Source organism: Cololabis saira, chromosome 4, assembly GCF_033807715.1.
Source record: "Cololabis saira isolate AMF1-May2022 chromosome 4, fColSai1.1, whole genome shotgun sequence".
NCBI lineage: Eukaryota > Metazoa > Chordata > Actinopteri > Beloniformes > Belonidae > Cololabis > Cololabis saira.
In genome coordinates, this window is record NC_084590.1 from 23,254,494 (window position 1) to 23,383,798 (window position 129,305).

Below are 129,305 nucleotides of genomic sequence, written 5' to 3' on the forward strand. Positions count from 1 at the left end.
GGTATTCATGCACAATGACATGCTCGATGGACTCGGAGACACTTTCGCTGGTGCAGGAAGTTCTCGTATCATTTACTGAAGCTAAAACACTCGTATAGAAATGTATTAGTAAAGTTCTCACTGAAGGAAGTAACTAAAGTCTTCCCACAAAATACAAAATTACAAAATAAGTACTGTTCTGGTCAGAATGGTTGGACAGAGAGTAAAAATGAAATCTTTCAATGACATCACGCGTGTAATAAGCGATTCTGTTGCTGTTAACAACCCAAAAACATCTGAAATATGACCTTGGCTGCATGTTTCTTTTTGTAAGACGCCAGAAGCCAAAGAAAAATTGTAAGCCACCAGTTTCTATTTCGGCAGCGGTGTGTTAAAATTCAAATCTTGTTTCATTTTCCATTGTGCGAAAGCCTAATCTCTAAGGTAACTAGCAGCCCGAGCTGTCGAATAAGTGCATATTGGAGCATATTGTACGATATTTCTCTCTGAGATGCAGTGAAGTGGAACTATAATAGAACAAATTTCAAGTAACTGTGTTTGATTAAGGTACTTGAGTAAATGTACTCACACAGTAGTCACTTTCCACCACTGGATGCTTCATGTCTGTAGTAAATTAACCACGTTTCCATTCAGAGCAGGGTTGTGTGTGTGTGTGTGTGTGTGTGTGTGTGTGTGTGTGTGTGTGTGTGTGTGTGTGTGTGTGTGTGTGTGTGTGTGTGTGTGTGTGTGTGCATCTGCAACGCCTGAGTTATCTTAAATGACTTATTCCTTCCTTCTGCAGAACAAGAAGTGGGTTAACTACCAACATCCTTTGTGTTTTCATTACTCAGCCTTCGTAGCCGTTGTCCATGGCTTGGCAAGGCAAGAACCACAAGTCCTGGACTCTGACACTGTGTGGATCACATTTAACTATTTAAAAAAGAAAAAAAGTCTGTTTTGCTTGGAGTGTGTTGGCAGCCAGGGCCTCGGCTGGTGGTGTTTCAGCCACATGTTCCAGTTCGTGGGCGCCTGGATGGGGGCGCGTGCTTCCTCCCCAGTTTACCCTCCGGTGACATGACCCGGAGAGGCCAGACACTTGCTGTGTGAGACACAAACCAGCTTGTCCCACCTGCGCTGATTAGATAGGAAGGATGTAGCTGCAGAGGGTTAAACACATAGGGGTAGAGTGGAGGGTAAGTTTGTCCTCCGCAGCAGTGTTTTCTTTAAACTTTTTCCTCCTCTGCGTTTGTTTTTTTACCTCCTCTTTGTATATTTTTCCGTGCATTGCCGAATATGGCCGATGAAGGTTCTTCAAGCCATCAGAAATTACTTTTGATAAAGCAGCAACAGAATTTATTTTCCCTGTTTCTTCTTCATTTTTCCCCCACATCCACAAATTCTGACTCCTATCTCTGCATTTCCAGGTCACTGACAGCTATTTTTAGCGCCCCTCTTTCACAAAGGAAAGAAATCAAACAGCACAGCGTCTTCAGATGCAGGCAAGAAAGAGAGGTTCAATCCAAAAACAGATTTTGTTTGAGTTGTTGTTCTTTTGGCGCCGGAGATGTGGCTGCCGGGAACACCTTCCCGTCTCACACACGCACACACCTGAGGTCTGCAGCGCTGGAGCAGCGCCAGCCAATCAACATCAAGCTTGTTTTGAAGAAGACCCCACCCCATCTCCAGTAATGTCCAATTTCAGGAGTAAGTAAGCTGAGTCTCGCTCGAAAGGTTTAGTTTGGCTCAGTGTTGGAGCTGTTTTTCTTCTCCGCTGGCTCAGGAGGTTAAATAGTGTCAGAGTCACTGAGCAGCAACTTTGTCTGGGCCAAGAGGGAGACTACTCCCAGAAAAGGCAACACTTTTCCTTCAAGGTTTCTCAGAAATATTTCATTGTGTTCACTGTTGGTCCTGCAGAGTATTTATTGATTCTCGAGCAACGCAGAGCCGGCCTGTTTAAGGAGGATTTGTACAATTTGTTTTTGGTAAAAAGGCGTGAAAACACCTCAGCGGTTATCCCGCTTTAGCTGCTGACACCGTGTTTTTGTCTGCCGACGAGAAATCCCTCCATCTGGTCATGGGTCTGATTAAAGGCAATCATTATGGCATCAATGTGCCTCCCTCATGGACTTAAACCCCCGCCCAGCCCTGAGGGTAAAAAAAGAGAAAATAAAGCATCCTTCATTACTCTGCCCTCCCTCCTTCTGCAGTCCCTCACCCCCCTTGAGCACTATCCCTTTCCTGGGCTGTTTTGATGTGTAAATGAACGTATTGAAAACCTGCAGGCCCCCAAAGAGATGCTTTCCATGAAAATGTGCCAGTCAGAGAGCACCAGAGTTCACACAGGCTCCTCACAAACAGACCCCAATCAGACGGCCGATACGCCGCGATGTCTCGCCTGTCAGGGCAGGACGAGCCCCCACCCACAACTGCACGCACATTGTCATTTACGTGGTGACCTCTGACAGGATCCCAGTCCCGAGCTGAAGAAACACTTGAGAATCTGACTTTTACCCACATTATTTGTCGAAGTGACGGTACAGTGTTAGAAAAAAATAAAAAACAGTTGAAAGTTTAAAAAGGGAATCTCATTCACAATATAATTTCATTAAAGATGCATATAGTTTCACCAGCTTTGACGTCTTTATTTTCAGTGGTGGACAGTAACGGAGTAAATTTACTTGAGTACTGTACTTAAGTACATATCCAGAGGATTTGTACTTTACTTGAGTATTAGATTTCTTTGGTACTTATTACTCTTACTTGAATAGATTTCCAAGACAAATATTTTTACTTTTACTCGAGTAAATTTCTAGGAAGGCTGAAAAGTACTCGTTACTTTCAGGTCTGCTCTTTTTTCTTCTTCCCTAAAGCTGGTTTCAAAGAGTTAATTCTCAGAAACAAGAGTTAAAAGATCCTTAAATTAATTTAGAAAAAATATAGTAATTTACTGATGTGGAAAATAAGAAATTTACTCTTACTCTTACTCTTACTTTTACTTAAAGTAAATTTAAAAGCATTTACTTTTGGATACTTAAGTACCTTTAAAAGCAAGTACTTTTCTACTCTTACTCGAGTAATATTTTGACTGAGCTACTTTTACTTGTAACAGAGTAAATTTTGACCAGTAGTATTTGTACTCTTACTCAAGTACTGGGGTCGAGTACTCTGTCCACCTCTGTTTATTTTCAAACAGTATAGTATTAAAAGGAGCATGAAAAAAAAGTAATCTTTTCTGTGCTTGAGAATGTATCCGAATGAACTAGAAATTCAAAAACAAAAGCGCGCCCCTTATTTGAGGGGGTCCAGCCCAGGCCTGACAATGTGCCATTGAGGCGAGCGGCGGAGATTTGCGACCGCTCAGACGACACAGTCAAGTAAAAATCCATGAAGCCGCTCTGTTGTCAGCCGCACAGAGCAGCACCCATCATTACACCAACCACCAGCCTCAGAGGATGTGAGGGCCCTTTATTTTAGAGGGAAACGCTCCGGCTGCAGTTATTAGTGTGGTCTATTCACTTTTCATCAGACTATTTCACCAACCTGCACTGGTTCAAAGCACGATTTAACAGCAAGGTTGCTGTGCGTGGAACAAAGAACACTGCCGATTATGGAAAACGCACTTCAGACACGTGGTTGTGCAGCTACAGGTGAAGTTGGCCTGTTAGCAGCCCAGTTGATAATGCATATTTCATAACCCAGCGAGGCCACAGCGTTTGCACTGAGTGGGTTATTGAATTTCTTTAACTGAAAGCTGAACTTGATCGCGCGCTACGTTCACATAAAGAGATTTCAGATTAATTCAGTTCTGTTCAATTCAATAACGCTTTAGTGTCTCCCAAAGGGCAATTATGCGTAATAACATAATCAAGTATAATCAAATGTAGAAATTGTTCATAGTTACACTTTATCACATCCGACACAACAGGCGACTGTCTACTGGAAGACTAACAATATGCTCGTAACGATTGTTATACAGCTTTGTTATAAAAGTCTCATGTACGTGGGTGTGCCCAAAATATCAGAGGAATGTGGGAAACAATATGAATTAAAGGAAAAAAGAAATATAGGAGTCAGCAAACCGTGCCAGCACACAGTTGCTGGTATGATTACCTGTTCTGCTCACTGACTGGAAGCTGGCATCTTCAACTCATAGTCTGCTCCACTGATGCAGACAGCTGGAACAATGTCTGGAAACTTTCAAGGCTGCAGTAAATATGCAAAAACTCGCCTTCCTAGAATGACAATTTTCTCCTGGTTTGTTTTGATTCGTTTTATTTATTTATTTATTTTTAAGTTTGCATTTAAAGCCAAGGATGCACACCGCCGAAAACAGATGGAAACATGCAGAAGTAGAAGCCCGGGCTCATTATTCGAAGAAAACTGTTCAGGGAGCGCAGGTTTTGAGAACAAGTTCACGGCTTCTCTCTGCTTCTTTTTTTGTTTTTCATATTTTTTTTCTCTCATGTCCTTTGATCAATAAGCAGATGACAGAGAAGTAAAGCTTCCTCGTCTCTCTGTACGCGTTCCTGTGCCCCGTCTGCCTGTGGCTGAAGGAGAGATGAATCAGTGAACGGAGGGAGGGTCTACCGTTCACTTACGTGCTCTAAAGCCAACAGCGCTGCTGTGATCACTGTTAATCTCCTTTGCCACTCTTTCTGCCATCTCCTCAGATACATTCATCTCATTTCCAATAGCATTCACTGCCTTTTCCTCCTGTCTAATTAGGCACTGTCAGGATTTCAGAAGTCATCCTTTGGTGTTTTGCAGCAAGTAAGATCACTCTTTGAGCAAGGGGGTCAGCGATGACAAGTATTTGTTTGAGGGTTAAATCACAGTCGGCCTTTCATCATGTTGTTATGTTGCACGATCAGAGGCTCGGGATTATATAGGTCAGACGTTGGGGAGTGAGAGCACCCCTTTTGTAGCTCCCATTTTTATTCAGTTGCTAGGCAGCACCCACTCTAATCTCTTGTACCAAAGAGTCTCTCCCCACAGAAAAAAGAAAAGAGGGAGCAGGAGTTACAAAGGACGAAAAAAAAAAGTGAAAACAGCATCAACAAAGAGCACAAACCCAATGCAAGGGGCTGCTTTTAGAGACGCTCTGAAAGGAGAGAGTGGAAGTGGGCAGGATGGGGGAGTCTAAGCTTGGCCCTCGAACCAGATCTGGCCCTCCTGAACGCATTTAAAACCTGGTGATTTTAATTGTGCCAGTGACTGAGTAAATAAAGGATCAAGCAGCGGGTTAGAGTCGGCTCCCAGAACCTGCCCCCTCCTGCACAGGACTGTGTAGCTTTTTAGGACGGCCGATGTCTGTCACCAACTGTGGTACCGAGATGGATCAGAACTACTCAAAGCTACAGTAGAGGACGGTCGTCTGGCGAATGTGTCTGCTGTCACATTGCACCCCCATCCTAAATGTGCTCATGTCACGCTCCGCCATCAAAGGCTCACCCCTGGGCTCTGTGTTCTGAGAAAGGAGGCACATCCCTCCTCCCACACGTACTGATCCTCCCCTCCCACCCCAGCCCCGGGCTCGCTAAGGATCTGCTATTCTCCATTGCTTTTCACACCCTTTGATTTGGAAGTTTTGAAGTTTGTTTTTTTGTCTACCTTTTTCCCCTCCTTCTTTTCTTAGTTGTGTTTCATTTTGACGGTTTTGATTCACAAAGTTTTCAGATGATGCACACTCTGCAAACTTGCCACTGTAGGTCTGCTGACAGTGCTGCTGCCTTTCAGTTGTGCCTGCTTTCAGCTTCTGCAAAGAGAAAAACTGAAGGGAGTTGACACATATGCAAGGGAAGAAAATAGTCTTATTTTGGGAGATACAGTGATGCACTTTCTCATAAATTAACACTCAATACTAAACTACAATGAACAGATAATTAGCTTTAACTGGCATAAAGCCACCTTCTGTATTTTTATCAGATGCAAAAACCTGACTTCAAAGTCAGGTGTCTGTGCACTTGCTTTTTTCCCCAATATGTATTCAATAAATAGTGAATTTTGACACCTTACAACAAAATGAGACAGTGTTTCCTCTGGTTTTGATCTGAGCAAACCTAACGAGCAGCAGCGGAAGGCAGCATCAACGCTCAGACATACAGGTGGCTTTTTTCTGAGGAATTTATTGTTATAAGAATATAAATAATGAATATGGTGGGTGCAGGTATTTAGTTTTTAGCAGTGCATTGCATTATTCCAGTAAAAGCCCACATTTCTGGTAAGAAAGTGACAAACACCTGCTTTTAATCATCACAAAAGACCTTTAAGTTTGAATGTCTACAAAGTCAAAACAACACTGAATTTTTCAAAGATGTTGGTAAAAGAATGAATGAAGGAGGCTGTGTTCACAGTCAAGAATGTCCACTACATTTCTTTATGAAATCATACCATCATGACTGCTTATAAAGTGGAATATCAGTGGAAAAAATAATTCTAATTGATAAATAAACAGTTTAGAGGGAATAATGTGCCATTTTTTCAAAAAAGACAAACACTGAAGCAATTTCAGTCTTGGTTTCTCAGTTCATTATTTCAGTGAATTAATTTCTTAATTAACCTCATACTTTCTTCACATTATGAAAGTGGCAGCTGACATCGTCCACAATTATCCGTCTTGTGTTGAAAAGAATTCATTGGGACATTTTAGGGCACTTCAAACACATCCAGCCAAAAAAACGTTCCTATTATCAATTAAAGCCATTTTCCGGCCAGCGTTGTTGACTCAGTCTGATCACTGTACATTAGTCAGTCTGTGTAGTAAAGGGAAACAGCTGGAGCCACACTCACTTTAACACTGGACCTTTTGTCGGGTCCTCAGCCCCCAACAAGTAAAATAAAAACCTTGTTGCATGAGAATTGCTCTTTGTGTAGAAGCAGACATTGTTCCTATTGTGGCCCGTCAGAGCTGACATGCCAGGTCCAGCGCAATGCTGAATAAACTGTGGTTTGTGTACATACTGTAACTGTAGGCTGTGGAAAAGGAGTGAGGCAACGGTCTGTGATGATCTTGGCGGCCAGTGAGGATTTGGCATGCTGAGCAAGAGCTAGAGCAGCAATACCACATGCAGCACTTTCCCTCAGGATAATAAGTGCTTGTGGCACAGAGAGGGAGAAAACCTGCACGGATCAGCCTTCCTGTTCACACCCCATCATGCATGAGCTGGCAGGATTCTTGTGTTGTTGTGGTCGTGAGACATTTCCTGTGTGTGTTTTGGGGTTGCATCTGGGCTTGTTTACAGCCCAGGGTAGAGCTTCATTAAGTGGATCATGGTGCTCAGCGGATGTATGTGGGGGGGCTCAAGTGCCTATTAGTGGGGCCACTCTATAGCCTCAAACCAGAACCCAACTGGGCCAGGTGCTCTGCGCTGCAGCCTGTTTCCAAAACTTTACTCATAACAAAAGCATTCACAATTTATTTCAAACAAAAATCCACCACCAGAATGTCTTACATTTTATCACCCATGGTGATTCATAAGCTTCAGCGCTGAACTGACATTCCTGAGTGTAACATTTGGGGGAAAACATCTTTTATTTGTATAAGCTGCTGGATTAGAAAACAGTTAATGATAACAGCGATACAGCTCGTACCACAGTAGCTTCATTCATCATAAAGAAATGAAGAACAAGCGATAATGAGACCTACTAACTGAAGTCTGGTTCTGTTACAGATGTGGAAACACTTGAGCAATATTTCAAATGTAATGTTCCCATTAACACGATCTTTTCAAGAATAATGTTGATGGATATCCAGAACATCTGAGATTCATTTATATTTTTGCAACCAGTCTTACTTTTAAACACTGCAGAGTAAATATTAAGCAAATACGCATTTGTTGAATGTAAGAATCAGTCGTACCCATGATTACAAACAAATTGCCCACACTTTTAAGGATCACTTTTAAACAAAATACAGAAATAACTGTACTCACTTTGAATGGAGTGATGTCAGTCGTTGCAGAACTGAATTGTGGCTTCTGTGCATTGAGGGGGGACCGTTGTCTCCACCAAAAGTTGGGGAATTTTCAACTTTTGACGCCTCAATGCAAAAGTCAGCCTTTCAAATTGCAGCTAGACAGCCAAATAAATCTTAAATGGCAAGGACGGTTTCAAAGAACACAGCTTATTTGCGTAACAGCCACAAAAAAAGCATTAAGGCAATGCTCGATAACACAACTGCGAAGCCTAGGATTTGATCATCTTTAATTATAAGAATTATTAAATTATTAGAATTATTAATAATTATAATTAATAATTAATTCTAATCAAAATGATGATGATGTTAGTTTGACTAGTCTTCCAAATTCTGCCTGGCCATTACATTACCTCAGCTTTCACTTCTGCTCAGCTGTGTTTTAACAACCAGTCAAATCAACCCGTCACTTGCAACTAGACTGAGCCTTAAAGACTGATCAGTACCAACAGCCTGTGGCTAAACTGTGGACATGAATATTTGACAAACACAATTGCCAGTTCAGTCAGTTATACTTTACATGTGTGTAGTAAGAAGCTACACACGTCTGCTGCAGTAACCCCCGTAGTAGCCTGTTGTAATATAAACATAAGTTTGACTTGGACCACAAGGCAAATGACCGGTCTGCTTGGTAGGATTGTATTTCCTTGTAAATATTTCCCGCTGCTTCTCTGTTATTTTCCAGCTGGGCAGAAAGCTTGATTGCTATAATGTCAGTAAAATTACTTTTGCTGTACATCTAAACTCTACAAGAGAAGTAAGCAAAGGGAAGAAAAGAACCCTTACCGCCATCTAGTGTTTGGTGGTGTAACTACTGAGCGACACAAAGAACATGAGCATTAACACAAATTATGAAGCAGGTCCCGGCCATGCTTCAGGCTGGGTAGTGTGTGATATCTCACATGGTTGTGTTTTCCACGGGATTTACATTTGCATGAAAAACACAAAGCAAGAGAGATCTCGAAAAGGGCATGGCCCAAGGCAGAGAGGGGGCGGCATACGGTGGCTCAAAGTAGCCAAAAGGGAGACATTATGCAAATGTGATTCATTATTAAGTCATTATGTAAATAAAGTTAACACTGGAATGTGAGAGGGAAATAAGTGGTAATGCCTTCTGCAGGACAGAGTAGCTCCCTTTGGTGTGGACCTCAAAAAAATGATCATATACCTTGTTTAAGAGGTGGTTAATTGCCACTAAACAAAAACCAAGCTGAAAAAAAATCAATTTGATTACATTGAGGTTCTCTTTGTATCTGTTTGCATATTTCAAATTAAAAATAAATGACTAAATTATGTGTATGGGCCCCACTTTGAGTGGCAGATTCACGTGTCCTGCACAGATCTGGAGTTCTACAGACGAGGACAAAGCAGACACGGATCAGCGTCCCCTGCCCATCTGTCCGTGCACAACCACATCGTGTAACACTCAGCATAATCAAACACTTACCAAGCATGACGCACAACACAACCAAACACTCTTCTGGGGCTACGCTGTTAAAACAAACCCCACGCCGGGACCCCAAAAGCTGAGGAGAGCCGTGGAGGAGCTGAGGAGGCGGATGCGAGGGAGGCCAAGAGCTCATGGTGTTTATGCTGAACGGCTAGTGAGTGAGAAACGCACGGAATACGATCCCTGTGTTTTCCTTGCCCCGGCTAATCCGACAAAGCGACAGAAGGAGCAGATTCCCTTACAGAGAAAGCTGCCACTTAGATATTTATCCTTGCTAAGGCAAACATGTGGGCCCGGTGGGCTCTTTTCACAGGGCGATACAAGTGGGAGATATTCTGCTACACTTATTTAGGTGTGAAGTTTTAATCAAAAGTCAATGTGCTGCCCTCTGACTTCAGCGGCATTAACATGTATCCCGCACCTCACTTGAGATTGGAGGAAAGAGGACATAACGCAGAAAAAAAGGCAGGCAGATGTCCGAAAAATTAAGAAAGTAGACGGGTAAACTTGGACTCAAGAAAAAGAGGGAAGACTAGGTTAATTTATCCATAAAGGAAGCTCAGAGGGTGTGAAATTTCCTCTCATGCTGTTTGTTTTCAGTTGCAGTCGGATGGAACAGCCTGAGTTACGGACAAAGTGCCCTTATGCACATGGAGGGGCGTATTGCTTACAGAGAAACCTGTGGACTCTCCAGAGTCTGGTTTTCCAGAAGCAGCCTTGCATGCAAGAGCACCCCTGTTAACCGGCTGTGGGCAACTATACCTCTCCTATCCAGAAGCAGAAGCATGGAAAACTTTGGCTAATCCCCAACATCCATATATTTATCCTATTTTAAAAGTTGTTCCTTTGAAAGGCCTTAAAGCGATGCTTCTTTTTCCTTCCTTTAATGTAAACCCTGGTTCTGCTGCAGCTTTTGCATGATGGTCACAGTGGAAGCAGCGGTTTACGAGGGTGTCTGAGCTCATGTTGTTTACCGATCTCCTCCAGATACAAAAAAGCTGGGGCCTCATTTATGAGCTGGCACACAGACCCCCTCGTCATGTTAAACTAAAAAAAGCTTATTGTACATACACCTTGTTTATAGCAACACACGTAATAAACCTAAAGCTGCCTTCTATCAGTTGTAATTGCTTGCTGGTGGGAGAAACCGTGTGAATGAGCTTCAGTGGACCCATGTGAGAAATGTTCCAGACGACTTTTAATTGAAGCCGGAGCTGGTGTTACTGATAGATGCAGAATTACAGGCCTCGGGGTGAAACCTCCATGCATAATTTCACATAATGCACAGTTTTTATGCATTACCATTATTTGGCATCACATAACATTGGCCCCATTGTTTCTCAGATAAGTTTGAGCACAACAAGGGATCATTCAGCCTTTGAGTTGGTGTAAAATCAGCAAGATGTGGTTTTTAAGAAGCTTTTAATGCTCGACTAGATCTTTACCTCCTCTTGCTATCTTGCATTTACTAAAGTGTTTTATTAATCTACACGATTATGTTTTTAAGAGTCCTCTCACACACGATCCCCTTGACTCTGTGACTCACCCGTGGCTCTTGCTTTTTGAACAAAAGCGCTCGCCTCATGTTGTATCACTGACAGATGTCCAGCGTATGGATAAGATCACGAGTGTGAACCCACCTGACTGTCTGTTGAGCTCCTTGCTAAAAAAGACCTATTATGTGGTACCTGGCTGCACTTTCAGAGTGAGAGGATGTTAATTGGTTGGGCGCCAGTCTCTTCCCAACCCTGCGCTGGCGTCAGGAAAGGTGGCATAAAGCCTGGCCTCACAGCGCCCCAGACTCTCTGGGTCCAGAGGGAACCGGGAGGCTGGATCCAGTTCATCCCCCAAGCACACACCTGGCCTGAACTTCTACATTTAAATGGAAAAACAAGCTCAAAGTTGTTGTTTGTTTGTTTGTTTGTTTGTGTTTTTCCATTTAAGGAATAAAAAGCAAGAATAATTTTCAATTTAAAAGCCGAAGTGGTTCAAAGAAAACAGCCCTTGTCTCCGGTTAGGGCCCTGCACAGTTTCCCCCCTGGCCCATTGGAGTTCACCCAGCGCGTGCATGTGTGTGTGTGTGTGTGTGTGTGTGTGTGTGTGTGTGTGTGTGTGTGTGTGCGTGTGTGTGTGTGTGTGTGTGTGTGTGTGCGTGTCTCCGGCTCCTGTCTGCCGTCCGTCTGCCTCCCCTGGATTGGACTCCTGTCGCCTTCACAGTGAAGGGCCACTCAGCCTAGGTGGATATTCTTTCCTTCACATCTGTTACAAATTTACCAGAGCCGAGCCATTCAAAGGCTCCTTTATGGAGCCGGCAGCAGCCCTGTGACTGCTTCCTACGAGCCACACTTGATACACACAACGCACCTTGGCACACACACGAAGCCTGCACACATTTACACTTACAGTATGTTTACATTCATATGCACTTTTTAATACATGTTGTGCAGTCTTGTTGATAGCTGGCGGTCATGTGCTGCATTAAGACAAACTCACACACAGACATGTAGACAACCCCCTCCAGCTCATTCAACCAAAAATCTGGACTTAAGTCCGCCTCAACAGCTGCAGACATTTTTTTGTAGGGCTGTGTTGGGCTAAGTGCATGGCTGCTTATTGAGCCATCATTACACACTTTAATTTATTTATTGCTGACATCCCTCTTATTTGGCATATGCACACTCCAGAGGAACATATGTTGACAGCAGCAAGGTCATTTTGTAACTTTAGAAGGATCTGATCTGAGGAGGAATGACAGAATTAATGTAATAAACGAATTGATTTGATTTGGTGTGGCACAAAATGATTCCCTTCTGTTGGATTAAAACATTATCGTCTTCACAGGCAGTGACGGGGGCCACACATTTAGGATGTTCCTATGGTTACTTTTCTGCCTTTCAACATAAATAACTTTATTATATATTTAATCTGGCATGACGGGGGACAAGCACCTGCCTTGTTAATATGGGTTAAAACTTCACTTTTGTTCACACTCAGACTCTGGAGAACCATGGGGCTGCTGGGGACCTCCCATGTAGCACTGAGTAACCCCTCTGCTCCTCTTTCCCTCTCACATGCACCATCCATCTTTGCATTTCTTCAACTTTGTCTTTCTCTTAAAGGTCCAAGTCCTGATCATAGCTGCATGTCTTACACGTGCAGATATGGCAGTGGTACCTAGGGTTGCCACCCGTCCCGTAAAATACGGAATTGTCCGTTATTTGAGAAAAAAAATGTTGCGTCCCGTATTGAACTAATACGGGACACGATTTGTACCGTATTTTCATTAACTTTTACACCATATTCTAGTTGAATTATTGAAATAAGTTAACCTTTACACCATATTCTAGTTGAATTATTGAAATAAATTAACTTTTACACCATATTCTAGTTGAATTATTGAAATAAATTAACTTTTACACCGTATTCTAGTTGAATTATTGAAATAAATTAACTTTTACACCATATTCTAGTTGAATTATTGAAATAAATTAACTTTTACACCATATACTAGTTGAATTATTGAAATAAATTAACCTTTACACCATATTCTAGTTGAATTATTGAAATAAATTCACTTTTACACCATATTCTAGTTGAATTATTGAAATAAATTAACTTTTACACCATATTCTAGTTGAATTATTGAAATAAACTAACTTTTACACCATATTCTTCACCTGTAGGCAATATTCTACATCTTGGCTGATGTGGACATACATAGCATAAGAGGCTATTTCAGTTGCTAGTATGGTTGGCTGTCTGGACAGTCATGCAAGTTCAATGCTATTAAAGCACTTTAAATCAAAGCGTTTTGTTTTTTCATAGAAAATAAATACATTTCTATGCATTTTAGAAGTTTTGGGGATGTCCTTTTTTTTGGCGCCTGCGCTGCTGAAATCGGGGCGTCCCTTATTTCTATTTCTGAAAGGTGGCAACCCTAGTGGTACCAGTCTTCAGGAACATCCATTTTCAGGGGAATCACACTCCTCAGCCTCCCTGGTAAGGTCAACAGTCCACAAGGTGAATTGGCATAAGCACACTCTATGGAGGCCATCCCCAAAGGACTGGAGAGGACATTCAACCAGGCCCCTCAGGGTACTTTGTGGGTGGTGCTCCGAGAGTATGGGGTACTGGGTTCATTTCTTTGGGGGATTCAGTTTCTATCCAAATGCAGTCAGTGGGAATTGGACTCCGTCAGGGCTGCCCTTGGTCACAGACTCTAATCATAACGTTTATGGAGGTGCAGCCAAGGGCCAGAGTGGATCTGGTTTGGTGGGGAAAAGAGTCCACCTCTGCTTTTTGCAGATGATACGATTCTGTTGACTTCATCCAGCTGTGATCTTTAGCTTTCCTTGGAGCGTGTTTGCAGGCGAGTCTGCAAACAGCTGTGAAATGAGACCACGGTTCTCAGTCAGAAAAGGATGGATTTCCTCTCCAGGTTGAGAGTGAGGTGCTTCCTGAAGTGGAAGAGATTAAGTATTTCAGGGTCTTGTGAGTCAAGAGTGGAGCAGGAGGTTGGCAAAAGGCAAAAGGCAAGACTCTGTTTACTGGTCAATCTATGTTCCTACCTCACCTATGAACTGTGGGTAGTGACCGAATGAACAAGATCAAGAATACAAGTGGCTGAAATGAGTCTTCTCTGTTTGTCAGCTGGATTCCCCCAGGTGAGAAATCAGGTGAGAAATGTTTGGTAATCCTGGAGAGACTTACAGTAGAGTCACTGTTCCTCCACATCAAGAGTCTCCTGAGTGGGTTTGGGCATCTGGTGAGGATGTCCCCTGGACAGCTCCCTAAGGGACGGCTTTCAGGCATGTCCAACCGGAAGGAGGCCCCAAGGCAGACATACAGAAAAGATAATGTCTCTCAGCTGGCCTGGGAATATCCTAGTGTCCCCCCAGAAGAGCTGGAAGGGGTGGCCAGGTGAGCAGAAGTTAGAGGATAGATGGACCAATCCTCTCATTTTCAACTCTCAATGAGCAAGCAAATACTTTTGATCTGTAATTCAATTCAGTTTATTAGTTGCATCCGTCCATCCATCCATCCCTTCCTCCATTCATCCATCCATCCATCCATTCATGCTTACTGTCACCAAGGGAACAGAGTACACCCTGGACAGCCCATTGTAAGGCAACACTAAGACAAACAACCACACACATCCACACTCACTCCTCTGGTTGTCTTTATGGACTTCAGTGGTTTGTGCTTTTTCGTGAACCCTCCACCCTGACATCCATGAAGATGTATTTTGATAGTAGATACACCTTCATACTCCTGAGTATTCTGGACTTGTGCTGATGTTGAGAAAGGGTTTTTCTTCACAAGGAAGGGACTCTGTGTTCATCTACTTCAGCTTCATCTGAAGTCTTTCAACCTTTTTGATGTTGCTGAGTTCACCGGTCCTTAACTTTCTTTTTAAGAATACACTTAAGATTTTTGTTGTACCTCTTATAGATTTATGTTGGGTTTTTTCACCTTAACAATGACCTTTTTCACTTGCATTAAGACCTCTTAGCACTTTATATTCGTAACAAGGCAGTTAACTAATTTCCAGTCTATTTTTAAATACTTTAGAGACCCTGAAAATAAAGTCACTTTGCCTAGAATGGATGATAAATGCCAGAATTTTTGTGAAACTTCTTAGACAAAAACTGAAAGTCTATACTTTGATTACGTTTTGATTGTTTTACAAATATTCTTTCAACAAACATTAATCCTTCTGTTATATTTGTACAATTTGTCCTAGTTTTAAGTAAAATAATTGAAAAAAATGTATTTATTCATTATTTATTCTAGTTTGAAAGTTTATTTGAACATGAGGAAAATAAAATAAACTAAAACAGGGAATAAAACCAAAGAAAATGTAACAGATAGACAATGTCCTTGTTCAAAAGGAGTAGGAAGAAGCCTGTGCTTATTCAAACTCACCCCTAATTTATTAATTATTAAATTATTCATGCCAGAAAGCTTCAAAATACCAACACAAAAACAGCAAAACCCATGGTTTTGATTTGATTTGATTGAGAGTAAGAGTCTCGGCCTCTTTTGAAGAGTTTACATTTTGGCCTTATATCAAGAAAACAAAAATGTTTAGGTTTGAGTTCTGAGCCACGCAGAAAAACTGAACGACATGGGGACGACGCTGCTTCATATCATCTGCTGCTAAACTTTACAGAGAATGCAGAAGTACACACAAGTATACTCAGTGTTTGAGATCACAGGCCTGGCAGTCAGATGCAACTTCAGTATGAATTAGAAACAGCCTCAGCCCACTTTCTACACCTACAAGTCTGACACCCTTTCATCTTCCCCACAGCGCCGCTGCCAGATCTGGGTCCCCAAATTCAAACATTTCTGAGGTTTCTTCTTTTGGGCTGCTTTTTAAATTGCCCGTAACATTTTATTTTATTTTTTTCAGATTTGTGGTTTTGTATAAGAAGAAAGTAACCTGTGAAGCTATACATAACATGTTCCTGTTTGTGCTGACCCGCTGACAGCAGGCCAGGCACGCGTACCTTGGCACGGATGCTTGTGGTTGCAGTCATGGCAGAGAGGATATATGAGTGATATGTAAATGCTGCTGTTTGGAGTCTGATCTACAGGAAAATTCAAACTGTTTCAGAAGAGAACAGGATTCCCTTTGGGATGAAAGCTCTGTATTCCCAAGAGAAAAACCATCCTCTGAACTCCTCCGATTCTGTACTCCCTCGCTTTTCTCCCTTCTACTTTGGTTTTATCATCAAAGGGTTTGAACGCAATTCAGTGGAGAAAATTGGGGGAGAAGGCTCTGTTTTGTGAATAATGCATTAATAATCATTTGTACTTGCACTTAAAGGAGAAGGGAGGGAGAAATTTAGGGCATGTCGCTGCTGCGATCACATGATTTGGCTTTCAACACTCAATTTTCAAGACACCTTTACGCTCTTGCGAATGACTGCGTTATTTCATTTCTCTCTGTTCTGGCAGCCTGTCGGGTTTTTCTTGTCTTTTTTCTCGGCGTGTCCTCATTTTCTGTGCGCATTCCTGCAGCTGCCAGTGTGATAGGCTATTGGCTGAACTCATTCTGAAACTTGCCACCGTATGACACAAATCAAGTTTACGCTTTCAGCTCAAAACTCCCTTCATGCACCACAACTGGTACTTCCCTGGCAGGAGAGCCTGAGTCATTTTGTGTGACGGCACCAGTGGGAAAGGTGTCAAGAATGCAGAAAGTAGGCCTCGATGTAACCCCATCTCAAGCTGAAAACATGTTTAAAATCTGGAAATATGTGTCCAAAGATCTGTGACAATAAAAGTCTCTCATAGTGATGGACGGTTATTGAAGGTACAGATGGGTGAACACACTTTTCACTCACTTCCTGATGACCTGAAACAGTGAAGAAGGGTCATGCAGACGGAAGAAACCAATAAAAGCTGTCCAAGTGGAGAAAAACTGAGAATCTGAAACTCGTCATGATGAGAATTTGCAGAAATCGCCAAGACAGGGGCCACTGGGTAGCACAGTGGTTAAAGCAAGCAGCCCATGTACCGAGGCTACAGTCTTCCTGCAGCGGTCGCAGGTTTGAGTCCCACCCTTCGGCCCTTTGCTACATGTCTTCCCCATTCTCTCTCTCTACCCCCTTCCTGTCTACACTTTGAATAAAGGCCACTAGAGCCACAAAAAAAATAAATTGTCATGACAGATTCACAGAAGAAGCAGTCACAACATGTACAACCAGAATGTCCAAACTTGATTGTCTGGAGATTATGAATGCCTTTCTCTTTGATGCTCAAGCTGCTCAACTTCAAAACACGTCGTCAGTGAGGTCACTCTGAAATTAGATAAATAGTCATACACTTTTCAGTTCGTTTAAGGTTATTTGTTTGCGTTTAGGTAGGCTATATTTGCATATGGCAGCCGCAGGATATTCTTTTGGCCACCAGAAAATCAATGTTTGATCCGGCCTTTATTTGGGATGGGCGTTTAATATAAAAAATGTTTTGCTACACCTGGCGGATAATTGGGACTCAGTCCTTATTTGAAGTTTAACGATATTCTATCATTCATTTTTTCATCAGCCAACTCTCACTCCCCTTATTGAGCCTTCGTGGCCTCCATGGCTCGGAAGTCAAGTGTTAAGCGCTAAGTAGCAAAAGTGACGACAGCTTGTAATTGGCTAAGCCTGCCACCAATCAACAGTCCACATCCCTAATTATACTTTACATAGATCTACCTGATGTTTTATCAAAAAATATACCTGGCCATGGTGAGAACTCTCGCTATGGGGACCCAAACCGTTATCTAGTTAGAGATTATAACATGGAAATCAGTGGAGAGTAACTCAGTATTGGAGTCAGCCCCCTGTGGTCAGTCAATGAACTGCAGTTTTTGCAACTTCCAGATTGGATTCAGCCTGAAAGTTAGATTGTTGGCATTTGTATAAAAGCCGATGGTCCAACCTGTGACCACCTGTGATGTTACAGCACTGTTTAAAGGGGATTTTTTTTCTATACTTCTTTACTAGCAGCTGTAAACGCATAAGATATAACAGAATTAAAACAAAGTTGCAAATATTACAACATACTGAACATTCAAAAGGAAAAACAGAAAATCAGCATCCAACCAAAAAGTAACTCAGATGTCCCAGTAACATGCTCACAGTGGAGTCAGTTCCCCCTCACGTCCCGGGAGAATGACAGCGATGGACACGCTTTCTGCCCCGGTCTGGGCCGGAGTTAAATATTTGCGGGTGGGTTGGCATGTCTTCTCGTGCACATCCCAGTGGATCAGACACACGGCTGCTGTCAGTAAGTCTGGGTTCAAAGCTCAGTCTGCACATGGCCACTGTTTGCTTGTTTCAGATTACTAGATGCCAATGTGTTATGCAAGAGCAGAGGCACCTGATGTCCTAATAACAGCATATTTCCAAATACTGGAATCAGCCATGTCGTCAGTATTAAACCACACGATGACACTACAACTACAACTACAACACTCAGAAAACTCACAGAGAGAATTACATTCACGTGTTAATCCGTTGCACTACTTTCTCATGAAACCAATTCAATCCTAAAAAAGCGGAGATATTATGCTCCTCTGCTTGTTGCTCTGAAACAAAAGGCAGCCTGAGATTTATTTCAGGCTCCTCTTGTGTGTGTTACCCACTGATCAAAGAAATTGTAGCATCAGGCAGGATTCAAGGCTCATCCATGTTTCACTATCTGAAAGAGGTGGAGACGCACGCACGCACGCACGCACGCACGCACGCACGCACGCACGCACGCACGCACGCACGCACGCACGCACGCACGCACGCACGCACACTCTTACATTATCTAGTGAATGAATAATGCATGCTTTAATAGAGATATTATTTACATCAGTGCTGATTAAATCATGATGCCCTTCCCGCCACGGATCATGGTGTGAGAGGAAATATTTAATCCACAGTGAGGCAATAATGTCAACAAATTTCACGGCACTCCAACTAATAGTTGTCTTAATGGATTATTGTACTTTAAGCATTTTTGTTTGGACTTTCTCTTGACATTTCAGCTCAACTACCTGTGCAAATCTTTTCCTGGAACATGGCAATGACCTGCACTCAGTCGCTGACCTTCCCGGGGAGTGAGAGTTGGCTGATTAATGAATGTTTCTCTGCGAGGGATCGACGGCGTGAGGAATGACACGCTTGGACAGAAACTGATAGTCCCTCTAAGCCATATATCAGGACTCTATTGCACTTTTTTCTGTTTTGTTTTTTCCGAGCGATTAACATTTTCTTGAACGCCGAACAGTCTGAAAGCAAAAGTGATCTGCTTCCTGGAGTTCATTGCGAGTTCATTTGCAGCACGCAGGGTTCATTTTTGGTTTAAAGCAACATTTGGCGAAACAGTTTAACTGAGCTGTCACTGAAAATGAGTCTAAGAATTAACAATAGGACAGTGGGATTTGTCCTCGAGGCTTAGAGCTCATAATGACTTCAGTCTGCGTGAACTTCTTTCCGCAACGGTGCAGACGATGGGACCTGCAGGCCTCGGTAATTAAGATAAATAAAAAGAGTTTGAATCACTAAGCTTGATAATATTTTACATCTCACCATTCTAATGCAACATTAACGATGTAGCCTGTCGAAGCTGTTAACGTACTTTTCATGGCTCTTATGCAGAGTGAAGTTTCATGTGGCATTCGTTAATGTTGCTAATGGGATCATCTGTTCATGTGTTCATATCCTGATCAGCTCTGGAGCCCTGCAGGAGTCTGGACTCTTGTTGTTCATCTCTGTTCATCTCAGACCTCCAGTACCATTCAGAGTCCTGTCACCTCCCGCTGGTACAGGAGACCCGGTTCACAGAACTGGTGGATGTCTTTCCGGTCTGGACTGAATATCAACAAGATTATAGAGATAGTTCTCCACCGTTTCCATCCTGGGAGACGAGGTGGAAGTGCAGGACCACTACACAAGTGGTGACAGAACAGACTGCAACTCCTGAAGAAGCTTACCAGTAAATCCTTCCATGCTTGTTGTAGGATGTTGCTGCGTAGTCTTCAAGTCTGTGTTGGAAGCTGTGATTTCATCGGTTGGAGTAGCAGCTAGTAACTTACTGAAACTGAAACCAATAAAGCTAAGATTTGTGTGCCAGGGACAGCTATGGTATGATAAGGAATGTCGTTTGAGTAGCAAAACTAACGGACAATCACGGCACAGTCATTGAAAAATACTAACATTCAACAGTGACTCTTTATCGTGACCTTTTGATGCAGACTGGTTGACTTTCACTGCAACAATATGATTTTTCTGTGTGGGATTTGCAAAGCACCATGGGATTGAACTGAAATTCATTTAAATGAGCTATTGATAAATGGACTTTCGAGGGAGAAAGGGGAAAATTACTGATTTTCTTTCAGTTATTTCGACTACTCTTCTTGTACATCAGGTCTGAAATGTAGGGATTGTATGGATATCAATGAATAAATTGACGGGAGAATACAATTACATATCTTGAATGTATATGATCTGCAATTACATAAAAGTAAAAAGCAAGACTTCTTTCTTTCTTTGGGGGGGAGGGACATACAAATTATATTGTTTGATTTGGAGGTACTAAAGGCCAAAAACAAGCACGGCAGCAAAAGATCATTTATCATCATTTATGACAGCCGAACACAGCCGCTGCCTTGCTCGGACCAGTCAAATGCCGTCTCCTCCTGCTTTTCCCAAACCCTGACCTTTACTTTGATCCGTCTTAGCGTGTCCACCTGTTCCCGAACTACGAATGTCTTGCAGGCTGTCACCACCTCACTGCAAGGTATTTCAGAAGGACCTGCGGTCTCTCCTCTGCACCGCCCATCCCTGGTCCAGCCTGCTGCCCTCCAGGGAACTTCCTGTCTTTCGTTAAGACAAAAAGGGTCCTGGTTTTGTGCTAGTTTTAAGTACCAACTAAAACCAATCAATTAAGATTACATGTGAACTAACCCATGTTCTCTTTGATGAAGCGATTCATTCAGCCCATAAAAAAAGAAAAAAAAGAATGAACACCTTTTTTTTTGTCATAATCTTTATTTGAAATTCTTTACATTTGACTCCTCCATCCTGCCCAAACCCAGTTTTAGCCTATAAATATATATAATATATATATAAAAATGAAGTGTAAAATAATTTGCAGTTCTTCCAAGAATAAAGAAAGCATTTACAGTCAGATCTCTCGAGGAGGGCAGTCACCTTTTGCTTTTTTGTTGAAGTGTCAAATGATTAGAGCAGTGAATTTTAAATTATCGTTGTAAAGCCCAATTCAAACAAAATATACCAGGTAAAAAAACAATCTGCGGTCAAATGGAACTGAGGGAAATCTGGATGATAACAGCACAAGAAAAAAACACAACAGCACACCACGCTACCGTACAGACAGAAGAGGGCAACCCAACCACTGCCTCATCAGTATACACAAATATTTATATACATATACACACTGCTGGCAACCTCACCAAGATATTGAGAAATTTCTCTACTCATTTAGAGGGTGTTTAGTTTGCTACAAGAAAAAAAAAAATGTTGGTAGAAAACATTTAAGAGCCAAAGTAAACCAGACCTGAAGCTGCGCTGTCCTGGGAGTCAGCTTAAAGCAAAAAAGAAGTCAGATGTCAAGAGTCCAGCGAGGAGCACACCTGATCAGGACAAGAGTTCTCAAAGTGCAGGAATACGGCGCCACCTGGTGACTGAACCAGGACACGGGCTGGAAATCCTTCAAAGTCCTCAGGGGAGCTGCTTCGCCCCACGTGTGCATCACTTCTTCAATTTAACTCAAATGGCTATTATTTGTTGGTTACAAAAATGAACAGTCGACATTTCTGCTGTATGAAGAGTAAAATAGCTGCAGACGTGTGCTCTGTGCCGACTACGACAGCCCTCGTTAAACTTGCAATTAACTGGATGTGATTAAGATCCACTGTCAAGTAATCACTTACAAAAACCAAATAAAATGTGCAAAAATTATCAAATATTCCGAAAAAAATGCCCATTTTCTTAACAAATATCACATTGGTTGTTTTTAAACAAGTTTTTTTTGTCGTTTTTTTTTTTACAAAAGTTTATGCACAAAATCTTAAAGCATGGTCCTGCAGCTGCTGGCATAGTAAGTGTACTTTACATATGAGGAGTGCAAACAGATGGATTGTTTGAGGTACCGGGTGTTTTAAAGTGGCAGGGCACTGCAGATGAGCTGCACAGCACGAGCCAAGAGTGAGATGCCCTATCAGGTTTTGAAAACATCCTGGCACTAAAAGCTGAGGTATAAAAATGCAATGTGCAGTCTCGAGTCAACTTTTGACCATGAATTTAATCCTGGGCTAGGGAAGGACAGAAAAAAAAGACAAATGCTACAACTAAGTCAATTTCTATCACGTTCGACCCCAAAGGTAAGCTTTGTGGCAAAATTCTTTGTTACAAGAGCAATTTACAGGTGACAGCCATCTGTACTGTTTTAAGCAAAGAGGAGGGTTTTAGGGAAACGGCATCATCTGTTGGAGTGAGGGAAAACACAGAAACGTGATTCTTTTTTTTTTAAATCAAGTGATGGCTCGACTACGTACGACGAGACCTATGATTACAACGTACAGATGTTTGGAGAGCAAAAGTAAATGGAACAGGAAGGGAAAAGAAAAAAATAAAAATCAGATAGCACTTGTGCTCTGAGCTCTGAGGACCATTTAGTTACTGTAAATTTTTTATCTTTCTTTGAGAAAAAAAAAAACAAACAAACCCAAAACAATTACCAATATCAAAAATTTTACAAATATAAATTGGTTTTCTTCGGTTTGTTTTCAAAATATGAACATACGTTCGTTAACACAAAATGTCCTGCTGGCTGTGGGAGGAGGAGGATCATGTGGTCATTTCTCAGAAAATGATTTAGAAAAGAGATGCTGAAAGACAACAGAACCCTGGATTTCATGATCGTTTCTGCCTCTTGGAATGTCGATGCTGGCTGGACCGCTCTTCGTCGCTGCTCGCCCCTTTGGCATCACGCCGGCCCCCCCGTTGACGAGTTTTTCGCGCGTCCTGCTCGCCGTCACTATTAACCTCCCTGTAATCCTTCTTGGCTACGCTGTTAGAGCTCCTCTTACTTCTCCTCCTATCGTCGTCATCCTCCTCCTCCTCCTCTTCACTGTTGCTCTCCTCATCCTTCTGTCTCCGGCTATTTCTGGCTTTCTTCCTGTTTGATTTGCCGTTCTGCAACTTCTTCTTCGGCTCCTCCTCCTGCTCTTCATCGTTTTCTTCGTCTTCCTCCTCATCCTCAGACGTTGCTGGGGCCTGGCTGACACGCTTGCGAGAACGCCGTCGGAGGTAGCTAAGGCCGGGCAGCAGCTTCTGGAGCAGCTCGACAAGCGTCTGCTCCGTCTTGACCATGCAGGACAGGACGGTGCTGCCCTGCTGGTTGTACTCCTCTGCGTTGGAGAAGACCAGCTTCATGTCTTCTAGGAAATCCTGAGCATGCCGATACGATCCCTGACTAAACTTGCCCAGCATGGTCTGGAAATCCATCGGCTGAGAGATGATGTCCTGATAGTCTTCTGCCTCGTCTGGAGAAACCGGCTCCCTGAAACAGGAAGAGCATGCAGGAAGTGCCACATTAGACCTTTTATTAAGGGTTACAGGCATTTAAAAGAACAATTGGATGTTATAGTAAAAAGCCAACGCTACCACATTTACTTCATCAGTTTCAACAACAGCCCTGAGTGAATACGGATTAGGGGTGTAACGATACACTAATCTCACGATATGATACACGATATTGAGGTCACGATAACGATACGATATTAAAGCAGTATTTTTTTAACAACCTTGAATGAGGAACATATGACTGGAAAAAATGGTCTTTTATTTGAAAGACACAAAATACAAAACAATACTGTGCGTTTGCTCTATTGTTACAGTTTGTAATGCTTTATAACTGTTTAAGTTTTAAAGAGAAAGCCAGGCCAAAGTACAAATATTTAGACACAAACTGAATAGTTTCTCTCATGTATGATTTGACTTTTTTCTTTCTAATTTAACAACTAAAATTAAATAAATAAATAAAAGTAAATAAATACATACAATTTTACATCATAAAAAAGATTGGTTCATGCTCACCTTGTAAGTGTAAGAGGAAATTTATTTTTGTTAAGAAGGTTATTTTGGTAATTCAGGGTTCATTATTTTATAAATATATTCTTTATATTCTGTAAATCAGGGACTATAATTACACTAGTCAGTATATCAGTTGTTAGTATGTTTTAGATTGGGCGGAGTGATACAGCACTAGGTGCTGTGTTGATGCTCTAAAATCCTACGCTGTTGAGCGGACATTAAAGTACACTGGAGCTCAGCAGAAGTTGCTTGCGTGTTTATCCTACTCACGACCCGAAAAAGGTTTAATTTAATAAGGTAAGGCTTAACTCTACACCAGCCTTACATTAGTAAAAGTTCAGAGCTCAAAACGGGACCACAAAATGGGACTAGTTTCTTCTGAGCGGAGTAAGATTTTGGTCCGCGGGTCGAGATGCGCGTTTCTAGTCAACACAATAGATTAATATTAATAACCCAATATCGCGATACACTTTGTCACCTCCACGACACGTATTGTGACGTTTTTGTATCGCGAAATTTCGTGGCACGATATATTGTTACAACCCTAATACGGATGGACACATCTTTAAAAACACACTTTAAAAACCCCCTGCTCACCTGAAAGGCCAGCTGTAGCGGAACTTCATCAGTTTCTTCAGAATATCTTCACACTTCTCCAGCTCCAGCGCCTGCCTGCGCACTCCCGTTTGGGAACTTTGTCGCACCTGCAGAAACGTGCCCAACAGCAACCAAAAATCAATCACAAATATCCAGAGTTGTATGATGCAGGGAAATTCTTTCTTCATACATTTCTTGCGTTGGTTTAATTGTTAACGGTGATTTCTTACCAGTTCGTCTATGTCTGCGGGGCAGTTTGGGCCCGCCCTCTGCTTGCTGCTAGAGGTCGGCTTCTTGGATTTACTTTTGGAGCTTTTTTGTCGCGGTGCAGACTGTTTATTTTTCTTGCGTGGTCTCACTGTGAAGCAAAAATAAAGTTAAAAAAAGGACCACAAATAAATAAACCATTTAAATTTGCATGTGCATGGTTTCATTCTGGATGTAAAATCTGAAATATTAGCGGGAGCAGATCCAGTTGTAGGCTCTTGCGGATTAAAACACTAGACTTCAGGAGCAGCTTGCTGGAAGAAAGATAAATAATCAGCTCATTGGTGCACTAACATCCCGTCTTACAGCCGACAGAGGGGATCATCCTGCCACATACTCGGAGTGTAACCAGAGTGAGACATTCAAAGCTTCAAAGCAGCTTCAGCGCTGAGCTGTGCTTCATGGCAACACAGAGACAATAGAGACACAAAGACCACGAGGGATGAAATTCTTCTCAGCATTCCTCCCATTCCCAACCTTTAACACGGAGGACCTCATCTTTCAAAGCCCGCTATTATCTAACTTTTAAACAGACTGAATTATTTAAAGCAATGTCAAATGTAATGAGGATATCACAAATGAAAAATATTTGTGAAAACCTGGATAGACTGGAACATTTGTGACTGTCTGTTAAATAGGCAACAAATTCTGTGACGCAAGGAATTTATTCCCATTGCAAGGTACGTACAGCTGTGTCCTGTGGCTTTGTAGTCATTCTCTTCCTCATCCTCTTCATCTTCATCAGACTCTTCCTCCTCAGAATCCTCCTCACTCTCTTCTTCATCTGTGTCCTGGTTGTAGTTCCTGGAATGCAGAGGTTCAAAAATCTTTACACAACTTTCGAAAAAGAAGAGCAAAAACTAAATCAATGAGAAGATCAACTTGGAAATCACAGTTTTCAACAGAAAAAGCTTATATGAGTAATGCAGAGCAGCCGTGGTGAAGCAGGCGTACCTTGAGCGGGAGCCGCGTCTGGCCACCGTGGGCTGGCAGGCCGGACACAACCACTCTCCGTCGGGGATGCGGTACAGCGCCGGTCTCAGACAGAACAAATGGAAGGCCTTGTTGCACTCGTCACAGAGGATGAGCTTCTCATCATCGCCTTGGAGAGATCAATAGGTACTGTAAAACTCAATAAGGGTCTTTTTTTCCCCTGAAATGTACTCAGCATACTCCTGATATCTGCACTTCACTCCCTCATCATTACAGTTCACCTGTTGGCTTGCGGAGCTGCTGACTCTTTATGAAGACCTGCCTGACAAAACTAGCCTGATCTGCTCTGTTCCTGTCGCTGCCCTTTCTGGAGCTGGTCCTAGACTTCATCATCCGGATCAGCCCAGCCGGCTTCTGTCTCAGCACTGGACAGGGAGCATACATTTGTTCTGGTATGGCAGACCTGCTTCATCCAAACAGAACTGACTTTCTAAGATTTGAAACATGTTAAACGCAGGTCATTTGGTATATATGGTACACCTAGTAGCTTGAGATGAAAGGGAGGTGGCACTTTCTGGGTGTGTGCTCCAGTTCTTTTGTGTCCCAGAGGTCATTTTTGAACTGAATGCACTCAAGAGCACAAAAACAAATTCAACATCAAAAAGCCCTGTGACAACTAAAGAGCTACACACCGCAATAAATATCCAACATAGGGGAACACTCTTTACCTTTCTTGCGACAGACTTTACAGCGAGCATTCTCAGCAGACATGTCCCACTTTATGCAGGCGTCCAACATCCCGAGCAGCACGTGCATCCGGGAGAAGGTCTGTGCCTCCCTGATAGCCGTCTTCCACTTCTCTACTGCTGTTGCAATCTGATGGGAAAAATTCATGAATGGGCAGAATTTTTTCCCGTTAGCTGCCAATAGATGCAAGTGGCCTACATTAGTTACATTCTTGATTCAAAATCATCATCAACTTTCTGATTGGGCCCGGTCACATGCAGGATTTGAGTGGAAATCTGAAGAAAAAGCCTCCCAGATCCCTTACCCTCGCCTCCTCAGCCAGCCTCTTCTCCTCATCCACCTCTTCGGCCTTGCTGCTCTCCTCCCCTCCTTGCCTCTTTTTCTTTTTCTGCTTGGGGGCCATGAAACCCTGCAGAAACTTTTTGATCACACAGGCCTGAAGAGTGATGATGCATTCTCCAAAGTCTTTCAAGTTCTCCATGTCTTTCAACTGTGAACAGAGATTAAATTATGGATTACAAACTCAGTTACTAAGTTTTGTACAAAGATGGACTACAAGGGCTCCAAAAATCAGTAGTCCTGCGTAATGAATCATATGCTTGACAAAAACAGATACGAGACACAGCTGTGTGGGAGTTTTGACAGTCAGTGTAGACTTTTAAAGGTTGAAAGCAAACAAAAAAAAAAAGGAATTATGTTTAAGATGCTACTAAATATGGGTTACAACTAATTAAAATGGAAAGAATCGTAATAAACTGTCATCTTTGATAAAACCATGGCCAGAAAGACATTTTTGAATGAATGATGACAATCAGAGACTAAAGAGGCCGAACAAAGAAAATGTGCGTCAGGACTGACTGACAATGTTTAGCGAATGTAAGAGCACTTAAGTACGCGCACTGAGAGTAGAAGTCAAGATCTTGGGAATAAACAGCCATGTAGCCTCAGACATATCCCAGAGTCCATTAAAAATACACTAGTGTTGTATAAAGTCAGGCACACCTGATCTTCAATGTCTACGTTGTCATCCAGATATCCAAGGCCTCCCTTCTGGAGTCTTGAGGCGATTTCCTGGACGTCACTGCGCATATATTTGAGTAGCTCTGTGAAGCCGTCACACGTCCTGAGGCCCAATTTGGCCTTGCGAGCCAAATGGATGGAGTGTAGGATGTCCTGATACCTGAAACAGGGAAAAGCACTTTTTTTTAAAACTAAGCTTCACATCTAATTTGTCAACATTGCTCCTGTATAAGAGCACAGACAGAAGGGAGTCTGTTTATTCAGTGGAGCTGTTTGTTTACACTCCGCTGATTCCAACAGTTTTACTTCAGAATTAAGGTTTGTATGTAGTAAAACTCTAAATGGTATCAAACATCAGCATCCCACAAAAGGTGAGCTATACACTGGTAATTCCAAGAGATCCAATAGCTGAATTTTAAAATAACTATTCTGAAAGACAAGAGTTCAATCACCTGTTTTGGATCTTTGCTTTCAGTTCGCTCTCTCTGACCCCGTAAGGATGAAGACTTTCCACCAACTCCTCCAGTTCAGCAGGGTTGTCAATAATGCACCTGGATTCAAAATCCAGAGAAATTATGGTTAAAATCCAGAGAAATTATTATTATTTATATATATATATATATATATAGAAGACAGATGATGTGGAGGCTCTTACCAGAGGTTCTGTCCTTGTTTGGGAGTAGTAGTTTCAATACATACTTCCGCTACGGCCCCCTGCTGGACTCCCTCCGTCACAGCACCGTCTATACTTCCATCATCCTTTTCAACTCCTACAATATAAATAGTTTGGATGTCACTCTAATAATAAAAACTGTTTACATTATTAAACTGTTACACATAATCAAACTGTAAGGACGCAGCTTAGACATCTCAATAAAATAAATAAATCAAGGCATTCCACAATAATCACACATTTATAAGTGCGTCTGTGAATCAAAGCGCTATATTCATCAAACGTTAGATCAGTTAAGAGCAAGCAACAAATAAGAATATTTGACTTTAAGAAATTACACATAAATTTATAAATACAAATTTTTAAAATCAACTAAAAACAACATACTAAAGGGTAAACATCTGGTTTGCACCAGAAAGTCCAGTAGGTCTCAATAACATTGTAATACTACAGGTAACTTTCATTTCCATCAAACTATGAGGCCCCTTTTCCCTCCCAACACACTACCCAGTCCATGTGAATATAGATATCCAGATCAAGTATATTTTAATAAAATCGGAGATAAACACTACCCCCTGCATTCCTCCTGACTGGAGGACGTTCACTAAACTATTTTAATTTGTAAAGGAAAAAAAATAAAAACATCACAAATCATAAATATAACCTAAGCTATGGCTACTTGAATGGAAACATGACAAGGCAAAAGATCAGTCAGTTCAAACTATTTAAAGAGCTATAAAAGCCTTCAATGAAAGCAGTTCAAAAGAATGTGCAATAACACTGTTGTTCCTACTCAGCTATTACTAAACTTTGGGGCCAATAATAACGAAATGGGAATGTTGCAAAAGACAAATATGCAGGGAGACCAAGGAAGATGTCCAAACATTTAGATATAATATGCTATGCAATAAATGTTTAAAATAGGGAATTGGCAGTAAAATAAACTGAAAAAAGGGCTACAATAAACTGAGGGATTATATTAACACTTTTTGGTTAATGTACCTTGTGAATCTGGAGCTGCCTCATTATCCTCCTCCTCCTCCTCCACCTCTGCTTCAGGCTCAGCTGGTTTCTCCTCGGGTGGAGGGGTGAAGCTGTAGTCTATGCTTTCATGAACCCATCCTTTCTCCACGTACAGACCAGGGACCACGTCAGAGAAAAGCCAGTATCTTAACATAACAAACAACCACGGTTAGCACACAGCAAAGTAAAAAAAAAAAAAGACCCCCATTTGTCCCTGGAGGGTTACAATTATCATCATCATTTGGTACCATTATGTCAATTATAGTAACAAACATTTGTTTGTTTTGCTTTTTTCACATTTATTTCAGATGCTCAAACCATAATGTTCTCAACAGAGTTCAACATGACATCCATCTAATCAATAGAGCTAAACGTGCTCCGTGGTGGTACAGTACTTGTTATCAATCAGAGTGGACATTATGCCTTGCTCCATCTCTCACCGTGTGTGCAGTACCAACCTGTTATGATTTCTGTCTGTACCAAAGGGAGTTCTGCGCATCACAAGTTTGGCCTTTGCTATTCCGTCCTGAAAGGCCCTCTCTGCAGAGGCTCTCTGTCTACGCACCCGTTCTTCCTCTGCCTCCTTCTCCATACGCTCTAGAGACATTCAAAAGAAAAATATATGTAACAATCATCATCTCTGTCTTTGGTTTAAATGCTTTCCATGACTAACAAAAAAAAGAAGGGTGCAATTAAGCTTACGTTTAAACCTTTTTCAAGAAACCAATTTTCTTTTTTTTTTTTTAAATGGATGGATTGCTGCACTCCCCATTTTGAAGATTACCTTTGTTCTGTCTGTCCATCTCCTCCTTCTCCTTCTTGGCCTGCATAGACATTATCCGTCTGCTCTTCACTGAGCTGATCATGTCTTCAGGCTCTGGCTCCACTTTTACGTCTTTTTTGCTTTCCTTTTTTGTAACCACTTCTTTTTTCTTCTCACCTGTGATACATAAACATGGATAACTTACTTAAATTGATATTTGAAAGACATTTTGAGTTCAAATGTAAAAAAAAAAGTGTATATACATTTTTTTTTTTAAATAGTGAGGGGAGAGCTATTCAAGGAGGTACATTTCAAACATTGGTAGATCTGATGAGCCAACACACCTTTGCTCTCCATCTCCTTTTGCTTCATCTTCTCAGCCTTCTTGCGGTCATTAACCTCTTTCTGCATGGCCAGACGCTCCTTCCACAGCTCAGCGGACCGTTGCTGCATTGAATCAACGTGATCTTCCACCGAGTACGTCATGAGGATGCGGTGGCACAGAGCCACCAACAGGGTGACCTTCTCTTCAGGACTAAGCTCAAAAACTTCAAAAGTCTCAAGCTTCTCCAAGAACTCACTAGTTACCACGTCATCAAAGCCACCCATGGCTCCCGAAGCCTCCGACCCCTGGGCGCTCTCTTCACCATGAGCATCACATGGTCGCAGGCACAGCCGCGCCAGCTCCGATGCAGAGTGCATGGTAAGGGGAATCTCAGATAAATGCATGTCAAGCTCGCTGTAGCCTTCGGCCAGCTCATCTTGCAGCAGCGTCTGGAGCAGCACCACCAACACACGGTTGAGGTAGTGGAAGCCAGAGCGCTCTCCTGCCAGTGCTTCCATGAGAGTGACTGCTGTGATGGGATATTGGTCATTTGGCATCAGCAGCCCTGCATAGCAATGAAGGAAGTCTACAATCATTGCTACGCTGCCAAACAGGGTGTTTGGCAACCTTTCAGGCATGTCTACAAGCTTGAATGTTGGCAGGGTCTTGCCAGCTTCAATCTCTTGGTCCTCATACCTTCGTGATTGTTCGATGCGCACCAGCATCTCCTTCTCACGTCTCTCCTTAGCCTTTTCTCTCATTTTCTCCTTGATTTTCGCACGCTTTTTGTTCATCTCAGCCATCCTCTCCTCTTCACTCATGGCTGCCCATCGTTTCTTCTCCTGCAAGAGCTCCCAGCGTTTCTGCACTAGCTCCCTGAGCTCTTCTGGCAGACGGCCACGATCATCTGAGGACAAGGTCTTTGCAGCTTTGGATATGAGGGAGGAAAGGGAGTTCTTTTTGTCCTCTTTTCCTTTGTGCTCCTTATAGTAACGGAGGAGGTGGAGAGCCATAGGGTGAAGTGGTTTCCCGAGTTTAGGCGTTCCCATGCCAGTGCTGCGGGCTCGCTTCTTAGGACTCCCTCCAGGAGTGCCCTTAGCCAGATGTAGCAGAGTCGTCTGCTTCATCTTTGGCGACTTAGAACCAGCTTTACCATCTTTTTTAGAGGCTTTGAGAACATTAAGCTTCTTGTCTCCACTCTTTCCACTTTTCTTTCCCTCTTTTTTGTCCCCCGTCTTCCTGCCAGGTTTGGGGGTGGAGGGCGCGGAGCTTTTGCCTTCTCCCTTCTTGGGCGTTCCAGAGTTTTTTACCTTGAGTGGAGAACGATTCATTTTTATTTTCTGAAATACAGGTGCAAAAACTTAAACAGAGAAGCTTTGAGATTAAAGTATACCTCACTCACAAAATCTTAGTTAAGACTTCATGATGTGAAAATCAGTTGGCTAACCTGCATGTGGCCCCAGATGGTTGGACTAAGGGGCATGCCCAAAGAATCTTTCTGATTTTTCTTTTTCTTCTCTCCTTTTTCACTTCCCGAATCCTGTCCAGGAGTGTCCGCCATCTTCAGCTTCTTGCTGGGTTTACCATCAGGAGACGTCAAACTCCTGCGCTTGGTGGAGGGGTTTTCTGCCAAAAACTTCAGACAAAAAGGAATGTGAGCTAAGAATGAGTCAGCTTTCTGGAATGAAAACACATAAAACAAAACATAATAATTGAATTACCTTGTGAGGATCAAGAAGAAAGTCGCTGAATTTGCTGGGCAGGTTAAACTTTTTCACCAGCTCATCTTCGACAACCCAAGGAGCACTTTCTCCCTTGCCCAGCCGAAGAGCAAAGTGTCTGATGAAGTATCGCATGATCTCCTTGGTTGGAGGGCGCTCTGTACGAAAAAGACTGTCTGTTGGGACATCACAGATCACCTAAGACAAAATTCAAAGAGAAAAAAAGAGTTTTACTCAATGAATTCAGAGTCAGTGTAAACCTAAAAACCAACAATCTGTTACAGGATACAAACATAAAAAAAGACAAGTTGTTATTTACATTGAATGACATTTGTTTAACGCTGATGAACAAACCTTATCCTCATTGATGAGCTTCACATCGTACTTATGAGGAAGAAATTTGGGCATAACCCATTTTCTCTTGTCTTCTTTCATGGCAGTGGTAAGCTTCCTTGGGGAACGGCGTGCTCTATCACCTGGGAGCAGGAAAAGTATAACATTAAGAAAAATCTAACTTTAAAAATACAGTACCAGTTTAATTAAAAATTGAAAGATGGAAAACAAAGAATACCAAACCAAACACAGCTCATTAGAGGCCCAATTAAACAATAACCATTTTTTGTTGGCATCGACCGTTTGGCAAAACATCAGTTCTCCACCGACTAGTACTCACTCAGACTCTCCCTCCTGCTCTCTTCCTCTCGGGGGGGAGGCTCTTTCCTCTGGTTTTCCTGGCTTGCATTCTCCTTGTCGCTGGAGGGCGAGTCACAGGCACCTTCAAGCTTCTTCTCCCCTGGTTCACCCTCAGGGTTTTCCAAGGGATGAATCTTAACCACTTTCACTTTCAAGGTTTTGTCCTTCCCCACCTGAAGTGAAAAAGGTATTCTCAATCTTTGGTGTTAGGAAAACCATTACAATTGCACTCAGCATATCATACTAAAAACCATTTAAACATTTTTGTTTGCAACTCAATTTTATTTATTTATTTTTTTATTTTTTAACGTAAACCGGCTTCTTAAAGCAGCACAACGTAACTTTCAGCTTTTCTGAGTTTGGCGGCATCTTCTGGACAAAAGCGGTAGTGCTTTACCAGAAAGAACACTACGTTTCCCATGAGCACCAGCGTGTACTGCCGGAAAACTCCTGTCCCGTCGCTGCATTTGTTTTGATGAGAGGAGACCATGGAGGAGACGGGACACTTTTCCGTTTCACCAAGTGAACCGACAGAACGCAAAAAAAAGATGTTAAACTGCTGGAAAGGAACTGGAATTTACCGGGATACCTTAAACAAGGAAGCCAGGGAGCGGTATATGGAGAAAATAATGATTATTAATTATTATTAATTATAATAATAATTAATCCCTACTGAAGAGCCATGTGTTTCAATAAATTTGTATAATAGTACAACATACAGTACATGTTTTGTATCCCTCTTACTTCTCTTTTCTTTGACCGCTATATTATGCTGAAGATGCTCCGAGGCGTGATTATTTTTGTTTTCCTCGTGAGATTATTTTTTTCCTCTGCAGCTACAAATAGGAGTTAATATTTTTTCCTCAACAAACTAGTTTTATCTGCAGATTGGGGTTAATTGCACAGCAGAGAGCTGGCCAGCAACTGCGTTTAGCTGGCGAAGTGGGGAATAAAACCCGTGTTTTGATCCGACACCGGTCTGTGTGAGTGTTTGTGGTTTAAGGCTGTTTATGGTTCTGCGTTAAATCGACGCAGAGCCTACGGCGTAGAGTACGCGGCGCCACGTACCCTACGCCGTGGGTCTGCGTCGATTTAACGCAGAACCATAATTCAGGCTTTACTGTGTGGAAGCCGGTGTTTGCTCGTTACAGCCGCGATCCAAAGCGAGCCGACGACTCTTTCACTCTTTTACTCTGTTATATCAGATACTTGGCCTGCGTGGTTCTGCCTCAGAGCAGGAAACCGTTGAAAAGTTAAACCATTAGGATCTTTTCCCTGGTCTGTTGTGTGGAGCTGCTGCAGCCACAACGCAGCAACAGCTTCTGCTGAGCTCTGCGCTCCACGCCCCGCCCATTTTCGTCTCAACTGCGAATGGGGAAGGAGGGGGAAGTGACGTATGCCGTAAAGCAGTCAAAGTCGTAACGATTTGTAGTTTTTTAGTGCGGCAGGGTTCCTACCATGCTCCTCAAAGTTACATAGTGCCAGTGAAGGCGATACAGACTCCCTCAGACCATGACAGAGGTTCATTAAACCTGTTGGAAGTTGATGTACCATCACAATGACTCTGGAAATATGATATTAAGGTGGAAAAGTTACGTAGTGTCGCTTTAAGTAATACATTTTTCATCCATAGTTTTCATATTTTGATAATTGATCATTTATCACTAAGTATAGTTTATTTGTTGTTAGAGATTAGGGCTCCAACAACGAATCGATAAAAATCGATTATTAAAAGCGTTGGCAACGAATTCCATTATCGATTCGTTGTGTCGTGCAATTATTACATCACTCATTAAGTCGCGGAGCGGAAGAAGAGGAGCTTGTGCTTTGCCAGCTCAAATCAGGTATTTCGCCCGGACTACATTTAATGCGGCACAGCGCGCTGACGCTGCGCACGTTAAGGAAGAAGAAAGAGGGCGCGGATTTGTTTGGTTTTAGTAACATGCCATGCTCAGGCAGTCTGCAATGGCCCAGATGGGAGACACATGTAGCTCAGTGCTTAACTTTTATTTTTAATCCACGCTATATTCTTGTGGTCCGTTCTCCTATGTGTTCCCCCTCTAACCCGGTACATACATAGGTTCCTCTAAACATCTGTTCCCGCTACAGTTTTAACTAAAAGAAAATGTGCTCCAATACAGCAGGTCTCAATTTTATTTTGAACACTGCCAAAACTCAAAATCTTATATAGACTTTAACTTAAAACTTAACTAGAACTTTGCTTGACACAAATGAAAGTTCAATTGAAACACGTGGGAAAAACACCTAACCTTTTAAGTGATGTGTGTTATCAGGTGTAATGTCATTTTTAGGTTAGAAATAAGAAAACTTCTGGGATCCTTAGTTTTTTGAGTGAAGGTAGTGAGAGAACAAATTGTAATGTTCAAACAAATCCTGTTTCTGATTTGTATTTTTCTTTATTTTTTATAATTTATTTATTGTTCCGACAGCTCAGGTCCCTTTTAAACAAAGTATACCTCTTTTGTGCACTTTATTTTTATATATTTGGCAGAAGTAAAGCATACATGTGTATGTTTTCTGTGTTAGTCCATTTAGTTTTTTTTTTTAATCAATACTTTAAAAGCTCAGGGATGTTCAAGGAGCAACCTGTTTGTGAACTTTCTGAAGATTATCTGCACCGTGAATTTGCACTGTCAGTTCTGTTTTTGAATAAATGGTTGGAATTTAATGCTTTTTTGTTTTTTTTATCCGATTAAATACAGTATTATCAGATGTATTATAACATAAGTTATAAAGTATTACAAGATGTGTTGCATAACACACATTTATAAATTTCAGAAGTCCAGCTTACCAGGAAGTCGCATTCTTCACCCACAGCATACTTGGTGAGGACTTCCAACCAGGCCATTTCAACCAGTTTGTCTAAAGACACTGTGTTGTGGTGGACCATCTCAAGGACGGGCCTCTCGAACCACTGGGGATACTCCTCCTGAAGCCTGTACACAGAGCATAACAATTTTATATTAAAAAAAAAAAGTTAGCAAATATCAGAATAGTATATAACATCGTTTTCATATTGTTGTGCTACATAAGTGACTGACAAGAGGCTTTCACAACAGTAGGTTTTTGGGAGAACACTTCATAACAGGGGAATAAAGGGCTAAGAGCGACCAGTAGGGGGCGTAAAATCCCTCTGATTTAATTAGACAGCTTAAATACAGCTTATGATCCTGAGTGACTTGAGCTCAGGGCTGCTGAGCATGGCCCTGCTCCGTCTCTGTTGTGACAACTCCTTTGGGCATGCGCCACATGTACAGTGAGTTGGTATTACATTAACTGAAAAAGATCAATTATCGAGATATTATTCCCTTCTGCTTATTTTTACATCAGAATACGGAACCGTCACAGATTTGAGAATGACTCAGCCTCATACTCGGAATAGGAAGAGAGGAGCAATGTATTTAACTATCTAACAAAAGCAGGCAGAGTATTATTGTCTAATTTTTCATTATAAATACTACTTTTTGTCAAATCACTAAACTTTTATAAAGGTTTTTCTGTATAAACAACATGGATCACCAGAGATTAGGATGACGGTTCTTATACTTACAGCTCTGTGACTTCTTGTTCCTCCTCCCATGCCTCTTTGTGAGTGAGCTGGAGGCTTCCAGTGCTCTTGCATGTCCAGATGCGTTCATCATACCTCTGCAAACGAGCTTCATACTCTCTGTACGCAAGTCGTCAAGGAAATTACAATATTAGAACGTAAAGAGTATAACGTTTGGCATATTGCATACTCATAAAATTAAGGCAAGACAGACATACATGTACAAAAAGATTAAGTAAGCTCGTGGTAAAGTGGTTCTAAAAATGGGAGGGGGGTCCAAATGTGATGTGGATGGTTGGAGTATTAATGACATATTCTGTTGTGTTTCGTGCTTTCTTTCATTATTAAAAGACAGACAAAAACAGCGATTGGGAACATAAGTTTCCAAAAGGTTTGACAACTACTGCAGTCGAGGGAGCATACAATCCAGAAGCACTACAAAACACGAAAATATGCTTTTATTCTGAAGAAGGAAAACGAAACGAAAACAAACCAAAATCAGCTGAGAAAGTTGAGTAAAAAACACTTAGTAAGAAAGAGGACTAGCAACATATCAGCAGTGGCTCTTCCTGAAAAAGCAAAAGGGTAATAGATGGATTCTCAAAATTTGATTGGGAAATGTCAGAATTGCAAAACAAGAGCTCAGCAGTTTTCAAGTCACACACTCTGCGTTATCAAAGATGGACCGGCCAGATAAGTTAGTTACATGGGCCTGAAGCAAACACGGGGGGATTCCAACCTTAAAAACACAAATAACACAATACTGTCTTTGTCATTAAACCTATTAACCACAATTAACAAATGTACGCAGAGCCATAACAGCACGACGTCTCACACATTACGTGTGTCACATTGAGCTGACAGGCCGGCTACATAACCTTGCTGTTATGAGGTTTGTTTCACTTTAACAGGGTGAAGTTACACAACTAAAATAGGGCTGTACATCATCTATACAAAATATGTATTTGGCCTCGGTGAAATAGAGAGTGAAGTAGAGACTAGTGTGTCGTATCTGAGTCGGTGTGTGAGCAGACGAGGCGCTATTGTGACATAATGGGACAGCTAGCAGCGGGCTAGCCCGCCAGATTAGCATTATGCTGCGTTCCATTTACCTCGGAAGTCGGAACTGGGAATGACGTCACAGCAGAGTTATCAGCGTTCCAGTTACAAAGTAGGTAAACAAGTTTGTAGTTCGCATATACCACATGAAAAATGTGAATTACACTATAGCAGCATATATATGCCGAACAATACTTGTATACGACTGATTTAGTGTGACCAAAACTAGAATGAAGTGCTACGAATTTTTACAGAGCTCTCTTCTACTGTTTACAACCGGGGCAGCCATCTTGGAATGTGAACTCGGGGGTGGTGAAGACTCTCCCACTTTCCCAGTGGGGAATCCCACTTCGAGGGGCGTTCCAGTTGAAAATTCCGACTGGGAACTGGGAAATCCCCACTTCCGAGGACAAATGGAACGCGGCACTCCATTACAGTGAAACGCAGGCTGATTTATGGTTCTGCGTTAAACCGACGCAGAGCCTACGGCGACGCGCACTGATCGGGCGCGTCGCTGCGTACCCTACGCCGTAGACTCTGCGTCGTTTTAACGCGGTACCATAATTCAAGCTTTACCCAGCGCAAAATACTCAAATAAAACACTTATACAACCTCAACCACGGCGTTTATGTAATTAAATAGTCCACTAAGAGGCTGATTTATGCTGTGTGGACCCCCCCATCCCGGGTGACCCGGGCACATGCGGGGAAATGCTACACAAATGTCACGTTATTGTCAAAATCTCACACACAATAATGGCGATGGTTTATTCTAAGCGGATCAAATAAAAACCAGAACTCCACTTTTTTTTTTCTTATTTTTTCCCCCAGCTGGGTATTGAAATCAGGGGCAGCATGGCGTGTGAAGGATACTCTTTGTTCCTGAAGGCCTCCTGGGTGTGCTCGATGATGAACACGTCCTCCCCCGGGCCCGCCGGGCCCGCCGGCCCGGGCAAAGGCTTGGCCAGCGGGAACGGCCTCCGGCCCAGCAGCGGCGCCATGGACGCTCCAGGTGAAGCAGTTATGTGGTAGTGTCCCCAGCTAGTGCGGTGATGGCGCCAGACCAGCCTGTGTTGTTGACGTGGGAGCTCTCTCCTCTCTCTGGGCCCGCTGCTAGCTGCTCTCTAGCGCTGCAAAACAACACCACGCCGCTGCTCTACCGCCGGCCCAGGCTGGCATGTCATGCTGGACTACTCACTACTGACACCACAGTTGTCGCCGCTCCTAGGTCACTTTTTAGGTAAAACTTTCCAGCTCAGGTGAACGGAAAAGCACCGAAGTCAAACTAACGGCAACAGCCAGTACAGGAGCAGCTCCGCGTCTCCCACCTGACTCTTCTGTTGATTATTATCCTTTAAACTTAAGTCCACGAAACGCTAGTGCACTCAGTTTTCTGTTATCAAGGAAAAAAAGAAAAAAAACATCCACAAGTTTTGCAAGAGCAACCCCCGGATCACACAAGAGGTTAATTCCTTGTCGAAATGGCGGGAGTTTCTATCCACCGGCACTGTTCCGCTCAGCAGCAGCGCGACGTTTCCCCGGCAGCAGCCGCTGACGCAACTACGCCCCGCCCCCTCTCCACGCTGATTGGCTGTCCCGGCGCAGCGCCTAATCGAATCGCTCACGGAGTTCCTGATTGGTCGACGCGGCTTGAGCGTCATCAGTTTCGGGAAGCCACTTTAAATAAACTAACCAAGCAATTAGCCGAGTATGAAAAGTTATTAAACGTATGGAGGATTTTTTGTGCCAAAATTAAATAAATAAATACATCATTAATTAATTAAAATGGGAATTAAATATATATCATTAATTAATTAAATGTGTCATTAATTAATTAAATGCTGAAATAATAAATATATATTTTTACTTAAAATGAATTGTATTTTAATTAATTAATGACATATTTCATTCTAATTTCAATTAATTAATGACACATTTAATTAATGATATATTTCATTCCCATTTTAATTAATTAATTATGTATTTATTTAATTTTGGCACAAAAAATCCTCCATATAAACGCAGGATCAGACGAGAGAAGAAAAGTCTGTCGAAATAATGATACCATATATTTTTTAAGGCCAGTGAAGACTTCATCTTTCTCAGTTGCAAAATTAAACATTTAGAGTCCATTTTAGACAGAAAATAGTAAAATTGTCATCACAAAACAGTATCAACCTATTAAAATAGACAATAACATTTTATTATGGTTTACAAAACATATCTGTGAAAATAATGGGCAAATATATATATATCTATATAGATATATATATTTAAAAAGCACTTTATTCTTGAATGTGATATGCCAGAAGAGTTTCTGAAAGCACATAATATTCAATGCATAATAGCACATTTAATCATCAGCCTGCGTGAAGCTACACTTAAGACACGTTTTAAAATGGAATAGCAAACCTTAAAAATAAAGCAATAAGATAGGAAAACATGCAAAAGTTTAACTCCACATAGAAGAAATCAGACCTGGATGCCAGAAATGTAAACTTTTACAGCATTTAAATGGGAAAAAAATACAGCCTGCTATGTACAAAGGATGTAAAAACCTTTTCATTCTTTAAAAGAAAAAAAAGAGCAGACACACTTTTAAAAGCGATACTTCAAACACTCAAGGAAAAAAATGCTGTCTTTAGCTGAAATGTAATGAGCAATATTGAATGAAATGATCTTACAAAGATTACAAACGACAGGTGATTTGTGCATTTTGACAAAATAGATAAGAAACTATCTCAAAGCAGCATTCTCCCCTGTGCAAATCTTCTTTAATGGAGGTGCTCCTGATTCATCCAGTTCTTCCTGCGGAACAAAACAGAAAATAATCATTTATTTTGTGTTTAAATGCATTAAAACTGTTGAATTTTAGATCTAAAATATATAATTCAATTGACAACAGGCGTACAACATGCTGAAGAAAAATAAAATATGGAAATAATTCATTGAAAACATTAGCAGATAGTCCGTTAACCTGTGTGCCTGGAATGCTCCGTTGGGCGGTTCCTGATGAAAGAGGATCCTCTTTAATAAGTGTAGGTGGTTCATCTGCACCCTCCTGTCCTGATTGAACTGGTTCTGCGTTAACAGTGTGAGGCATTGCATTAATCTCTCATTAATAAAAATGTATGCATCAATCATTAAATATTTTATATTTTCTACGAGGAAACTGGGAAAACATAAGTGACAACGGGGTTCAGGGAGCCATACACATACCATCCACACTCTCCTGGCCAAGCATCGGCGGCTGAGAGTCTTCAGCTCGGAGGCTGTAAGTATGCGGGGGGCTGACATGCTGCGAGCTAGAAGTGCTACTGCTGTTGTCCATTTTTGGCTGATAAACATCTGACAGAAAGCTCTGGTTGCTGTTGTCATCTAAGGATACAGGAGATTCTCAGGGCATTAGGTGACTGCTTCAGCTGTTGTAGCAGAAACTGTTTTGTTTTTCATGACTTTTTTTATTTTCTTTTTCACACTAGGACAGACACCATTGTACGACGGAGTATTAGGGCCAAACTAAGACAAAAAAAAGGGAAATTACGAGAATAAAGTCGTAATGTTGCGAGAATAAAGTCATAATGTTGCGAGAATAAAGTCGTAATAGAATAAAGTCATAATGTTGCGAGAATAAAGTCGTAATATTACGAGAATAAAGTCGTAACATTACGAGAATAAAGTCGTAACATTACGAGAATAAAGTCGTAATTTATGAGAATAAAGTCATAATATTATGAGAATAAAGTCGTAATATTACGAGAATAAAGTCGTAATATTACGAGTATAAAGTCGTAATATTATGAGAATAAAGTCGTAATATTATGAGAATATAATTTATGAGAACTCTAACAGGAAGGGCAGTCTTCTCCCTGCGTTAAAATGAGGAATATTGAGCATCTTGTGAAGTTCTATTTATATATTTATAATATATTTAATATTACGACTTTATTCTCAAAATATTACGACTTTATTCACGTAATATTATGACTTTATTCTCATATTATTATGACTTTATTTTTTATTTTTTGTCTTGGTTTGGCCCTAATACTCCGTCGTTCCATTGATACAGGAGGACTCATGACAAAAAAAAATACTTACCGGTGAAATCCAGCAAAGAGCTGGTGTTGTCCAGGACTACATCTTTCAACCCCCTGCCATCTCCACCAGTGGATTTTGTGCGATAAATCTGATAGCAGAGGGTGGATTAAACAAATCATGAAAATGAAGACAGGAAGCATAAAGGAGCAGTGATTGTGTGAATGACAGAGCACCTGACCTGCTTTGTTTCTGTTACTGGCACCCACTTAAATATGCGTAGAGATGTGTCTCCAACTGTCACCCATTTCTTCTCCCTGGGGATAATATTAATAAATTCAATAACTCAGAATACATGTACCCAGTATTCGAGTTGTAAAAAAAAATCAGGGGGGCTGGTGGATTTTCTCATATGGGGACAGATCATTTGTACTGATTACAAATATTATAATATATAACAAATAATAGCACTGACCAAAACACCTGCAGAAATACTGCAGGAATGACATAGCAGCAGTTAAATGCAGCCTTCTGTAAGCTTTAAATATCCACTGGGCTTACATCAAATACATCAAAACACAACAATAAAAAACAGTTTTCTGAACTTATCAATATGACTCTGTCCTTCACAGGATAAGTAAAATGGATCACTGCAAAAACTCACAATCTTAACAAGAATATTTGTCTTATTTCTAGTTAAAATGTCTCATTTTAGTAAAAAAAATCTCATTACACTTAAAACAAGAGTCATCACTGGAAAAAACAAAAATGTTTTCACCTGTTTCAAGTAGATTTTCACTTGAAATAAGTAGAAAAGTCTGCCAGGAGAACAAGATTTTTTTGCTTGTAATAAGAAGATAAATCTTGTCCCACTGGCAGATTTTCCTACTCATTTCAAGTGAAAATGTACTTGAAACTAGGGCTGGGCGATATGGCAAAAAAAGTGATCACGATTTTTTTTCCCATATTGAACGATCTCGATTTTTAATCACGATTTTTTTTAAATCAGAAGATCCCCCCCTCCAGAGATTAGTTTTTTTTTTATTAACAAATAAAGCCAATAGCATGTTTTAACAAGAATCCAGAATGCTACCAGTGGTACCCACCGAAAAAACTAGGGATGCACCAAAATGAAAATTTGAGGCCGAAACTGAAGCGGAATAAAATTTAAAGACTTGGCTGAATACTGAGTACTGAATAGCCTACGGAATGCGGTTGTTCACAGTTTTTCATTTATTTTGCCATTTTTTTCACAATTGCATAGATAAAATTGCAATGACATTATTAAAAACAAAAACAGTAAACTAATATGAGTTGAGCCACTGTCAAGCAGCTGGCGATGCGGTTGCTTAAATTGACCAACAGGTGGCGCTCTAACATCACTGTTTGTTTACTGTGCGTGACTCTGACGCTGGTTGGTAATTAAGGAGTTAAAACTCAATCGCCACTTACAGGACTCAGTAGCCAGCAGAAACGGCAGTTTTATTACATTTATTAACTGTAGTACCGCTATTATGAGAGGTTATTTCTCACAGTATTAGCCTAAAGGGACTTAAGGCTGATTTATGGTCCCGCGTTACACCTACGGCGTCATCTGGTGAGCTCTGCTTGTTGCCTCCGCGCTCCGACACATTCACTCCGCTGAGCGCGCACACACACGCACACACACACCCATGTCGGGGCCGCGGAGTTTCTGAAGTCGGCGGTGATCAGAGTAATTTGTGGTACAAGCAGAGCGAATCACAACTTTAATGAGTGCGGTTCGAATACACAATACATCCATCACGAAGGGCATTTTGTGAATCCATCACACCCTCCTCCTGTACGCTCGGAAGAAGTTGTCCGGCGAAATAAATAAATAAATAACCGCTAACCGTGAGTCCCGGTCGGCTCGAAGCTAAGCTAACGCTAGCCTGCGGTTGTTGTCTTGTAGTTTTATTCTCTCTGGTCACGCTTGCTCCCACCAGTGCAGGGGAGGCAGATGTGACTACTTTAATGCCTATGGTCATGCAACTTGCCGCGGCATGTCATGCATGATCAATTAATGCAGACAGCGCGGTGCCAGGAAAGCGGGTTGTGATTGGTTGTCGTGCACTTTGCTGCAGCATGTTTTGCACGTGATCGAGAAAGTAGACCCACAGCTGATCACCGTGATCGAACTTAATTTGATCGCGATCACAAATCGAGATCGTATAATCGCCCAGCCCTACTTGAAACAGGTGAAAATTGTCAAATAAGTTGTTTTTCTGGTGATGACTAAATATTGAAATAGCAGTAAAACCACATTCATTGATGAAATGACATAAGGGACGTAAAGGGGGGATGACAGTTTTACTGGGGGGATAATTTTGACCGTTTTTATTTCAGGGGGGGATGCCATCCCCCCTCATCCCCCCTCAACTCGAGTACTGCATGTACCACTCGCATCTGAATCGACTCGCATCCTGCAACGTGATACACGTATATACATACTGTAAGTGCTCATGATCTCAACGCCCACAGCTGATAGCTCCCATATCTTATTATGCTTGCATATTGCACGCCAGTGTGAAAATCCCAGCATGTAAGCAGTTGTTTTTTTCCTAACATTGTTATGAGAAAAGAAAGGGCAGATGGATGGATTGCAGCCCGCCGCATGTGAGGCTGCTGGAGCCATATTGACAGCTCCAGCTCCAGGCAGAAAAAGTCGAGCAGCCCCGCCCCGCCTGTCAACGGAGGTCGCTGATTGGTCAACACCCCCGTCAATCATCTAACTTTTCCGACTGAAGTTTGTTGAGCTACGCAGCAAGATATCAACTGCGGTCCATTAACACATTTACCTCCATGTTGCCATCCACACCGTGTACATACCATTTTCGCACCTTTTCGATGGCTGCCAGCACCTTTTTAATGTCGTCTTTGGCCCGACTTCGGGTCTCAGCGCGGCCTGAACGTCCAGACATCTTGATACAGTTATGATTCATCTACAGATGCATCTGAAAACTTCAGAGACCAAACCCCAGTCCGTCCTCACGATGATAATCTCGCGAGACATCCCTCCCCCAAGTCGCTCCCTCGCCTCCGTTTTTGGATCAAACCTGCAATGTCGGTTGAATCATCATTTTTTTAATTTATTTATTTATTTACTTATTTGATATGAATGTGAATGTATGTTTTTAAATGTGACCACTGTAGTCAAAGAAGTGAAAATTGTAGCTATGAAACGCCTTCAGCATTGAAGGTTTTCTGAAATTTTATGTTTGCATATCCAGGAGTTATGATCAAGTTCAGTATGTGCAGGTGTTATTCAAGTAAACTTTCCAGAACATACAACTGGATATGATTTCTGTCATTTAAACTCTACAAGGAAGGGATTTGAAATGTATATTTTTTCACCACTGCCCAGAAAAAATATTCAGTGCTTTTTGGAAAGAAATATAGAACAAAATGGGCTATGAATGAGAAATACATTTAGTACTAAATGCACTAAAACTGCCAGCTTTAGTGCATATAGGTGCCTTGGAATACATACATTTTGGTCCAGTGTATTCCATGCAAAAGCAAAAATAATAAACATATCAGCATTGGGAAAAGAGCCATATGCTTCTTCAGATCAGCTGGAGCACACTCCCATACAGTGAATATCTCAAGTGACTTAAATCATGACTACCTCAAATGTTAATTTCTCCTTCCGGATTCATATAGTATTTCTTAAGTGAATTAAAAAAAAATGTTAAAGATAAAGATATGACAAGTCCACACATTTTTATTGAAGAAAAATATATGAAATGTGATTGTCTATTCTTATCAGTATATGAAATGCAAAGTAGGCAAAAATAAGTAAAATGACATCAAATCACTCTTCGAGCTATACTTGCACAAGGTTAGATTTTTTTAGAATCGTGACCAGGTGTAAGACTACTTATACCAAACCCATACTCACAACCAGCAATTCCATATGTGGGTTAAGGCGTAGTCATTAATTACAACAGAAACAGAGAAACGGGCAACGCTGATAATATAGACAGTGTTCGGTCGAGGAAACGTAGCTGAGCAAATAAAAAACAAGATTATGCTTACTTCTCTTTGGAACTGGAGGTGCCACCACCAGTGGGGACCCAGTTACACTCATTTATTGTGTGGAAAAATCTGTCCAGCTGTGGTCTTCATGGGAGAAATACAGCTAAAAGCATGCCTTGGAAATAATATCAGGCAACTCAACTATGCACAAAAACCATGGGAACTGGGGTTCAGAGAAATGGCAGCAGGTGTCCAAGAATAATGAGTCAAAAGGGTAAATATCTGGATATGCCAGAAGACAGTTTGCCTGCTGAAAGCCTAGAGAGCCTGCAAGTAACAGCAAAGTATGGGATAGGTTCCTTTCAAGTCCAAACAATGTTTGGTATTAGGCCTGAATGAATGGTGTCCTTGGGGCTGGTAAATTCAGAAGTGTGGAAATTTAAACAACATGACATACCATTACAGTGGCATTTGATTGCAGCAGAAAAATTACCCCAAACACACAGGCAATAATATTAGGTTCTATCTTTAGTTGAAGAACAAAGAGTCCCGGAAAAGAAGGAATATCTCCCACACTAATTCTTTCTTAGACTGGTGATAGAATGAGTTGAACTATCCTACAGTCCAAGATCTTGGGTTTGCTTTTCAAAACTCAGCCACTTTATTAGACACACCTTACTAGTACTGGGTTGGACCCTCTTTTGCCTTCAAGACTGCTGCTAGCAGGGCGAGTGCTACGGGGCCCGACTGACAGGACAGAGAGAACACGGAGTTTCAGTGCACAACCTGGATTATTCTCAACACACGTGCTTCAGCTTCAGCTCCTTCACAGCAGACGAGACCCCTTGCTGCTGTGCAGCCACGCCTTATGAAGGCAGCAAGGCTGGAGAGGTTGATTGGGAACACCTGTGCCCTAATCAACCTGAGTGGCTGCACCTCCACCCTGCCACAACTGCCAACTACCCTGAAGGAATCTCCCGCTCCCCCCAAGGATGGGACTGATTGGACTGAGACCTGGCCACCCTTGAGGCCATTGGAGGACAGTGAATTCATTGTCATGTTTAAGAAACCAGTTTGAGTTTACTTGAGTTTTGGGGCATGCCACATTATCGTGTTAGAAGAAGCCACCAGAAGATGGATACAGTGAGGTCATAAACAAAGTACAGTGCAACAGTGCTAAGGTAGGCTATGGTAATTAAACAATGGTATATGGTAGCAAGTGGACCAAAGTGTGCCAAGAAAATATACCCCCACACCTTTACACCAGCACCCTGAACCTGATCTTAGCTCTATCATCCTAGGTTTGTCATTACTTAAAAAACTAAGACAAACTAAGATAAAACTATATATAAAAATGAAAATTGTATAAAAATGTTCAGACCTACTGATGCGCTTGTTAAACTGACTAAAATGAAACTGAAATATTCAAACATAAAAAACAAAATAACAAGATAAATATGAACTATCGGAGCTCTGGTTGTAACGAGTGCTTATTTGAGTTACTGTTGGCTGTTTATCATCTTGAACAAGTCTGTCCATTCTCCTCTGACCTCTGACATCAACAAGGCATTCTCTGGTTGTGTTAACAAGCAATTGAACACGTGTACATAATAAAGTGGTCAGCTAATGAATTATGTCTTGCACAGACAACCTTTCAAGATTTGACCTTTCTACAAAATGCAGGCTACACAGGTGGTTCAAATGTTTGTCCAGCAGAGGGGAGCATTGAGTCAAGCAGAATAAACAAGCTTGTAAAACAGTAACTAAGAGCAAAGGTTGGCTTTTAGTTTTAATTTTGATTTAGTACTAAGATAGGAGTAATAAATGGTGGGAAATTACCCTGCTTACGTCCTTCACAGAGCACAAGAGCTAAGATGGCTCACCCTAAGAAAAGGGAAGCATTTGCTTATACCATTTTCTTTTTTAATACCACAAATGGTCTTCTTGCAAAATGCACGAGGGTGTATCTATCACAAAGCATTCATCTGTCCATTATCCATAGCCAATTTTATTCCCATTCACCGGTCATGGGGGTCTCCTGGACCCTGTCACAGCTCTCTCTGGGCAAAAGGTAGGTGTGGACAGGTCTCCAGTCTGTGCAGGCAGACAACCACACACTCCTACAGGTAGTTTAGAATGACCCATTAACCTGACATACATGTTTTTGAACTGTGGGAGGAGGTCGGACTACCGCAAGAAAAAACACATGCAAGCACATGGAGAACATGCAAACTAGTATGAAAATATTTTTGTGGTGACATAAAGGAAACAAAAGGACCTCAACTTTATTGCCATATTTTACTAACAGTCTTTTATTATTTTGGCTGCTGTAAGGCGGACCAATGATGGAGGAAGTTTTCAAGTAATTGATTCAAGTGAATACAAAGTCCTGTCCAGAAAAAAAAAATAGTAAAATGTTGGATGACAATAAATGTGTTGACATTACATAAGCGCCCCCTAATAATGTCATGCCTGACAGCGTATGCTTTCTGGTACATACGTTTAATTTGAACATGGTTTGTCCAGCAGAATGATTGTTACGATATCCTGCAATAAACTACTGATCACAACCTTAGTATTTGCCATGTTTCCATATCTCTGACGTAAAACATCATCACCACCATAAAGGTTGTAAAAATGACTAAGATTTACCTGATTAAACGAATGAGACAAATGCATTATCCACAACAAATTATTTTAACAGCCTCTTGGAGATACGGTGATACACGTCAACAATTGTGTTGTTAGGATCTAACATTGTTGGATCTTAAAATAAATCAAACCATAAGTTCACGCCTGATTATCATCGAGTGAAAACACACTGGTCCAGTACCGATCACAGTCTGCCATGTAGTTCATGGTCGGAGGAAGAATTGAAAATCAGAAGTTAATTGTATTCTGTAAGACGTGTGTACAAACCTGTGATTGTGTTTGTTACCATTACCTTGCTCATGGCCTCTTAAACTATGTTTTAGTTATCTAAGGCTCACAGTCATGTAACTCTGAGAATCATAATGGCTTAAGTGTACCAAATGACCCGAACCAGGCAAGCAATGTGTCTCCATAAAGCTGTATCGGTTATCAGATGGCTTTAAGGCCCACAGCTGAAGTTGATTTTAGTCCAGGCTGGAGTAAATAAATCTCTAGTATCAGTGATGAGGGGTGGGCGGACCCTGCTGGAGCTGCAGCCAGTGGCTGAAAAGTCTGGGCGGAGTCAGTGACCGTTGCCAGAGAAAATATCCAAATACCAGCCTGCAGCTGAGAGTGTGAGAACAACAGGACTGCTTCTTCCTGCAAGGACGCTGAGAATAAAAGCCTCCAACACACAGGGGCGCTGCTGTTGAATACTGTACATCTCTGCCGTTGTGCATCCATTCAATCTCATATTTATGGATGTGCATGTCTTTTCCCAAAGTGTTAAACGACTGTTCCTCATGTCGGACTTAAAAGTTAAGCTGTGTAAATGAGATAAAATGGTGAATATTGACTGGAACAACAAGTTAATCAAGCTGAGATGATGGAGTTCCTTATGACTATTTTTTGATTCATTTACTTTGAGTGAAGACTCACATCATAGTCTGTAAAATGTCTGGACAAAGCCTCCGTAGCGTGGTGATGACTGCTGAGGAAGAGATGATGGCTGGTCATTGGTTATGCCCTCTGACAATCAAAAGTGTACGCCCATGTTCTTGATGAATGTATTGTTTTATATAAACTTACCTGAGGTGGTACAAATAAATTTCTCCTCCGAGGCCAAGTTGTAATGGATGTGAAATCCAGCTATTGAGACGAAAATTATTTTTTGAACAAGGCTATATGTTTATTTCTGCTGCAAAGCTGTTCATTTGAACATGGAAGTCAGTGGAGATCGAACTGCTTTTTTGTCAGAACTGCAAGTTTTGTTTTGTCTGGGTTGGACCTAGAAGTTACATTGCTCTAGCCAGGTTTTCTGAAGTGTGTGTTTGAAGCTTTATTTTCCTTATTGAAGCCAACAGGTCCAGGAAGCCGAGCAGAACATGTCCTCCTTATGCCAATCAAAGTTAGTCAGTCCATGCTGGAGGAGCAGTGGAACAGTTCCACCTTTCACATGTTGCTTTGGTGGCAAAATCAGACATAAGTGCTGCATTTAGCCAGTGCTCGGTTGGTAAAAATTGCAGATTGCTTTGTTAAGCTTCGTAACACCACAATAACTGATCAGGAAGTGATAATGGCTAGCTATTGGCTAAGATAACTGCCAGTCCAAAGTCCATGCCCTGTGTTATCCATAGATCAATAAAAAGCTGAGCTTTTTTTGAACCAGGTTGTAAATTAATTTATTAATGCTTAAAAGTTGGACAATTTAACAGGAGAGTCAAGGCAGACTGACCCACCTTTGGAGCGAGCCACCATTGAGATCCTCTTTCTTGAATTCTGCCGCCGTTTTTTGCCGATGAACTCGTTCTACGTTTTTTTGAGCTATTGCAACCATTGAGATATCGAGACGTTCAGCTCATTCAGGTTGTTACTGCTATGACTTTTTGTACTTCAAATCCTTAAACTTTTTAAAATATTCCAAGATTTCCAAGGTCCATTAAAATATGATGGGGGAATCTTCAAATCCTTGAAAAGTTTCCACCCGTTTCAGACATTATTACTTCGGGATACTTTCATTTAGAGACACCGTTCAAACTTCGAACTAATCACAAGACTTTACACTCTTACCACATGATGTAGATTTTTTTAAATGTTTTATAGTTTTTTTTAAATATTACCCTATAAAATATTCAGCATTTATAATGGATTTCAATGATGGAGCCTTCAAACATCCTTGAAGAACTTTGTGTTTAAGACCTCACTACTTAGGAACTGCCTAAGACAGAACCAGAACAAACCTGAAAACAACCAGAACCAATTCAGACAGAACCAGAACCACCTCAAACAGAACCAGAACTGCATTATGCATTTGAACACATCTTTCTTCAGCGGATCTTTCTCTCTACAGATTATTTTCTCTTCAGCTCATCTTCTTTTCAACTGATCTTCCCGCTTTGAGATTATTTTTCTGCTCTTCAGCATATCTTCCTGTCTTTACTTGATTTTCCTATTTGTAAATAAGCTTGTCTTTAGCTTATCTTCTTCTCTTCAGCAAATGCTCCTCTTTTCAGTACCTCCTCCTGTCTCCAGCTCTCCGTCTTCTTCCATCATCTTGAGACTTTTCAAATGTTTGAGCTGTAGTGGCCACTCACGAGCAGGACACTGTTTAACTGTTTAACTGTTTAACTGTTTAGGTTAGAATTCACAAGAATCTAGCTGTTATTAATGATGATGATGTGTTTTCTGTTGGTGTTCTGTTACCGTTGGTAACGGTCAGTTAGTAAGACTGGATTAAACAACACAAGTTTTTTCTTCGTCCACAAAAAGCGTTTCTCTGCTCTTTTGTTTCCAAACTCTTACATTGGTGACCCCAACACCAACAGAAAAAACATCGTCATCATTAATAACGGCTAGATTCTTGTGAATTCTAACCTAAACAGTTAAACAGTTAAACAGTGTCCTGCTCATGAGTGGCCACTACACAGCTACGTTTTGATAATTTTCTTTCCATTTTCACCCGACTTTAGTATTTGCTCTGATTTTCATCATTTCAGCTCTCATTCAGCATCCAACCCTGCAGGGGCGTCAATTGGGTATAGTAAGGTATGGCAGCTGCCACACCTTGGCTTCAGGGGAAAATGTCAATGTTTGTTTTTTAAATACATTTATGGAATTACTCTGTCTATTTGTATTGATTATTCTATTATTTAATACATATAAAATAACTACAAATGCAAATCAGAACAACATGATCGATTTCACTAGTTATTATACACTGCAAAAACTCAAAATCTTAAAAAGAATATTTGTCTTATTTCTAGTAAAATGTCAAATTTTTAGTAAAAAAAATCTCATTACATTTAAGACAAGACTCAAAAACTCAAAAAACAACAATTTTCAACTGTTTCAAGTAGATTTTCACTTAAAATAAGTAGAAAATTTTTTTTGCTTGTAAAGAGAAGATAAATCTTGTCCCACTGGCAGATTTTTCTACTTATTTCAATTGAAAATTTACTTGAAACAGGTGAAAATGGTCAAATAAGTTATTTTTCTGGCGATGACTCTTGTTTTAAGTGTAATGAGACTAAAAATGACTAAAAATGAGACATTTTAACTAGAAATAAGACAAATATTCCTGCTAAGATTTTGAGTTTTTGCAGTGAGCGAGACTGCATTTGAAAAAGTTCCATTTTTCTTGACCACACCGATAAGCTACATAAACTTCTGTGATGAGTATTTGCTGGACGTGTTGATTGATATTCTAGTGAAGTTCTGTGACTCGTAACCTTGCCATACATTAGCTTCCACTGAATTGACGCCACTGCAACCCTGCCTTTTCAAATGCAGCCCTTCTCTAGTGATTTCAGATCTCTACTCTGAAGGGCTCCAGCGGAAGTGAGGTGTACCTGTGCGCCTGCTTGACTTTACTCAAGCCTGATTTATGGTTCCGCGTTAAATCGACGCAGAGCCGTAGCGCGTCGCCGCGTAGCCTACGCCGTAGGCTTTGCGTTGGTGTAACGCGGAACCAGAAATCAGCTTCACGCTCGTCCACGGTCCTGTCATTGACGGGGCTGTTGGGCAGAAAAAGACAAAATGCTCCAGTGATCCAAGAGCAAGCATGGACGGCTGCCCGCCATAGTTGATGCTGCTTTTCTCTTTTCTTTTTTTTTTTTAAAAGCTTTACAGGATATTTTCATTTCTTTTATTCACATTTTGTTTCGCCATTTTTAACATCTGCCACGGACGACAATGGACCGAGTGAAAAGCTCCATGCAGCAAGTCCCCAACGCGATCCCCAAAGTGATCCGGCGGACCGGAGGGGCGAACAGCCTGGAGCTGGAGAAGGAGAGCTTTGAGAGGGGGCAGGTACGGAACCATAAATCAGGCTTTAACATTGTCAGCTCATAGACCGAACCTCGCTGGGATCTTGTGTGTTTTGACAGCTTTGCTGCCAGTCTTGTCTCCACGCCTGCGTCTGATTCAGATTATTGTGTCTACCCCCCAGGGGCGAAAATCCCGTTTCATAGTTGGGGGGGACAATAAACAGTAACATTTTAGAGAATAAATCCAGGAGGGGACAAGGAATAAAAGTTTTAGCCTTCCTTTAATACAGCATTTTGACATTTTCAACTCTATCTCGCAAACAGGCAGAAGACCTTTCTTAGAGCAATACAAAACAATGGTATTAGGTGGAAGGTGGCAATAATACAGCACATCTGACATAATACACTGCAAAAAAACAAAATCTTAACAAGAATATTTGTCTTATTTCTAGTTAAAATGTCTCATGTTTAGTTAAAAAAAATCTCATTACACTTAAAACAAGACTCATCACTGGAAAAAAAACAACAATTTTCACCTGTTTCAAGTAGATTTTCACTTAAAATAAGTAGAAAAATCTGCCAGTGGAACAAGACTTTTTTGCTTGTAATGAGAAGATAAATCTTGTTCCACTGGCAGATTTTTCTACTTATTTCAAGTGAAAATTTACTTGAAACAGGTGAAAATTGTTTTTTTTTTTCCAGTGATGACTCTTGTTTTAAGTGTAATGAGATTTTTTTTTACTAAAATGAGACATTTTCACTAGAAATAAGACAAATATTCTTGTTAAGATTTTGGGTTTTTGCAGTGTATTATGTCAGATGTGCTGTATTATTGCCACCTTCCACCTAATACCATTGTTTTCAATTGTTTTTTTTGAGTCTTGTTTTAAGTGTAATGAGATTTTACTGTTTATTATTATTTTCGATTTTGGTTTCGGCCACAAATTTTCATTTTGGTGCATCACTACTAAATACTACTGCATTGTTCCAAAATTATTAATTCTGTCTCAAATTATTCTAGGGGGGGACAGCTTGTCCCCCCTGTCCCCCCTGTCCCCCCCGGGATTTCCGCCCCTGCTACCCCCCCCACATGTCTGTTTGGGTTTGACAGATACAAGTGGGTCCACTGTCCAACAAAGAGCTGTTGAAATATGGGTCAATGGTCTTTTAAGTTCTGATAGCGGTGCTGTTGAGTTTATCTGCTGTATAAACCAGGACAGACTGATACAACATGAAACTCCATGGAGCCCAAGAGTCCAATCAGAACCAGTGGTACACTGCAAAAACTCAAAATCTTACCAGGAATATTTGTCTTATTTCTAGTTAAAATGTCTCATTTTTAGTCAAAAAATCTCATTACACTTAAAACAAGAGTAATTACCAGAAAAATAACTTATTTGACACTTTTCACCTGTTTCAAGTAAATTTTCACTTGAAATAAGTAGAAAAATATTTATCTTCTCATTACAAGCAAAAAAATCTTGTTCCACTGGCAGATTTTTCTACTTATTTTAAGTGAAAATCTACTTGAAACAGGTGAAAGTTGTTGTTTTTTCCAGTGATGAGTCTTGTTTTAAGTGTAATGAGATTTTCTTTGACTAAAAATGAGACATTTTAACTAGTTTTTGCAGTGTATCAATGCACCCATGAGATTTGTGAGGTGGTTCTTGTGTTGTTTCAAGGAAAAATGGCAAATATGAGTTTTTTAATTTGCTCACTTTTGATGTCATGGTTGTCTGATGATAGAAGCAGATTGGAGTGCAACATCCGACTGCATGAGTCCCAGGGAGCATAAGAGCATATGTATGTAGGCTGCTGTTATGCTGCTGAGCCTCTTCCTGCCTGGTGGTCTCCCCTCCCCTCTCCCCTATCCAGACCATGCACAGAGGAGGGAATGGGTGGGGAGAAAGTAGGTCAGATAAATCAAGACAGCCAAACTGCCACAGCAGCGCAGCGATGTGCTTTCTGGGGTCCACGGCTGCTGGATCGGGTGGTCCGGCCGAGACCCCCTGACTGTGTGCATCAGCATGCGTTTGGCAGGTGGCTGCATCAGGATGGCTGCGGTCAAATTGTAATGACGACCACCTCCCTGGAGCTCCATGCCTGTCGGCTCACGTGGGATGGTGAGCAGCATGGATTAGAGGAGCGCAGAGAGCATGCGCAGCTCGAGGTGTCCTGAGCCAGGCAAGTGTCACCGGGTCACTGCCGGGCTCCCGACACCATAGACCCTGGAAGTGTGTCATGGTGAAATGCTCCAGGATTACGGGATAAGTGAAAATTAGAAGTGCCATATGGGATATAAAAAAAACAACAAAAAAACAAGATGTGCTTTATATTTGTCTCACTGCAGCTCCCACATCGCTGACATCCTGTAGATCAGCTGCTGTATGGGAATATTCAAGATGGATACGATGTTTGATTTTTATTTTAGAAATCTTTCTTTTAACATAATAAGCATTCAGTTTCTCTAAAACTATATAATCTGGATTTTTGGCTGGTTTTGTCTCATGCCTCCCTTCTTCTTTTGTCATGGTTGATGTTTTGATGACAAGCTGCGGCTGGGAGGTGGAGGGATCAATGAATCTGCTGTCTACTTTCCAGGGGATCAGCGAGACATAATCTCATCTGATCTGTTGTGCTCCAAAGCTGCATAAATCTGCTGGCTGGCTTTCACCTCCTCCTGGCTGCTGGCAGGTCTCTCCAAGGTTTTCAGTCATTTTCACTACTGTTTTCTGTCATAAAGTGTGTCAGCTGCTTCATTAAAAATCTCAGATAAGATTATCTAAAGCTGTCTTTTATTAAGGAGAAAAGTCTGGCTTTAAAATTTACATTCAAAAATCAGTCTAAGGTTTCCTGGTTATTTTCTCAGTTGATCTGCTCGTGTGGTACACTATAAAGTATGCTTGCAGTATAATCAGGGTGTATCCGGCCTCACGCCCGATGACGGCATGGATACACTCCACCAGCCCTCCCTCCCTCCCCACTGCTGATCCGTCATGAATTGGGCATAGAGCATGGACGCATGATCGGGTGTAAAAGAGCACAGTAAATCAAACACTAATTGTTCACCCTGTCTTGTTCATCCCGAGACGTTGGTGCCTGCCTCCATCCGCTGGGTTGGGTAAACAACTACGGCGCTGCTCCCTCAGTCGCGGCGTCTGCGCCAGGTTATAAAAAGCACGACCCAGGGCAGCCAGATAACACACAGTACTGGCTTTTAATGACATGTTTGGCCTCATAATAGCAGCTGACTCTTTAATTTAGCATTTTCCTGGGGGTGGGGGGCGGCTTGTGTCGGCCTCAAACATCACGGTATGTTTGGGTTTTGTGTTCAATAGCCGGAAGAGGGGAAGCGTGTAAATAACGAGCTGGCACTGAGCGTTGGGCTTTTTATAACCTTTATCTTCAGGCTCCACAACGTTGGAGATACTACTTGACTGAGAGCTGCTGGAAGCCGCAGGAGGCTTTTCATTGGAAAGCCGGGGTAGGCAGTAATCTCTGGACCAATATGGACCATAATTAGTGCTTGTGGGAAAACCTCTGGGGCAACATTTGCGAGCCACTGACTGACACCATATTGTATCTTACATAATTAAGGCCTTAAATTTAGACTGCCTGCCAGCCCCGTCGTTCCCGGTTAGTTTCTCATACTGAAGGGACTCTGTATCTGATCGTGTTCGGCCATCAGCAGTTTACAGACCTGAATGGAAGCAATCTCCGAATTGAACCGTCAGGTTGGTTTGTGCGAGTTTGCATTCATCCAACAAACTGCTGAAGCCGGACATTTTAAAGGTCTAATACTATAGTTCTCCTGCTTTGAACTTTCTTAAACTATCCCTCCTCCAATTGTCTCTGTTGCCACTGCAAGGGACTGGCGGTAACTAGGGCTGTTCGATTTTGCCCAAAAATAAAATCTCGATTTTTTTTTTTTTCTCTCAAAATCCGATTTTCGATTACGATTACGATTATTTTGTGAATTGACAAAAGGCAAAGAAATGATTTCAAATATGCTTTTTTTTATTGAACATTTGCCCCAAAATGAATGAATAAAGTGCAAAAAAATAAGTTGAAAAAAAGTTTTAAAAAATATAATAAAATATAAAGTTTTATCTCTGAAAAAAAAATCAGCAAATCAGCACTTGCCAACATACAGTAAGTTATATTTCCAATGAAAAAAATAAATAAATAAATAAATAAAAAAAAAAAAAAAAAAGTGAAAAATCGATTTTACGAGTTTCACGTTTTAACTTCGTTCTAATTACATAATCGCGATTACGATTTAAAATCGATTAATCGAACAGCCCTAGCGGTAACGTGTCTAACCTGTGTAGAAAGGTAACCAATAGGAGAGTGAGCGGGGAGCAGTGGGAGAGGAAAAGATACATTTTCAATATAATTTGCCACCCTAATGGACACCTTTCATCTCACCCCCCTGCACCCTCTTAGTACTATTCAAGCAGCTGTGGTGTTTGTGTGAGGAGCAGGTCTGCAGATGTCAGACTTCAGCAGGGTGGATGTAGACTGGATTTTTTTTAGTTTTTTTTTAATCTCTCTCTTTTGTCCTTCCCTGTGCCTTGCACCTCCCACCCCTAAATGACTCATTGTCTTGAATTTTCCTTGCATTCTTTTACATCCTGCAATTCACGGTGCTGGGAGGTTATATGGGGATATCCGCATATGTGAGGTACACACTCAGACAAACATGAGCATGAAAGCGAGACCTTTAAAAGCACTGAGGCAGCAGAAACAGCAGGCGGTGGTTTGTGGCCTCATTGCTCTGACTGTGCAGGGATAATAGAGCTGGACATGAATGACAGGTTCGTAAGTGGAACAAAGTGCGCCGATGAGGTCCTGGCGGCATTAACGGTGGCTTTCACTAACAAATTGTTGTTTTTGTTTTGTTTATTTTAAGTTCTCCTGTAGGTTTCAAGTGTTGCCTTTTTTTCAGATGTAGTTCACATCAAAAATTCAAAACGAAACATTTATTCCTGGTACAAACATGTGGTATATAAATGTGCACGCTTCAATTCTGTTGGCCTTAGTTTAAAAAAAATCAATTGTGCACTCTTAAGTGATGTGATAAAACACTTTGTGCACTGGCAGAGATAAGTGGTGAGGTTAATAGATCCTTTTGAATAATTAATTGGTAACTTTTCTTGATCGTGATTATCGATGTTAACAGGCTACAGCTGCTCAGGTAAAATGTTGGCTTTACAGCATGTCGGAAGGATAATTAAAGCCCGTTTGTGGCTGAGACGAGTCTGCCTTGATGACACGGCATATACAGATGCTATCACTGGTGGACAGCACCGTTTCCTCACAGCAAGAACGTCCCTGGTTCAAATCCCGGCAGGGGCCTTCCTGTCTGGAGTCTACACGTTCTTCCCCTGCTTGCAGGGTTTCTCTCCAGGTACTCCGACTTCCTCCTCCTGTCCAGAAACACATATGCCAGGTTAATTGGTTGTTTTAATTCATCGTCACAGATGTATCTTGGCTTTGCAATGTAAAATAACTTTTATCTAGATCTACATGTTCCAAATCCTAACTTTTTGTTAGAGTATGACCTTTTAAATGTAATTCTCGTAGGGAATTGTTGACCCGACCAGTGCACCATAATACTATTTTCATTCAGTCGGCCTCCTGATGGTGCTGTCATTAAACCTCAAAAACACGGCTCTGGAAAGGCAACAGCTCTCAAACGATATCTCTGATTGATTTGAAATCTTTTTGCACCATTTAAGAGTCCTGGTACAGGACCCGGTTCCCTTTGATTAAACACTAACGTAACATAATTTAGTGAGCTGGATCGTATCTGCACCAAGTTTGGTTTAATAGTCTCTAGAGCTATATTATTTCACTAAAACATGTTCAAAATCAGTCCAGAAATTTGGTTATCAATCACGATAAGCGAAACTAGCCACCAAGACACTTACGTTAATGATGCATGAAGAATTGGTGACATTATTGATTTATCCGCAGCATTAAATGAGCAGCTTACTTCAACTTCATCAGCAGTCTCATATTTCCAGTTCTTGTCCTCAGTAATAAAAGTGCGAAGTGTTATTTCTTAATTTGATGTTGGAAGCTTATTTTGTACAAAGTAATCTCACCATTTCAAACCACATATTCATTAATTTTGATAAAATAATTGTGGTGCTGTGCTTTTGAAGGAGCATGTAGAGACTCGTGTGCCGGCTGGACAGGAACGGAAACTCAGACATGCCATTTATTCCAGGTGGGTGGATTTTCTAAGGAGGAAATGAGTGTTTCAGATGAGCAGCTCGGCCGAGACGGAGTGGGACAGCTGTATGTGAGAAATGCTCAGCCCTCGGCACAGGGCCCACGCCGTACCAGGAAGTGAAGAGACTTTGGCGGAAAATAGTTGGCATTGTTTGGAGACAGACTGCTGAGCAGCCCTGAGGTACCGCGTGCAGCCCCAGTGGCCTAATGAGAAACATATTGATCTCTGTGGCTGGCCTGCCCTCAGCTGGTCAGATGATGTTGGGCTGGCCTAAAAATGAATCCAGCGGTCTTATGGTGTAGTACTTCCATGGCTTCAGGCTGTCTCAGCGTCTTCTGTCTGTTCATGCGGTCCCAGAGTGGCTCATTTTTGAGGTCAGAGCTCTGTGGGCACCAGACCAAAGTGATGCTGTCAGGGGATGTTTACTTTACAAACGCTTTTGTGTCTAGCAGATGAATTCTTCTTCATATGTGGCTGTGTTTCTTCCATTTCCATGCTCTTGTTCGTCAGGGAGTGAACAGACCAGTAGAGCCCCCCCCCCCCAACAGCTTTTGCTTAGGGTGGTGATGCGACAGCCAAACACTTGTTTGGAAATAAATCTGCTGAAGAGTTTATTTGAATTAAAAAACATGAATCCTGAACCAAAACAGCCTCTGGGCGTCACTTTAGTCGCACTAAAACAGAAAACTGGGGCTTAAATGATCACAGGGTCACCAACATGAGACGGTGGGTGCCTCGTTGATGATTTTTAGTTTATGCTGTATGTTGTCGTGCTGTTGTTCATCCCCCGTTGTGTGCCCTTTTTAAAATGCGCCGTAACAAGCAACGCTCTAACTGCTTACTCACTGCCATGTGGGCTTTTGAACGAGTTCACAGGATTCGGTGGACCTTGACGGTCACCAGACCTCATCTAACAGAGTAAAACATTGTCTGAATTCATGATAGCAGTACATCCCAGTGCATCAGTGTGTTTGTGTTTTGACTGAGCTGAATAGTCCTCAAGGTTTCTAGAAATAATGGCGTGCTGCTTGTGTCAGTGGGGCCCAGACTCCTCCTGATAAAGCACAGTTGTTCTTTGGCTTTGATATCTGGGTTTAATCTCAATGCCTTGTGTTTTACATGCAGCTGGTTATAATTTTAAGCATTTTACTCCACATGATGATGCTATTTCACATATCACCATCATCCTTAAAAGAAAAACCTGGGCTGAATTGTTACAGCAGCAGTTTGGACACTCTGGATATTTAGATTCTTGTGACACATGGGGCAATTTCCTACTTTGAGACACTGCTATCACCCCATTAGATACAGTCACAAAACCAATCACTTAACTGTCCTGAGACGATATACGGTGGAGCTGATACATGACTTTTATCATTAACTAATGTAATCATGAACCCTGCCTTTGCTTGTCTGTTTTTCTTTTCTTCTGAAACTAAACATCATCATTTGTTGGACGCAAATTTTTAGTTGTTTTTTTTAAAATACATGACATGTTTCGGCAATTCCTCTTGCCTTAATCAGAGTAAAGTAATCTTTATTTGTCATGATACATTTTTTACAAAACACCCCGAAAATGTCTTTTGCTTTTAACCCATCACTAGTTAGATTATGAGCAGCGCGCTGCCATTTTTCCAGCACCTGGGGAGCAATTAGGGTTAAAAAAAAAAGTGGTTAATCTTGGTTGGCAACCCAGGGCTTGAACCTGGGTCCTCCAGACCCAAGCCACCTTTGTAACCACAGGACTACAACTCCCACAAATATGTGGGCTCGTCTCATCTGAGCGGTGTATTAGCTTGGTGGAACACTTTTTATTTATTTTAGCTGTTATGAAGCTTTTTCCAATAAGAAATCCTTTTGCAGTTTTTCTTTGCATAATACTTTGTTTTTCATTTCTGTAAATTTAAAAAGAAAAAGTAAAAATCTTTTAATGCCTACAATGTTTATTGGACTGATTGACCCAAAAGATGAGAGCTAGCTACTATATCAAAAATATGTTTCTTAGAAATGTTGAACTTTTAGCTCCTGATTTTTGTCACCGTTGTTGGTTGTTACAGGACTCCTTCAGCCCGAGATTTTCTGCTTCACTCAATGAGGCTTTTTATCGATCATGACAAAACCAACAACTTCTTATTGGAGACCAGAAATGGAAATGGTTACCACCTGTAGCTGATGTTTAAAAGGCTGTTGTAATATATTTTGTATTTCTTTAACGCTGTTGATAGGCCTAATAGACCCAAGTTGTAGTGCATAGAAAAGTAAAGACAACTCTGCATATATGCACAGCTGCTTGTGTTTTTAAAAACCGCAGTGGAAACCGGGCCTTTGCTAGCGTTGATATAGCTAAAAGAAGAAAACAAAAGAGAAGTAAGTCTCACCTCTGTTTCAGATTCGGGGGGAATGCTTAGAAATGCTATCATGATGGTTCTGCAGAGTTGTTTATCTGCATGGTCTTAAAAATAAAGAGTCAAATACCTAAATCACTTCCAGTTTTTCCAGTTTCCTTTTATTAGCACAATATGGCATAAACAACAGCAAGGAAAACAAGTTATAACATCTGGTTGCTGATGATTTTATTGTACCACTATTAAAGTGTTCGTTTAATCTCTTGTTGTGCAAAAATAGATTTTCTTTTCTGTCTGGAAATCCACTTTCCTTGTCTCTTAGTTTAAAAAGGACGACTCTGCAGTCATTGCTAAATGCCCTGGACCGGTTTCAGACTACGTGACTTTCACACTTGGCAGACCGCTGTTCTGATTACAGATTACACAACTCAGTTTTGTAAACTGTAGCGTCAGTTTGCAATTCACACTAAGAGGGTCACAGACTGACATTGTGATACACAGAGAGTTAAAGGTGTGGAAAAGAAAATGAATAAAAATAGCTGCCTGCATGTGTTGTGTTGTGGTAAGGTTAGGTACGTTGTGTGCAGGCTTCCCTTCTGGGATTCCCTCCCTCATCTGATGCTGTGCTCTGTCCGTCAGCTGTAGCTCAAGAAGGAATTCCCCCAATGGTTCCGGATATTTGGATTATTTAAGGTCATTGACCATTGAATCTTTGTGTTGTTCACACATGACAGCAGACTTCTGACCTCACTGAACCGTCATTGAGTTCTGCGACTTGCAAATCTAGCTTTAAATTGGGTTTTCTGAAAGAACCCTAATCCCACAAGAATGGACAATCCACAATAATCTGTTCAGATGGCCAATCAGATTTTAAAAGTTTACCATAGAACTAAAGCAGTCATGAAAAGTAATAGTTTTATATAAATCTTACAACCTGTGACATCAAACAGATTCTAAGATATATATATATATATATTTTTTTTAATGAAAGAAGAGAAGGTGTGGTCATTGTCTATGCAAAGCCTCTTGGGAAGGTAGAGCATGAGGGCAAGCACTTCAAAAAGCGGACATCCCTCTCTATGTCATTGTTCAGGAGGATGTTTCTCCAGAGGGTTGTTGCTCTAGTGATAGAACTAGGATGGAGTATCAATACTTAAAACTTTTATTGTGTTTTAAAAACCATGGAGGAGAAGCTGATGGTGGCCATACCAGGTTTCCCACTTCTTTATGATCCCTCGCTTTCTGCCTACTAGGACAGCGGAAGGTGACAGAGGTTTAGAGCAGAGATACTTGCACTTGCTAAGCTCATCTAATTAAAGTTGAAAATTTGTCAGTGTCAGAGTTGAAATAAACCATGCATGTGGCAGTTATTTGAAATTTACACACCTCCAGTGCAACAAAACAAGGGGTGCAAAGTATGCAAGATCCCTCGCGATAATGAGGATTGATCTCCATGTGCAGGGGTCAAAGGTCGTTGACGCACCCACTTTTCCTATCTCTCAGGTTGTTAATGAGAGGCAAAATGGTGCTTTTAGATTAGGCCCACTATTATCCCTGGATGAAGAACACAAACGCGAGGCGTGTTATTGACTCCCCGGTACCTGAAGCAGACTTGAGGGGGTAGAACGAGTTGGGAGGGGTTATCCAGTGGTACTACGTACCCAGAGGTGGGTAGTAACGAGTTACATTTACTTGAGTAAGTTTTGGGATATTTTGTACTTTTAGGAGTAGTTTTGAATCACTATACTTTTTACTTATACTTGAGTAGATTTGTGAAGAAGAAACTGTTACTCTTACTCCGCTACATTGAGCTCTTTACTTTTCTTTTATCCCCTCCGCTTTCACGTTAATCTCATGACATCACTGGGTGATTCTTTGGGAAAAATATTAGTTTTTGCATGTTTTGTCAGATATACACAGACTCAAACACACACACAGACTTTATATGAGTTCATGGGGTTGTTCTAGTTCTGCCTGCGGAGCCTGGTTAAAAAAAGAAAAGTACAAAGGCTTGACATTTTGTGCTACTTGTGCTTAATTTATTTTTTTATTCTGTTATTATTTTATTATGTATTAAAGTACTTGAATTTACTTTAAGATTATTTTAATTTAAGCTATTTTTTTAATTAATTTTAATTTATTTTATTATTTTATTGATTTAATTTGCCTGAAGATGATTACTTTGTACTTTTGTCTGTTTGAATGGTTGTGTTAAAAAAATAAATCAGACGTTACTCAACAGTTACTCAGTACTTGAGTAGTTTTTTAACCAAGTACTTTTGTACTTTTACTCAAGTAATTATTTGGATACTTTTTACTTCTACTTGAGTCATATTATTCTGAAGTAACAGTACTTTTACTTGAGTACAATTTTTGGCTACTCTCCCCACCTCTGTACGTACCATGACGGCAACCGGTTGCAGATTACGGTTCTATAATGCGCCCATTTAAGACGTCCACGCCTCTGAGGATGAGGAGCTCGTGAACATGCTTGTCCTCAATAAGTCCCACCCACGACCCAAGATTTGAGTGTATTAATATATTCTCCTCCCTCTGCTTGAAATGATCTCAAAAACCAGTTAAAACCAAGGGAGCTGGTTTCATTAAACAAAGTCAAGGATGGTATAAATAATTTAGAGGCAGAAAGATCTGACTGCAAATGTTAGGACCATAATTGCCCTTGGCTTTTTTGATAATGTCCACTAATTTTGATGTACTATGGTTGTCTCTGGTTTCACATTATGATGTAAAGAGTTATGGCTCATCATAGGGAAAACACTAGCAGAGATTTTAATTGCAAAGGTTTACTCCAACAAGAGAAAAAGTGTCATCGTATATGTGTTTGCAGATCTTCAGGAGATCTTCTGCTCTGTGATATCCACACGACAAAATTGGGTCCGAGACGGTGCTGAAATCTACAGCAATTCTTTAAAATTCTCATCCACATCACTTCCATTTCCTGGGAAAACTTCAGCATATATTGTGGATCAAAGGCCAGTGGTACTGAATTTCTGCCATGCAATGCAGATTAGAGAAATTAGGTCTTAAGCCTTCAACCAATACAAGATAAACAATGTCTCTCGGGTCCTAAATACTGTATATGGTGGGAAAAGTGTTCAGAGAAACATTTTGTGGTATCACTTGTTCACGTTCCATGTTTGCAAGCAATTTAACAAATTGCTTTCTTAATTTTGCGTGATTGATAAGATTGCAAGACATGCCATTTTTTGTTTAAGTCTTTCAAAATGTATATTATTAAATTGTTATAAAGGTTACTCTAGGTTACGCTGGTGCTTTTACTCCTCACAGCTGTCACACACAAAACAGACTTTAGTTGAGCATCTCACACAAACCAGATGGGGGCATCAGTTACCCAGAATTGCTGTCTTGGTTAAAGCTGAGCTCCCCTGCCTCTTGTTTCACATTTGAAAGTTGGTGTTTTTAGAGCTCCATCATCACTGCAGCCACAATATATCAAACCTTAATGTTAACCAAATAAACAAACAAACCGGAATCCATACATCCAATATTTATACCTGCATATTCACATATTTAAAGTTAGTGGCATCTCCTGAAGCCTGTCCCTGCTCACTTCAGAAGAAAGTCAGGGGGCCCCAGGGAAGCATGGGAGGAAACGGTTCATTCATCTGCACTTAATGTTTTAATTAAAACAAAACGGCATCATCATCACCCTCCATGGGAAGATTTGGGGTTTTCTAAAGGTCAAGAGATCAAGTTGTAATTACACAGCTAATCAACTGAGTTTTTTTCTTTCCATGTCCTGGTCTCGCCCTTACGGAAGAGTATTAGGGCCATGCAGGAGAAGAAATATTTGAGAGGGGAAGATTTTTTTTTTAATTTTTATTGTGCACTTCGAGAAAAAAGTGGAAATGTCGAGATTAATGTTGAAATACAATTTCTAGAGAAAAGTGGAAATGTCGAGATTAACGTTGAAATACAATTTCAAGAATAAAGTTGAAATTTTGTGTATAGGCTAAAGTCGAAATTTTGTGAATAAAGTCGGAATTTCGAGAATAAAGTTGAAATACATTTCGACTTCTCGAAATTATACTTCAACATTATTCTCAAAATTTCGACTTTTCTCGACATTTCGACTTTTATCTCGACATTTCGACTTTTATCTCGACATTTCAATTTTTTTCTTGACATTTCGACTTTTTTCTCAACATTTCGACTTTTTTTCTCGAAGTGCATAATGGAAAAAAAATCTTCCTCCTCTAAAATATTATTTTTATTTTTCTCCTGCCTGGCCCTGATACTCTTCCGTACGCCCTCCATCCCACTCCGCTCCGTCTGCGCAGACCCCCCGGCGGCCCCCGCACCTCAGCTTGGACACCGCCGGGCTTGAACCGGCACACACCGCGGGCTCCCCGCTACTATTGTCTAAAGGATGATTTATGGTTCCGCGTTAAATAGACGCAGAGCCAACACCGTAGGGTGCGCGTCGCCACTTACGGAAGAGTATTAGGGCCATGCAGGAGAAGAAATATTTGAGAGGGGAATATTTTATTTATTTATTTTTTTTTATTGTGCACTTCGAGAAAAAAGTGGAAATGTCAAGATTAATGTTGAAATACAATTTCAAGAATAAAGTCGAAATTTTGTGTATAAAGTCGAAATTTTGTGAATAGTGCCCAAAAAAAGTTGGAATTTCGAGAATAAAGTTGAAATACATTTCGACTTCTCAAAATTATACTTCAACATTATTCTCAAAATTTCTACTTTTTTCTCGACATTTCGACTTTTATCTCGACTTTTTTCTCGACATTTCAACTTTTTTCTCAAAATTTCGACTTTTTTCTCAACATTTCGACTTTTTTTCTCGAAGTGCATAATGGAAAAAAAATCTTCCTCCTCTAATATATTTTTTTTTTTTTTCTCCTGCCTGGCCCTGATACTCTTCCGTACGCCCTCCATCCCACCCCCCTCCGTCTGCGCAGACCCCCGGCGGCCCTCGCACCTCAGCTTGGACACCGCCGGGCTTGAACCGGCACACACCGCGGGCTCCCCACTACTATTGTCTAAAGGCTGATTCATGGTTCCGCGTTAAATCGACGCCGAGCCTACACCGTGAGGTACGCGGCGACGCGTACCCTACGCCGTAGGCACTGCGCTTGTATAACGCGGGACCAAAAATCAGCCGCGGCTCCTCGGATGCTGCCGGCCGTCCGCGGCGATAAAGGGCTGGCGGAGCGAGGAGAGACGGGACGCGGAAGGAAGTGAGGAGCGGAGGAAGGATAGGGGGAGCATTTTACTACCAAATCGGGACACATGTTGAGCTAACGGCCCGCTCCACCCCCCCACACCCCCACCCTTCTCCTCCCTCTCCTCCCCGTCACTAGTCTCTCCGCCAGGACGCGGCCGGCGGCTCCTCCTCGGCTCCGCGCTCGGACACCATGGACCTCACTAAAATTGTAAGTTTTCGGCTTGTGTATTGTTATTTTTCTTTATTATTCAAAGGAAAAGGGGGGGATAAAAGGAATCAGCCCCAATCAGACACACGGGGCTTGTGTGTAGTGTTTGTGGAGGTGGGGGTTTGTATCCAGGAGTCCTGTGTGCGCACACACACCAGGGATGTTTGCGCCAACACGCGAGTACAGACTTGTTGTCTGAAATCGACGCAGAGCCTACCCCGTATGGTCCGGCGTACGCTCTGCGTAGGTGTAACGCGGGACCATAAATCAGCCTTTAGGATGAACTGCGGTTCAGTGCAACCGTGGGAAGTTGTTTTTTTTTCTTCTTCCCCCCACCTTTTATTTTTCTTGCTGAGGTGAAGGCATGAAGTGGTTTGTGGACAAGGGCTCTGAGTTCATGAGGGAGGACCATGCAGGGTCCCTGCTGAAGGAAAGCTTTTCTTCAGATACTTAAAAGCTTTCCTTGTTGCAACTAAAAACCACCCCGAGAAGGGAACTAAAAATGTGTAAATGTGTAGCCAGGAGTTTTTCCCCCAGCTGAGTTTTACAGCTGCATGCTAGTTGGGGAGGGAAGAGTTCCCTTTTAAATGTGCCTTGAATCTCAATTGCAGCTGAAGTTTTGTTGCAGGTAGACTTGTGTGACGGTGTGTTACTGAGGCTGCGTTGCAGAAGTTCAGAATACAGTCAGGATGGACTTAAAGTCCATTGAGAGGATGTGTCGCACGCATCGCAAGCAGATGGGTCAAGCTGCAGAACAATGACAACTTTATTCCGCATCTCAAGGCTAAGCAAACTTGTTCATTTGACTCAGAGCTCTGTGAATGATGCGATAGAGGCTCAGACGCTGGCCAAGTGTCCAGCGAGCGCTGTTGGAGCAGGTGCACAGAAGCCAGAGCAACAAGACGGGCCTTTCACTGCCCACATGGATGGGTGGGTACACTTTTAGTCCTCTGTAGGTGTGGGGGAGGGTGCATGGGGAGCATGCTCCCACCCACGGCCACATACTCCTCAGACGGGGGGGGGGAGACGCTGAAAAGATTGAACAAAAGCTATAAAAGAGATGGCACACTTAAATCGAGTCGGTCTCTTTTGAGAACTGGAACAGGGAAATCACTCTTGCAGTGAGATAAACCTCAACTAACGGCCCACGTGAAGTCAGTGGGGCGTGTAGCTCAGACGTGATGGAGTGTCCTCCGTAGTGGATCTCCATTCAGACGCAATTAAGAGCTTAATCTAAGACAAACTTGTCTCTGTCACTGATCTGACGCGGCTCCCCAACGATGTCCTTCCCCATTTCATCGCCTTCTGCTCTGCCCCGATGTTTTGGCTCTTGTGGAATTCAGTGAGAGCCACGGGTATGAAAAACAACGTCCAGATAAACGCACGACTCCCAGCGAGCCAACGCCACATTCCCACACTTAACCTAGTGAAACACAGATGAGATGATCATCGTCTGAAGAATGAGATTCCCAATATTACATGTCTACATAAAGGAATATGTCTAGATGTGTCTTGTAGAACTGAAAGATTGATAGGTCTTTGATCAAAATCACTTTTTTAACTGCTGCAACTGCCAAACAAAGAAGGTTGCAGTTATCTCCGCAGTGCAGACGGGATTATTTGGGAACATTTTGCTACTCCCTGAGGCACAGCAATGAACACATGCCAACATGTGTAAAAGCTCCTCGGGCAACAGCATAATGAACGTACTGCATAAATGCACGCACAAGTACAGCTGCTCCCAAAATGTAATATTTCAGAAGAATTTTTAAAAAGCATTTTCATAATGAACTAAAGTTTGATCTTCCAACACTGTATCGACAGCTAGATTGCAATTGCAGTATGTGTGAAATATCACAGTCCGATGTTTTCCTGAAACGTTCATCCCTAGTGGCTAGTGGCATGCAGGTGTCCGGATTGATTTAAACAAAAAAAGACGTAGATGGATACATGTAGGCTAAATGACATAATTCCTGGCAGACTCATTTTTATATCATCTGAGCTGAAGTTTATGAAGGAAATGCAAAAATCACCTGTAGCTAGAAAAGCTTAGTATATTTTCACAGCTGTTAGAAACATTTGCGTAAATCTAAATCATCTAAACCTTTTTTTTTATCTGAACCTCCTCTGCTCTCTTTTGATGGTGCCAATTATTGATTTTAAGGTTCTTCACTTTCACAGCCTTGCCACCTTCATTCCTGTTGAGGATATGTTATTTTTTTTACATAATGTCTGACCTGAGCTTCAACATGGGGATGTTTTTGAAGTTTCAAATCAATGGTAAAATTAAAGTACGCTAATGGCTAATGTGAGGGGCATGCTTTCAGGGATATTGCTGATATTATTAATGTAAAAACTAACAGCAGCATTAACGTTTCCTGATAGTAACATCTCTGTAGACACATTTTAGACCAGTGTTGTCTTGTCACATTATTGGTTTAAGAACAACATTTTAAAGGAATATTCTGCAGTTAAAACTAAAATAGTTTTATTACTGGCTGGTAAAGAGTGTAAAATTTTTGTTAGGGACTAAAGTGACAAATTATGTGTATATATATATATATATATATATATATATATATATATATTAGGGATGTTAATAATTAATCGATTTTCGATTAATTGCCGTTATGAAATTACCCGATTAAAATTAACGATTACAATTAATCTTTAAAAAAAAAAAAAATAAAAAATAATAATAATTTTTTTTATTTTTTTATCCCGGTTTTTTCCCCATTTTATCACCCAGTGCTCCTACCTAACAGTCCTGTGCATTGCCATCCTCTACCAACCCCGGGAGTTCCTGCACTGAGCTCAGGTCTCCTCCTTAACCTGAGGAGTGAGCAGCAGCTTCTTTTCACCAGACAGGGTGGGGCTTCTCCGGCCGAACGTAGCGCGTGGAAGGATCACGTTATTCCGGCCGGATCCTCCCCACCCCATCTGTTCCCCGGTTGGCCAGAGGGGGCATGTGTAGCCCAGGACTGTGTGCATGTTTTTGTGAGGGTAGCTCACATTGCTACCCAAGGGAACACGGGGAGACTAGAACTTAAAATTTGCTTGACACAAATGACACTATTATGGCTGCTGCTACTACTAATAGCCTTGAAGTGCACTTTATATTATATTCCTTGTGGTACAAAAATGTCTTTTTGTTACTTTTGTATCAAATAAATATTTGATTAAGGAATACATTAAAATGTCCTTTGTATTTTATATAAGCAAAAAAAATTATGTTTGTATCTCAGATGGGGGAAAAACGCCGCTTATCAACTAATCGATGATCGATCGATAAGGTTATCAACTGTCAATTAATGAAATAATCGATAATTTGCATCCCTAATATATATATATATATATATATATATATATATATATATATTTATTTATTTATTTATTTAACCTTTATTTAACCAGGCAAGCAAATTAAGAACAAATTTCTTATTTACAAGTGCAGCCTAGGGGGGTAAGGGGAGGGAGCTAAGATGAAAAAAAGTTAACAAAGTTTTATATATATATATATATATATATATATATATATATATATATATATATATATATATATATGTGTATGTATATATATATATATATATATGTGTATATATATATATATATATATTTAATGTGTGTGTGTATATATAATTACACACATATACATAAATGATAAAAAAAACCTGAATACTGTTTAGTTTGAACACATTGGGGGTCGAAATATTTATCATACCCTGCTTTTCTTTCAGCTTTAGAACTGGAAATATTATAATTTGGCCTTGGGCAGGCCAAACAATGTTTGGCCTGCAGATGTTCAGTTACGCAGTGAAATCCAACATTTATAATTACTGGTCATCTAGGACGATGAGTCCGACGCTGTTTTGCCTGGCGTTGCTCCGGGTCACTTGGCTTTCTTTGGGGAATTTCCCTCATTCCTGGAAAGCAAACCCCAGAGTTTTCTGCTGCGGTACATCCCTCTTTCCCTGGGACTTGATAAAGTTTCTTTTATAGTTTTATAAAGTTGCTCTTGTTATTTTTAGCAACATTTATCCTACCTTTGGAAACCACAGCCTTGCATAATGAGCCTGTTGCTGTTTTCATGGTGAGGTCAAAATATCACAGTACTACCCAACATATTGCTATTGCTAGATAGCTAACCCTATCCAAGCAATCGCATCGCTCGGCTCAACCCGGCTACTCAAAACAGGAAGTTGCAAGGCAGTATTGCCTAACTTCCTGTTGTGGCTTTTTGAGCAAAAAAAATATTTTATAAAAATTACATGATAGCAAAGGGTGCATAAAAGTAAAAACTTGCCAAACAATACCCTTAAGAACTCTACACCCATGTCAAAATAAATGGCTATTTTAAGTCTCTTGACAACTCAAACCTGTCTTTCTACTGAAGTGAATGTAGATAGGGTCCATATAGACAAACCCAGGCGATTATATTTTTGTACAGAGCTTGTATAGAAAGAACAGTTTGTCCGTAAAAATGTCTCCATCTGGTCAACAGCAATTTATCATAACTCTGTGCAAGTGAACTAACGACGTTGCACAAACTGCTGCCGAGATATAAAAAGATGAGAAGTTATGACCTCTGTTTCCAACAATGACTAATTTCTCATAAATATTTAAAAAAGGATACATTTCTATGGAAGCAGTGTCCTTTTTTTTTTCTTTTTTTTTAAAAAGGGGAAATCTGCTAACTTTGGGATTTTCTATAAAATTCAGAAATGTAAAGCCGTGAACAATTCTACCACCAAAACCAAACTTGCTTCTTTTTCTATGTTGAAATCCTAAAACGTCCTAGAGATCTGATCTGAGAGGATACAGATCCCAAATAGGCTATGTCATTATAGTTGATTACGGGAAATGATTATTTTGGGACGCAGGAAGTTAAAAAATCCCTGGACTTAAGACTGACCCAAAGCTTGATACTGTACCTCATGACTCTTGGTTGATCGTAGAAGCAGGGACTTATGTTTTTGTTAGTTTTATTTATTTATTTATTTTGACTCTCAAAGCCCCAAAAAGGATCTGAGACTTGGATTTTGTTCCGGCTGTAGATATCGACAGCGCTCTTGGGTGATTGCATCACAGTTGGTTTTTATTATGGTTGCAAACTGACCTTGATCTTCAACATGTGGCCTATATACTGTATATGGCCTACAACCAACATTCTTGCCTTCGTCCCATTTGGATGTACGCTGGGACTGTGACGGGATAAGGGAGGTTTGTAGATTAAGTTGATCAGACATCTCTGAAATGTTTAAAGTTCAGCTAAAAGAAATGCAACTTAATGTGATGTTTTATAAAGCAAACATCTGCAAGCAAAAAATGAATAACTTATGCTGATATTAATAATTAAGCAGACAAGTCTCAGCTTTAAGGCTTTAAGGCTTAATCATACAGACACCATGGCTAAGGGAAGGTAAAAATGTCATCTGTATAAAGTCCTTTTTGAGTAATTATGGTTCAAAACAAAGCAAAGACGGTTTGTCATGTGCCGTAATCTCTACCTTATAGTCGGTGTCATAATGAGATGTTTGATCCCAGATTGACGTTCCTGCTTCACCCTTGACGGGGAAAATCCTTCAAGACACTGACAACAAAGGGTTCTTGAACAGAGCCCCTAAAGTAGTGGGTAGTTGCCAGGACAAACTGACCATGGTCCTCTAAGAGACGACTGATGGCAGTCTGTTTGCTGGAGGAGATTGTCTGCCTGTTTAATCATCGCAAACACTCACAGGAGAGCTATGTTCTTTGGTGTGGAGGAGAAGTTGTTTTTTTTTTGTTGGCGAGCACGTGGGTTGAGTCGCACACAGATGTTTCTTTTATGCTGACCCTTCGTGACATCATCAGTCCTGCTGGAAGTAGGGATGCAGAGTCGTGCTGTTGTTGGACTGATGGCTTTGTGCAGGAGCCTGTTCCTGTGTTCTATCCTCCAAACTAGGGCTGGGCGATATATCGAGATTTTAATATATATCGATATATTTTCAAACGCGATATGGTACGAGACAATATCGTTTACATTTTTTTTTTTTTTTTTTTATTTTGATATAGCTTATTTTGTGACAAATTGACTTGAATGTTTTATTTGAGATTTGCACAAATGTTTTGTTATTTGCACAACTGTCAACCTCAGTGGAAAAGTCTGCCTGTTACTGTCTACATTGTATTAATTGTACAGTGTATTTTAATTTAATTGTTATGCAGGAAAGGGATATTTGTTTTATTTTATTCAAGAAGCATTTTTATTTTATATATGCAGGCAGTTTATTTTTATTTCATTTGTTTTATACATTTTGATATTGTGCAGACCTCTGTTAATAAAAGGTACCTGTGTGACATTTGGCATGTGGCTTTGTATTAAAACTGACTGTTTTTTTAAGGGTTTGCCTCAGAACAAAATGAAGCTAACAGAGATGCTATGCTATAATGCTTTGGGGGAAACCCCAATTATGGCACAGAAAAAATATCGAGATATATATCGAGTATCGCCATTTAGCTAGAAAATATCGAGATATGACTTTTGGTCCATATCGCCCAGCCCTACTCCAAACATTCTGAAACATTGTTTTAATTAATTATAAATTAAATTACTAATGGACTCTTAAGAGACTGGCTTATTCCACTGGGCTTATCTGCATCACCAAATGCTCTGATGTTAATGGGCTTGAAGATGCTCTGTGTATTCTGTGGAAAACCGGCTCCGACAGACGTCCTCGGAGGCCTGTGTGCAGCCTGTTGTGTATTTACTGTTGGGCGGTTTCAGCATCTCTAAATGATAGCTTAAGAAATGGTTGAAAATGGTGGAGCAACATACACATTTCCTCATTTCCTCCGCAGACATCTTTACCAAGCCAACCTCTGAGTTTTATTTTTTAATGTTCCCTCTCGCGGTTGGGGCTCTCCCTGCGTGTGCATTCAGGCACGGAGGGAACATAAAAGTATGGCATGAAAACATCATCTTTTCCACTACCTTCCTCTCCAGGCTGCTTTTCAGGAAATGCAGAATGACTGTTGTCGGATTCAGCAGATGTAACATGGTCCTTAAACAAGCAACACTGACGCCTCTGTTCACAGCACTGACCTTTTAAATTGGGTGGAGCTCCCATTTGGAAAAATAGCATGGGCCTTTTTTCATTTTTTTTTATTATGTTATTTTTTTTATTATTAGTTTTTTTTAATGCAGTGCAAAAAGGGATATGTTATGCTTTCGTAACCTGGGGTGATGGAGGGCCTGTGTTTCTGTGTGAAATCTGTTTTTAGTAGGCGTGCGTGTGCGTTGAGTTGTATGTTTTCAAGGAAGTGGGTGTGTATTTTTATTTGATATTTAACTAATACACCAGCTGGACGGAAACTCAGCTTTAAATAGATGTGTATGTAAGTCATATGTTACATTTGTTGGATAATTAAACAGGAAAGGTGTTTGAAAATGGCTTTAATGCTGTGCTTTTTGACGTCTATACCTTGGACGGTCTTTTTTTTAAGCACAGGAGCTTTGTATGTTTTAGATCCTGTCCGTCATGTTATCACCTTTTACGTAACACGTTGCGCCTTTTAATCCTCCTCTTTTCCTGCGTAGACATCTGCGTTTTGCACAAAGACACCTGTAAGACCCCAGAAGCAGGAAATGTGACAGAATCGAGGGTTTGGTCTCGGCCGCTGCCTGTCTGGCTCGGCTGAGCGAGGTCCGTAGTCGACGAGAGTAGCGGGGCTGCAGACCTGGGCACTTTCAGCTCGCAGGCAGGAAATGGGCAGTGCAGGGCGTGCCAATACAGGAAGCCTGGCTGAGCGTCACACACACAATGACCAAACCTTCAACCCTGCTCAACTTTACAGGACTGCTGCATTCACAGAGCGTTTTGTGTTGATTGATTCCACTCCTCGTGGTTTCCTGTCAATGTTCACCCATCAGCTTGCACACCGCCTTCTAAACAATCATTCATTTATTTTACATGCCTCTTGTAAATGTCACTGGATTTGTTTTTTGTTCTTGCATTGACAGATGTGGACGGATAGGGCAACGAAGAGGAAATACTTCAACAATAATAAGCATTTAACAAGTGTGAGATATTTGTGTATTTTCTTTCCACATCGTAGTTAACATGTGTATCCTTCAAGTTCCTAACCGGTCATTCATGTAAAGAAAATGACCCTGCGATAGACTGGCGACCTGTCCCGGGTTTACCCCTGCCTCTCGCCTGTAATGAGCTGGGATAGGCTCCAGCAGACCCCCGTGGCGGTTTAAGAAAATAGGTGGATGGGATGGAAAGAAATGTAGAAGCTGATTTTGAATCAAGGAGAGAGAGAGAAATGTCCAGTCATCGCAGCTCAATTGTTTTAATTTCATAGGCTGCGGGGACCCCAGCGTGTGAGCTTTGGAAAGTTAAAAAATTCCCTCTGATGAGCTTTTCGAGGCCAACATCTCCACTTGTCCTTTTCCTTTTCCACAAAGTTAAAATGAGAGACAAATGGGGTCACCTGAGACGTGTGTGAAGCTGAGAGGACTCTACATTTTATTCTGAGCGCTTCAAATTCAAGCTGCTTCTTCCCAAACCTGAATGACGATCATCAAACTTTAAATGCTACTTTCATTAAAAGTGATCAAAGGATGGCTCCTCTACCTCAATGAGCTTAAAACATGAGACCAAGTGTTTCTGGATTTTATCATTCAGTTTTTAACTTCGTATCATCTTCTCGTGCCTGGACGAAAACGTTGCACAGCAGAGACAGAAATATATGTTGTTTTCTCTCCCGACATCATTACCTCACCCTGACACGATGACATGTCTGCATGATAACACGGGAAAAATCTAATTTCCATGAATTAATCACGTGCTGTGGTGGATCAGTGTAGGGACGGGAAGGATGTGGAAACGAGTTGGTGAGTGAAGGCCGTGTCGTTTAGCAGGCAGAGGATGCCGCTGCTCTGGCCCTTTAGTGGACACAGTCAGGCTATGATCAGCATATCAATGCGCCACTTTCTGCAGCGCCGTCTTGGGACTTGCCAGGCCAAAATTTACACGCTTCCAACGCTGTATCAGTAACACTTTTGTTGACGAGCAAAAGTTTTTGTAAATATCAAAAAATGTTTTCTGAGTTCAGCTGGTGTGGCGCAGACTGAATGCTGCTCGTTACTTTGGGCTGCAGGGGACAAGAAGGAAAGGAAAGTTGGTCTTTCTGTGGATACAGTGACATGGATGTCTGCCCCACCTCCTTCAGGGCAGATCTTTGCTTCTTTCTATCTTTGCTCGAATTTCTCACCTCTGAATTGTTTGCATCACGTGACTTGTGTCAGCTGCTCTGTGCGGCTGCACTGTGAGGGGCTAAGAGACCATTTATGCATTGAAGCCAGCAAGCCGCCAATGCCAGGAGTCCTGTGCAGCTGGCGCTCCCATTCAACCCAACCAACGTACAAAGTGTCACTGTGGGCTAATTGGGCCACGTTCATGTGGGAACCAGTGGCACAGGCGTTTGTTCAGTCATCCCTTGAATGTTTTTTTAACATTTTTTTTAATTTTCTTTCCCTTGACTGTGAGATTGAAGGAGTGAATTAAGAGGAAAAAAAGAACTGATGCAACACCGACAAAATAGAAAAGATGACAGAGATCTTATAGTCACGTAACAGCCTGAGCGGAAACCCTTGGTCTCAGCGCTGAGTGTCCTCATCACTGCATGGCCTTTGTGCCGCAACACCCACAACAGGAAATGACACAAAAGTGACTTCCCTAATTGTTATTCTAAGTGACACGTGGCCGCAGCGTAAACAAAATGTTTTCATCACTGAATAAGTTTGTCAATAGGAGCTCTCTGGGAAAGGGTTAAAAAACGCTGCCATTGTGTTTTCTACATGGCGTAAGTGTAGATGAGTGCAACATGCTAAATGTCGTCGTCTGAACCAGCAGCAATATGATGGCGCTACTTTCTCACCGTGGGGATGAAAGTCAAGATAACAGGAATTGGAATTTTCTGTTCTTGTCTTTCTTGGGAACAATATTGTGTGTTGATCAGTTTTTCATTTCAGGAGCACTTGAATGATCCAACGGTGACACATTGCAAAAGGGTTCACAGTTGGTGTTTGAGCTCTGAAATATGAGAAGGATTGAATATCGCAAACATCTGCTTTTCACATCTCGTGCTCCATCCTCCAATCTTTGGTTACATAGTATAAAGTTGTAGATTAAAATCAGCCTGACGTTAAAGGTTATTCAGATTAAGGTGAGTATATTCTAAAACGTTTCCATTCAAACCCTGTAAATACTTGTTTTGTTTTTTTTAATGAACCAACCCCATTTGGATTTGTGATTCCTCATGGCAAGTAAACGGAAACTATCTAGACAGCAGGTGGATCAGTCTTCATAACTGAAGCTCATGACATCCTGAGCAGGACTTCGTCCCAACTAGAGGATCTAACAACAAACACACAGACTGGCAACCCCAGTTCCCTGCTCCAGCTTCTGCTGCTTAGGACGGCATGATTTCAGTATTACAGGCCACAGACGGGAGGGATTCAAGTACTGTATAGCGAATGGGCTAAGAAAAGATCAAGTTGTGCAGCTCCCACATACTTTCAGTAATATTTGCTCCACATTAAACAAATGAACCATCAGGGTCCAATCTAAAGTCCAGGTAGAGCCCACTCAGTCCACATGGGCAGGCACCGGTAGCCCCACCACGGACCTGACAGACGGGCCCATGGCAGACTAACTAACATGGGACACATTTTGCAGCCCATCTGTGGCTCATGGGACCCCTTAGCTCTCTTTGCTGCAGTGAATCACAATTATTTGAGATAATCCTGATCAAGCTAGAATTGATCTCATACCTGACCTCGTTGACAGTTTAGAAAAACAGACAAATATCATATTTCCACACTATTTTTCAGTGTTTAAAGAACTTCACTGCCTGCTGATGTGCTGACATCACCTCGTTGCACACACGTCCTCCGATGTGGACAGGTGCAATGTTTCATTTCTTTTACTAAAGTTAGAATTTTAACCAGACGTTGATATATTTATTTAGCTTGTGTTTTAATATCAATTACATTAAATGGCAGATATTTTTGATAAGGGTTTGGGATCATTAGTGGACTTATGGAATAAGGGCCTGATAAAAATTACAGTTAAATTGTTAATCTCAGTTATTTATATAACAAATAAGAGTTGAATTTTGCACAAATTACATATTTGTGAACAGAAAACTTAGTTGCCTCATTGCTTGAAAATGTGATGAAATGGGATTTAGAGGGACGTTGGGTGTGGAGGACGCCGTCTGTTGTTTTCTTGTTTTGACGGGACAGGAGATGAGTTATGAAATAGATCCACTTGTCTCTATTCTCAACTTAATCTCTTATTTCAGGGTGCGTGTTTTGATGAGATCATTGACAAAGATGTATACAAATATGATCTGGATTGAGTTTTCCGGCATGTTTAAAACGGCCCACAACACCTTCAACAGAGCGGTCCAGATGCAGTTCTCGTGAGAGTTCACTGCTTTGGTTCATCACTGTCTAGAGACCATGTGAGCGGTGCGTGCTCCTGCATTATTCCTACTTTTCTCTTTCCTTCATCCCTGCCTCGTTCCCACCACACCCCTCCTCCTGAGCCACTCTCCCTGTGATGTCCAGTCCCACCGGCTCACCCAGTGGAAGAGGAGGAGCAGACTCAGGACATCTGCGGGAAGTTAGATTATGAAAGACGACCCTGTCCTCTGCTGACCCAAGCCGCCACACTCGCAGTCCACAGTATGGCTCCCGACCATAGTGACAGGATACACGTCGGGCTTTGTTCCTCGCTCGCTGGCATCTCAGGGTGTGTTTGAGCCGGCTGTTGAGACCTGTGACTTTATTGGTTTGATTTCTTTCATTTTTTTTCCCCCCTCTCGTCTGTGATGTGAAATGTCAACCAGATGCTGCGCCAGAACTCCTTGTTTTGAAAACCATCTGAAACAGCTCAAACTCTGAAACATTAAAGGCCTCGAACTTGGCGAAACTGTGAAAATTTTTAAGGCTCGTTTTGAAATGAATAACAGCTACTATGACCTTTGCAAGTCAGTTCACAGCTTCAAACCAAAATATCCAGCTGATGAGCTTGAAGTTGTGAAGTTATTTATGGTAAGATGAATGACGGTAGGAATGGGCGATATTTTACCATTCACGATAAACCGTCCCCACGGTAAGAATTTGTCATCTCACGGTAAAAACGATAAATTGAGGAAATGAGCCAGAAAGAAAGAAAGAAAGAAAGAAAGAAAGAAAGAAAGAAAGAAAGAAAGAAAGAAAGAAAGAAAGAAAGAAAGAAAGAAAGAAAGAAAGAAAGAAAGAAAGAAAGAAAGAAAGAAAGAAAGAAAGAAAGAAAGAAAGAAAGAAAGAAAGAAAGAAAGAAAGAAAGAAAGAAAGAAAGAAAGAAAGAAAGAAAGAAAGAAAGAAAGAAAGAAAGAAAGAAAGAAAGAAAGAAAGAAAGAAAGAAAGAAAGAAAGAAAGAAAGAAAGAAAGAGAAAGAAAGAAAGAAAGAAAGAAAGAAAGAAAGAAAGAAAGAAAGAAAGAAAGAAAGAAAGAAAGAAAGAAAGAAAGAAAGAAAGAAAGAAAGAAAGAAAGAAAGAAAGAAAGAAAGAAAGAAAGAAAGAAAGAAAGAAAAGAAAGAAGAAAGAAAGAAAGAAAGAAAGAAAGAAAGAAATGAGCATGAAAGAAAGAAATGAGCCTGAAAGAAAGAAATGAGCCTGAAAGAAAGAAAGAAGAAAGAAATGAGCCTGAAAGAAAGAAAGAAGAAAGAAATGAGCCTGAAAGAAAGAAAGAAGAAAGAAAGAAAGAAGAAAGAAATGAGCCTGAAAGAAAGGAGCATGAAAGAAAGAAAGAAAGAGAAAAAGAAAAGAAAAGAAAAGAAATATTCCCGTTGATGACGTTTTTGTATTGGTATTTTTTTTATCGTTATTGGGTTAAATGCCAGAAATTATCGTGATACATTTTTTTGTCCATACCGCCCATCCCTAAATAACGGTCAACAAATACACAATTTATTAAACTCATCCAATGATATCTGATCTCATTAAAATGTCCACTTCCTTTTTAATGAATCCACTTCCAGGGGCACGGTGGCGCAGCTGGTAGTGCAGTCGTCTCACAGCAAGAAGGTCCTGGGTTTGATTCCCGCCGGGGACGCTGTGGGCGCTGAAGTGCGTGTTGGTTCCCCCATGACTTCGGTGCCCACACTTTGGTGAAAGGGCCTTTCTGTGTGGAGTTTGCATGTTCTCCCCATGTTCCCTTGGGTAGCAATGTGAGCTACCCTCACAAAAACATGCAACAGTCCTGGGCTATACATGCCCCCTCTGGCCAACCGGGGCGCCAGATGGGGTGGGGAGGATCTGGGGAGAAACCCCACCCTGTCTGGTGAAAAGAAGCTGCTCACTCCTCAAGTTAAGGAGGAGACCTGAGCTCTGAGCCCTGAAAATGGGCGTTTTTATTTCTGTCTTGTTTTTTTTCAATTTTTTTTTGTTTTTCTATTATGAAATGATAGAAAAACGTTTTCTCTTGCTTTAACATATATAAAGTGGTCTCCCCTCAGCCTGCCAACTCAGAGAAGGAGGAAAGCAAACAAATTCTGCAGTGTCTGTACAGCCGCCCGGATGAGCCATCCAGTGTGATGTGGCTTCTACGAGCCGTTCAGATTCTGCTCCTGTCGTTACATAACCAAAATGCAATTTGCATCAGTTGGCCTCTGATGCGTGAAACCACGCCCAAAACTAACTCCGCCGGCCGGAGCTTCCGCCATTTTTTCGTAGCGTTGTATCGGGTCATTCAGGCAGCCAATCAGCACAGAGCCTCATTTTCATAGCCCCGCCCACTCAGAATCCTGCATAGATAATGAGGTTAGAGAATGGGATGATAAAGACATGGCTCAGAGGCTGAATTTCTAATTTATTTAGCAAAAACAATCAAAAAGCTTGTTATTAAGACATTCAAGGCCTGTTTAAAATAGGTATTAGATGCCATAATAGTTCCCCTTTAAGAAATAAATGCCCTTGAGAGGTGTGTAATGTTGGAATTGTTTATTATTGTTATTTATGATCTGAAAGCTTTGATTGAACTGTTTTTATGAAAGTAGCTTGTCACTAATTCAGCACAAAGGAACGTTTGACATTTTTAATTCAGCAAGTCCCCCTGAAGGTGTGGAGGTTACCTGGCTTTTATGACGTTGTCCACGAAGACTCTTGTTTGGTCTCTTGCTCGGTCACTCTCATTTTCTCTCTGTCATTACCTCCTTGTGTGTCTTATTCACCTCTGACATGACGTCAACTATAACTCAATCCCTGTTGATGTGTGACATAGTGCTGTAAAACGATACACAGTTGTCTCCAGAGACCACCGGTATGGGAGTCAGGTTACTCTGGCTGGTTCTTACTGGTGGCAGAAATGGGGGACTGTGGCATCTATACGCCAATCAGATGTTCCTCAAACTGAAACTGATATTTAAACATGAGATTTTAAAAGATGTTTAAAGTTGATAGTTTACTATTAACCAGGCGGGGAGAGTGATACTGGTTTATTTAATATAGAAAGGGTTAAAAAAAAAAGACTGTCACTTAGGTAGAGCTCTGGGTGATTAAAAATGGGAAAAAATCGGGGATAAAAAAAAAGTGTTAAAAATGCTGAAGATGGGAAGTAAGATTTTGTTGATCTCTGACATGAATGTGAAAGAGGAACTTTTAATGATTTTTATGCTTCAGTCAAAAGAGATTTCATGGCAGGAAATCCTTAAATTTGCCAGAAGCGATGTCACTTGAGCTAAACCTCTTTCATCTTTTGTGAAACACGGAGACTTGTCGAGTCTTCCCACTCAGGTGAGATCACTGCTAGAAAGGGGACGCTGTAGAAGAAACATGCAAACCACTAAACATCCAACGAGACACAACGCAGCATACCATGACACCAGCTACTTTTTCATCACTAAACATTTTTTTAAACTGATTCAACTCTCAGACAAACCGGGCTTCTCGTGTGTGAGAACTGTGATTAACCCATTCATTTGCCAATGTTCTTAAGCTCTTTGTGCTGTGAACAAAACATTTAGCACTTTATTTCATCACTGCTCATTTCTTTTCTTGTATCAGATAATCAACTTCTCTTGTGCACAAGGTTGCGCTTCATTTCTTACATGAGATTAGTTAGGTGACCGAGTTCCTGTCAGATCATGTGGTGTGTGTGACCCTCTGTTGCTGAGCAGTCATGTAGTGTGAACAGTAAAGTTACTGGCATCACACATGACATTTGTGAAGGAAGAGTTCCAACAAATGGCTCCATCACCACAATTTGTTAGTTTTGTTTGTTGCTGTTAGAAGTCCTTCTTTAGAGTCACACAGTTTGACAAAATTAACACTATGCTCTATTCATCAACTTTTGACATTAGTGGTTAAAATCTGAAATGAAGTCATGATTCAAAAGCAGTCATTTTGTCATCAATTTCTATAAAATAGAGTCCTTCATGCAACCACTGGAGTCTAGTGGTTACAGAGAACGCAGGGTTAGAAACATCTGCATTGGCTGCAGTCTCAACTGTCACATACATATGTAGCTCAAGCTGCATTGACTATATGACATGGACGTGAATTTATAGACTTCAAAACTATGTCAGAAAGGTATGATCTTGGCCGACGGGATCTTTATAGATATTTCCAACTCCGAGATTATTTTGATCAGAATGTTGAAGGATCTATGCAAAGCAATGTATCAGGTATTACTCAAATGTTCGTTAGGGCCTAAAATTCAAAATTATCCAGGAAAATTATTGGTGAACTATACAGTTGAAATACGCGGTCAGAGAACAAATTATATTAAGACAAAATGGGAAACAGAACTGGGAATCGTTATTTCTCCTGAGAATTGGACTAATATTATAAACACACAAATTAACACCACAGCCTCACAACAGTGGAGGGACCTTTCTTGGAAAAACATGAGTTAGATTTTTTTTAAACACCAAAACAAAAATCCAAACAGACGGGATCACCGCCCAAGTGCTGGAGAGAGTGTGGCCACTGTACGGCGGACCATACACACATGGGTTGCCCTGTTCTCAAATCTTTTTTGGGATGAGGTACACAAAATTATCAAGGAAGTCCTATGTTATGACATTGAATTTACCTGTTTGTCCTTTTACCTGGGGAACATGGACCTGGAAATAGCTAAGGAGGACAGATATCTACTGAAAGTCTTTATGGCAAAAAGGCCATAACGAGGCGTTTCATAAGGAACCTCCTACTGTCAACGAATGGACAAATTATAAAAAGCAACATTCAAAATATGTTTGAATAACGGTTGACCTTCAGTCTGAGACTGCAAAAGGACAAGGGTGATGCTTTCTGGGGAAAGTGTGACGATTATTATATGTAAAGAGGAGACAACCTGTCTTTTATTTGAAATATTTTGTTTACTGAATGCAACAATAACTCTGCTATAATCTGTATCGATTTACTTGTTTCTGTTCTAGTGATGTTCCTTTGTTTTCTTTCTTTTGTTTTTGTTTTTTATCTGTTAAACATACTGCTATTGACCACTGGGGTATTTTCTGTAGCGCCATCTCAGTTACGCCATTGCTCACTGTAGGTATGTATGTAAAAAAAACTTGAAAAAAAAAAGTATTAATAAAAAAAAAATAAATAAAAAAAAACTGCCTCTGCATGTAGTTAGTTAGCGCTACGGCCAATCAGAGCATCGCACAAGGTGACGTATTCAGAGCAACAGAAACAAGTCGATGGTGGAGTGTGTCGCGTAGAAGAGTAAATTAAGCATTAGCTGTAGCCAAAAACAGCAAATACACCGAACTCTAAGGAATGATCTGAACTCCGTCTTCTGTTTTCAAAGAAAAAGTATTAATCTTTCACTATCGATGCCAAAGCTGCTATTCCTCAGCTGCAGCCATCTACTCTGTTTGCAACCAAATTACGTTGCTACCCTGTCGTCCTCCCATTAAGCCCGCCCAGAAACTCTTTCTACAAGGATAGACTGATTTGATTGGCTCCCTAATTTTGGGTGTAGTTGTTGAGCTTCAACAGGTGGTAGCTAGATGTACCTGCAAAGCAAATTTAAACATGCTTGTGGTACGTCTAGATTTCTAGGCTAGCTATTACTAGCATTGATGCTCTTTACTCTTCACTCTTTATCTCTGTCTTCAAACAGAAGTGAATTATGAAGAGTTTTCTGTAGATTTCAAACAAACATACAATTTCCCATTCGGATGAGGTTACATGATGGTCCCATCTCATTGAAGTCATCCTCTCATAGTCTTGTTGGGTGTTTTTACTGAAGCGAGGCTCAGAGGAAGGTTGAATTCATGCTTCATGGTTTGAAATGGCTCAGGGCTGTCTGTTTCAGTCGTGGTATTCTGTCCAAAACTCAGTAGACGGAATGCAATCAAACAAGTGTCATTATTTTTTAGTATTTTTTTATCTTGAATGTTGAATCCCCTGATTTTAAATGCAGCTTAAAGAAGATAACTCAATGTTCTGCTCCAGTGTAAATGCTCTGTCACATCTCTGTAATTTAAGATAGCGATGGCAGTGAAATAGTTTCTTTATTTTTTACCCGCAAGGCTCTACAGCTCCTCATAAGTAGCAAGCAGACAAGGCTTCCCAGCTGCTGCCTTGAATACTAACTCTGCAGAAAATGGGTCAATCAGGCGTTTCTTAACAACCTTGCTGCATCCTAGTCCCCATGTGGTTCGGGAAGAGACAATGCAACTTTCTGAGAGGTTCAAGTTTTTTAAGGAAATGCTTGCGTGAAAAAGCTGTGGGCTGATTCCTGTTCTCTTCCTTTCCTCCTCTTCGCAGGCTGTCAGCATCAATAAGGCCATCAACACACAGGAGGTGGCTGTCAAAGAGAAGCATGCCAGGAATATCCTCACATTGTCATGTGTCTGTGCAACGGCGAACAAGTCCATTCATTTCCATGTGTGTGCAGAGTAGAGTAGGAGGGTCATGTTGGTGCACAACAACAAACTTGGTGCAACCTCCTTTTCTGCACGTGCTCCTGCTGCAGAGGTAATTTAGTCAACTAGAAAACAAAAAAAGCTGCACGGTAAGGAGTTTTCTTCTATGTCTGATTATCAAACTTGCTAAAGAACAAAACGGCCATCTCAAATCAATGAGAGGTCAAATAAATAAATGTTTTATTAATCATTTGGGTTTTAAGTTAAAAAAGAGGGGAAAGCGGTATTGGCTTTTATGTAGAAGAACGTCACATGTGAGGCCAACTGAATATATTCAATTTTACTCTGATCAGCTATAACATTATGGCCATTGAATGGGCAATATGAGGAGACCCTGCTCTTAGTGTTACAGTGCAATGTTTAGCAGACCAATCATAAGCCCCAAGATGACAGCATCATTTCCCCTCCAGCAGGCCACCACAGTCCATTCTTATGCATTTCAGACAACAGAGAGTCTCAGTTTGGTCTCCCAACACTTCAGATGCCAGTCTGATGTGAGCTCATGACATCTTTGAGAAGCAGTTCCAGTTCAGAGACTCTCATCACCGAAGGGATGTGTTGCTAACATGGTACCTGCCACTCCAGGACAGCTCCAGATGTTCTTTGTCCAGGAACTGACCAGTCAGAGCTCTTTTGGGAACACAAGGAGGATGTTCTCAGTAGTGGTGTGGTCATGTTATGGATGATGGTTGGATATTAATAATACAGTCTCTCTGTGTTGCAATTTGTAAACATTTGTAAAAATGAGTTAATGTATAATGAGTACATCAGAATTGTATGAAAAGATACAAGTATGGATCTCCACACTGAGGTTGCGGAGGGAGATGAAGAGAGTTCATGAAGTATCATCATCATTCATGAGTTGGTCAACATTGTGACTTACAATTTAAGCCAGTGATCCTTAACTGTCTCCGCCACCTTGCATCTTGGGGACCCATCATGAGAAAGGCGCCCACACTTTCTGGGCGGTGGTCCACCGGCTTCCTCTCTCCAGCAACGCAGTGCTGTGCTGGAAGTTCTGCCACGTCTTCCACAAGCTGCTGCGAGACGGACACCCAAACGTACGTAAAGACGACTCGAGACTGTCCGCTCACACACCCCAGAGCACGCTATCGACTTTGTGTCTGTCCTGTAATTGAAAGCTTTCTCCTCAATTGTTCTCATCTGTTCTTTATTTCTTCAACGTGATGGAAATACTACCGCTGCCCGGTGTCTGCCGGCGCTCCAGGTGATAAAGGACTCCATGAGGAACAAAGCGGATTTAACTGATATGAGCAGGATGTGGGTAAGCAAAGATGCAGAAACTTGTTGAAATGCATTCACAAATGTTGGCCATAATGTTTTTTCTTGGACCTGGATGTTTTCTAGTGTAAATGATAAAAGGATACAATTACTAAGATTCTGTCTCTTGAAAAATATATATATTATTTTGTCCTTAGATGATAAATTAGGAGAAACGATAGCAGAAATGTTGAAGGGTTTTTAATCTGGCAAGTTCATTATTCCCATATTGGTCAATTATTTTAATCTACTTTTAACTCTAAACATTTTTAATTTCCTGCTATGATTAAAAATTGCAGACATGATCACCTTTGACATTAAGAAGGTCCTCCATGGAAAAAAATCCAGTTTATTCAAGTTTATTGTTTCAATCCAGTCTGTGAGAGCAACATCAGAACCAGACACCTAGTAAATGTACATGAAGCAGTTTGTGACCATTTTAAACTATTGAATTATAATATATATCATGTTATAGTAGTATCAGTGTTATCTATAATAAAACCAGCTCTTACTCTTGTGGAATATTGGATCAACCCTGCTCCCAGTGAGGTTAACATGGTTTGAAAAAGCGGTGCTGCATCAACTCCTTTTTCAAAATGACCCTTAATAGATGGCAGACAGACAAATCAACTCAAACTAATTTTAAGTAGCTCACGGCTGTGAACAGGACTAGCAGCCAACTGGATTTCTTCCACCTAAGACGAGTCACACTATTAATTCAAGAGGGATGCCTCACAGTCATGCATCTCTTCCTGTTTGGAAGGAAACCTGTTAGACCCATTCCAGTCCTTTTGACAACAATATTCATCCGTTATCTTGCAGGACACTCTTAATCCCTGCATGGGCCTGTTTGGTTCTTAATCCTGCTCTCTCACACGCTCTGAATATTCATAACAGTATGATATTGTTCTTGTCCTGTCTTTCATGTGCAGCAGAAAACATTTTCCAGCTGTGAATCTCAGCTATTTTTGTGTTTTTGCTGTAAAGTCCTGATTTAATCTTCGTGATTTGTCTGTATCAGTCCATTGCTTAGCATCTGCGCTGATAGTCCCTTATTTTCTTTTCCTACGCACAGCAACAAACTGATCATGAATACTGCAGTAAAGAGGTATAGGAAGTAGAAATGGCATCCGTCAGTAAAGTGCACTGAATGAAGGCTACTTTTAATTCAGAGTCAACCCATAAGCTTCATTTCACAGCTAACTAAATGAACTATTGAACTTATGACTGAATCTGCATCAGTCGAGCTGTGTGATGTGAGGGACTTGTGGGAGCAAACCAAACTTCATATAACCAACTAGTCTGTGGTCAGCAAAGTGGGATATGAGTTAAATCTCAAGTCCAAAATTCAGTAGATGTTAAAGTTAAGCGGAAATGTGAGGAAGGACACAGTTGTTCTCTTGTTTTGGTTCTTTGTGGGACATTTCTGCCCTCATCATTGGGGCTTGTTCAAGTCATCAGACTGACTAATAACACACTGCAGAACTGCACTTAGTGTAGATGAGAAGTGTTATTATTGAACACATTTAAGAATGCACATATCTTTCAGCATCGATTCAATTATAATCCATTCATCTGATATAACTGATATTATTTCAGTATAAACCAGTCAGTCAGTAGCCGGTTATAAAGACATGATAGAGTTGTAAACAGGAACGATCTTTTGTGTAAACTGCAGTTAACCTGAATGAGTCTCTGCCTTAAAGACGCTGTTGTTTAACCTCTGGGTCGTCTGCCATTATGTTTGGCAGCTTATGCAACATTCTTCTATGCACTATCAGCTCCAGGGGTTTCACAGCAGTTCACAGCACACACACAGACCTTTTCATTAGTTCATGCAGTTTTTTCAAGTCACTGGTTTGCCACCACACCAGCAGATGACTGCAGATGAAACCATACTCCCCATCAGCGTCTTATAGAAGACTTATAAAAGTTCAGAGGTTATTGATTAAACTTTTACAGTTTCAGAAACCCAGTCAGTCATAAAATCAGAAGAGCAACTCCTCAGCTATGTCTTGGGCAACGCTGCGCAGGGCGGAGGCCGCGATATGCTTGCTATGCGGACTCAGTTTTTGCTGATGTCACCAGGCAGGAGAAAAGTGGAAGTTGGGTCTCTGTGACCGGGGTTGTGGCATCTCTTTCCTGTTTCACTCCCAGTCCCCAAGAAAACGGAAGTGCAACGCAATTACCCAAATAGCTTTGGATGTTCAACCTTTTCCCACCCTAGAAGGACAGAAATATTTACACTACAGCCTGCTGTAACTTCAGACTCGACTGGTATCACCACAGCTTTTACTGAGAGGATTTCTTGTGCACATTATACCACATTGTTTAGATAACTGATTCCCCTAAAATTCCAACTTCCTTCTTCTGTTTCCTTGAACCATCCAATACATCAGTTTTCTAGCAGAAACAAGGCTGTATTCTGTCTTTGATTTTCATGATTTTCCTCTTTCCCCCCCAGGGCCACCTGAGTGAAGGTTATGGGAAGCTGTGCAGCATCTACCTCAAACTGCTCATCACCAAAATAGAGTTTCACGTCAAAGTGAGTTGGCCTGGCCTACAAAAGCCTGCACCAGTCTCCCTCATCACTCGTTATCTTTGTCTCAGACTCTCCTTTTAGCGCCTACGCGTCTCTCCAGGGTGAACCTTTATAGAGAATTCCAGCTAATGGACTCTAAAACATTTGTAATGTAGCTCTGTGGAGCCAGCTGAGCAGGGGTGGGGGGGGAGTTGACGCCATCACAGGAAGATGTGGTTGGTTGTTGCTCTGCTGAAGGGGAGACGTTTTATCTCACCCAAGGTTGAGGGCAGTCTGGGAGCGCAAACTCCAACCTAAGCATCAACTCAAGATACATGACGCTTTTGTGATGCAATCTTTTTTGATCCCCTCCCTACTGGCAGATTCTCCCAAATGCGTTGCATTTGCTTACACACCATCAGACAAGTCGTCTGAAATCATCTCAGCTCTCACAGAAAGAGATTGCCTGATAAATATGTAGCTGTGGGTTCACAGTGATCCCGTGAAGGCGGTATAACCCCTCCCTAGAATGCGCCTTCACTAAGCATTACTTCCATAAACTGAAGACTGTCCCGTTCCTCTACTTTGCCGTCCACAGTCAGCAAAAAGTCTCTTAATGTCTGGTTCCTGGCTGTTACTGGTTACTGGCTGTTTCATTCGATCGGCGCCTCAGATATTTCTTCTCACACCATTTCATGGAGTTTTAATTGGTTGAAATTCCTTGTGAAACTTCACTCACCAAATCCTTGCATTCCAAGTCCTATAAATGTTCACAGATACTAGATACTTGTACACCACATCGTTGAAGTGTTTGCACTTAGTAGTTGGCCTGCAAACAAACTGGGCCATTTGCAAGCGACCACAAAATTTGTCTGCAAAAATGTGTATGAGGCTAGCATCTTTGCATCTTCGCCCTGTATGACCAGTCTTTACACTTCTGTCCATATGAGGACACAGTAATTCCTCAGACTGTTAATTTTCCAGGCAGCAGACAAACAGATTTGCCACAGTTGAATGCAAATCTAAATTTAACAGGCAGCCAGAGATTTTTTTTTCCTGGTTTAATCAAGCCTCAAAACGGAGAACCTACACGATGGATGGGGACTAAGTCTGACAGCAGTCAAAGGGCATTAAGACCCGAGACTGTTACCTGTTGCTATGACTAGTGACAAGCGTCAAAGCAAACCCGACTGGGCAGGAGAGCCCGTGGCTGCTGCACACCCAGGCCCGTTTTAAATCATCAAATGTGAACTCATCTGCAGAGGCCTTGAAGGACTCAAGAGCTCTGCACATACTTTTGATGATTGAATATAGATGCGAGGCCTGTCTTACACAGTCTCACAGTGTTAGGTGGAGACATCCATATCCAAAATAGTTTTACAGTGACCTCAAGATCTCAAGCAGGTCTCCTGCACGTCTCCCAAGACTAAACGTCCTGCAATGAAGCTATTGACAAAGGATACCGTTTACCAAAACTTGCTTGTTTTTCTAATGGGGACTTATTACAGAGGCCATAATGTGGGGTTGAGAATAACCCAGAGCTTCAGTTGTCAAAGAAAAGTGGTGAAGTGGAAATGCAACACTTGCCTAATGCCCATAATAGTTCTTTATTGTTTGAGTTTAATCAGCATTCAGTGAACGTCATAAACATCTGGCAGTGAACTAACAGGTTCTTGCCTCAGACGGATGTCTGGAGGCTTGAACTTTTATCATTTTGAGATTAAAGTTTCATCCTGTTGTCTCCTGTTGCAGAATCCTCGTTTCCCCGGAAACCTCCAGATGTCAAACAGGCAGCTCGACGAGGTGGGAGAGAACGACGTTAACAACTTGTGAGTGTTGTATGCTGCTGCCGTGGATGTTTTTTGTCAATTATTTTTCTCCTCTACCTAGCTGGGCTCATGTACCAGCTGAACCAGTGTCTCGTCCTGTTAACGAGTTCTAGCGATGGGTGAAAGAGTTGAATTGTGACCAAACTTTAAAAAATGAGCTGGTTAAAGTAAGCTAATCAAATTGAAGACGGCGCAGCAGATGAAAACGTAGAAACTCACAATTACAGAGCTCTAAGAGGGATCGCTTTTGGCCTGCAACCCATAAACAGAAGCAAGTCAAAGTTTTGCCTTTAGTGTCGACTGTGATGCTTTTAATTCTGTGGGTTTTCTGTAACTTGTAAACTCCCTGGGATCTCATGATGATGCTTAAGGGACACTGGGAAGTAGCGTGTTGTTTTTCTGTGAACTCGTGCTCCGTTTGGCAGTTTTTAAGACATCCATATCTGCACTTAGATTCAGCAAGTCATTCTCGTGGCCACGCTCAGCTTCTCCTCCGAGATTCGTGAAATGCACCTCAGTAGCTTTTGTTTAATGTTGCTGACAAACACCAACAATCATATCTCATCATCCTCTAATGTGACCCTTGTGAAGGAAAAGAAAACAATTTGGCTTATATATTTATATATTTAAAATAGTTTAGAAAAAAAATGGTGTACAAAGAATATTTCATCTTTTTGTTAGAGTCTTACCAACTTACAGTCTATCCCAAGAAAAGAAAAAATCTGATATTTGTCAATAAAATCTTCCAAAGAAGATGCTGTGTAAAATATAAGAATAAAAACAATATTTAATGGTTTGAAAAATTCTCAAACCCCTATTTTATATACAATATAGGAAACTCATCAGATGTTTAAAGTTTGGGAGATTTACCATAAAAGGAGGTAGTCTTGAGTTTGAGTGCAGCAACAAAACTCCAGCAAGTTGGAACAGGGTGACGTTTCCAAACTTCAACACTTTCATTGTATCCTGTTTTTATTTACATTTTACACGTCCCAAGTTTAGTTTTGTTTTTTGGGGGGAATCAGGATTGAAAATTGATTGTATTTGTCCTCTGCCCCCCTTTTCTTATGCATCAGTGGTGATGTAATGTGAAGGATACCAGTTACATCAGCCTTGGCCGTTTCTTCTGTTATTTTTGTATGTCCTACCCTGAAAACAGATGTGTGACTGTGGTAACTGACGGCATGTTAAGTAACAATCTTTCTCCTCCCTCCTCCCAGCTTCCAGCTGACAGTAGAGATGTTTGACTACCTGGAGTGTGAGCTCAACCTCTTTCTGGGTGGTAAGTTATTCTGGTGCGGCTGTCTGCGACCAGCTGTGCTTATCTGATATCACACACAGGCCAATCGATGACCACGAGTGCACCTTTTCTTCCGCAGACAGGAAGCCACTTTCAGACTGATAACTGTGCTAGCTGTGTGTAATGATGCACAGAAGCTGCAACACAAAGATGTGAACTGAAATGGACCGTGACACCAGACTCGCTGATCTGTGCCCTGTTGTTGTCTGACTCAGTCAAGTGTGGATTAAGTTAAAAATAGACAACTAGGATGTGACCTGGAGCTCAGGAGAAATGCCTGGAAAAGTTGTGTGTTTCCACTCATGAAGGATGAGGAGGAAATTACATTCGGGTTTCTGTTTATCAGGCTCTGCTTTTTGGATCCTGATGATGTCACGTCCTCCTCCTCCTCCTCCTTTCCATAAAAATGAATCTGACTTGCCTAAAAATAAAATCTCTTGGTCAACTGTTACTAATATGGCTTGATGTTTCTCTGGGTTTGATGCCATCTTTGACCACATTACCAATTAATCTTACGAAAACAAACAGAACTGCAGTCTAAAGTGCTTCACACCCAAATCTGAGTTTCTTTCTCTGGTCTGGTTTAAAAGCATTGCGTCATCCGTGGGTGAGGAGGTGTGTGTATATGTGTGTCTGTGTGTGTGTGTGTGTACGCTGTAGCACACAGGAAGCCACGCCTGCACTGCACAGAGTCTCTCAGGGCCTGATTTGGGCAATGATGTGAGCAGGGCATATGGGGAAAAAAAGTGGTGCGTAATGATGGAGTCAGACAGTCCAGTCAGTTTTCACGTTGCTGCTCCCGTCACGGCTCCACCTTAAGCCTTCAAACCCTCTTCCTGCCTTTTAATTATTTTTTTTTATAAAGAGTAAGTTGTGTCTGTGTGTGTTGTTTCTAGATTATTATTTTGGTTAAATGCTAGAAAGGCAGTGGAGATGGATTATGGAATATTCCTGATGGAGCCTTGTACGTGCACAGGAGTGTGTGTGTGTGTGTGTGTGTGTGTGTGTGTGTGTGTGTGTGTGTGTGTGTATTTATGCAGCCACGGCCTCTCACAAGTCTGTGCCTCTGTGTCCTTGCAGTGTTCAGTTCGCTGGACATGTCGCGGTCGGTGTCGGTGACGGCGGCGGGTCAGTGCCGCCTTGCTCCCCTCATCCAAGTCATCCTGGACTGCAGCCACCTGTACGACTACACCGTCAAGCTGCTGTTCAAGCTGCACTCCTGTGAGTCGCGCAGCACCGCTGCTCCAGCTGCTCCAGCTGCTCCGCTACATTTGTAGTGAATTAGAACAAATATTCAGCAGATATATGTAAAAATGTACAAATAAAATAAAAACCATAGCTGCAGCGGGTGTTAGTTTGATTGTCAGAAATGATTTGTCATTTGTACATTTTGTTTTAAAATTGTCTAAAGAAAAAAAAAATCTAACATTTCCAAAGCCTGAAAGGATGTCTGACAAGCCAACACAAAAAATGAAAATAAAAAAGTTGTTGTTTTACTTTCCAAGTATTAAAATAAAACACATGACATAAAAAAGGTTAGAAGCAATTTTTCATCTTTGTCTCATCTGATGCACAGATGTGTAAATGCAAATTAGCCCCGCCTCCATATCGACGACCCCCTCACCCACAGGTGCTCACAGTCGATTGTTCAAACACTCATGGCTCAACTAATCTCGAAAGTGCATATCGTGATGAAAATCATCTAGAAAACTGTCACAAATTGTTACCTGAGAAATCTCTCACCTTGCAAGTTGACCGAGTTGACTCCCTAGATTTGTTTCATGTGAGCGCCTGTGTAAATGAAGCTGTTACTGGGAGGGTATTTTGTTTGTTGCAGCTCCAAGATGGAAATGCTCATCCATGCTTGTGACTGCCTCAGCTGCCATCTGCTGTGAAAGAAACAGGGGCTAGATTTGACAACTTATGTGCAAAAACGCAGTGGCTCTGGTCTTAGTGTTCATTTTAATTACAACTAAAAGAAAAGAAATCAAACATGAGTGTCGCTATGTCGCTTAAATGGCTTTGACACACAGCGTAACCGAGAAAATCTGTCTGCATCCAAGAACAGCTCGTACAGTCTGCTGTCTCTAACTGCACAAGCTTCGTCTGTCCCGCAGTGCAGACAAAATAAGTGAGAATACTTCAAATCTGCGACACTTTAAATGTGCAATTTTTTTCTTCTACTTTGAAAAGGTTTTTAAACCTAAATGTTTAGACTTTCTTGATGGATTCAGCTCAGTATCAGAAACCTTTTTTATTTTTTGCTTTCACTTTCCAGCTTTTGTGCATTTATTTTTTCATCGAATTCCCCCATACGTAGGGGTTTTTGCACATTTATTTATTTTTTGATTGTGTGTTTATCAGTGTGTGCATAATTGGTGAACACTTGTGCCAGCGCTGATGGGTTTGTGTTGTGTGCGTGCTCGCAGGCCTTCCAGCTGAAACTCTCCAGGGCCACAGAGATCGCTTCCAGGAGCAGTTTAAGAAGTATGAAGTTCACTTGCAGTCACAAACTAACAGCAAGTTCAGACACAGTTGCTCTGAACTCTCTGACTGTTATTTAACTCTTTTTTGCTGTTTAAAACTATTTTATACTTTTATGCTTTTGGCCCATTTTTTGTCTTTCACCTGTGTTTATATTTCTCTTCTTGGTTTCAGACTAAAGAGTTTGTTCTACCGCTCCAGCAACCTGCAGTACTTCAAGAGGCTCATTCAGATCCCACAGTTGCCTGAGGTGAAGAACGCCCTCCCCGCATTTTACATTTTCCACATTTAAAACTTCACCTTTTGTGGACTTCACCAACAAGCAACAGCAGCACATGCACGCATTTGTGTAAATGTATCATGTAACCATTTACTTCTCCTCCATCGTTTTCCTGCTCGGACATCCTTGGTGCATTTTTCAGCTGTGAAACACAGCCACCTCATGCGGGCAATTGCCATCAAATTAAACATAATTTATCCAAACAAAGTGTTGAGGGAACAGAAAACAAAGTTAAACCTGCACTGGTGAATGCAGAGAAAATCCTGCAGGGCATTTTGGTTTGACTGCTCATTGAAGGAATAAATTTCAATATTCATATTTACTTTTCTTTTTTTTAATTTTATTTTACACATTTTTTTAAATCAATAATCATCTCAAACACCCAAGGATTTTTTAAATGTCTATTCCTACTACTCATCATAAACTAAACTTGCTAAACATCACTGAGCAGTTGCTTACAAATCAACATCCCCATCCGCCGCATAGCAAGAGGGCTACTTCTTTCATAAAAACAATCTTTTTGATTCTTGCAGAATCCTCCCAACTTCCTGCGTGCGTCAGCTCTGTCCGAGCACATCAGCCCCGTGGTGGTGATCCCCGCCGAGTCGTCGTCCCCCGAGTCGGAGCACATGGTGGAAACGGACGACCTGGTGGACATGGATGTCCCGGTGCTGCCGGTGAGCGCACAAGACCAGGGGCCTCATGTACTAAGAGTGCGTGGATTTCAACTTGAATCCGTGCGTGGAATTAACAAGAACGCAAAAATTCATATGTACAAAGCTGTGCGTTCGCCCAAATCCACGCAGGTTTCTCTGTACATCCCAATCAGCGTGGATTTGAGCGCACATGCGGGAGCACAACACTCCGCCCCGTCTCCTCCCTCAAATATGTTTGAATATGATAATGAAGATAATTGTCCATTAAAAACTGCTCATCACAAGAAATGTGCAAAAACAGGTAAAACAAATAAAAAAAGAAAACATCGGCTGTGTCGGACTCCAGTCCTAGGGCCGGTGTCCCTGCAGGTTTTAGATGTTTCCCTGCTTCATTGCACCATGATACAAGTGACTGTGTCATCAACAGAACTATCCAGACTTTGATGACAAGTTGGTGACGATGATTAATTAGAATCAGGTGTGTTAAAGCAGAGAAACATCTAAAACATGCAGGACACCGGCCCTTCTGGGATTCAGTTTGACACCTACATTATGGTGTTCTTTGCTTTGCGTTGCGTTCCGTGAAGAGTTGTGGTTTTATTATGATCGTACGGGTACGGGTACCAGAATGTTTGGTGGATCAAAAACGGTTTCTCGGATTAAGACCAATGCACACGTTTATTGAGTCTTATTATGGATGTCCGCGATCACCTCTCTCATAAGTATAACAATGTGAACAATATACAATTTATATTTAAAACATGAAGCATTACGATCTGATTCCTCTGCTGCAGAAATAAAGACAATTTGTGCCGACGGGATTATCGAGGTGCAAACGTGAGAAATAAAGAGCAAAGTTGCTGTAACTCGGAGTGTTTCATCCGCAGGAGGAGAGACCGGTCTAGATCCCTGTGTCGTGCCAAAAAGTGATTGCCTCCCAGAATCTGATTTCTCCCCTGAAAATGGGTCTTTTTACCTGCCAAAAATTGATTGAAGGCCAAATACAGTTAATGAAAAGTTGTTTCTGCCTAAATATTACTTGATCTCATTCTTGAGTTTCATAATCTGAAACTCTGACGTTTTAGCGCTGTCGTTCAGCGGGCTGCTGTGCGCGCTCCCGCGGCCACAAATCAGAAGAAATCAGATTCTGGCAGGCAATCACTTTTTGGCACAACACCACCGGTCCATCACGGGAGAAACACTTTCTGGATCCTGCAGAACCTGCAGCCGACCCCATATCAGACTCTGAAAGTTGCCTAAACATTCAATAAAAACGTATTTCATGCTGAATCACATCAGTTCGCAACCAACCCTTCCGTGACACCTTTTTTTATTTAAGACATCTTTACAGAACCGGTTTTTGCCGCAAAATGTATTTTAATGTTTTTCTGTCCAGACACAGTTATGGGATGTTTTAGGATCTGGCTTTAATCTCCAGTACTCGTCCCATACGGTCGTCATGACGACGGATATGTCCGACCTGCAGCTCCAGCTGAAGCATCATGTTGGTCTGAACCGGAGCAGCTGGTCCAGTTCAGGACAGAGATCCAGGAGGATCCTCTTGGTACCTGAACCAGCTGATGGTCCAGTCTTAGTCCTGGACCAGCAGATCAGTCTGGTCCCTGAGGACTCGCTCCTGATCCTGCATCAGCAGGTTCCTCTAACGGAGCCAAAGCTCCATCAGGATTTGCAGGTTCCATCGTTGAGCTCCTGCCTCTAGTTGTTTGTTCAGATCATGTGGTTGATTGTGAGATTGTTGCAGCTCCACTCTTGTTTAATTTATCTGGTGATGTCGGGACTGTCGTGTCCTTCACGTGGTCGTGAACTGATTGTTGACGTTAAGTTTCCTCATATTCTGCACTTCACTGCATCACCAGTGAGGGTCGCCAACGGACAAAACCTCAGAAAAGTGCGTACAAAAGCCTTAATGTGTGAGTGACGGACCGCAACTTTATACGTTCACGTCATTCTTTGTACATCTGACCGTGAGCGTTGAAAGTGGCGTACGCACGTTTTTTGTGCGCCGCACTCTTAGTACATAAGGCCCCAGGTTTTGTAGCTATCTGGCCTTCTGGCTTGTTTGTGAGCTCTTGCATTTTCAAGCCAATGTTTGATGGGAAGGATAAACTTACCTTGGAAGAAAGAAAAGTCTATAAAACAAAATGATTAGACTTGAGAACTACAGCAGCACTAAGTCATAGGCCCTGTTCAGACCTGGTATTAACATCCTTCCTGAGAGCTCAATCACAAGTGGACAAGTGCCTCTAAGTACGTCTGTTCACACGTGGCATTAGTGCGTCCTCAAAAGCATCTTGATTGACTGTTGGCGTTTGGATCTCACATCATTTCTGCTTGAAAAGATGAAATGCATTATTTTTATTTATTTATTTTTTTTACTTTTGGGAGACAGAAACCCGTTATGGTTCACATGTGGCCCAGAAAATAATCTGAGTAATCAGATCTTGATGAATCAAGCACCTGCCTGGGTGTTTTTATACCTGAAGTTAAGGTTGTCCGCTGCTGATCGAATGACTCAGGACAGATATTAATACCATGTCTAAACTATTTCCATCCTTCCTTCAACTACTTTACTACATCAGTAAAAAATCCTTCAAATCCTATCTTGAATATTTACACTTTGTTTGCATAAATACCAACCTCTTTGTGTCTGGTTTTTTTATACATTAGGCACCACAGGAGACCAAGTTCGACGATCTGTTTGGCACTTCAGCCGCTGTTGATCCCTTCAACTTTAACAGTCAGAACGGCATGCGCAAGGATGACAAGTAAGTTTCATGACGGGAACTTACTGATATTTGTCCCAGGTGGATTATAGATTTCATCATCATTTAAAAAAAAAAAAAACAACAAGAACAATCCACAACATGGAAAAAATGAGCCAGTGCAGGGCTGCACCAAGGTCGGCACTTTACTCTAGTGAAATGATAGCTTGTTTTGGATGTTTGAACATCTTAGCCCCTCCCACCTGAACTCAGCACGAGGAGATTTCCTGTTTGGCCATTTTACTGCACATTTTAATGGGTGGTCTTGGAAGGTTTCAGATATCTAACTTTGGTCCTGTAACGTTTGTCATACTTTCTAAATGTCTGAAAATCCTCTGTACCGGTTCCAGTGGAGATTTAAGGAGAAACGTGTGGCCTATGAATAAGATTCAAAATCGCTCACGTTGATTTGTCTCCTCCCTGGCTGCTCAACTGGTTGCGACCAGGAGTTGGTTATTTGTTTGAACCACAAAATTAGCCCATAATCAAGATGTTTTGCAGCTTTAACAATCATTTATTTTAATTAGAAAGGCATAACGGACAATTATTTCTGAAGATTGGAAAAGATTTGGCCTGAAAAACTTTTCAAACCTTTTGTGTAACCATGTTGGAGTAAAAAAAACCTAAAAAAAAACATCATGGTGTTTCTCTCTGGTGGTAATCTACCATAGCTCTAACACGGTTTGATAATGGCAGAAAAGATTAAAACAAATCTTATGCTTTATATTGAGATTACTATTTTAACAAAATGACTCCTGTAATCTATCTATCTATCAGAAATATAGTTGTTTTCAAAAATATGTGTTTAAACCAGAGTGTTGACCTCATTCATTCATTCATTCGTTCATTCATTCATACATTCATTCATCTTGGCTGAAACAAAATAACTAAACAACCTGGTAATTAAGAATATAAATGACACAGCCTCGTGTTGAGCTCATTGGTTGAACATGGATTCACCTTTTACCTAATTTGTGCATGTGGTTCAGAAGCTGCAGACACAAAGACTGGTATATTTCAAATCATCCTGCTATCCCTTTAACTGAAAAACAACTAAAACATTATACCCTTGTGGAAGTAATGAAATAAAACAGTCAGTTGATGCATTGATAACTGCTTGGTCACCGTGGTAACCGTTATTGACAAACATTCGTAGACATAGCTGCCACTAGAATCACTAGGTGCCCTAAACTTGACCTCTTGGAACAATCTTACCATTCAGTATGTTTCCCACATTAGTTCTGTCTGGCTCTGTACAGGACTGAAAAAAAGGACAGTCTGCTTCTGCTGCATTGCTACTCTTAAATAAGTACCTAGTAATACCTAGGGCTGGGTATCCATTCAAATGTCAAGAATCGATTCGATTCCGATTCTTAATATTCAGAATCGATTATCATGATTTGAGTCGATCCGATTCAATATTGATCTGGCTTAGTGTTATTTAAAATGTTTTTTGAGCTGTTGCCTGAATTATATGACTGTAAAATAACTAGTGAAATAATAATTTCACAATAATTATTGTGAAATAACTAAGAAATAAATAACTCAAACAGGCCTTTCAATATCCATTTAAAGTGCAAAAAAGAAAGAAATTGCAACAGTTCATGCAGTAAACAAATCATTTTAGCTTATCTAATTTATTCTGTCACCACGCACACATATTGCCATGAAGCACCTGGCATTTTTCAGAAGTGTCATGACAAACTGTGTGTCCGACTACTGGGATTAAAGTTCACCTGGCGAAAATGTATTTATTTATTTATAAATAAATACATTTAAAAAAAAAATCTTTTCATTGATGATGTTGCATCAATTGATGCTATCAGTTTTCTCTGACTGAATCATACTCGGAAAGATTTTTTTTCAGCTAATCATGAGCAAATAATACAGTTTCATAAATCAGTGAGTTCATGCATGGCACAAAATGGGTAGGATGAAATCTGATGAAAATATACAGAAAACTTCTATATGCTGGGCACGGTGGCGCAGCTGGTAGTGTTAGAAAGGGCCTTTCTGTGTGGAGTTTGCATGTTCTCCCCCTGTTCCTTGGGTAGCTAATGTTCTCTACCCTCACAAAAACATGCAACAGTCCTGGGCTATACATGCCCCCTCTGGCCAATCGGGGTGCCAGATGGGGTGGGGAGGATCTGGCCGGAATAACGTGATCTTTCTACTACGTCCGGCTGGAGAAACCCCACCCTGTCTGGTGAAAAGAAGCGGCCTGCTCACTCCTCAGGTTAAGGAGGAGACCTGAGCTCAGAGCAGGGCCCTCCCGGGGTTGGTAGAGGGAGCAATGCCCAGGACTGTAGCTTAGGTAGGAGCACTGGGTGATGAAAATGGGAAAGAAATCAGGGATAAAAATATTTAAAAAAAAAAAGAAATCTATCTTCTAAAAGTGAACATTTTAAATTGTTGTTCCCAAAAGTAAGTGTTTTATTGGATACGTGTTTGAAAAAATGAGTTAATCACTTGCAAGTGGCTGAGAAGTATAGTAATTAGTGTTGTCCCGATCGATCGGGCCCGATCACGGCATTTTCAAAACATCGGTATCGGCCAAAAAAGTATCGGGACATACCTAGTTATTAATGTTTTTAATATATATTAAATTGTTTTATATATAGTTACATTTAACGTCACTTCCGGCCGGAAGTAAGCAAAACTAACATGGTTTACCTGTTTGAATTGTGAAATTTTATATATGTTCATGTTGCTTTAAGCTGCTGCCATTCATTTCATGCCATTCAGAATGTTGCACTAAGGCAGGGGTATTCAACTAGATTAGGCCGGGGGCCACATCTGCAAAAGGACTGTATGGAGAGGGCCACACTGGGTGCGCGCACAAAGCGCACAGGCGGAAAATGTGGGGGTTTTCAAAATGTATTTTGCACTCAAAGACGAAGATTTATGTATATATAATACATTTGTGCACAGGGATGAGCAGGAGAATATATCTGTCTAGTTTACATATAAATTATGTATTAATTGTCTCCAGATTTAGTCATTGTGAATGTTAAATATAATATTCAGATAAAGAAATATTATTTTAAATGCAAGTTCATTTTGAAACCATGCATTGTGCAAACTTAATGAAGTTGATATTGACCTACTTTTAATAAAACACGCCATAATGACAAAGCACCACTTTCCACCAAGATTTCCTTATTTGAATATTATTTTAAGCATTGAGCACAAGCATTTCAGTCCATAGTAGCCAGTTTGATGTTATAAATAATAAAAACCATAAGCTCCTTTTATTTAAGACATCTGTGCATTATATCAGCAAAACAAAACAATCGCATGAAATTATAGGAGGCTTAGAAGTCCATCTGAAATGCAAAGTCTGAAAAATTTCAGGCCAATCCTAGAAGCCTAAAGATATAAACAAGTCCTCTATACAATAGAGGTTAATAACAAATAATGTGACAAACATTATCACTGTGCAACACTGGCAAAAAATCCGAAGTAGTAAAAAACATCTCCAACAGAGATTAACATAAACACTGTCCAATTAATCATTAACCAACTGAAAAGGCTACGAAGCATCTTAAACATTTATTAATCAACAAAATGCGATATGTAAACCATGTTAGTTTCGCTTACTTCCGACCGGAAGTGACGCCGTCCGCCGACGATGGGGCGGCCGATCGATCGGGACAACACTACTTTCCCCGCCTTTTTTAAAATATGACCAGGGGCCAAATAAAAGCTCCTGGCGGGCCGCCAATTGAATATCCCTGCACTAAGGTTAGGCCAAAAAGTATTTTAATTTTCTTGTGTGTTTTAGTTTACAATTTCATGTTTTTACATTTTGTGGCACGAGTGCTGATAAGTTTTGTTGAAATATATGTCCATGTTGTTCTCCAATGGACAATAAAAGAAACGATAAAAGAAATGTAACTGATCGGGAAAAAGGGAGCCAAAAAAAGTGAACGGATCGGGAAAAATCGGGATCGGCAGATACTCAAACTCAAGTGATCGGGATCAGATCGGGAGCTAAAAAATCCTGATCGGGACAACCCTAATAGTAATGCAGTTTTAGATTTGAAAAATGTTTTGATTAATATTGTGTCTGTATAAACTAGAGACCGTCTGATCGAGCAGCTCACGAAGGAGATCCAGGCCCTCAAGGAGGAGCTGGAGTCATTCAGACTGGAGGTAAACACAACTGCACACAAGCATTTTAAAAGGATGGATTTATGGTCACAGCATCTACAGAACATCCTTATATCCACGTTGTGTCCTCTCTTTCTGCCGTGGCGTCTTCACCCAGAGCGGCCGGTTGTGTCAGGCGCTGCGGGGGCGTGTCAGCGAGCTGGAGGCGGAGCTTGCAGAGCAGAGCCACCTGAGGCTGCAGGCGGCTGGAGAGAGCGAGTTCCTGAAGGCCGAGCTGGACGACCTGCGAAGGGTCAGGGAGGACACGGAGAAGGAGCAGCGGAGCCTGACGGAGATTGAGAGTAAAAATGCATTTACTTGGATACAATAGATCCTGTGTTTAGCTTCCACAGAACACAGATATATTGTTTTAAAATTGTTGGACACACTAATGTGTGAGAGAAAATGACCCTTTAGCATGTTTTTAGTGGTCCAGTTTACCTCTAGTGTTATCCACAAATCTTCTTGAAGAGGGCATGTAAAACAAACCTCCTAATAGACACACATTCACAAAAATCCCCCCATGGTGTTAAGCAAAACAATAAGTGGAGGATTAAAAGAATGTCCTCTGGAAAACTGTAAAGTATGTAATAAAGTTTCCTGGGGCACTGGTTTCCTCATCAGAGCTTTTACTGGCGTCTGATGTTTCCTCACCTGCTGTGTTTACCTGTTTTTTTCTTTGTGCGCTTGCCAGAGAAAGCTCAGGCCAACGAGCAGCGCTACACCAAGCTGAAGGAGAAGTACACAGTGCTGGTTCAGAGTCACGCAGACCTGCTGAGGAAGGTGAGAGGAACACCAATTACCTTCAGGGGGCAAAAAAGGAGAACGCAAAAGGACAGCATGTGACTAAGCTTTGAGGTTGAGGTCTGGGCCAGGGGAGGTGTGGGTGGAAAAAACAAGCCATAAAGTCTGAGTTTGTAAACTTAAAAAAAAAATCTAAGAGTTTCTTGTACTTTGAGGAAACAGTTTAATCCAAACGTTGCTGTGGTGTTGAAGGAAATGTCCCTTGAACACCTGGATGTTGATGATAGTATAATCTTTGGCCAAAGTCAAGTTTATTCCTTTGTTGCTACATCCAACGACTAAGTACAATCTGATCCAGTCATTGAACGCAGGCGATATGCCCCATCTATGGTTTGATTTAAAGGGGTTTCTCACATACTTTCAACTTTGTCTTACATCCATTTGCGTCTTTGCAGAACGCAGAGGTTACTCGACAAATGACTGTCGCTCAGGCAGCACAGGATGAAGTGGAGGAAGTAAGAAAAGAAATGCAAGAGAAGGTGAAGGCAGCACAGGACACCGCGGAGAGGCAGGTGAGGACAGCACGAAGGTTTGTTAACAAGCCGAGCAGCTTACAGCTGGCTGCTTTCAGGCCACCGGGGCCAGCCAGGTTCTGACAGATGTCTGACATCTCTCGTTCAGGAGAAGGACCAGGTGGAGCAGCTGGAGGAGCTCCAGAAAGAGCTGGGGTCCACCCGGGCAGAGCTCGACTCCCTCAAGACCACCATGGCCTCGTCACAGCAGGTTACAGTCCTCTCAACCGTATCACGGGTTTCTGGCGTTTTAAGAGGCACCAGCTGCTGCAAAAGAGCACCGAGAGATGAATCACATGATTTTTTTTTTACATGATTAACAGTTCTTGCTGATCATAATGGAGTACAGTCTAAAAATGGGCAGCCGGAGTCGATCTTATTCCAGTCATAATTATTTCATCATCTCATTTACACCTACTTTTGCAGCAGCCGTTGTATGAATCTGCTCGTCCTCAGTTTCAGTTTGTTTTGCTCAGACTTGTGAACAATCTCTGGACCAGGCAGGTTTTCACCTGACTGATTTTTTGTTATCATCAATAGGAAGAAAGAAAAAGTCCTAAACCACACCCTTCTGTTTCATTCACTTTTTAAAACTTCCCTCAAAACCCCTTCTTTATTTCTTTTTTTGTGACAAATCGGATGTGTTAACACGTTGCTGTAAAACCACCAATATAATTCATTAGTTTTCAGGGAGGAGAAATTGTTAAAAAGCCAGCTAAACTATTTTTTGTCCTTTTTTTTTTTTTTAAAGTCCCCTTTTGGTTTGTTTTTGTCATCATTTCACAAATAAGCCAAGTAGACGTCGAGGAAGCCAAGCTGATGTTTGTATCAGCGCCAGCAGACATTTGTTTGGAAAGATGAAGACAAAATGAAAACACAGGAGCAGGAAGATCTTGTCCTCATAGCTGCTAATGTAAACACTGATATTTAGTTCCTATTCTTCTGCTCGCTGCATTAGTGGGGTATTTAATTCCAGGTAACTGACAAAGTGATCAGCTGGAATATATTTATGCGGTTAATTGCTCCAATTCTTGGCTTCAGCACAATTTTATTCTCTCACCTTCGGTGGGCGATATTTTTTCGTGTATCTTTCTTGTCTCCCGGCCTCGCACTTCTGACATCCTATTACTTTGTAGCCCCCGCTTATCATCTCTGTCTCAGTCTGTCTCGCGCACCGCCCACATGTTAGCGTTCCTGTCATGCGTCTCCACTGCCCAGCGCTCTCTGGCTCTTGTCATTAAAATGCTGTTCCTGACACTCATTCACGGTGCCTGTGCCAAGTCTTTGAGCTGTTCCTTCATGTAGAAAACCTGAAACTACTTTCTTGTCTTTTTAACAGTCCCGTAAGGCAAAATTCATCAAAGGATCTGATGCAACTTCCCTCTGTTACTGCACTTTTATGGTTGCTGCACTGCGACTTTAAGTTGGACAACCGTGGCGTCCCCGTTAGTCTGATTGTAGACTTGACCTCAGCTCAGACCTCTCTGGAGACTCCACGGCTCTCCGCAGACTTGCACTGGGACAATGTTGTTGTAACAAATAACTTAGGCTGTTTTTATTGTGAGGTCAGAGAACACTCAACCACATCCTGGCAGCTATGTATCATCTGACCATGTCCTCAAACCTTTTCTTCAAGTTTGTTCGTTTTTTTTGTCTTTTAAAAATAATAATAATAAATATGGTAACTATTTCTGTTTTTCTGCTGCAGACAAGTGAAGTCCTTGGCACTCAACTGGCCAGTCTGCAGTCCGAGAAAGCCGACTTGGTGCAGACCTTGTCGAAGGTGGAGGCGGAGCTTTCGGTGCAGGGGGAGGAGCTACAGCAAGTTCAAAGCTCTTTAGCGACTGAGAGGGAGAGTGGGGTGAAGACGGCCGAAGCCCTGCAGAATCAGCTCAATGAGAAGGTGAACAATTGTCTGGTCTGCTTTAATAGGCTGCAAGAGCTAAAAACTGATTTTGTAGCGCAGTGTGACAACAAAAACCACCAAGTGTGTGTGTGATGGGTTCAAGCGTGTTTGTGTGTGGCTGCAGGAGAGCAGGGAGCAGGCGCTGGAGAGCCAGCTGGTGGCTGCTCGCTGGTCCAGCCTGCAGGGAGCTGTGGAGGAGGCAGAGAAGATCATCCAGGACTCGCTGGCTCAAATAGACGACCCGGCACACGTGAGCTGCACCAGCTCCGCAGGTCGGACGCTCATATTTATACCCTGAAAAGTGCAGCACTGTGCTCGGCCAATAATTACAGCCATGTGAAGTAATGCTCGTTCCTCATCTTTGCAGACTACCTTGCATCTAGATGTCAAGCTGCTTTAGAGTGTTTGAACCGATTACAACTCTCCAGAGAAGCCTTCATGGCTGACAACACAGGTGAGACACAGAAACATATATGCGTGCATGTGGTCATCACACGAGTACATGTGGAAATAGGGTTGCCACCTTTCAGAAATAGAAATAAGGGACGCCCTGATTTCAGCAGCGCAGGAGCCAAAAAAAAGCCCCAAAACTTCTAAACTGAATAAAAATGTGTTTATTTTATATGAAAAAACAAAATGCTTTGATTTAAAGTTTAAAGTGCTTTAATAGCATTGAACTTTCATGACTGTAGAGACAGCCAACCATACTAGCAACTGAAATATCCTACTATTCTATGTATGTCCACATCAGCCCAGATGTATAATATAGCCTACAGGTGAAGGATATGGTGTAAAAGTTAACTTATTTCAATAATTCAACTAGAATATGGTGTAAAAGTTAACTTATTTCAATAATTCAACTAGAATTTGGTGTAAAAGTTAACTTATTTCAATAATTCAACTAGAATATGGTGTAAAAGTTAATTTATTTCAATAATTCAACTAGAATATGGTGTAAAAGTTAATTTATTTCAATAATTCAACTAGAATATGGTGTAAACGTTAATTTATTTCAATAATTCAACTAGAATATGGTGTAAAAGTTAATTTATTTCAATAATTCAACTAGAATATGGTGTAAAAGTTAACTTATTTCAATAATTCAACTAGAATATGGTGTAAAAGTTAATTTATTTCAATAATTCAACCATAATATGGTGTACAAGTTAATTTATTTCAATAATTCAACTTAAAAGGTGAAACTAATATATTACCTAGTCTTATTACATGCAAAGCAAGATATGTTAAACCTTTATTTGTTATAATTTTGATGATGGAATTGTTTATTGATTTCATAAAATATTCTCTAATTTATTTTTTATTTGGAGTTTTCATAAACTGTGAGCCATAATCATCATAACATGATAACAAATAAAGGCTTGAAATATTTCACTTTGAATGTAGTGGGGAAATAATATATTTGTTTCACCTTTAGTTAAATTTACTACGAATGAAGTTTTGCAATATATTCAAATTTTCCGATCTTCACCTGTATATTATGACATCAATAAATAAGAGCATAATATGTGTCCGTATTGGTTCAATACGGAACACAACTTTTAATTCCCAATTCCCAAGCCCTACCTGGAGGTGAAGCCCAAGTCCTCCCTGCTGTCTGGCACACACATATGATGATAATAATAATAATAATAATAACAATAACAATAACAATAATAATAATAATAATAATAATAATAATAATAATAATATATAAAGATCTGGGCACAGACGCAGCAGGTCCTGTTGTCCCGCCACAAAGATTTAGCTGGCCTTAATGTTTCCTGTGTTTTATTTTGTTCATTATTGATAAATTTAGTGTTGATGTGTGTGTGACAGACGTGTGTATGGGGCGTTAATGAAAATACGGGACAAATCGCGTCCCGTATTAGTTCAATAAGGGACGCAACATTTTTTTCTCAAATAAAGGACAATTCCGTATTTTACGGGACGGGTGGCAACCCTATGTGGAAACCAACAATAAGGTGTTTGCTTTCTTACCTGTTTGACCTCCTCAGTTTATATTTCATGCTGAAGAGTGCTTGTGTTGTATAGACTTAAAAAAGGACCTCTTTATACAGTAGAAGTTTGATCTTATTTCTACTATTTTCTGTGGTTTTGTGTTGTGCAGGTGTGTCTGAGCTCGTGCGGGCCGTGAACCAGTGTGGCCACCTGGTGGGAGACACCATCGTTCAGGGTAGTGCCACCTCCCACATGGTGCCTGTGGAGCAAGCTGATGGTAAGAGTGCGTGCGTGCGTGCGTGCGTGCGTGCGTGCCTGCGTGCGTGCTGGCCTGCGTGCGTGTTGCAGACGAAGTAATGAATTGTGCCTCTTGATTTTAATCTGCGGGTGAGTCAGGTTTTTACATGTCCGGACACGTCTGTGATGATGTGCTGCATGTGTTGAGTAAAGGCCAGGCAAGATAAGCTGGAGCTTTTTGTCTGTAATTCACATGGATACACACCCTTTGCAGTCTTGTAAAATAATAAACCGTCTCTTTATCTGAAGGGCATTATAATTTAACTGCACTAAAGAGATCTACCATAAATTTATAACTGATTTAGAGAGACGCAAGAAATACCTCCTATAAAACTGTCTACGTTTTAAAAAAAAAAAAAGAACTCTTTGATTGCTGGTAAAGTTGCAAGTCATTCAAATAATCACACTGATTATCAAACAGATTCTTGTGTTTTCGTTTCCAAGCTACATATTTACATCTTTTGCAGGAGCTCCGTTGGGAGTAGTCGCTATGCGCGACAGGACACACCGCCGTCTACACAACATAGATGCACACAGGCTCACGAAATAAAAGCGTGTGATAAAAGATGAAAATATTAATGTAGCAATCCCTCCATGTCAAAACAGGGAGACAGTGTTCAGTCGTAGCCACTGTCATAACCTGGCTCATAGGCCTTGACAAAAATGGACAACAACACAGCGCAAATAAATATATGCTATTTATTTTAAAGAAAAATACGGCAACGCAAAATAAATCAACTTGTGAGGTGTGGAGGTCAGCATCAGTAGAGTCAGTGTGTGTGAATGTGGAAAATGTGTGGTGCGTGTTGTTAAGAAAAATAGAATCAAAACCAAGCAAATGAATGGCTGGCAGGGAAGAGAGAGCCACACTGAAGGCAGGGAGGTTTTCTAGACTGGAACACTGTAATACTGTAGTACTGTAGTACTGTAGTACTGTAGTACTGGGCCCAGGTGCTCCAAATCAGCCCAATCAGCTCATCTCACTCAAATCTCCTCAAAGACAAATAGAGAGAGAGTTAGGCACGCCCACAATTAGACAGGGTCATCATCCCCCACCCCATAAAGTCGGAGTCCCAAAGGGATCACCGGCACTCCAACACCCGCTCCTAAAATACAAAATATAAACAATTTAAATTATTTAATATAAACAATTTAAATTACTTAAAAGATCAAAAAAAAAACAATTTTCACCTTTTCGTGGTTTTCATCCTGTTGGATCCAGCAGGTTGCTTTCACTCTCCTCCCTCCATCACGTTCATGTCCTTGTCACCTGTTGTGTTGGACGGATTTCTCCTGTGGGGTCATCTGCCATCACATCTAAGTAAAAGCTCAACCTTATTACAGTTATTATGGTCATGCACCAATATGGTTTTGGAGAGTGGTTTTTTTCACATTCCCTCATGCGTTTTTTTTTTTTTTTTTTTGTCATGGCAGTGCAATTTTCTTTTCTTTTTATAATATCACACACAAACACACACACACACACTGATGACGGCACTGGAGGCAGCGTAGGGTTCAGCATCTTGCCCATTGACATTTCAACATGAGGACTGCGAGGCCATGAATCAAACCACCAACTTTCAGGTTGGCAGGCGACTGCTGAACGCCGGGAAACTTTCCAGACTCTGCCCCGTAATGCAATGCGCAACCACTGCAGTCAGCTGCCACAACAAAGATGGAAACCAGCAGACAACAGTACTCCGTGCTCTAGTTTACTGGCACTGTAACAAACTGGCCCCGAATGCTGCAGCACACTACAGGTTACATCATCTATGCAATGCTATACTGTGTACTAATGAAGAAGGCAGGAGTACATACCGTGTAGCACATGTAGTACACAGTACTGGGGTTTCCAATCCTCTGTGTTTGAAACACCAGACGTTATTACTGTTGCTGCATCCAAGTGTAACCCAGTACTTTTTTCTCCCTGTGCATGGACGTGTATTGATCCAGTTTGTGTGCATGAAGAAGGGAGGGACCAATTTAATGTGTGTTTCTTGGACAGTGAAAAGTAAAAATGTGAGTGGCTTGCCAAATAGTTTTGGTTGATTGTTAATAAACCCGGAGACATTGTGCCCTTCTCTTTTGTAGGAGCCTTTTTTAACCAAAGAATGTGTTTTTTACTCGGTGGAGCAAAGAAGTTAAACTTTCTATCACTCCCTGAAAAGACGTGTGAATGAATGTGCACACTTGTGTGTTTCCCGTCGGAGGAAAGTAAACTAAGCAAGAAGTAAAAGGCATGCAGCGAGATCGAGGCTGCTTGGCGCCATCCGTGCGCCAGATACCTTCACATTACAGTACTGTTGTATTGAGATCAGAGCTGTTGTATGAAGGAGCTTTAAACTCTTTGACTTCCAGCGTTTTCTGAAGGCTGTAGGTCTTTAGGTAAGATGGACTGCCAGTGGCAGAGTCCAACTAGAGCGCACACTGAGTAATGAATATTAATGGTTAAAAGGTTTGTGGAGATCAGCTCCATGATAGACGACCCAATACATCTCAGCTTTCCAAAGACGCATACATGCATATTATATCAGCGTGTTTCATTACAGACTTAAAAGTAGCACTGAGGTCAGAAACCATGGATACTTTTACAGCCCCCAGGGTGTATTTGTCAACCTCTCAGGACAGGTCTGAATGTGCAGCAGAAGGTGAGGCAGCTGTGTGTAGGTAGAAGACAACGCCCGCCTCAGCCAGCCCTGACGGGAGACAATTTAGGGCTAAAAACAAAATAAGTCTCTATTAAAACAAAATCAGTTCAGTCCCAGTTCAGGGCCTTTATCCACTGGGTGTGAGACGTCAATTGTGGGTAGTCAGTCCCACCCTTTACGGCAGTCTTTATAACACCCAGTAAGCATTGTCCCACGTTGTCCCACAGGTTTTTACATGTATTTTGATGACTTTTGAGTATGATTATGATCCATTACAGACATAAATCGAACAGTCTTGGTAATCTCATGATGCTTCTCTGAAAAATCAGTTGGTTTTTGCCTCTTAATCTCATTATCTTGCTACAGCTTTCGCTTTGTAACCAGAAAAATCATTTACTAATGTTTTCTGTGCAGAATATGAGCCAAAGCATGCTCAAACAGAACAGAGGTGCTTCAGAAGTCATTATTTTTGGCTCTTTTGGGCGGTGGCAAGTCTAAACATGTCCAAATATACTGGATCTCTGGCCAGCAGCCACTTAGTCATAATTTCAAAAGAAAAAAACTGGGTCAAACTGCATTCTGCAGTGGTGAGACCAGTGATCGATGCACAGCGCTGATCCTGCATTTGTCCATTGGCAGCGTGTCTACTTACAGTTTATGCAAACCAGCTGCAGAGGCCCTTACATGGTGCCTTTTTTGAAGTGTTAGTTGATGCCTTTTCGGTTTAATTGACGCTACATCGGCAGCCGCTCGTAGAGCAGATTCATGTCACAGTGCAATGAAGACCTAAGTGCTCATCTCTGATTGGAACGTGATGCCTTGAACACTTGCTGCTCTTATTTTGGTGTGTTTGTGTCATTTACTGCCAGTTGTTTCCTCAGTGTTGACTCGTGCATGTTCCCCCTCTGTCAGTCCTGTCCGAGAGCGTGAAGATGTGCGGCGCAGAAGCTCTGGCTCTGCTGGGGCAGATGAAGCAGCAGGACGGCCTGGCTGCAGCGGACGTGGAAAAGCTGAAGACAGCTCTGGAGGTCATCCTGGCAACTGCAGAGGTCCATACTTCATACATGCTTGGGGTTGTACTGTAAGGGGGTTATTGGAGATGAAATGAGTCACCATCAACTAGGGCTGGGCGATATGAACCAAAAGTCATATCTCGATATTTTCTAGCTGAATGGCGATACTCGATATATATCTCGATATTTTTTCTGTGCCTTAATTGGGGTTTCCCCCAAAGCATTATAGCATCTCTGTTAGCTTCATTTTTTTCTGAGGCAAACCCTTAAAAAAACAGTCAGTTTTAATACAAAGCCTCGTGCCAAATGTCACACAGGTACCTTTATTAACAGAGGTCTGCACAATATCAAAATGTATAAAACAAATGAAATAAAAATAAACTGCCTGCATATATAGAATAAAAATGCTTCTTGAATAAAATAAAACAAATATCCCTTTCCTGCATAACAATTAAATTAAAATTCACTGTGCAATTAATACAATGTAGACAGTAACAGGCAGACTTTTCCACTGAGGTTGACAGTTGTGCAAATAACAAAACATTTGTGCAAATCTCAAATAAAACATTCAAGTCAATTTGTTACAAAATAAGCTATATCAAAATCATTAAAAAAAAAAATGTAAAAAAAGAATTTTTTTTTTTTTTTTTTTTTTTTTTTTTTTAAATCGATATAAACGATATTGTCTCGTACCATATCGTGTTTGAAAATATATCGATATATATTAAAATCTCGATATATCGCCCAGCCCTACCATCAACCCTGACTTTCTCCTGGACTCTTTTGTTCCTTTTAAAATAATTACTGTTGGACGCACTGAATGGTGAATTTTATCTTAATCCTTGGTCATTTGACCTTTCCTGTAGATATTAGTTTGACATTGAGGCAGTATTGCTTTTTCATTGTTTCAGAAACTGCGCCCTCGGGGTCTGGAGCTCCAGCAAGGGGAGCTGGGGGACCTGGTGGAGCAGGAAATGACTGCCACTTCCGCTGCCGTGGAGTCGGCAGCCGCCAGGATAGAGGTGAGTAACTGTGCGTTCTAGCTGGGACCCGTCAGTGTGAAAGCACCGGCCTCGGTTTCACTTCACAACAGCTTTAACTTCATTGTGTCGTGTTTTGTTCCCCTGTTCCTCCTGTCTCCCAACAGGAAATGCTGAATAAGTCTCGGGCAGTTGATACAGGAGTCAAGATGGAGGTCAACGAGAGGTACAACCTGCTTTTTTCTCTGTGAAATCAGCTTTGGTTAATTGTAGGCCCGAAAACCCGACTGACTAAATACAGGCTCTTATCATAGACTCAGCGTATGAATAAGATGCACCTTCTGGCCTGAAAAATAAAGCTAATGCTGCATACAGAAGTCAAATTGTACGGAAGCCCTGATAAAATGACTCTACTCTTTTGAGTTATCATTTCAGTAAACATCTTTTCTGAAAAGTTTATTATTTCAATCACTGATGCTTATTTTTTGAATTATGGGCCCTTTTGAAGTTAAATGCATGAAGACACAACGGGTGGGCGTGCTCTGTAATTCAAATCAAAGATGGCAATTTCCACGATGCTAAGGTCAAGGCTTCGAGCAAAGTTCACAAATTAGTGGGTGCCGTCTTCAGGTGCAGCATCCATCTTATGTACAATATCCCAATATGCTGTTTAGACAGTCAGACACTTTGGTAGTTTTGCATCTGGACGAGCTTAAACTGAGTACAAGAACTACATTTAAGAACAAGATCAACTTCTTTACACTGACAGGAACATCACAATATCCCAAAATAGAAACACAGTCGACCCACCAACAAGCCCTGCTCCCATCTCTGTCTTGGCTTCTCTCACCTGAGTTTGTCTTTCTGCCAAAACCCGAGATGCTGTAAGAATGGAAATGAAGTTGCCTGAATAAATAAACTCTAGGGATGGTGAAAGCAGTATGTCTATCAATGAGGCGCGCCGTGACAGACTGGTGCACCACCTGCCCGATGACAGCTGGGAAACTTTCCAGACGACCTCACGAGCCTGAACGGGAAGGGAAATGGAGATGCTCCTCAGCAAAGTCAGCACAACAGCCACGGGACATTGCAGCACTGTTTCAGACTGTCAGACATTACATTCATACGCAGTAATGCTCCAAGTGTGTAACCCGTTTGCTTTTCTGCGTGGCTCTGTAGTCATTGTAGAAATGAGGTCAGTGGTGCATCAGTCATGCATTGATTCTGCAGAGGCACCTTTTCTGTCTATTTCTGTCTGTTGTATGATCCTCACAAATGAGCGGTGCTTTTCTTTTTACCGCACACCCCTCGTCAGCTAGCACAGCAGCTTGTCCACCTGAAAATGTCTTGGACTCCCATCAAATAGAGACGCTTTGTCACCCTCTGCAGGATCTTGGCCTCCTGCACCGAGCTGATGCAGGCGATCAAAGAGCTGGTGTTGTCTTCGAAAGATCTGCAAAGGGACATCGTGGAGAGTGGGAGGGTGAGCTAAGCTGTTTCATGATTTATTGATCAGAGCAAGAGAATGTGGAGACTCTCAGGAACGGCAGCAGTCTGCTCGTGTGAACATCTAACTCCTCTAAACTCTGTCGGAGGTCTTTCCTCCTTTTTCTGCTGTTCAATAAGCCAAACAACTGATCACCCTTGTGCACATACCTGAGACCTTAATGAGTTTGTTTTGAAATGTGGTGAAATACTTGCTGTTTTGTCCACCAGGGGGCAGCATCCATGAAGGAATTTTATGCCAAGAATTCCCGCTGGACTGAAGGCCTGATGTCGGCCTCCAAAGCGGTTGGATGGGGCGCCACAGTCATGGTGTAAGTGTGGAAACACTCCTGCCCGTTAACATAGAGGTGGAGAAGTGTATTGTGAGCATTCAGGTTTACTTTCTGAAACCAGCTTATCATGAAGGAGGATCTTAATGTAGTAATATAAGTAAATCTATTTACACTTAACACCTTTCAAATCTTGTGTTTCTCACTGTGTTGTCAAGAAGTGGACTTTTTAAATACATGTTTGTTTGTTTCTTGGCTGTGTTGTGTTGTTTCAGGGATGCTGCAGACCTGGTGGTGCAGGGCAAAGGGAAGTTTGAGGAGCTGATGGTTTGTTCACATGAAATCGCCGCCAGCACGGCGCAGCTCGTGGCTGCGTCCAAGGTGAGCCAAGAATGTGCCGTTTTCAGTCGTACATTTATTAGACTAGTGTGATATTGATGACCTGGCATACTTTAAGGACACATGTGGTCTTTTTTTGAGAAGGTGGCCATTTCCTGAGATCTTAATGAGATAAAGCTCCTTTTTAAAACATGCCCTTTCACTTTTTTTCATAAGGGCTTTAAAGTTCACAGCTGGTTGTTCATTAGTTAGTTGTAAAGTGCGGACTGAGAGGGTGTAACTCTTTTGAAATTGGCCTTGCGTCGTCTTACTTGTGAGGTACAGCGAACACAGCACCAGGTGAAGATGAAAACAATGTGTTTTCGGCAACAAATTTTGAATTTTAAGCACAAAGAAACCTTTTCCACAGTCGTCAGTAACGAATGCCAGTCGAGGACTCAGAGTTAAAACCATCGTTCATGTTGCAAATGTCATTATAGTTGCTCCTTTTGGCCCCCAGGTGAAGGCAGACAAAGACAGTGCCAACCTGCACCGTCTGCAGACGGCGTCCCGGGGGGTCACGCAGGCCACCGCCGCGGTCGTAGCCTCCACCAAGTCTGGGAAATCCCAGATTGAAGAGACTGGTGAGTGCACCGCATCTGACAAGTGATTTACGCATCTTTTCTGGCTTTAAATTGTTTATTGTCTGCTGAGGTCTCTGAAAACAAGCCACCAGTTTACAAGTGAATTAAAGGATATGGTTTGTAATTCATAGTGCAATAAGAAGTTGTTGTTTTTTTGTCTGTTTTTAGAAACAATGGACTTCTCCAGCATGACTCTCACCCAGATTAAACGACAAGAGATGGACGCACAGGTAAACAGCCGAAATATCCGAACTAAAGTGTTAATAACAAGCTACATAGTTGAACTGAGAGTCTTGCAGAGTTCTAATTAAATCAGCTGTGACTTCATCAGTTGGACGTAGTTCAAACATTCTCTTTCAGACGAAGAAAAGCTTGTTTTAGGAATGAATGACAGAGTTTGGCCGACTGTTTAAACTCCCACACTGATACCACGTTGTTACTCATCCTTGGGGAAGCTGAATTTCACAGTCTGCTTCATCCACACAGAAATGAAAACACAGGAGGTTCTCAACCTCCTCACACTTGCTCTGTGATCGTAAAAGCGCAGTGGCTCCAGTCTGAAGACTTCACTTAAACTTGAATAATTATAACTCGGTTTCAGCACCATCGTTGTAAATTCTGAAGCAGCTTGTGGTTGACGTAAATGTGCAAACTTGTAGATGAGCCAATCATTTATAGTTGCACAGTGAAATTCTTCGTTTGCTGTTCTGCAATCTGATTAGTTTTTTTTTTTTTTCTATGCTTATTTGGAAATAATGGTTTCCTTTTTTCCTCCAGGTCCTGGTCCTGGAGCTGGAGACCCGTCTGCAGAAGGAGCGAGAGCGTCTCGGCGAGTTGAGGAAGAAGCATTATGAGCTGGCCGGCGTAGCAGAGGGCTGGGGCGAGGAAGAGGACGGTAAGGACAGAGGACCGCAGCGTTATACGCATTGTACCTTAAAATACTGTTGTGAAAATGCCTCAAATCTGCTTCCCCACAGGCACAGGATGAGACCCGCCGGCCCGGTCTTCCCCCTCCTCCATCACCGGATCCACTTCTGTCCACCTCTAACTATTTATAGAAACTCTTTTCTTTTCCTCTTCTTGTTTTTGTGTTTCTCTTTTCCTTAATTCTTTGTTACAAAAGCCAAACGAAAAGGTGCTTCTTTTCTAAATCTGCTTCTCCACACGTGTCCTCACGCTTCCCATACCCACAAGGGCCCGGGGACGGGCGGTACCGCAGGGATGAACAAATGGATGTACTGGCGGAAGAAGAGCTACATCCCATCTTCACAGCCTCACAAGCCCCCTGCCTTCTCCTCCGGGACTGCGCTGCTGAAAAGCGGCGGGGAAGGCTCTCCGTTGTGCCGAGTTTCTACGTTTATTCTTCCCCCGTTTTTCCACTGACGCCGCTGCTTCGAGGAATCACGCCGGAAATCCTAGGAGTTCCTCCCGAGGACATTCAGGATGCGGAGCAGCAGATGTGGGTCTAGCGCTGCCCAAACTCCATGTCTCTGCGTACCATAGATGGCAGGAGTGCTCTCCTCTCAAAACAGTGTTTTTGTTTGGTTTTTCTCCTACAGTCCTGAGTTTATAAAGCTGCGGGAGCTCTGTCTGATCCAGTCCGACCCTCCCCTCCCCTCCTCCTCCTATTCTTTTCTCACTGTGAGTTATCGCCTCATTAAGTCCACGCCGCTTAACGGGCCGGTTCACTGGACTTTCTGCCTTTCACGTCCTCACCATTGTAACGACCGTGACTGTTAACCCAAGCAGCCCAAGCTTCCCTCTTTTGTCTCTTAACTTAAACACCAGTTTGCTTGGGAACTCTCAGAACAACCCCCCTCCCCCTCATAAAAAAAAAAAAAAAGGAGGACGTCAACATGTAGAGGGGTTGGGGGAGTAGTTTCAGTCAGAAACTCTTAAACACACCTCTGCACCTGACTGTTGAGACTGCCAAATATAACTCTGAGGTCGAGGGACGGGTTGATCACAACACTAATGACATGAGTGTCATTTTTGTGTGTGTGTTTTTTTTTTTACCCTCAACTTTTAACAGTTAATTTATAGAGCAGGGTAGCTTAAAAGTTGCGGCGTGCTCTGACGCCTTACTGTTCAATAATACAGACATTGCTCTTTAGTTGTCGTGTGACAAGAGGTTGACTTAAAGTTGGAGACCCTTTACTGAACTCATGAAGATGACAGTCAGCAGTAAGGCGGCGCTCCAAGTGAGGACCATCATCCTTTTCATGTATTTCAGGAGACACAACTGTCTGTTTTTTAGTTTTAGATAAATCTGCGGCAACAAGCAAATGTATATCTGTTCTGAACTGTTGAGTCTCTGTCGCCGGAGGAGTGAAGGCACAACTGCTGCACAAGCCTTTATGGAGGAGATTGACCTGGTTTCATCACGTGATCGTCAGATTCCACGTCGCTGATGGTTGATGCCAGCGGACTCTGGACGTGTTTTCAGTGCTTTCCTTAAGACCAAGTAGCTGTGTGTATGAACTATAAGCCTTCTATTGTTGGAGGAAAAACAACACTTTTTTTAATCTCAGAGCATTAGTTTTTTGCATCTCTCTGGGTAAAACTCAGTTAAATTGAAAAAAAGTACAAAAAGATGCACAAATGGCACACGCTTTTAATACAAGTCATCATTTCTTCCTGAAGAAGTTGTTATTTAAAGTAGTTTCCTGATGTAAGGGTGACTTGCAGCTTGCTGCCGGTGGACTCTGAGTTGTGACCATGCCTTTGTGGAAAACGGGATAAGCAGACCTTTTGGTTCAATCCAACATGTCGCACCTTCTTCCTCTGATGCTGCAGACGATGATTCTGTGTCTTAACATTCTCAGTTTTGACACTCCCACTGCAGTGGTTGATCTCTACTCATTTTTAATGCGAGTTTTAATTTTTTAACAGTTGCTGCTCAGTTACTATTTGCCAATATGTCTTCTTAAAAAAAAAAAAAAAAAAGACCACTTGAAGCGAGGTTTGACCCTTCTGGAGGAAGATGGTTAATTGGATGAAAGCTACAAGTCCTCTCTGAAATGTTTTCCCATTTATCGTCACCTTTCTGCTGCTCCAACCAGGTTAAAACACATTTTCTTTTTTGTTTTTGCAGAACTGTTAACGCCAGGTTTCAGTATTTAATAAGGATTTAGGCTGTCGTGGCTTCTTTTCCTAGCATCTGGATAAACTGTTAACTGATTCTAATTGGAAATTGTAATATAAAACAAAATATAGCATAAAGAAGCGAAGATCTCCTCTCAGTGGTATTTCAAGTGTCTTGAATGATGAATTGAACATACTTTGGGTGATGTTTGGTTTTCTCTTTGCCCAGATATTCTTTATTAACCCCACATTGTCTCTCTCGGGTTTGTGTCAGTAGATTTACCAGCTCAGCCAGCCTTTCAAACTGCCTCACACTGTAGTCACAAACAAATACTCACATAGCAGCATTGAAATATGTCTTTGTATGATATTATACTAAAAACCATGTTGGTGAGTTTGTTTTTATTTTTCCAGTTTTTGAAATAAATATTTCCGCTCATTAATACATCCTGGACTGACTGTGGTCTTTCGGACGTGAACGGAGCCCCGTCGTCGTGATGAGTGAAATGGAGGCTGCCGTGGCAGCGTGTTTTATTTTCAGATCAATAAGCCGAGCAGTTATCGCCGTGTTTACTCTGTAAAGGACTATTCCAGGAAGAGTTTAGTAGTTACTGAGTAAATATAACTTTATTACACCTTTTACCTGCTCGAGTTGTTTGGTACGGAGCCCTGGAGGTGACATGGAAATTATTATTTTTATCTCGTGCGCACGACTTTTTATGTCGTGCGCACGACTTTTTATCTCGTGCGCACCACTTTTTATGTCGTGCGCACGACTTTTTATGTCGTGCGCACCACTTTTTATCTCATGCGCACCACTTTTTATGTCGTGCGCACCACTTTTTATGTCGTGCGCACCACTTTTTAGTCAGTGAGAACAGAACACTGGATTGAATAGGAAGGAAGGCCAAAAGGAAACCCCCAAAAGTGACATATCCGCTCACTTCAACATATACAGCTATTGATGCCAAGCATTTATCTAGTCGTCGAAGTCCGATCTCGGGAAACTGGCTTCACAAACGACGTTTTAAAAGTGGAACTATTTCCAGAGGCGGAGTTGTCACAAAGTGCTTCGACATTGTCACGTGAGCGTGCTGGACCAATCAGAGTGGCCGCTGGTCCAAGATCGCTGCCTACAGTGCTGATTTTATTTGTAGAAATAAGCTTTAAATTGCACTAAAATGACTACAAACAATGTTATATGTAAACGAAAATTAATCTGAATTATAAACCTAAGAGACCTGCTGAAACAGTGATAATTCTGTCATTAGACAGAACATTAGACAGTGATGATTCTGTCATTAGACAGAACATTAGACAGTGATGATTCTGTCATTAGAAATAGGGGGTTCTCCCTAATGATGGGAATATAATACCCATATGCTCAAAACCTATGTTAAACCTGCAATAATAACATGTTTTCTATTTTCTATTTTAATAGAAAATAGAAAACATGTTATTAATAACATGTTTTCTATTTTCTATTTTATTATTATTTTATTATTATTTTATTATATTATTATTATATATCTATTATATTATTTTATTATTTTCTGTCTATTATTACCATCTATTATTTTTAATAGAAAATAGAAAACATGTTATTAATAACATGTTTTCTATTTTCTATTAAAATAGAAAATAGAAAACATGTTATTTTTTATTAAAATAGAAAATAATAAAATAATATAATAGATATATAATCATAATATAATAAAATAATAATAAAATAGAAAATAATAAAAAATAATAACATGTTTTCTATTTTCTATTTTAATAGAAAATAGAAAACATGTTACTATTGCAGGTTTAACATAGGTTTTGAGCATGGGTATTATATTCCCATCATTTGGGAGAACCCCCTATTTCTAATGACAGAATCATCACTGTCTAATGTTCTGTCTAATGGCAGAATTATCACTGTTTCAGCAGGTCTCTTAGGTTTATAATTCAGATTAATTTTCGTTTACATATAACATTGTTTGTAGTCATTTTAGTGCAATTTAAAGCTTATTTCTACAAATAAAATCAGCACTGTAGGCAGCGATCTTGGACCAGCGGCCACTCTGATTGGTCCAGCACGCTCACGTGACAATGTCGAAGCACTTTGTGACAACTCCGCCTCTGGAAATAGTTCCACTTTTAAAACGTCGTTTGTGAAGCCAGTTTCCCGAGATCGGACTTCGACGACTAGATAAATGCTTGGCATCAATAGCTGTATATGTTGAAGTGAGCGGATATGTCACTTTTGGGGGTTTCCTTTTGGCCTTCCTTCCTATTCAATCCAGTGTTCTGTTCTCACTGACTAAAAAGTGGTGCGCACGAGATAAAAAGTCGTGCGCACGACTTTTTATCTCGTGCGCACGACTTTTCAGTAAGTCGTGCGCACGACATAAAAAGTGGTGCGCACGACATAAAAAGTGGTGCGCACGAGATAAAAAGTGGTGCGCACGACATAAAAAGTGGTGCGCACGAGATAAAAATAATAATTTCCATGTCACCTCAAGGGCTCCGTAGTTTGGTGTTTAGTGGAAAAAGCAACATTTTGATGAAGTTAATGGTTGTTTGTAGAAGAGATGATTTAGGATTGATGCACACGATAAAAAAAACATAGGACACACGTGAGAGTGGAAGCAGTTATGGACATGTTTCAGATCAATCAGTGAAGTACTAATAACCCCACATCTGAATCAAAGCAGTTTTTGTTTTATATTTGTTTTTGCTCTAACATCTCCATTATCATGCTCCTACCCCCGACCATAGATTAGAAATATCTAATCAGAGGATGACATTGGTCCATTTCAGCGTTTCTGTTATGATTTCATTTGTGGTTTCTCAGGTCTGATGGGAACAAACGTGCCCAAATCATCATGGGTGCATCACGGATCCATGGGATTCCCCTTTGCTGTCCACTTCACTTCATTCTCATATTAAAATCACAGCGCGCGCACAAACATCCCCCACGCAACATGATAGTAGTGGCAGTGCAGGACTTGTGTATAAATGAATCGGTGTAATCTGAACCCGCAGTGCTGAGATTACAGAAATCCCTAATCTGGGCTGCAGTGTGCTCAAACGGGTCCCCTGAGAGGAGTCTCATCTGCTCGTCACTGCAGGACAATAGACTCCCACTGTGATGCTAGCAGGAAATAAAAGCACCGCCCAATCACAAGTTATAATTTACCCCTCACGAAGGATTCTTAATCATTTCTCTATGTAGCATTACTTTTTTTTTTAAAGGACACTTTGTTGTAATTAAAAAGATTCACCTGCTGTCAGATACATTTCCATGTACATCTAATATTCAGTACAACACCCGCTTCTCTTGGGCCAACAAAACACCAAAAGTCATATCAGGGCACTGTAAAGAAAGGAAAGAAAATACATTAAATTAAGCTTCTTTTTTACCCTTTTGACTGAAATGTGGTTGATGTGAGGAGAACATGGTCATCTCTTAGAGCTGGGCTCTCCAGATTGTAGTTATTTTAATTAACCAACTCTGAATTATTCAAGTTGTGGTTTTTAAAAGCACTTAAAAAGCTCGGTTATTACTGCTTACAGGTTTTGAGGCTCGGATATTTATCGTCAGTAGTTTTGGTCCTGTTAAAAGCCTGAGTACAGTAAATTGTCATTTACTCTACTTAAAAATTCAGTTGTGACTTTTTTGTCTGAATTTTCTGATTTGTATTGTTGCCACAGTTTCAAAAATGTGATCATGACTGACGATGACTAATTATGATTGGCCATATACCTAACTTCATTTTGTAATTTACTTCTTTGCAATGGGATCATTTTATTTTTTACTTTTAAAGCAATTCTAAATGATCATTTAAAACAGTATTATTTATCTCCCTTCTTAGTTAAGGAGCACATGGTAAAACTGGTTATTTAATTCCAATTCATTGCTAGGATTAGTTTTTGTCTTTTTTATGCATTTTTATGCATTTTTTTAATGCATTTGTGCCTTTTGTTTTTGAAACTTCTATAAGAAATTATCATCCTGACCATCCTGAAAGTAGCAGATGCATAATCTCTGAAAGAAGGCAGTTCTCTTTTTGGTGTTGGTCTTGCCTCATACAGGCCTTTAGCCCTTTAGACATGATGAGCTAACAAAATGGTTAAATCTGATTAAGCTGAGTAACTTAACTTATTAATGTAACTGAAGCCAGTCCTAAAGTGAAAAGTAGTGGTCCAAGTACAGAACCATGTGGAACTCCGACACCAACACTAATGTATGAAGTAGACTTCTCAGTCACCTGAATGAACAAGAATCTAACAGATAAATACAACTTAAAAGGCAGCAGTAAGACTGAATATGATCAACAGGACACAAGTCTATTGTCTTTCCATGTAAATGAAAGTTGATTAGTACCAGTGTTTTTGCTTTGTTTTGTTTTTCAGTACTTAGAAATAAGTAGGGAGTTGGAAATTGGTCACTACATCACTCTTTAAAGCGTGAAGTACATTGCCTGTCAATAAAGATAAATCAAATTGAATTTAAAGTCATGGAAAAATCATTCCTTTACGGGCTGATAGGATGATTGACAGCTGACATCAAAGCTTTAGCTGTTGTTTGCTCAGATGGTTCAACAATTCATAAACTTTTTAGAAATGAATTTGGTTTAACAGTAGTTTTCCAGGCTTCTCTTGCTGATGACATCAGCAATAATAAAGAAAAGAATCACTTGATTTTTGCTCTTCAGTAGCAAGCAAAATCTTTCAGCAGTTAGTTACAAGCAGCTGTTATGATTGATGTCTTTAAAAATCTGTTATTAGACCTCCCAGTTCCCTTCTTGTTCTTATAGATGTGGTACAGTGTGCAGCGGTGCTGTGACGTTTCCCTCTGTGCTCTTGTTCTGTCACATGGGTAATGTGGTGGGTGTTGCCTGTGAGAAAGACAAGCTGAGCTATTTATAGTCTCTGCAGACCAAAGATGTGCTGCCTTACAGCAGGTCCCCTGGCGGCAGCACCAGCAACAGTAAAGCCAAGTTCCTGTCTGACGAGCCGTGCATGCACATTTGCCTTAAATTAGCAGATATGCTGACACACTGGCAGAGGAGCGACATTCACTCACATGGAGGACATTTGCTATCAGGTTCCAAAGGAGGGAATAAGTATGAAATGCTATAACCCAACATCTGGATCGCTTCAGCTCCAACAGCATGTCAGATATATTGTGGTGCAATGTTCTGTGCATTGCTGTTAACCATTAATATTGCTTTATAACTGAGTCATGCAAGTGTTTATTTTGGGCAAGTGAAACACGATTTACTGATATGATTTCACTGTATCCCGCAGGAGAAAAAACAAAAAGATTATTTTTCATTTCCTTTGAGGAAAAATACATTTATAGAACTCAAACCTTTTCATAAACTGTTGGAGCAAGCGATCAATCATCAGGTGTAAAAAGGTATAAACTTACTTGCTATTCGTTGATGGTCAAAGCTTGACAAGTCATGGCTTCATCATTCAGTTTTCTTTGTTTCCAACATACAGTACAAGCAGAGACATCAATCACATTTTCCATTTCAGTCACGGGATAATCAATGTACTTTATATGGAAAAATCTCTAAGATGTTGCAGAGAGCATCGGTGGTGTCAAAACACTCCAACGCCAACATGATCAAATACTTTTGTTTCTGTAAAATCTATAATTAATCTTATCTTTTATAAAATTCTCAGCATGCTGTCCCAGAAATCCTGGTAGCTTCACAGCCCACCGGTATTGGAGATGAGAGGTGAAAGGATGCTCTGAGCTGGGTTCAGGTCAACGGTGCTCCACGTCACAGCCTTTGGCTTTATTCGCCTAATTACACAGCACACAGAGCAGAGACAAGACGGACATTGAGTCCTGTTTTACATAATATTATACAAGTTGCAGATTATTTCCTGCTGAGTCAGACTGAGGAGCAACAGGTTTTTCAAAGTGACAGCTGTGCTGGTATCCCTTAGTTGCTGGAAAATGGTCACAACATGACATCATTGGCATGACAACAGTTTTTATTTAAAAAACAAAACAGCCCTGCTGACCTCTGTAACAGAAATGAAACAAGGTCTATCCTTTCTACTTAAATGTGCCCTTTGCTCTACTCAAACATCTTAAGGTCATTAAGATGTTCAGAGGTTTTATTTAGGGGTCTACCACAACAAGTTTACATTTATTTTTCAAAACACCTAAGGCATGACCATGGAGATGCATCATGAAACACTGTGTGAGCTCATGTCCTGAAAGCTCCATCCTGCTCTGATGGCTCAGCTGAGGATGCAGAAATAGCCGGCTGAAGCTCTTCACTCTGTTTGTGGCGCGTGAACTGAGTGACCACATGGGTAATGATGATTACAAGTAGTTACTCCTTACCTCTCGCTGGAAAAATAATCCATAATGATCGGAACTGCTGCCGACCCTGAGATCTTTAATATTACTGTAAAGTCAATTTTCAGTAGTTCCTTGTCAAACTTTGTCAACAGGGGCCCAGAAACCTCGCATTTCCACATTTTGTCATGTTTTGTTTATTTTTCAATGTGTTTTAATCAACTGAAAGAACAAAATATTTAACCAAAAGACTTTCCATTCGCTCTCTGCTCCCATATTCTGTCTCATTACTGGGCCAAGGGATGGACATGAAATAACACAATGAAGTAAGTAATATGTGTTAAATTCAGATTTTTCCCATGTAAAAAAAACAAACACCTGCACCCAACAATAATGTCTTCTGATTACAGTGTAATGAAGAACAGTGGTATTCACATTGTTGCAGAGGTGGACAGAGTACTCGACCCCAGTACTTGAGTAAGAGTACAAATACTACTGGTCAAAATTTACTCCGTTACAAGTAAAAGTAGCTCAGTCAAAATATTACTCGAGTAAGAGTAGACAAGTATTTGCTTTTAAAGGTACTTAAGTATCCAAAAGTAAATGCTTTTAAATTTACTTTAAGTAAAAGTAAGAGTAAGAATAAGAGTAAATCTCTTATTTTCCACATCAGTAAATTACTACATTTTTTTCTAAATTAATTTAAGGATCTTTTAACTCTTATTTCTGAGAATTCGATGTTGAGTTGTTGAAAGCAGAGAGGTAGTTCTGCTTCGGCAGACACAATAAACATTTGAAAATAAATGTCTGTGGTTTGTCTGTGCCCTCGTTTTTTACTCGATCGAACTCAAACATTGAGTTAAGATACGGCCAAGGATTTTGTGAAAGTCCCTGCTCCGAGTCCGGCTCATTATCAGACTCAGACGACTCAGCGGATTGTCTTTCTTCTCCTGACGCAGGCGTAGCCATTGTTGCGGTATGTCTTGACTTGTTGCGGCTCTGTCTTGACAAACGCAGGCTACTTTGGCGGTATCGTTTTGAGGAGGCTTGACGTATTTCCGCTTTACGTACATCCCAGTGGAGAGCGTGCACTGTGATAGGTCTCCTCCTTTGACAAAAACAGCTTGTGTCCAATAGGATTTTAGGGAAGAAGAAAAAAGAGCAGACCTGAAAGTAACAAGTACTTTCCAGCCTTCCTAGAAATTTACTCGAGTAAAAGTAAACATATTTGTCTTGGAAATGTATTCAAGTAAGAGTAATAAGTACCAAAGAAATCTAATACTCAAGTAAAGTACAAATCCTCTGGATATGTACTTAAGTACAGTACTCAAGTAAATTTACTCCGTTACTGTCCACCACTGCATTGTTGTGATACCTAACACTGCCTTTCCACTGTGAAAGGGCCTGCATGTTCCTGCTATTTGCTTTTTCATATGAACAAGACAGCCAGTGTCATCACTCAGACCGGCCTCACTGAATGCCTTTGAACACATTGTTTTGTGCCGGCCTCGCTCATTGTACTCTAACATAGGCCTGCTCTTGAATGCCTGACACAGATATGAGGTCACAGCATGAAGAAGAAAAAAAAGCCTTTCCCTAACTGCCGAGGCTTGTGGACACAAACAAGCCGGGGACGCACTTCTGCCCGCGAGATCCAAAGATTCCCCTAAATATAGCAGGGACGGCCAACTAAGCTTCTTCACCGCTTCCCACTGATTACCAATATCTGTTAGGTGCTGAAACAGCACACACACACAAGTGCACACAACTTGTGAAACAGTGTGTTCTTTTTTTTGGTGCTTCTAGTCATCAGCACTCGAGGAAAACAACTACGCCTTCGCATTGTCTAAGTAACGCAGCTTGAACAGTAAATTAAAGCAATTAATCAAGCATGAGGACATCATAACTTGGCCAGTGGGTGTTTGGTATTGTGTGTTTTCCCTCAGCAATAATCGTGAGTTTCAGCTTGTGGTGGTTTTGTATGTTTGTCTGAGAGACTTTTTAGCAGACTGCATGATGGATGATCACTCTGTGAGCCATTAGAGACTTTAGACGTTTTTGTGTGAGTATGCAGACAAATTTCTGTACGTCCTAGAAACCAAACAAGAAAGAATATACAGATTTGGTGAATGCCGGTAGATTGCTGCCGTTAAATGCTCTGTGGACTAACGATCCTGATGTGAGCTGTGTAACTAAGAGGCTACTCTCTGTAAGTCTAATGTATACTTAATGAAAACATTTTCAGACATTGAGGAGACTCCATAGCACACACCTCTACACATTAGGCTACTACTAGAAATGACCTGAATTTGAGCATTTCAATGTGAAGGGCTGAAGAGCCCCATTAAAAAAATCTCTAAAATTACTGTAAGTGCACTAAAAACCTACTGGACAGAATCAGCCTGTCACTGTCTAAACCAGGTAGAGAGGAAATTAACATAAATGTGACCCTTCTGTGATTTTCAGAAAGTCTTATCGGATTAATGATGCTATGTCCCATTTCCCACGTGTGAAAGAGCTTAATGTCCCCGATCATTGAACTGTGATTCTGACATCCAGAGATGTGACGTGGATGTCTTTGATGCAGCTGAATTTTACGAAACCAGCATTTGACGCAAGATGAGAACAGATATGAAGAAGAGATACTTCATTTATATCACTTTTCCCAGCAATTCCAAAAAACAATATCTGTATTCATGTGCGAAAGTCAGTCACCCTTCTTTGAGCTTAATTTCTTAAAAGAAGTAAAGACATCATGAAAAAGCATCAGATCACAGTGGGATTTATTATTAGGCAAATAAACCTCAGACATACAACAAGAATGTTTTTTGTCTCACAATGCCCTCATTTATTTCATTAAATGAAACCAAAACATTTTTTTCAATCACGTGGGAAGTACTAAATGCCTCCATAATTCAATAGCTTGTATATTCACTTTTATCAGCAACCACCGCAGCACTTCTCTATGTGACTTTAACAGTCTCACGTGTCGTTGTGGAGGAATTGTGGCTCATTCTTCCTTTAAATGCTGCTTCACTTCATAAATAAGTCTTGGGTACGTTCAAATGCTACGTTTAAAGTTTTCATCCGATGATCAGGTTTTTAGAAGAGATGTTTCCTACCTGCAACAGTTTCGGCGGTGAACTCCAGCCTTCTTCAAAGTGTCATCTGATCTGTCGTTTAACAGCGGCAGGTGTGAAACTTCTCTCCTAAAAACCTGATGATCTGATGGGGGAAAAAACTTTGTTGTATTATGGAAGAAAAAAGGAACCTAATCAACTTATGTTCAGATGCTTTTATAGTTTCATGAACATCAGTCAAGCGTCCATGTTTCTTTTTAGACAAATGTTTTCACCTGGTCAGTCTTCTCAACAAGCCCTCAGCAGCACCTGGCTGCAGCTAGACCTCTTAAATCACACTGAAGCAGTAAGGGGGTACTTAGTACTTACTACACCACTTTATTTTATTTTATTCTAATGTTGGCTTCTTATTTGTGCTTACACGTAAGCAGAGGTGGACAGAGTACTCAACCCCAGTACTTGAGTAAGAGTACAAATACTACTGGTCAAAATTTACTCCGTTACAAGTAAAAGTAGCTCAGTCAAAATATTACTCGAGTAAGAGTAGAAAAGTACTTGCTTTTAAAGGTACTTAAGTATCCAAAAGTAAATGCTTTTAAATGTACTTTAAGTAAAAGTAAGAGTAAGAGTAAATTTCTTATTTTCCACATCAGTAAATTACTATATTTTTTCTAAATTAATTTAAGGATCTTTTAACTCTTGTTTCTGAGAATTCGATGTTGAGTTGTTGAAAGCAGAGAGGTAGTTCTGCTCGGCAGACACAATAAACATTTGAAAATAAATGTCTGTGGTTTGTCTGTGCCTTCGTTTTTTACTCGGTCGAACTCAAACATTGAGTTAAGATACGGCCAAGGATTTTGTGAAAGTCCCTGCTCCGAGTCCGGCTCATTATCAGACTCAGACGACTCAGCGGATTGTCTTTCTTCTCCTGACGCAGGCGTAGCCATTGTTGCAGCTCTGTCTTGACTTGTTGCGGCTCTGTCTTGACAAACGCAGGCTACTTTGGCGGTATCGTTTTGAGGAGGCTTGACGTATTTCCGCTTTACGTACATCCCAGTGGAGAGCGTGCACTGTGATAGGTCTCCTAGGATTTTAGGGAAGAAGAAAAAAGAGCAGACCTGAAAGTAACGAGTACTTTTCAGCCTTCCTAGAAATTTACTCGAGTAAAAGTAAAAATATTTGTCTTGGAAATGTATTCAAGTAAGAGTAATAAGTACCAAAGAATCTAATACTCAAGTAAAGTACAAATCCTCTGGATATATACTTAAGTACAGTACTCAAGTAAATTTACTCCGTTACTGTCCACCACTGCACGTAAGCTGTGTATGGACAGAAAACTTGAAAATAAAAGGCCTCGTAACATGTTTAGATTTAAGTCTTTATGTCCGTGCAGGATTCAGCCTGACAGACGTTTACTGTCCATCAGGCCACATCACATCTGTACATACTGACCTGATGCTGTGATTTTATGAGGCTGGCCAGCAGGACAGCATTGAGCTTTTTAAACATTAGATCATAGGATGTAACTTTTATTATCTATGTAGGAAAATCGTCTTTGGCAGAACATGAAACAGATGTGTGTGTTTAGTTTTTTTTTTAATTCCCTGCTGTCGCAGCATATTGAACATCTGTAAATCTAGGGCATGAAAGGTCACAAGTTACATTTTATTCTGTGGTGGCTGTGCTGGTGTTGGTTGCCGCCCTGCTTCAAATGTAATGATTACACATGTAAAGTAATCCAGACCAGCAGCCGTTGTCCTACTTCTGCCTCGGGGACAGACAGACGTGAAAATAGACATCAACTCTGAGAGGCGCTCAGGTCAGTGGGAGAGACAGGAGGGGTGGCAACGGTACAATCAGACAGTACAGGACAACATCTCCTCCACTGCTCTGGTACGGGAAAGAGCAGTAAGTGAAGAAGGGGTTGCTAGGAGACCTGGCCTAATGCAAACACAGTACCATCTGCTGCAGTGAGATTTGGAGTGGGTTGGCCAAGTCGGACAGAGGGGGATAGAGAGACTGAGGGAGAGAGGAATCAGCCAAGGAGGCTCTTTGAAAACAACACCACAGGGAGAGGGGAGAGGGAGGACGGGAAGGTACTCAGGTTGGTAATGGAAGACAGGAAGGAGAAAAGACAAACAAGATATGAGAATGGAAGAAAATGAGAAGAGATTGTGGCAACAGGCAGGGGAGGGAGAGGAGGAAAGTAAGTGTGATGAGGCGTTAATGGATGACTAACAGGTGTGACTCTGATATCCCACACAGAACCCTCCTCCATGCAACACACATCTTTGAATTCTCAGGAAACATTACAAGTCATCCTCACTTTCACTGTTAATATCAAACAGTGTTGGAGGTAAAACCAAGG

At 41.1% G+C, this 129,305-nt stretch overlaps 3 protein-coding genes across 3 annotated transcripts; 1 reads left to right on the forward strand and 2 right to left on the reverse strand.

Moving 5' to 3' along the window:
• Positions 1 to 22,578: 22,578 nt before the first annotated feature.
• baz1b (bromodomain adjacent to zinc finger domain, 1B) lies at positions 22,579 to 38,930 on the reverse strand. Its single transcript, XM_061719188.1, has 21 exons — positions 38,269 to 38,930; positions 36,341 to 36,457; positions 35,582 to 35,726; positions 32,750 to 32,942; positions 32,431 to 32,552; positions 32,077 to 32,274; positions 31,803 to 31,991; positions 30,375 to 31,665; positions 30,052 to 30,207; positions 29,726 to 29,864; positions 29,247 to 29,413; positions 28,227 to 28,341; positions 28,024 to 28,122; positions 27,554 to 27,731; positions 26,856 to 27,041; positions 26,533 to 26,680; positions 25,826 to 25,973; positions 25,560 to 25,675; positions 24,835 to 24,962; positions 24,605 to 24,711; positions 22,579 to 23,474 (listed from the first exon to the last, which is right to left on the reverse strand). Exons 1-21 carry the CDS (start codon positions 38,394 to 38,396, stop codon positions 22,826 to 22,828), a joined length of 4,719 nt encoding a protein of 1,572 aa, XP_061575172.1. The 5' UTR covers positions 38,397 to 38,930; the 3' UTR covers positions 22,579 to 22,825.
• Positions 38,931 to 39,576: 646 nt separating this feature from the next.
• bcl7bb (BAF chromatin remodeling complex subunit BCL7B b) lies at positions 39,577 to 44,433 on the reverse strand. The gene is made up of 6 exons (XM_061720278.1): positions 44,281 to 44,433; positions 41,672 to 41,747; positions 41,494 to 41,581; positions 40,615 to 40,773; positions 40,373 to 40,476; positions 39,577 to 40,203 (listed from the first exon to the last, which is right to left on the reverse strand). The coding sequence occupies exons 1-6, from the start codon at positions 44,391 to 44,393 to the stop codon at positions 40,132 to 40,134; spliced, it is 612 nt and encodes a 203-aa protein (XP_061576262.1). The 5' UTR covers positions 44,394 to 44,433; the 3' UTR covers positions 39,577 to 40,131.
• Positions 44,434 to 52,083: 7,650 nt separating this feature from the next.
• Positions 52,084 to 117,989, forward strand: hip1 (huntingtin interacting protein 1). The gene is made up of 31 exons (XM_061719189.1): positions 52,084 to 52,368; positions 84,161 to 84,224; positions 85,237 to 85,379; positions 85,547 to 85,603; positions 88,064 to 88,144; positions 89,873 to 89,949; positions 91,170 to 91,231; positions 92,330 to 92,470; positions 93,679 to 93,736; positions 93,908 to 93,983; positions 94,547 to 94,690; positions 97,358 to 97,455; positions 101,535 to 101,607; positions 101,723 to 101,906; positions 102,299 to 102,387; positions 102,804 to 102,920; positions 103,030 to 103,131; positions 104,629 to 104,823; positions 104,951 to 105,098; positions 105,194 to 105,280; positions 106,955 to 107,062; positions 110,643 to 110,779; positions 111,655 to 111,765; positions 111,891 to 111,949; positions 113,113 to 113,206; positions 113,440 to 113,540; positions 113,774 to 113,879; positions 114,337 to 114,460; positions 114,629 to 114,690; positions 115,238 to 115,355; positions 115,438 to 117,989. The coding sequence occupies exons 1-31, from the start codon at positions 52,252 to 52,254 to the stop codon at positions 115,446 to 115,448; spliced, it is 3,144 nt and encodes a 1,047-aa protein (XP_061575173.1). The 5' UTR covers positions 52,084 to 52,251; the 3' UTR covers positions 115,449 to 117,989.
• The last annotated feature ends 11,316 nt before the right edge of the window (positions 117,990 to 129,305 follow it).

Coding starts and splice junctions, on each gene's coding strand:
- baz1b (XM_061719188.1), bottom strand. CDS start 38,396: ATGGCGCCGCTGCTGGGCCGGAGGCCGTTCCCGCTGGCCAAGCCTTTG. Junction 35,727..36,340: donor GAACAAGAAGTCACAGAGCT/GTAAGTATAAGA, acceptor CTCTGTGTACAG/GCTTCAGGAGGAGTATCCCC. Junction 32,943..35,581: donor GTGAAGAATGCGACTTCCTG/GTAAGCTGGACT, acceptor TTTTCACTTCAG/GTGGGGAAGGACAAAACCTT.
- hip1 (XM_061719189.1), top strand. CDS start 52,252: ATGGACCGAGTGAAAAGCTCCATGCAGCAAGTCCCCAACGCGATCCCC. Junction 93,984..94,546: donor AGATCCCACAGTTGCCTGAG/GTGAAGAACGCC, acceptor TGATTCTTGCAG/AATCCTCCCAACTTCCTGCG. Junction 101,608..101,722: donor TGGAGTCATTCAGACTGGAG/GTAAACACAACT, acceptor GTCTTCACCCAG/AGCGGCCGGTTGTGTCAGGC.
- bcl7bb (XM_061720278.1), bottom strand. CDS start 44,393: ATGAATCATAACTGTATCAAGATGTCTGGACGTTCAGGCCGCGCTGAG. Junction 41,748..44,280: donor ATCGAAAAGGTGCGAAAATG/GTATGTACACGG, acceptor TATTATCCCCAG/GGAGAAGAAATGGGTGACAG. Junction 40,204..40,372: donor GGAGCATTCCAGGCACACAG/GTTAACGGACTA, acceptor TTTGTTCCGCAG/GAAGAACTGGATGAATCAGG.